Raw genomic sequence first — 115,390 nt, 5'->3', positions numbered from 1 at the left:
GACGAATCTGACACCTTTGAGCATTCTCCTTTAGTGTATCCCAAGCTTGCAAATCGAGTTTTATGCACAACCTCCAATAGTTGAGTTATGCCTTGGTTATAAACACCAAGCTCTTTTTCCTCCTTGTACCTCATCCTGGTAAGGAGCCTCATGTTTGTCCCTGTAATTAGGATCTCCAAATCTCGAACAGAAATCATACTATGTGAAGGCGAAACTGAAAGGAAATCAACATCTCTTACCTCCATTGTCGAGTTGGAAAGAACTGATGAGGACTTCTCATCATCTGTTGTTGGTGGTTCACTTGTTGTCATGGCGCACTCCCCAACTTCCTTTCTGACATACCCAAGTCCTACCTGATGGGGTAATTCCTCTACTTTGATGGGGTTGACAAATGCCTTGGCCATTAATGCCCAAGCCTTTTCCTTCATACCCCATTTTCTTCAACAGTTTGGAGCCAATTCCTATGGTATGATTTTCAAAAATATTGAAATCATCATCAAGAAACATACATGAATTTCGAGAATTACTTTTTACCTCACATGGGTCACGTTGCAGCTTTTCCAAGGCCTCGTCCTTAGCTTGCATCTGTTGTAGCAAACTTTAGTTTTCCTCTTTCTCTTCATGTAGAAGCATATTCAATTCAGCGTTCTCTGTTTGAAGATTTTGGTTGTTGTGCTTCAGTCCTTCTAGGGCCTCTTCTGTGGCTCGTAACTGAAGCTGCAATTGCTCCTTTTCCTCTGTCTCTTTTTGTAGAGCTTCATACATTATTTCCACCTTTTGGGAAATTCTGAGCATGGTCTCGTACATCGCTTTGTCATCCTCCATCATTTCACATTCCATTGTTCACACTTGTAATTCACATCCACGCAATGACTGCTCTGATACCAAACTTGATCCGAGTTGACTTAACTCCCAGATTTAACTAAGATCTTTTTCTTTCGTGATGTGATTAGAATTTCATTTAAAAGAGCATAAAGGAACATATATGTATGTTGTAAAGAAGAAGGAACATGACAAGAATCAGCAACATATAACACAAGACGTTGATAACGGAGTTCATCCAGGAGGGACTACATCTCCAGGTCCCGGTGTCAAGATGGTGTAGGCCACTGCATTAAGTGTTGGAAAGAGTGATGATGTACCTGCATGTGTTTTCTCTATCATACAAGGAATATTCCCTCACGCGGGAGTGGCTCCAAGAGATGTTCCGCTGCAGGAACTCTCACTTAAAAAAAGGACTCCTATCAGCATGACATAATTTCACGTATGTTGATAATGAGCATCCTGCCAACATGGCATCAAAGGGATCTCAATTCAAACATACATGGCGACACATGAGTATCCCGTCAACATGACGACAAAGGGATCTCAATCAAAACATGACAATAAGTACATCTCAAATCAAGAACAAAAAAAGATCCCACATCAAACATCAAACTGGGATCTATACAACACAATGCATCTCAAGCAAAGAGATAAAGAAGTACATGATCACACTGCATATACCTCACATCAAGGAGTTATCTGAAGAAGAGGATGATAAACTGTTGGATCTGGCTGCACCATCAATCTCGTGGCGTCGAATCTCATGGGAATGACTACTCACACATTGAATGCTAACCCCTGCACTCCACTTTAAAAAGTGGCCGAAAAATGGAATGATCAAATGGAAAATCTGATTGCACCATCAGATTTGTGGTGTCTTTAGTGTAAAATCAACTATCAAATTTCTAAATTCTGACAAAGTGAAAATCTAGGGCTACAGGAATCTTTTAGATTCCCCCTAGATTCCTCAAAGATTCCCTCCTCCAGGTCATCTGAAGATCTGCTACTCAAATCAAAATTATGTCTGCACCATCAGGTTCGTGTCGCTGAGAGGTGTAGGATAGACATAAAGTTTGTCCAATTTGGACACTGGCAAAATTTTTCCCTCTTGGAAATTTGGCTCAGTGATGGTTCTGCCTGCTCTTTTCCAGGATCATGGTTCCACCTGCAAAAATTAATTAAAAAGTCGCCTCGAAATCTGTGCCGCATTCTGCCTTATGGAACTACGTCATGTTTCGTTCTCCATTCCACACCTCCGTTTTCAAATCCGCCTTCGTTCTCTCCCCCATTGCACTATGTAAGAGGGTTTATATATTTTGTTTTCGATGGATAAAACAAAAACTGAGCCCGTGGCTCATTGATGGCAGAGATTACTTATCCGGCGGAGATTTGGTTCGAATCCCTGAAATGGAATAAAGGCGCATAACATTGTTTTTAAATAGAGCACGTTATTATTTTTGGCGCATTTGGTTTAACTCGTTTCATAAGTTGGGCACGTTACATTTATTGCGTTGTATTTATATTGATGTGCTTGGCTTATTAAGTGGGATGGTTGGGCCGCCCGTGGAGTGGGCCGACCACATGGCTGGGTGGGTTCAATTCCCTCCGGCCCAAATATATATGTGGTCGTTGTATGTTGCAGGCAGAGGTTGGGTAGCAGGTTCGCCGGGGGTGACCCGCACCCCATTTACTATTTAATACATGTGGTCGTTGGGAGGGGGTCCAGTGGGGGTCATGGCCCGTCGGTCCATAAAAATATAAAAATTTGGTTTTATTTGATATGGTTTTTGGGAGGAGGAGGGGCGGGGGTCATGGCCGGGCACCCATATATATATATATATGTGTGTGTGTGTGTAACAATAAGATTTTTTCGATTTTGTCTAATATAGGGGATATTAGACAAATTAACAACCCAACAAATTCGCCCTCTTTTGAGAGCTAGGTTTCATGCCTCGGGGTCGGTCAAATTGTAGGATACTTAAACTTGGCCCACAACCCAACTTTGACCAAAACTTTGACTAGCTCTTTCTCCCTCATACGAGCACGGATTTGAGTGTCGTTCACACCGTTGGAATCAGGAAGATGAGCACTTCGATCTGGTGCTAGTTTGGGAACAATTTGACCACTTTGAATTTTGACCCTTTCTGAGTCCTCTACGACTTCTGCCTGTGTCTGGAGCCACCTGGATCAGAGATACACCTTTATGATAGTTACAAGTCAACTTGAACTCTACCTGGTCCAATAACTATTTTTTCAATTGCTAACCAACATAATTTTTCTTTCTTTATTATGTTTTAATTTCAATATCGTATGGATTAAGACTCAGTGTTAAGATATAAAATTTACACTTGCCATTTAATCACATTATGTTATGTTTAATTTCCCATTTTTAAAGTAGTTTCTATTCATAAGTGCACATAAATTTTCTTTATCACAATGATATAAAAGTAAATAAATTACATTGTAATAAATGTACTAGTTATTCACTTATAATATCATATCATATAATTATGAATATCTTCCTTTTATCTTAGTTATATCATTAAACCATATCTAATATTTCCTCTTCTTCTCCTTTTATATATCTAATATTTCATCTTCTTCTCCTTTCATATGATAATTGTCTTACACTTAAAAATCTACCCACTTGGTATTTTATGCACTTATTTACCCAAATATATAAAAAATAAGTACCATTGATAAGAAACATTTAACCCTTACTTTCACAATCCAAGTCATACACCCAAAATATCCCTCAACTTCTAAAATTAAGGATTTGTATAGTAACCCTTTACACCTACTCAACAATGTTGCTACTAACCACTATACCAATATGTCATTAAAATAAATATAATATCTAATTTTAAAACTATTGTATTAATATGTCATTAAAATATAATTTTCAAAGTTCATGGATAATGAATACAACGCTAATTTTGTGAAAGCAATTTCTAAACAATAATTTAAATAATTGCCAGTAATACACCCTATCCTATTCTCCTTATAGAAGCAGGTCTTTCTTCTATTGAGAGCCTAGCTATGCTCAGGTTTCTGATGTACAAGCACAAGCTCAATAACATAGACAATCATAGACTTCCTAAGCTAGCCTTAAATTCCAGCCAAAATCACCTAAGGCTTAACCGAGGATGGCATAAGGACACAAGGGCCTGGTTAAACTATAGGGAGATCAATGAGAATGATGCTTTGCAAAACATAAATAACATTAAAGATATTGTTACTTCTAAGTTCAAAGAAAAATTGTGGTGTGAGAAAGATTTAGCGTCTAAAAGAAAATTAAGTTATTATAAGAAGGTCATCAACCCCACCCTTGAAGATCAAAAGTATCTCTCTATTCTAACTAGCTCAAAAAAGAAAATTAATATATCAAAGATTAGAACGAATTCTCATGAGCTCCATAGTGAGACTCGCCGCTGGGTAGTTCCTAAAACGCCATGGATGGAAAGGATCTGCCATATTTGTGAGAATAAGAGCATCGAGGATGAAAACCACTTCCTCTTAGAGTGCCCTGCATACAACCACATTAGATCTCAATTTCACAACCTTTGTTACAATACTGACCTTTCTAGCCTTTTACAATGTCAAAATTATAGTGAACTCGGGAAGCTTCTCTCCAAGCTTTTTGAGCATCGGAATAAAATCTTAAATCAAAATATATAATTTGTCTTTTTTAGGTCCGATAGATCATTATTTGGTCTCAACGGACGTTAACAACCATCATCATCATCATCATCATAAAATAAATTTCATTATAAGAAAATTTCCCTTTGGGAATATATGGTCCATATATTTCTAAATTGGACTATATGAGACACTAAAAAGGGGGATTACTTTAGGGGGAAGAATGTAGATCAAGAAGTTCCATTCAACCTTTTTTGTGATGGACTTTTACTAAATATTTCATTGAATGTAATAGCTTTTTCGTGTAATTGCATTTTTAATGATATTAGCATAGGATTAAATTCTAGTGTCTAAATATATATATGGTAATTATTTATTGTTTAAATTGTGATTTTAAATGTTATATAGAGCATATAATTTAAATTTGTAAGTGTAAAAAAATTGTTGGATTTTATTTAAAATTGATATATATATAATATGATCAAAATGTGAAACATGATTTCACTGTAAAAATTTATTTTTTCCAATAAATTTTTTAAACAATATATAATATATACATAGTTTACATTAAAGTAGTTTATATAGTGCACCATATTTTACATAATATGTGCATTGAGACATTTTATCTATGGACTACATTATCTACATCAAAATAGTTTTTTATTATTAATATATTTAAAGTATTAAAATATTTTATTGATGACTCACATTTGTTTTTTTATTATTATGAATATTTTTTAATTTCACATATTTATTTTATATTAAGAATTGAATGAATTACATATCTCTCTCTTATTAGTCCTTGGTAAGGCAAGACTCTAGAAATTTGTAATGACCGCTATTAGTTTAGGATTGATTGTTTTGACCAATATTAGTTTAGGATTGATTGTTGCAATTTATAATGTTTAACTTTGAAAAAACATTTATTTTTTAATATTAAAAAAAAAAAATCCAAACATTTGATTGGACTATAACATGAAGGTCTTATTATAGACTTTACAAAATACAATGCCATGTGGATAATGCTTTAGATTTTTTTCTACCATATTTTTTTGATATAGTTGCAATATTCATGCCATGTTTTTAGATATTAGTATAGTGATTTTTTATTGTGAAGTTTTATAGGAAAACCACCCAAAATTAAAATCTTTGGAATAGCTATATTAATATCAATTATTTCCCACCATAACTTAAGAAAATATTTGCATACAAAATTGAATAAAACATAAATAAATATACTTACCACGAGTTACTGCCCACAATTTTTTATGTGTTCTTTAACAATTTAATAAGTCAGAGTAAAAATGTAAATGTGCAGAGTAATTTATGCAAGTCCTTGTCTCTTAGTAGGGAAATATCTGGCAATTACACCCAATGTTGCAAAGGAAATGTCGTAAAGCAATAACATATAGCACTAATTGATACTTCTTTTACCAATGTAGAAAACAAAAGAAAATGACCATGCTACAATAAAATATTACTACAATACTACTTCGTAGAGCCTTACAAATCATGAGGCTTGTGTTCAAGTAAAGACCTTGTCTGATTATGCCAACATGAATGCCTCATAAATAAAGAAATAAATCATTTCTTTTAGTACAATTTCTCTATATTTCTTCTTGATCACTTCATCCTTCTATAGAGAACCTTAATGAGTACAAAGCAAATTTTTTATAGTTTGAAACATGTGTCTACAACATACTATAACAATTTTGTAAATAAATTTTGAATTTCCATGTGAATTAAGATCCACCCTTATAAAACTACACATATCTCCTATTTGGAAATTGAACCCAAGAATAGCATCAACTACACCTCTTCTTGAGAAAATTGCATGTGTTTCTTATCTGACTGTTGACTTACCTCTATATTATTTCCTTCATGATATTTAAAACTATTCAAATGATCACATTTCTCTTTACCACTAATCTCCTTGTTGTATGCCATGTTCTTGTTTTAATCCAATAAATTATGCTCAAGAAAATATAACTCATGTCATGTACTTGAAAATAATGTAGAGATAACTCAACAACATTTAAACTATTTTATCGTGAAAATCAAGCAAGTGAGATCCATAAGCACCATACTGAAAATACTACTTCTTCTTTACATCAAAAGACCACAGCTCACCTTCGTTTTAAAATAATGGCCCCAAAATTTATATCACCTACTCGTCTATTTGACTCTTAAAAACATGAAAAAGTTATTATATGTGTTCTAATCAGATTGAAAAGTGATCTAGTAAATCATAGGTGACAAAAAAAAGATGTTAAACCATGAAACTGGTTCCGCTTGCTTAATTTATATTTACCATGTAAGGAAAAAAGAAATGAAAGAGGAAAGTTGAGAATGAAAAATAAATAAATACTAAGGTGTTAAATTCAAAACAATAGTAGATGAAAGGTAAATTAGCCCACATGAATTTTTTCTCAAATGAATTGGTGCATTCCTTTATAATATCAATTATATTAATAGTACAACTACAAAGTTTAGAAAAATTGGAGACATGAAAACAAAATATATACTCAACATTTTATATATCTAGCATAAAACAGATAGGGCCCCTAATATGGGCCATTCAAGAGAGCATGCTTCATCCAATCTACAAAGCCATCATAATTTAATTACTCGAAGGCATTTTGTTGTGTTTCTTTGTTCCAACCAATCTGCGATAATTACTCCTTAGGGTGAGTGTAGGTGTTGAAAATGTTGGAAATGAAGTTGTTGTGCAACAGGTCGTTGACATCGTCCTTGTTCATGAACTACTAGGAAATCAGTTTAGGAGTTATAGGCCTCTTGTGTCCCAAATCTTCGAGCAAATGATCAAAGCTAGAGTAACCACTTAGGTCATCATACAATTCATCGAGCAGATTGTCGATGTAGAGTAATTATTTAGGCACTTGCCAATGTTAGTGCTATTGCCCGCAACACCATAATATTTTAAAAAAAATCCGAGATATTGGTTGTTTCATTTGAACATAAATCGAAAATGTACCAAAGATCTAAGTTTCCATAGGTAAAGCACAAAAACCTTCACAGAAACATAAGAACCAGCGAAAATTATATAATGAAATCTACCGCCATCACCTGGTCTCTTTATCATTCTCACACATGCACACTTTTCCTCAACTTATAATCACCCATCGTAGCTTTTGAAAATATCTCAGCTCAGACTTTGAATACAGTTGCAGAGGACAACAATTGCCCCATTTAAGAGATTCAAACCAAAATCCAAAGATTCTAGAATGGTGGCACAATGAGTGGCTTGGAAACAACGTAATGGAAAGGAATAATGTTCTACATTCCATGCTCCATACATACATTATATAAGTTCAAAAAATATTATAATAATGAAATTAACATAGTTCAAATGCATAAGATATTTACAAATGTGATAAAACCTGTAAAAGAATTTTTTTCCAAAGAGTTATTAGTTGTCCAAAGCCGCATGTGTGAAATGAACATAAATCTAAAATGTACCATAGATCTAAGTTGCCATATGGTAAAACCAAAAAACCTTCAGGGCAACATAAGAAACAGCAAAAATGATATAATGAAATCCACCGCCAACGCATCGACTCTATATCATTCTCCCAAATGTACAATTTTCCTCAACTTATAATCACCCATCGTAGTTTTTGATAATAGCTCAACTTAGACTTTGAATAGAGTTGGAGAGGACAACAACTGCCCCATTTGAGAGACTCAAAGCAAATCCAATGATTCTATAATGGTGGCACAAATCCAATTATTCTATAATGGTGGCACAACGAGTGACTTGGCAACAACATAATGGAAAAGAAATCAATTTACAATTATGTTGTGGGATCCAACGACTGAAGAGTTTTCAGTTGTCTAACATTTGATCCGATGCTACAGACCAATGTACAGTGGCAATTGGGGGAGTTGTTATCCAAGAGGTACTCCTTAAGGTGTAATTATTGTATAGGAGTATAACCAATTACCTATTTTTTAACAAAATCCTAAATTTTAATTTCACGCTTTCTCAAAAGCAGGTAAATTTTTTTTATTGAAATTGAGTTAGCTAACTAGAAAGTTAAATCAACATCAAATATTTCCAAAAGTGAAAAATGTGAGAAGCCTTGATACAAAATGAATAAATAATAAATACAAATCCCATTAAACTTGGATAATTATGTCAAGTTTAAATGTTGATCATTAATATGGCAACATACCATTTGAACTCCATATCAAAGTATAAAAAACCTTGACTTAAAATGTTAAATAGAACTTGCATTCTCCTATCTCACAAACTTATTATTGAATTTAATATATATTATTGTATATACTTCCTCACTTCAAACTACTCTCTATTTTATTTTAAGCTAAATATTGATATGCTTCCATATTTTTAAACCTTATATTTATGCTTCCTTTATTTTACATGTCTTCTTAATGATTTTTATTAAATATTATTTAATAAACATTTTAGATTAACACAAATAAATTACCAATATTTATAAAATAAATATTATAATGAATAAAAGCATCTAGCGATTGTTCAAAAAAGAAACCATAATACAAGGAAAATATGAGAAACTTGCACTTACCCCATCAAATTACAAGACCAATGTGATCAATAGAATTATCCTACGGTCAAATAGATGAAAGCCTCGTCAATAAAAAGTGTAACCAAACTTCACTAACCAATCATCTACAACTTATTAACCTATTGACAACCTTTTAGCCATCAATCAACTGAATGAACTTAATAATCATTTCAATACTATGGATTCTCAAAACCATGGGTCATTTTTATTTTATTATTAATTTATTTTATAGCCTGTTATTTTATTTTATTATTTTTATTTTATTTTGACCTACATTACATTATATTAATATTTTTTATTTTAAATATGTAATTTGAGTTAGGTAAAATGTTAAATATTATATTACAACTTCTCTACCATACTGGGCCACAGAGCACCCCTGGGCACAATAAATTTTATTATATACATAGCTTGTATATTTTAGAGCTAAATCTAGTATTCACTTTTTGGTTAGGTATTGTGATTCTTGATATGACTAGCAAGCCTAACCTCTAGTTGTATTTGCCACAATCAAGAGGTATCTAACCCGCCATCAAAATTACCTGGGGATCACACCTAACCTGAGCCACACCATCCCTTAGCATGGCTAGATTTTGCCCATAAAGTTTGAAATCAATGACCTTTTCACCATGGAGTGTCTCAATAGAATACCCTCTCATCGTCTATTCTACACCTAATCTAATCTATAATAATATTCTCTTGAAATAATGATAAAAAATGAAAAGGAAAACTTTAATTATTTGTGTTATAGTATAAAATACTTATTAAAATAAGCTTAGCATTTCCTAACTCCTTGCAACTTTATAGTTAGTTAAGTTATTTTTTAAATAAATAGAATATGAAGAGCAACATTTTTCAGTATTTAAACAAATATATTTAAAAATGGTTCATATATCTTCTCATTGAATTTGATACAACTATGATAATATTTTTAATTAAATTTATAAATTATGAAAAATTATAGAAACGCAAGATATATGGCCCAGGATTGATCCACAACCTCCACCTTGTTGAATCGAGGGGGAGGAGTCGCCATCCCACCCTAAGTTTGATTAATATTTCTTTGTCATGATTATCCAGATAATGATAGTTCGCATGTGGCATTCATTACAAAAACATGTCAAACATAGAACTTCTTGAAGGATCCATAGTAATGTCTGAGGCAAGCTATGTGTTTTCCATCCATAAAGTGTTGAATTTAATCCCCCCTCTACCATAGTGATGTCTGAGGCAAGCTATGTTGTTTACATCCATAAAGTGTTGAGTTTAATCCCCTCTCTCTATGCTTCCTACATCCAAGTAGCTATTGTCGTTTCCATTTTCCATAAGGGGCAAGGCCAGGTATTACTGCCCTGGCTTCCCCTAATAAGCCTATCCTTTGGTACTCTATGATTTCACTGGATGAAGACCAAGAATGCTTTTGTGGGATGGAACTGAATAAATATGGGTGATTTCATTCTGGGTGGTGGATCACACCTATAGTGAGCTCCTACGGTGTCAACTTGGATAGAGAAAAAGTGTGGATTCAATGCTCCTCTTTTGATGGTATTTCTCCAAGTACCCTCATACAGAGACTAAGGAAAATTCCTCCCATTGTAACATTTTTTCTTAGTCCTATGGTTGGCTTGGTTCACACATCCCTACCCATCTTCATAGTTTCAAAGAACGCAAATATTTTTAACTGCCCTATGGCAACAAATTAATTCCATTCCTGGAACTTACAGTCATTGTATGCAATCTATATGTATCACAAGACAATATTTAATTCATATGTCAAAATTGTTTCTAATGTACTTCCCTCACATAATCGTTAAATCATTAAACTACAATGATGTTATTATTTTAATTGAATGCACTCATATCTCCAAGAGGCAGACATTTAATAATTATTTGAGATTCAATTAGATCCATCTAGACATCGAGAGTCCAAAGTTCCAAACCATTGATCATACCTAACCTTCCTACGACAGTGGCGGCCCGCCATGTTCCCTCTCCTAACTCACCAACCCTATCCTTACCTACTCCATGTCCTCTAAATTTCCCAACCAATCACAAATATTAATAACAATATAAATATGACGAAGACTTAAATACAACTATATTTCTCCAGCCTCTAGAGTTTTGGTGTTTGGAATCGATTTATAGGTAGTCCCACCCGTGTTGTTCTAATGGAACCAAAATGGCAATGGAGTAATATATATTTCTTACATGATCTTGTAATTTGATGGTTGTAGTCATTCGATATCTCAAGTGTGATGGATTGTTTTCATGATGTGTTGTGGACGTGGCCATGGAAACAAGAGGAACCCTCATTTCTCTTAGACTCTATAGCATAGAAATAATAAAATCAATCAAATTTCTAGGGTTGTTGACCACCACTAGTATATTTTCCATTTCATCAGAAGAAGCGGTACCAGTACTACCTCCAATATTTAATAATTCAAATATCACCAAGCTATCACCGCCCTCACTACCTATGGAGCCCTGTTGTTAGAGGCTTGTGCTAGTGGTTGCACCCTCCTGAGATTGGTGCAGGGTTGTGTTGGTGGCTGTACCCTCCTGAGATTGAGCACGTGGGAGCTTCTTCAATTCTGATTCCAACTGTTTATTCCTCTCTTCAAGTTCTTCCACCCGTGATTTGAGACTAGTTAAATAGTCTCTCGTATACCCCAATATGGAAGCATTGTCTTTCTAAAAATATATTAATAATAACAAATAATTTTTTTGTAACTACTTCTAACTTAAATATAAGAGAAGAATGATTGGCTATTATATATATTTTCAATAGCTATAGAGATTAAATCCAAAGGTCAATGGATGGCCATAAAACTTCATTTCATTACAACAACAACAACAACAACAAAAATCATGGTACATACCCTTGTGCTATGAGGGATGAATGGACACAATGCATCAAATCTCTACTTCAATTTCTCCCTCCTATGCTCAGAAATGAGATGATGAACCTGACCGCTAGAAACCATTCCCCCTGGTGGTCTTTTGCTCCCAGACATTGAGATTTTTCCCAATCTTTCTACATGAATATTCCTCAAGAATTCTAGGATTCTCTTTAATATGTATTGATCCTCAGCCATGAGTTGGCTCGACGTTTTTCTTGGCAGTCTCCATATGTCAAATGTGTTGTCCTTGATGGAAACCTACTTTATGAGTTGTCCTTGATGACAACCTACTTGATGATTTGTCCTTTGATGGATACCTACTTCATGAAGATGTAAACAAGATGTGTCTATAGATGTGACAAAGGCATAATAGTTCAGAGGTAGAGGAATGATAAAGTTGAACTTGCAAGAAGTATACACAGGTTTTGTTAATCAAAGATGCGTACACACGTGAGTATGAAGAAGCAAAAGTGCGTACAGTTTTCGTACCATGGTATTCTAAATAACAAGGGTACTTACCATGGTATTGACCCAGTAGTAGATGTTTTGATCCCGTCTAAGAAAACCATCAGCTGGAGTATGGTTTTGAAATGTGCTATTGGATAAGGGCTAAGCTATATATGGAGATGAAGATCAAAGTGACAATCGTTGTGCAAGTGATGAATATCTTATGAATAGTTAGATATGAAGAGAATATGCATGTAAGGGGTTGTTGATGTTTTGCTTGATATAAAATAAAGTATGCACTCAAGAATTTGATGATGGATAAGATCCAATAGATTTGAGATGAAAATCTTGTTCATGATTTGATTTGATTAGTTTCGATAGTGTCTTGACGCATGATTTTTTTGTGTATGCTGAGATCTAGGTATATCTGAAGTTTTGTGTTGCATCGAAGGTCTCAATCAAAAATCGCAGATCTATACGCAGGTTTTGTAGCCTGCAAGGCGCATACACACGTGAGTGTGATACTGGTAAATTGGGTACATGTGGGGTTGTCTCCTGAAAATCACGTATACACGCGGATATGCTTTAAGGAAAGTGCGTACATAAATTAGGGATTTGATGAAAAGAATGCCTGATCAATTTAATTAGTCTTGTTGTCTTTCTCTTGTCCATTAATCAAGTTTTCTTGATGATTTGGGCTTAAATAGTGATGTTTTGATTATGAATTAACTGATTGAAGAATGATGATGATACTTGTTGTTTTTGAATGGAGATCAGTGAAGGTTCTGTGGTTGTTTCAAAGTGATGCAGTGAATCTGTATATGATTTAGTATTTATTTCAAAGTGACAGTGGTTCAGATTTCATGATTCATTGGTTCAAGATATGTACATGGGTATGCTTCATGAAAAGCGCGTAAACACGCGGGTTTTCTACTATAAATTAGCTAGCGTATATATTTTGACATATTGTTGATCAGGGTTTACAGTAACAAAATCTGGTTTATGTGATGTGCAGAATGTTGAATTGTATTCTGGTTACAGTGATCCGACTGTTCAAGTTGTTTAAGTTGATTGATTTTGGTTTCAATTGATTATGTTGATTCATCGATTAATTGGTTCTGTTGGTTCAGTGATTGGTTGGTTCAATGGTTGAGTTATAGTGATAAGGTTCAGTTTTGATATTTGGTTTTAAGCTTAAATATTGGTAGTGGGTCTAGTATGAAAATTTGATGAAACGTGGCCTACAAGTTTTGATGTGTTGAAGTAGGTGGATCCAGTATGCAAATTTATGAAACGTGGTCCCCAAAGGTGTTGAAGGTTGGAACCTTCAATGAGGGAGTTGAAGCTTCCTTCTAGTGGTAGCTGGTAAACGAGATCAGGGGGTTGGAGCTCCCTTCCAGTAGGAGATGGAAAATGAGCGAAGGTTGTAGCCCTCTCTAGGTGGGTGCCTGTGTACTGGTATGAGTTTATGCCAGTACAAGATTCAGGTGGTTGGAGCTCCCTTCCAGTACGAGCTAGAGAATGAGCAAAGGTTGTAGGATTCTATAGGTGGGGTCTGCTTACTCGTTCGAGTCTACATCCGTACAATAGTGTAAAATATTTTATTTATATTAAAAAGAAGATAGAGACAACAACAACAGGTAGTTGTTTTCCCACATTGGGTTTCCACCTTAAATCTTGGTGTTCATGTGTGATAGTTTATTTTGTTCTTAGTGCACATGGTTACTGTCTATTTAATGTTCAATGAAGTATTGAAGCATTGGCTCAAGATAAACATAATATGAATTAACTGAAAAGTAATTTTACTGGATATACGCTAGTTGTATTAATAACAATCGTCCACACATGCAGGTTCCCTTTAGTAAAGTTGCGTACAGAAATCAAGATATGAATTTTAAAGTTTTAATGATTTGAAAATACTGATTCACCCCCCTCTCAGTATTTATTCCAACAATTGGTATGAGAGCAGGTCCTTTGGTAGAAGCTTGATCGCTTGAAGGAGATTTGTCAAGATGAGTAGTCACGAAGGAGTATTTTCTATCAGACCTCTTATATTTAATGGAACTAACTTTGTCTTTTGGAAAGTTAGGATGATAGCATACTTGTAGGCACTAGGAGCTTATGTATGGGAAATCATTGAAAGTGGATATCAGTATCCAACCTCTATTCCTTCAAATACTGCAGGAAGGAAACATATGAAACTAATGCAAAAGTTCTAAATGCCATCTTGGGAAGTTTGGTCAAGTCCGATTTTGTGAAGGTAATGCAGCTGAACATAGCAAAAGGAATGTAGGATAAGATTATCGAAAGTTATGAGGGCGACACCAAGGTAAAAAGTGCTAAACTTCAAACATTCAGAATACAGTATGAGACATTGAAAATGCATGATGATGAAAGCATTGCAACATTTTTTCTTAGAGTAGATGAAATTGTTAATTTCATGAGAAATCTTGGTGAAGAAATAAAATATGCTACTATTATTGAAAATATTTTGAGATCTCTAACTCTGAAGTTCAACTCCAAAGTCTCTGCTATTGAAGAAATTTAGGATCTAAAAAGTCTCGCATTTGATCCACTCCATGGAATACTAACAACATTTGAGATGAGGAAAGGTGGTCCTTCAAACATGAGAGAAGTAGCCTTCAAATCTACTGCAAAAGGAAAATAAAAGGAGGAATCATGTTATGTATCAGAAGAAGAAGAGGCAAACTTCGTAAAGAAACTCCAAGTGGGTATAGGAAGATTCAGAGGTAAGCTTCCTTTCAAATGTTTTTCTTGTGGTAGATTTGGTCATTATGCTGCTAAGTGTCCCTATAAATAAAATCAGGAGAAAGGAAAAGAAGATGCAAAAATAAATAGGAAGAGGTTTGAAAACAAGAGAAGTTTTTATACACATGAAGACAGTGATGGTCTTTCAAATGGTGAAGAAGGTGAGTCTGATCAAGATTGTCACTTACTTATGGCATTTGAAGATAAAAGTAATAATGAGTTTGATGGCCTAGAAGAAAAGGGTACTTTTATTGAAAAAATTGACAAGAATATATTAGATGCAGTAACATTATAAGATGTCAACAAATATTCAAGTTTGGGAGAAACACACTTTCTATTGGTTAAGAATGAAGAAGAGGAAGAATCATCAAGTAGGGGTTTTTGTTCAAAAAGTGATCCATTTTATTGTCTATGCAACAATAATAGCGATGATGATAGTGAAACCACTGAGCTTGCACTTATGGGTAAAAGTGAAAGTAAACACTCTAAAGAGAAAATAGATTTAAAAATGATGCCTTTTGAAGCAGCAAATCAAGACAAGTGAGAATCAATAGACAATACAGATGTGCCTATGCTAAGCAAAGACAATTATCAACAAAGGAAAGGAAGGATGAATTATAATCTAATGAATCTCGATGTCTGGGATCTAGTGTGGAAAGGTTACACAAAGTTTCCTCCATCTAACAAGGAAGTACAAAAGAACAATAAGGCTTTGAGTAACATCTTTTGTAGCATATCTGATTCAATATTGAATAAGGTTATGCATTATACCTATAAGCAAATGTGGGATAACCTATAAGAAACACATGAAGAAGTCCCAAAGGAAGATTTTTCAGGTAATCTTATATCTAACAATGTGTCCAAAATGATAGATGGAGTTTCTAATTCAAAGGAAAATAGGTTAGAAGAATTTTTTTTATCTTAGAACAAAACTTGATCTTGCTTTGAAAAAGATTGTCAATCTTAACGATAAGTTGCATACTTATGATAACAAGGATCATGCTGATATGGTATCTAACCAATATTGTGAAGGTCTTCAAGCTGAGGTCATCTCTCTAAGAGCATATCTTGAAAAATCAGACAAGCATAATGAAGAACAACTTCAAGCATTTGATGAACAAGAAAATGGGTTGAAGGAAGAGATTCTCAAATTAAAATAGCAAATGGAGGAAGGAAGGAAGGTTGAAGAAATTATGAAGAAGCAGTATCTAGAAAAGGAAAAGCAATATCAGGTTGAGGTAAATATCCTAAAAGGTAAATTAGAAGAAAAGGATAAACATTTGCGATTTCAAGATAGTACTAAGATTTTGGATAATATTCTTAGTATTCAAATGTCTCCTACCATCAAATCTGGTCTTGGTTTTCATGAAACTATTGAAGGAGAATCTAGTTCACAAGCTGAGGCAAGGAATTCTAATGCAAAATTTGAAATTCTCAACAAAGAGATAAGAAGTCAAGCTCATCAAAAACCAAGGAAATAAAACCTTCAAAGAAAATCATTTACTCATAACTATAGAAGTGTTAATCGACTTTCTCCTCTGATCAATAGTGTTGAATGTTCTATATGTCATAATTATGGTCACGTTGCAGCAAACTATAGAAGTAGAATGTTTCAAGTTAATAATGGCCTCACAGAAATATCATCAGCTTCCATGTAATTTAAGGGATATTTTTTTGCTTGCAATATATTTGGTCACAAAGCCATTGATTGCAATAGAAGGAATATGAAACATATAAGATGTTATGCTTGTAACAAGTTTGGGCTTATAACAAAATAATGCAGGAACAAGTCTATGGATCACTACAGACAACATGGTAATCAACCAGATAAGAACCTTAATGTCAGAAGATCTGAAAAATATGGATCCACCAACTTTTCTGATAATAAGAAAGACAAGGAAGAACAGATAAGGTGTGGTCTTTCTCTCTGCTTATTTGAAGATGAAGATGAATGGTACATAGATAGTGAATGTTCTCATCACATGACTGGAGATAAGAGTAAAATAGAGTATCTCAGGAAGAATCATCATGGTAATCTTATTCTTGGAACTAATGTTTCAACAAAAGTATTAGGACAAGGTAAAGCCAGAATTAATAAAACTAGAGCAGCAGCTGATGCTTTATTAGTTCAAGGACTAAAGCAGAATATTGTAAGTGTAGGTCAAATGGTAGATAAGGGAAATATAATTGTGTTTACATTAACCAAATGCAAGGTTATGAATTAAGTAACTAGAAAAGTCATAGAAATAGGATATAGAAATCGAGACAAATTATATGTGTTTGAAGAATAAAATTCTCATAGATATGAGAAAGATTCAGACTTAGAGGAAAAGAAGATGGTGCCTATTGCAGTGCGTTATTATTAAATGAATACTTCTAATAGTTACTGTGGAAGTGGTGAGAGGTACTTGATCGAAGATGATTATCAAGTCCTCAAAATGAGTGATGTGTAAAATAATACATGTTTTGTCTTGATGATGATTCCCATGGGTTTTATTTATTTATTTATTTTATTTATTATTATTATTATTATTTTTATTTATTTATTTATTATTAATATTATTATTTTTAATTAATTAATTATTATTATAATTTTTTTTTTTTTTTTTCACCTATACTACTGACAGTGCCTCTAGTGTAGTAGAAGTGCACATGTGCAGATAGAACAGACTCAGGGGGTGATGAAGCTGTGAAATTTCAGTATTTCACTTACTGTACACGGATCTTATGAAGACAAGTCATGTGTATACGCGAGTTCTAAACTGAACAGTTGCGTATATCTTGGTATGATGAAGAAATAGTGGGACAGACTCAGGAAAAGGGTCTGATATGCTTCAGTCAATTATTGTTTGGCTTTTCTGTTTTGATGGTTGATGATTACAGTCTGTTGATGCTATTTAGAAGTTCTTTTGGCCTTTATAAGTTGATTGATACCCTGATGGATGACTGGTTGATTAATATACTTTAATGATTCTTACTGATATATGAAATGATATTATCAGATCTAATAGTGAATAGTTGGCACAGGTTCAGGAGGATAATTTGTTATGCTTCAAATAATGCATTGTTGGCATTATGTTTTCTTGATACATAATGATGTTTATCAACAGGTTGATGATATTGAAGCTACATTGTCTTATCTTGCGAATTGATGATGGAAATATACATGTTGTTGTTCTTAGTGCTGCTGACAGATGCTCATGATGCAGATCATATGTGGTGTATGATAGTTGTTGATGAATATCATGGTCTTGTTTATCTTGGTTATAAATGTCATATCTATCATTTTATATAAAGGTCATGTAAATACCTATGATGTACTCATTGTAAAATTCAGTCATGTATGGACTATTTTGGTAAAGTCCTTTTGGACATATGATGTAATTTGTAACCCCTCTGTGCTTGGGAAGTTGATGTAATAATGATGTCAAATATGTAAACCCACCGTGTTTGGGTGATTAATGTAAGTTTGAGTCCTTGGTGATAGGGAAAGTCATATGACTCATAGAGCCATGTACTTCATTGTACATCGTTCAAAAAATTCAACATGTGCTTAGGGGGAGCATGGTCAGTATTCAGTGTTTAGATCTGCAGTGCTCAAATGAGAAGTCTTCTTTCAGTATTGGTCAACCCTTTCCCCTTGATGTCAAAGGGGAAGCGTAACTTGGTGTTTCCAAAGCTTGGTTCTTGGCTTGATGTGTTTTACAGGTATCTACAGGTTGTGGTGACAAAACACCAAAGTGGTTGCCATCAAGTCCAAAGGGGGAGATTGTTGGCATTATGAATTATGTGTTGTCCTTGATGGAAACCTAATTGATGAGTTGTCCTTGATGAAAACCTACTTGATGAGTTGTCTTTTGATGGAAACCAACTTGATGAAGAAGTAAATTGGATGTGTCCAAGAAACCATAGACAACAAGGTGAGGAAGGTTCCTCACCTCCAATATGCTTCACTATGAAATTCTGCCACCCTAAATGTGCTCCATGCAAGTATTTAAAACAATAGTACATAAATTGATGAACCCATACCCAATTACCATTTTATACCACGCCATGTCCAAAAAAACATACAAATAAGAGTCCATAATGCTGTTCTTATTAATAACTATAGAAGATTACACCCCATTGGGAATTGAATAAAAAATAAAAATTACAAAGATTTTCAAAAAAATATCATCCTTTGCTTTCTTTTAAAAAATTGAGAACATCTCCACAAAAAAATGCATTTCACTTATCCGAATAAAATAATAAGATAAAAACATTTTCTAAAAATCTGATCCTCTCTCTTAAAAAATAAAAATAAAGAACACTTTTCAAAAATGTTCTTTTCATTTCTTTTATGTATGGAAGGTTAAAATGATTCCGTTGTATCTCAAATATATATTAAAAGGGCAACCAACGTCTGCTCGCTACGTGTTCAAACTTTTCACACTGCGATTCGCCGGAGCGATTGGACGTCAAGTTGAACCAGTCCTGCAAGGCGAAGGACGCACGCAACAATACAAAATGTTATATTAAAAGCCAATTTTTATATTCAGATTCTGAAATGGACCCAGTTATCACCAGTTACAGTATTTCAGCATGGTCACTAATTCTATACATTGCGTTCTGTTACCACTTCTGGATCGCCCGCAGTCTAATTCTAGCTCTGTACTCAGTTCTGGATCGCCTGATAGATTCCTCAGCCATATCTGTGGATTGCACTGAATAGTGAAAAAGTTGGGTTTTTCAGAAAAGATGGAGATCGTGAACGTTTCCGAATATGAAGCTTTGGCCAAGGAAAAGTTGCCCAAAATGGTATTCGACTATTATGCTTCCGGTGCTGAAGATCAATGGACTCTCCAGGAAAATTGCAGGGCTTTTGAAAGAATAAGGTATTTCCTGATCACTTGTTTGTTCGGTTCTCATGGATTTCCATTATTCCCCTTCTTGCACCTGCTACTTCATTGTAGTTGCTGTCCCCGTTAAAAAGAAACCTCGGTTTCTCACCTAGAGATTTGATCTTACTGAATTCATGGAATCCCGTATCTCCAAGGGTATTGGTAAAGACGTCTTTGGGTAATTGATTACTCCAAGGGTATTGGTAAAGACGTCTTTGGGTAATTGATTACTCCAAGGGTATTGGTAAATACGTCTTTGGGTAATTGATTACACTAGTTCTAAACTGTGTTCACTGCTATCTGATCAGATTCTTTCTAGCCTTGATCACTGGTATTTGAGCAACTTCTTCCTAGATCTACCTCTTTGGCAGAAGATCGATTCTAATTTCTTCGTTAATATGTTATGCAAAACTGGACTCTCATTTGGACATGCTTATGCAGAATAGTTCATGGTGGGTTGATATTCCCATCTTTTATTTCCTTGGTAAAACTTTTGGGCATGGACTGTCATTTGGACATGCTTATACAAAATAGTTCATGGTGGGGTAATATTCCCATTTATTTTTCCTCGGGGACCACCCAGGCAAAAAAAAATAGCCTCCCTCTGAGCCCTAAGGCAAGAGAGAGGTTGTTGGTACTTAGCCAACCTACAATATAGACTCGGCCTTAGAGAATAGAGAGGTTGCTGGTACTTGGCCAGCTCACAATATAGACTCGGCCTCTCTCTGAGCCCAAAGGCAAGAGAGAGGTTGCTGGTACCTGGACAACCTACAATATAGACTCTGCCTCCCTCTAAGCCTGAAGGCAAGAGAGAGATTGCTGGTACTTGCCCAGCCCGTAATAGAGACTCGGCCTCAAAGAAGAGAGAGGTTGCTGGTACTTGGCCAACCCACAATATAGGCTTGGCCTCTTTTGAGCCTGAAGGAAAAAGAGAGGTTGCTGGTACCTGGCCAGCCCACAATATAGACTTGGCCTCCCTTTGAGCCCGGAGGCAAGGGAGAGGTTGCTAATACCTGGCCAACCCCAACATAGACTCACTTAAAAGTGCAACAGAGAGAGGCTGTTGGTACCTAGCCAGCCCACAATATAGACTTGGCCTCCCTTTGAGCTCAAAGGTGAGAGAGAGATTGCTGGTACTTGGCCAGTCCACAATACAGACTTGGCCTCAGAGAAGAGAGAGGTTGTTGGTACTTGGTCAGCCCACAATATTGACTCGGCCTCCTTTTGAGCTTGAAGGAAAGAGAGAGGTTGTTGGTACATGGCGAGCCTACAATATAGGCTCAGCCTTCTCGGAGCCCCAAAGGCAAGAGAGAGGTTGCTAATACATGGCCAGCCCACAATATAGACTCACTTAAAAGAGCAACATAGTTACTTTATTTCAGAGCTACAACATGTCAAATAATTTGAGCCTCTGTGGGGAGGATCACAAGAATTCTGCCCAACCACCCAAGCTAAACTCAATTGACAGTTGGTATTCCCATTTTACTGTATATAACTCACACCTCTAGATGGATTGTTAAGGATCTAATGGCAATCCACCCCTCAGGATGGATTGGTGAGGTTGATTGGTTGTGACGAAGAAACCCTAGCCAAAGTGTCATTGAAAGGGTGATGTTGGAAATGGCAATCCACACCTTGCTATCGAACATTTAGGACCTAAATTGACAACAATCGATATACACTGTCTGCCTTCCCTTGAGCAACAGGGCACTAAACTCCATTTACTCATCTGACTTTATTCTGTAATCCCAAGACGAGCTTTCCACAGCTCACCATAGATTCTTATTGCAACATGTAGGAGTTTTAAATGCCCGAGCAGAGATCTTATGCTACAGAATTTGAATAGTAATGGGATGTCTATGCATAATATGCACATAAATATTCACAAAAAAATTCTGTCAATTATACTTTCATTCCCCAATAACTCATACTTACGTTCGTAAAATACTCTATTTGATATTCTCATTTCAGAATGCACAAACAGAAATCATATAAATATTAATAAATCTCAATAACGATGAACAGCGATAGCAACATTCCCACATCCTTATTAAATTATTAATTAAATATTTAATGAATAGCATTCAATTTATCTCTATATATACATAATCAGAGTAAAAAGACAACGAAATAGCAGAGTGGATCGAACAGAGTATGGACAACGAAATAGCAGATTTAAACCGAGACATAAGAATATCTCAGTTAAAACTGTCCATTTAAAATAGTCAGACGTTGGTGTCTAGTACAAACATCAATTTACCACTCAGCCATAGGCAATTAGTACAGAAACTACCCCCTCCTTAAGCTATGAGGCAACAGAGAAAGAACTGCCTATAAACCCACTCGGCCATGAAAAGCTACTTACAACTAGTGCCTGTTTTGAAGACTCGCTCAGATTCTTCAACCAGCTCTTTATCAGCCCCTAAAGCCTTTCTTTAGCCGCCATTCCCTAACTCAGTTACCAGTAATTCCCCTCTGTTACTACTCCGACAATAAGTGTCCAGGCTACTTTCTTTTCTTGGGAGATCCGATTTAGTACTGCGCAGCCTATCAAACTCCCCTGCCATGGCATCGCCTGGCAAGATGAAAGTTTAGGCAATAGCTTTGGCTTCCAGAGTCATGATCAGTACGGGCTTATGACAGAACAGACTTCCTTTCCCTCAAAACTGAATACAACCATTCGATTTCATATCGCCATTGTCCAGGAGATTGGTTCCAAACTTCCAACGTTACCAAGAGAGAAAAAAAGTCCTTTTATCCGAGTCTCAAAAAGGGTGATGAACAACCCCTCCATTTCGTGTTAGAATTCCAACAGTCATTGTGATGTCCAAGAGATTGATCCCAAAGATGATGAACAGCCAAGATTGGATAACACAAAGTAAAATAATCTCAAAGGTTTTCCCAAAACGGATCAAATAACCTGGTAGACAAGTGGGTATCATTTACCACCAATGTTGAACCGCAACTTCCACTTTCCACATAGCTATCGTTTATTTTTTATTTTTTTATCCTTTTTTTTAAACCATGGTGAATTCGTAACTCATTGGAGTAATCTGGGCAAGGCCAGGATCAAACCTTCTAGCTTCCACTCTAACACCAAGAGTATATCCAGCTGCCTGCAAGCCGAATATCTCAAAAGTATATGACTTTAAGTATTAGGGTTTACGCAGTGCATTGTATTAGATATCATTTTGGGATTCAACTGCGTTAAGTAAGCCATTCACGTATGACCATTTCCATGAGAGGTAATCGTAATTGACTAATTTCTCATGATTTTTGAATAGTTCACTTAGCACTCATTGCATCGGGTGATGCTCACAGGGGTGAAGAAGTGGGATTGAAACTAGTAAAATGAATCACATAGCGTCAATCATCACTTCCGGGGCTTGCACCCGGTAACTAGGACTTCCCGGGAGGTCACCCATCCCAAATCGCCTCTGGCTCAAGCGCACTTAACTGTGGAGTTGTCCCCACAATCAAGCCCACTTAGCTTGCTACCCCATTTGCAAAACCTTAGCAAGTATTGTGCCCCATGAACCATTCAAGTAGAGATCCCTTCACTCTTTTTGAATTGAAGTATTAGGGTTTACGCAGTGCATTATATTAGATATCATTTTGGGATTCAACTGCGTTAAGTAAGTCATTCACGTATGACCATTTCCATGAAAGGTAGTCGTAACTAACTAATTTCTCATGATTTTTGAATAGTTCACTTAGCACTCATTGCATCGGGTGATGTTCACAGGGGTGAAGAAGTGGGATTGAAACTAGTGAAATGAATCACATAGCGTCAATCATCACTTCCGGGGCTTGCACCCGGTAACCAGGACTTCCTGGGAGGTCACCCATCCCAGATCGCCTCTGGCTCAAGCGCGCTTAACTGTGGAGTTGTCCTGTATTGATCACAAACGGAGTCAACTCCCTGGGGCCGCCTATTCCTTTAGCCTCATCACAACATGCTTAACATGTCATTTTGGGGAATCAAACTCGGGTGAGGAGGGAGTTAATGTCCCTTCTTAACCACTCGGCCTACCCTTACTTGACTATTCTTTTAGCCTTTTTAACTCAAGTTATAAGTTGATCCGGAGGAGTACCCCTCACTTCCCCTTTTTGACATCAATATTGGAATATTTATCTCTGCTAAATACATGGTATCATTTAACCTCAAATGAAACTCACTTCCACTTCCTCCGTAACCCTCATTTGTTTTCATTTTGTAACACAAATTTTAAGACGGGTTGTTTGCAAACCCCTCATTTTTTTTTTTTTTTTTCTAACATCAACATTGAAATATATTTTCTCATGACTACTTAACACTTAATCACCACGTCCATGCATCACATTCTATGCTACAAATACAACGGGAGAGAGACATGGTATTATAGTCTTGCATGATCGGATAGTTGCAACCAATAACAACACCTACAACAACCAATAGTATGACCCCACAGGCAAATAATGGAGGGATTCTTTCTTCTCACTTGAATCAAAGAGAGTGATCCTTTACAATAGTTTTCATTGATTTTGTCCACGTATTGTGACCATTGATCTCATTCCCCCAACCCCCGTGTTGATCCTTTACCTATGTCATAGGGGGAGGGCCCCCACAGTCTACCTACGCCATGGATTGTTATCCATTAATTATGGCCATTGAATTCAAGGGCCCACTTCGGGTGGAAACACTCGATCATTACCAAGGTCACTTGGGTGTGGGTGAGCAATGCCATGCACCTTGAGGACAAGCCTTAGGTCAAAATTTTGGGGTAAGTGCAGGATGTGCGCATTATCAAGAATTTTGGGGATTCGGCCTTAAGTGCATAAAACACTATTACACATTGTCTGCAACTTTGGAAAGCAAGACCAAGCGCCTATGCAGAGTCGAGAGCTCACATAGAGAAGCGAGGAGGTAGTAGTTCGGGGATCGACCTTGACCACATAGCCGACCAAGTGCTGTGATCGAGGAGCTAGCTGAAGAAATATCGGGCATAAGGAAGAACCTACTATGTTGGTTGCATGAAGTGTTATCAAAGTGCAACAATGATCTTTGGGATTGAAGAAACTAAATTAAGTAGTGTTATAGAAGAATTGTAGCCAACGAAAAAAATGAAGATATTTCTCGTGGAGGAGTGATCCTTTACAATAGTTTTCATCGATTTCGTCCACGTATTGTGACCATTGATCTCATTCCCCCAACCCCCCGTCGATCCTTTGCCTATGTCATAGGGGGAGGCCCCCACAATCTACCTACGTCGTGGATTGTTATCCATTAATTGTGGCCATTGAATTCAAGGGCCCACTTCGGGTGGAAACACCCAATCATTACCAAGGTCACTTGGGTGTGGGTGAGCAATGCCATGCACCTTGAGGACAAGCCTTAGGTCAAAATTTTGGGGTAAGTGCAGAATGTGTGCATTATCAAGAATTTTGGGGATTCGGCCTTAAGTGCATAAAGCACTATTACACATTGCCTACAACATTGGAAAGCAAGATCGAGCACCTATGCAGACTCCAGAGTCAAGAGCTCACATAGAGAAGTGAGGAGATAGTAGTTCGGGGATCGACCTTGATCACATAGCCGACCAAGCGCTGTGATCGAGGAGCTAGCTGAAGAAATATCGGGCATAAGGAAGAACCTACTATGTTGGTTGCGTGAAGTGTTATCAAAGTGCAACAATGCTATTTGGGATTGAAGAAAGTAAATAAAGTATTGTGTTATGGAAGATGTAACGACCACTAGTCGTATACGCAGCGGAAATATTAAAATACTTCGTAAACAAAGACATCCATCGTATGATAGTAAGTGTAAATTGTATTATATAAAGAATTGATGTAGGATGAGTACAAATGAGAATGAGGGTCCTGTATATATAGCCAGGTAAGTACCCTTTCACGAACAGGCATGTCTCTAAGACATGCCTTTTCATTATCAACTAACTAAACATTAGTTAATTTACTTATTATTTATTATTATAATTATATTATTATGATTATTATTTATTATCTATTTTTACATAATTTATGTTCATAACATTGCCTTCTCCTTCAAAAAGCTTTGTTCTCAAAGCTTGTTGATGAAAGGACTTGATCTCTTTTCCTGCTATGAGTGTCTTTATCGTCTCAGAACAATCATCCTTGTCGATATGAGTTGATATGATCCTCTAAATGACAAACAAAATTGTCGCACTAAGAAGGGATTAGACCATCCTAAATTAATCTTCTGTCGAATCTTGCAGTGACTGGAAACTTGTGATGAATTGTTATCACATGAATGGATTGCACTGACATTAGTATTCTTCAGAACATCAGGTTGTTGTTTCTATTCTAAATACGTAGCTTGATTGAGTTGTCTACTCTCATGATTCGGATGTCGATAAGGAATTCTAGTGATTTGATTTTCCCTTATGTTGTTTGTGTTGTTTTCCTGACTTATTTGAAGCATTGTTGTTGTTGAATTGATTACTGAATCCTCATCTGGAGTGTTCGTCGTTTGAATGGCAACCTCTGAGTACGATTTGGATTTGCCTGAACTGTGAGTTTAGTGGTCTTGATCTTGTTTTTTCAGTTTGGACTACTACATCTGGAGATTCTGATGCTTCCTTTGCGACAAGTTCTTTGAACCTATTCGTCAATGGCTCTTTTCGTCCTTAAGTTTTTTTAATCTGTTTTAGCAGATTTTGATTATGATTTTTGAGGTGTAAGCGTTCCTTATTCTTTGAGTCAACTTTATTTTGGCCTTCACGCTTCTTCTCTTTTAAACACTTGATTTGTTCTACTAATGTTTGGTTAAGGCTCTTTAAATGTAAATTTTTTTCTTCTTGTTCTAATAAATGCTCCTTGAGTTCCTTCATTGATGCTTTAACTTTCTTGACTTGTTCGAGTAACTTTTCTTGGTGATCTCCGAGGTGCGAAATTTCTGTCTTTGCTGCAGATGACTTCTTTAAGCTCTTTTTTCTTTTTTGATATAGTTTTTTTGTTATCTTGAAACAACAGGTATGAGATATCCTTAAAGTCTTCTAATGAAGATGTTATTGATTTTGATTTACTTGTTATGTCTCGAAATGTGACCATCTTCCCTTTATAAGGAAACGTCAAAACTTGTTTCTCTATGTTTAACATGAATGTACCCAAATCCTTAAACCAGGGTTGACCAAGTATGATGTCAGTGTTTTTATCCGTCCTTACAACACGAAATTGAGATATGTACTCATAATGACCTATTGTCACTTGTAGATCACTAATTTTTTACTCTTTTTGGTCAAAAATATTTTTCTTTACGCCAATGTTTAGCTCTAGAATTAATAGTTGATTTTCCAAGTTGATGTTGATATAATTTTTATCGTTGCTTGGGCTAATGGCAACATTAACTTCTCTTCCTTGGATACTTCCTTTTAGTGTAATTACTTCGTGATCTGTAACTGAAAGACCATTATAGGAAAACCTTTCTTCCTTCGTCATTTTAGATTTGAGCTCCATCATTTATTTTCAATGATTGATCCCATTTTGTTTTGTCGAGATGACTTTAGGTATATATTTAAAGTTCCTTTGGACTTTGTACTTCAAGCCTCCTTTAAAAGTGTCTTTTTAATATATATTTTCTTTATAATATTTTTCTTTTTCTTTTTTTTTTTTGAATTTGATTTTTTTTCTATATATTTTTTTTAAATCTTTTTTTGACTTTTTATTTTCTCTCCATATATATATATATATATATATATATATATATATATGTATATCTATATATATATATTATTATTATTATTATTGAATGGCCAAATGCTTGATAGCGAAATGGAGAAACTCTGAATTCTTGTAGCGAAATGCTTCAATGACAACAATGTTGATGAATTTGATGGTCAAAGACCTGGATCGGAGAACACAACTCTGTGTAGCAATTGAGCGAACAGAGGATCGAACAACCCTGATACCAATGTAACGACCACTAGTCGTATACGCAACGGAAATATTAAAATACTTCTTAAACAAAGACATCCGTCGTAGGATAGAAAGTGTAAATTGTATATTATATAAAGAATTGATGTAGGATGAGTACAAATGAGAATGAGGGTCCTGTATATATAGCTAGGTGAGTACCCTTTCACGAACAAGCATGTCTCTAAGACCTGCCTTTTCATTATTAACTAACTAACCATTAGTTAATTTACTTATTATTTATCATTATATTTATATTATTATGATTATTATTTATTATCTATTTTTACATAATTTATGTTCATAACAGAAGAATTGCAGCCAACGAAAAAATTTGAAGAGATTGCTCGTGGAGGAGAGAGCAAGTCAAAGAACCAAGGAAAATTGGTGAGGCAATAGAGAGTTTAGTGGCAAAGAAGATTGAGAGAATTACAGGTAAGGGACCTAGAGTAGAGTAGAGGATTTGGAGAAGATTGAAGAGATTCCAACCATGCAAGAAGTAGAACTAGAGTATTGACAATCCAAACACTTTGAAGCAAAGAATGCAGAAGATTGTGAAGATCTCAGTGTTGAGGAGACCTGGCAAGTCTTATGGTTTTATTTAACCTTGTGAAGAAGCTGATAATTGCAAGTAGTAACAGGAGGAAGAGAGCTGTGGCAAAGAACCCTTGCAACAGAGAAGTTCTAGCTAAGGTTAGAAAGAGAAGAGGACAAAGAAAGTCCTCAAGAGAAGTGAAGAAAATAGAAGTTCTCAAGGAAGGTGAGCAGAGCGCAACAACCAAAAGAACAGAGGAGGCTCGAGAGGTTTTAGAGGAGAGAGCCGTGATACCAACAGACCATGTCCAAAGGAGAGAAGCTTGGTAAGCTTGGAGAAGGAGAAAGAAATGACCATTGATGGTCATGAAAAGGGTTCAGGTGAAAACCACAAGAGAATGGAAGAACATTTTGCTAATTTTTCTTAGGTCTATATTGTTCTCCGCTTTAGATAATTGCATTTCATCATTTACACATTGAATTCACCCCACAACATTATAACATCATTATATCATATGCAATTATGTAGAAAGAACAATATCATCAACAAAGCAACGAAACATAAAGGAACAATAGAAGAAAAACATTCACACATAGAAACACCAGGATTGGTCGGAGACCAGGGCAAAACCCCACAAGGGGAAAGCCCTTTCAAATTCTTCTTCATATTAGATTGTCATAAAATGTTTAGCAAAGAGAGAGTACAATAATCCATTTCTTCATTTACAAGACTATCCAACAAAATTAACCAAATCATATCCCAAATATTAACCCAACAATAATACTAATAAAAACCATGATTCAGAAGCTTGCGGTCAACTATCAACATCTGCGGTCAACTATCGAAACCTGTAGTCAATTGTTGGAATTTGCAGACAACTGTAAAATGAAACCCGAGGTCCCAGCTGCATGGAGAGAGAGATATACCTGCAGCTGAAACGTTCCTGCCGCACTCAGAGGCTTGCGTGCGTGCGATTGCAGCTGAAAATGTCCTGTGGCAACCCTGCGGTTGCAAACCAAAAACCCTAATCCGAATGTGCGAGCTCAAACCCTGCAATTTCAGATCTATGCGAACCAATTTCCCGCGAACTGACTTCAGACTTATGCGAGCCAAACCAAAGAAAGAAGAATGATTGATTACTACCAAAGAAGGTTCACTTGACTTGTATTTACAACCATCCAAGGGCGTCCAATTTTTCTTTTGGGCCGACCTATCATTTTGAGCACATGTGGGTTTCCATATTAAAAATACATTTTTCCTCGAGCAAATTGAATTGTTCCAAGGGCTAGAAGGGTTCTTCCTTAATGAGGAAGATTATCCAATGGAGGAAATTTGTCCTTGAGCTGCCAAATTAACACTCCCTCTCAGCTAGAGAGAAATTACCGACTGCAACATATGTCCCATAACAAATATCTCGTCAACAAATGTCGTCTCAACTCTTCTATGCTCATTTCTGTTTGTCCCTGCTTATCTCTGCTTGTCTTTGCCCATATGTTGAACACTCTTGAATCTAAAAGAATAATTTGACGTCGGAGGGGAGCCCAAGTTACTACCCTCTATCCATCGAGGAACCACTGCTACCACACGGAATCACTGCCAGTGGGTAGCCCATTGCTACTACCTGGGAAAATCATCATCAGGGAGTTCCAACTCAACCCATAATCCACTGACAATGAGGAAGGTCCTATGGGACACTCTCACCTCATGTCTATGACAGTGGGGGAGGTCCTATGGGATACACTCACCCCAAAGTCATCTCATATAAGGGAGCATCAAGATACCACCCTATATCCAAAAACAATGGGCAAGATCAGACCTACCCCAATATGTAGGGATCACACTCTATCCCAAAACCCCTGACAATAGGTGAGATCAACATACCAGAGGTAAGGATCACACTCTACCCTATTGTCCCTAATCTTCCCATCTTGACCCTTGAGAGTTAAATGGTAAAACACTTGCATCCACCAACTTGGGCGAGATCCACTGTTAATTTTAGGCAACAATGGTATGTTCTATGCTTTAGAGCAATTTTACTTCAATTTCTTTATTAGCCCAGTATCAATATTCAGATTAGCAATCACATCAACATGATAGTAAAATGCAGATAGAACATAAACATAAACAGTAGAAGACAAGCCAAGACAAGAGGACACAAGATGTGGCACCAGCCAGGGACAAACCCCAATGTGGGGAAACCCTTGATCAAATCTTTTTTTAGTCTTCAATAGTTCAACAGAGAGAGATAGTACAATTTACAAATCTGATAATTTATAACAGCAGCAAAAGAGCCCTAACCAGAAAAGTCAACGCTGGTCAACAGGGCAGATTTGACCCTCAGCAAATCGGTCAACTTCAGTCAACTTCGGCCTCCAAACAACAAGATAAAACAACCCTCAAAACAATCAAATTCAGCGCAGTCAAAGTCTGGTTAAACAACCCACCTGCGGTCAGCCCTAGCTACTGTCAGTGCTGGTCAACAATCAACGTTTAGCCTCGATTTTTGTGCCTAGAAATGTTGCCTACTCAAACAGAGATAACCCTCACAAAGGCGAAGTCAAAGGAGGTCAACGCATGCTGGCCAACGCTTGGTCAAACTGTCCAGAAATTCGCTCTCTTGAAATTTTTGCCTCCTGAAATTTCGCTCTTGAAATTTCGGGCTCCTAAAATTTCGCTCCCCTGAAATTTCGCTCTCTTGAAACTTTGCTCTCTTGAAATTTCGGCCTCTCGTGTGGAGAGAGAGAAGCCCAAAAATCCGTACCTAATCAATGATGAGAGAGAGAGAGAAGTGTGAAGATGAGTGTGTCCAAATGAGGCTAAGTCACCTTCTATTTATATGCAACGTTGAGGATGAAGAGATGTGACTGTTGGGCTTCTCAGCCTAGATAAGTTTGCTCGCCGACTTTGACAATTTGACCATAATCAAAATAAATTCATAACCTCATTTGTACATGTCAGAATCGGATGATCTTTAGATCAATCCTCTTGGAGAGAGGAATCCAAGAAAAATATCAACTGTCATAAATAAGATGATCCATGTGGAGTTTAGCCCTAGTTGCCAATTTTAACATCCACCTACTGCAAGGGGTAGGGATCACACTCTATCCCAAGTCCCTTATCTCATTGGCTAGATGGAGAGGTTATCCCACAAAGTGGGAAGGATGCTAACTGGGGCATATTATGACTAGGGGAGATCCCAGATCTCTATACGTCTTTCATCCCCAGTAGCCCACCAACTCCATTCCCCACCCTAGGAGCTCAGATAGGGGGAAGAGCTAGCTCAATGTCCTCGATCAACCGAGACCCTTACTTAGGAGGGTCACATCCATCAATCCATGCTTCTCTCTGTAGATCAAAAACATATCGATGTGCTCATATCTGGTATCGGCACAAACAATTCACTGAAGATTTCAGTGACACTGCCTCATACATTACCAAGAGAAACAATCCTTTGTTTTCCAGTTCATGCAAGACATCAAATCAAATATTATGTTAGAACAAATACATATCATAAAAACAATACCTTATTCATCCTCCCTCTCACGAAGGCAACAACCACAAGCCTAAGCTTGTCTCATACAGCAACACTGTCTCAATCTATGAAGATATCTCTATCCCAACTATATATGGGATTCTTTGCCAATCAGATCCCACTCTTTTTGTCACAATATATCACTTTCGTATCCAGAACCTGCTCAAACAACTCTTGAGGGAGCTTCCTTAACCAAACTGCCTTGCAAATAACCATGCTAGCAACAATGTACTCAACCTCAACCATGCTTAAAGCTACAAACTTCTAGTTCCTGCTCATTCAAGATATCATGGCAAATCCCAAGCTAAAACAACACCTAGATGTGCTCTTCTTATTAATAACGTTTCTAACGGAGTCAACATCAATGCTTCCATGCAGTCGTACATCTCCAACAAAATATCTCAGACGAAGATTGATCGTCCCATGCAAATATTTCAAAATGTGCTCGACGACAGCCTAATTTGGCTCAGACATGAATTGGCTCAAGGTGTTCACTGCAAAGCATATATCTATATGGGTGTTCACACGGAACATTAATGACTCAATCAACTGTTGGTACTCAGATTCAACATCTCTACAAAATTTCTTGAAATTCACTCCCCTCGGGGTGCCCAAGGATTTGCATTCCGTCTTTCCAAATCTTTTGTTAAATTGGCAACTAGGGCCAAACTCCATGTGGGTCAGCTTATTTATGGCAGCTGATATTTTTATTGGATCCCTCTCGTCGAGAGGTGTAAGATTGATCCAAAGATCATCCGATTCCGATAAGTATTTATGGAGATATGAATTTATTTTGTTTATGTAATTATAGTCAAGCCGACCAGCTCTTATGTAGGCTCTAGAAGCCCAGCCGACGTGTCTATTCAACCTCTGCATTTTTAGTATAAATAGATGAGGATTTTATGTCATTTAAAATATATATTCTTGAGTGATCTCCTCCTCTCCACGTCTTGGGTTTTTGGAGAAGGAGTGATACACCAAGAGTGATATGTTGGCCTTATGAAAATGCCCTAGCCGCAGTACATCGCAATCATGGTAAAACGCTGGTCATGGAGACAAGTCATACACTAATAGGTTATGGAGACAGTCATTCCACAAGGCATCCAACGTATCTGTTTCGTTGTCATATAAAAGCACCGCAGTACAATCTTAACGCTGTTCATGGTTCATGTTATACGCTGGACATATTATGCTGTTCATGATTGATACGCTGTATAATCTTACTGGAATGGAACGCTGTAATATATGATACGCTGTATAATCTGACTGGAATGGAACGCTGTAATATATGGTATGCTGTATAATCTTACTGGAATGGAACGCTGTAATATATGATACGCCATATAATCTTACTGGAATGGAACGCTGTAATATATGGTACGCTGCATAATCTGACTGGAATGGAACGCTGTAATATATGGTACGCTGTAATATATAGGTGGATATAGGTGGATGAGTGGTATGGAACGCTGTAATATATGGTACGCTGTAATATATGGTACGTTGTAATATATAACGATGTAATATATGGAACGCTGTAATATATAGGTGGATATGCAGCTCAATGAATATATATATGCACGCAGTCACTTAGCAACTCGAAGTCACTCAGGTAATATATATACACGCAGTCAATATATACATGCACAGCTTTCACATAACTGCAGATGACAACTTGATTGTGTAGTTTGAGACTACATCTATAGCCTAGATGCTTTGCTAGGCTGCAAGCCATAGCAAGCAGCTAAGGCTGATGATAGTATTGCCGCGTGATGATGCACAGACAGCAAAGAAGATATGAATCTCCACAAGGATGAAAAGACCAGATCTGTCATTCTTGTTGTTTTGGGGTAGCAATGTGATGCTGTATAATGAGAGCAACATTACAGTCATTGAGGTGCAGATCCATGATGATTGAGAACAACTCAATAATTTCTGGAAGCAACACTACATAATGAATGGGCAGCATGATAGAATCATGCAGCAGCACAACACATGGGCAGCATGTTATATGAGGTCATGGACAACATGATGTGTGGACAGCACAGTGATCATGAGCAGCATGATGATACAACATGATGGTGCTACACGGTTAGGTGCTGCAAATGGACGAGATGAAGAATGATGATAGGTGAAGGAGTCACCTTGGAGGATCAGTTGAAGCAGAATGTCTTCAACTGATCTCATCGTTATAGAAGATGATCTATGCTTAGATCTAGACAAGTCAAAGTGTTGACTTCTGTTGTAACTGTACTCTCTCTCTCTCTCTTTCTCTGCTGAACTTTGAAGATAAAAGAAGATTTGATCAAAGGGTTTCCCCACACATTGTGGGGTTTGTCCCTGGCTTGCGCCATATCTTGTGTCCTCTTGTCTTGGCTTGTCTTCTGCATATTATATTTATGTTCTATCTGCAGTTTATCGTAATGCTGATGTGATTGCTAACTGTGAAAATTCAAATAAATTGCTCTAGCATAGAACATACCTAATCTTAACATGGTATTGGAGCTGAGGTGAAGACAATGCCCAAGCAGGAGTGAAAAAGCAATCACCGAAGACAGTTGGGACAAGACAAAAGGATCAATGGGTTCCTCATAATTCACCTAGGGTGAAGTTGAAGCAGAGAATGTTATTAGAATGGCGCAACAAAACTTCTGATGGCATCACTTCATTGGGAAGTTCAAATCTAAGGGTAGGAAGGAAAGGTAGATGTCTCGGTTATGAGTTCGGCCCTTATGCGAAGAAGTGCCCGAATGATAGAGATGCGGGTCATCAAAGACAATGGTCGACTCTTCCACGAAAGTAAGGAACCCCAAAATCTCTTTTATGTACCTGATTGAACCTGATGTCCATCTCGGAAATGGAAGTCAAAGGTTACAAGGTGGCACTTATCGATGGAAAGGTACGTGTTTGAAAATAGATTTTTTAAAGATGTTTTTGAGTTCAGGGTTGTATCAAGTTGCAGGAAGTCCACTGGGGACCATGTCCATTGACTCAGCTCTAGAGGTCTGTGAGTCAAATGGTGACTAGGATGCTTGAATTCAAAAGGAAGCATGAAGGTACATGTCTGAAATGTACCAAAGGAAAATATTATAAGGGTACCATTCCCCTCATGCAGCAGGTTCATAGGTTTGGAACAACCCGAGGAGTTTGAGAATCATGATCAAGGAATCTCATGTATATAGGCGGAAGAAAGCCCTCTATGGCTTGAAGAAAAACACCTCAGGCATAATATGAGAGGATTGATAGCTGTCTAATGCAGCTGAGATTCACTAGGAGTGAAACCGATCCAAACCATTACTCGAAGGTTGTGGATGATAAAGCTCTCGTACCGGCACCTATGTCTGACAGGTGCAGACCCTCTCATTTATAGGAGACAGAGGGAGTTGGATTCTGAATGTGGGAAGATAAGATGCAAGCTTGTAACTGCCTCGAGGATCTTAACTTTCAGAAGTTATATGGTAATAATGTCGGACCAGCCTCTGAGTTTCATAAACTCATTCGCGTTGATGTTCTTGGAGAACCTCCGTCCAGACATCTGTGTTGCAGTTAGCATGGTGAGCTCATATTTGGTTGAGCCTCACTAGATTGGTGCCAAGAATCTTCTAAGATATCTTCAGGGCACAATCTCTCATGAATTAAGATACACTGCCGGAAATATGAAACCACATGATTATTCAAATGATGAGTGGGCAGGAAGTATGGAGGATCACTAGAGCACTTCTCAGTGCTGTTTGGAATCTGCCTTGATATCCTGGATGAGCAGGAAGCAGAAGTCGGTGACTCTGAGCACCACCAAGGCAGAATACACTACTGATAGTATGGCCTTCTGTGAGGCAGTCTGGCTGCTGAAGCTCTTCAGTGAGCTGTTTGTACACATGATGAATACCACTGTGAATCTCTGTGACAACCAGAGATGGGATTCGATTATTGAGGAATCCCGTATTTGACAATTGCTCCAGCAGATAGACATCAATTACTGCCTTATCTGGGATATGGTAAGTCGATGATCAAGGAGGCTCCATCACACTGAGATGTACAGGACAGAGCCCTGAGGAAAGATCAAATTTGTGATTTTCCGGAACGACTTGGAGTCGTCGAGAGACCTTTGTAAAAGGGTCCTGCATGCTGCATACATTGAGCTCTAGGAGCTTTGAGGGGCTTGCAGTTCTATTGGAGCAACATACGACCACAGGGTGACTCACCCTCCCCTGGTTGTGCGCACTGAAACAAGATGATTCGCTCTCTTGTGGGACAAGATGATTCGTTCTCTTGTGTAGCAGGATTGATGTGTTCTCCTGTGAGGCCTGGATTGATGTGTTCTCCATGGCAATTGTAGCAGGATTGATGTGTTCTCCTGTGAGGCCTGGATTGATGTGTTCTCCATGGCAATTGTAGCAGGATTGATGTGTTCTCCTGTGAGGCCTGGATTGATGTGTTCTCCATGGCAGCCTGGATTGATGTGTTCTCCATGGCGATTGTAGCAGGATTGATGTGTTCTCCTGTGAGGACAGGATTGATTAAGTTTTCCTGTCGAGGCTTCCTACCCATGCAGTCTGGGACTCATGGGAAGTACCTCTCATCTGATCAATGAGCAGGGAAATGAAGTTAGGGACCATAGTAATACCGATGGACGCATCGGTGTATCTACCGTACTCCCTACGCTAGGATGTCCTCCATTGATCTGGGATCAATGATACTGGTCTGGGACCAGTGGTAGGAGTTGTACATGCTATGACGCTGACTTCGGGTCGGCTGAGACTGGTCTGGGACCAGTGGTACATACTCCGAAACTGACTTCGTGTCAGTGCATTACTGGTCTGGGACCAGTGAGAGTGGTACATACTATGACGCTGACTTCGGGTCGGTTGAGACTGGTCTGGGACCAGTGGTACACTCTCTGAGACTGCGATACTGGTCTGCGACCAGTGGTAGGAGTGGTACTTACTATGAAGCTGACTTCGGGTCAGTTGAGACTGGTCTGAGACTAGTGGTATGCACTCTGAGACTGACTTCAGGTCAGTGGAGATTGATATGACTCATTCTCGATCAATTCTTCTTCTTCATAGTTCAGCGGAGATGAGCAGAGCAGAGCCAGCAGAGCAAAGCTAGCAGAGCTGAGCTGAGTAGAGCAGAGCCAGCAGGGCTGAGCAGAGTTGGGCAGAACAGTGCAGGGCACTGATGGCAGAGATAGTACAGTCGTACACATGGATCAGCGGATGGAGTTCTCCCTAGTTGAGAGGGAGTGTTAAATTGGCAACTAGGGCCAAACTCCATGTGGGTCAGCTTATTTATGGCAGCTGATATTTTTATTGGATCCCTCTCGTCGAGAGGTGTAGGATTGATCCAAAGATCATCCGATTCCGATAAGTATTTATGGAGATATGAATTTATTTTGTTTATGTAATTATAGTCAAGCCGACCAGCTCTTATGTAGGCTCTAGAAGCCCAGCCGACGTGTCTATTCAACCTCTGCATTTTTAGTATAAATAGATGAGGATTTTATGTCATTTAAAATATATATTCTTGAGTGATCTCCTCCTCTCCATGTCTTGGGTTTTTGGAGAAGGAGTGATACACCAAGAGTGATATGTTGGCCTTATGAAAATGCCCTAGCCGCAGTACATCGCAGTCATGGTAAAACGCTGGTCATGGAGACAAGTCATACGCTAATAGGTTATGGAGACAGTCATTCCACAAGGCATCCAACGTATCTGTTTCGTTGTCATATAAAAGCACCGCAGTACAATCTTAACGCTGTTCATGGTTCATGTTATACGCTGGACATATTATGCTGTTCATGATTGATACGCTGTATAATCTTACTGGAATGGAACGCTGTAATATATGATACGCTGTATAATCTGACTGGAATGGAACGCTGTAATATATGGTATGCTGTATAATCTTACTGGAATGGAACGCTGTAATATATGATACGCCATATAATCTTACTGGAATGGAACGCTGTAATATATGGTACGCTGCATAATCTGACTGGAATGGAACGCTGGAATATATGGTACGCTGTAATATATAGGTGGATATAGGTGGATGAGTGGTATGGAACGCTGTAATATATGGTACGCTGTAATATATGGTACGTTGTAATATATAACGCTGTAATATATGGAACGCTGTAATATATAGGTGGATATGCAGCTCAATGAATATATATATGCACGCAGTCACTCAGCAACTCGAAGTCACTCAGGTAATATATATATACACGCAGTCAATATATACATGCACAGCTTTCACATTACTGTAGATGACAACTTGATTGTGTAGTTTGAGACTACATCTATAGCCTAGATGCTTTGCTAGGCTGCAAGCCATAGCAAGCAGCTAAGGCTGATGATAGTATTATAGTGTTGCCGCGTGATGATGCACAGACAGCAAAGAAGATATGAATCTCCACAAGGAGTATATTACAATGAAAAGACCAGATCTGTCATTCTTGTTGTTTTGGGGTAGCAATGTGATGCTATATAATGAGAGCAACATTACAGTCATTGAGGTGCAGATCCATGATGATTGAGAACAACTCAATAATTTCTGGAAGCAACACTACATAATGAATGGGCAGCATGATAGAATCATGCAGCAGCACAACACATGGGCAACATGTTATATGAGGTCATGGACAACATGATGTGTGGACAGCACAGTGATCATGAGCAGCATGATGATACAACATGATGGTGCTACACGGTCAGGTGCTGCAAATGGACGAGATGAAGAATGATGATAGGTGAAGGAGTCACCTTGGAGGATCAGTTGAAGCAGAATGTCTTCAACTGATCTCATCGTTATAGAAGATGATCTATGCTTAGATCTAGACAAGTCAAAGTGTTGACTTCTGTTGTAACTGTACTCTCTCTCTCTCTCTTTCTCTGCTGAACTTTGAAGATAAAAGAAGATTTGATCAAAGGGTTTCCCCACACATTGTGGGGTTTGTCCCTGGCTTGCGCCATATCTTGTGTCCTCTTGTCTTGGCTTGTCTTCTGCATATTATATTTATGTTCTATCTGCAGTTTATCGTAATGCTGATGTGATTGCTAACTGTGAAAATTTAAATAAATTGCTCTAGCATAGAACATACCTAATCTTAACATCTTTCCACTAACTTCATATCATATTTTCCTTTTCCAAACTTCTAATCCCAGAAAGTAATGCATCATGCCAAGATCCTTCGTCTCGAACTCTGAGGCCAACTCCCTCTTACATTGATCATCAAAGGCTCATTACCTGTCAAGAATAGATCGTCAACATATAAAACCAAAATCAAAGGCATACCTTGGACCACTTTGAAGTAGAGGTTCAGACTGACACGACTTCCAAGCTTCGCCAGGTAGATGTTAATGCAGACATACCAGGTTTGGGGAGCTTGTTTCAAACCATACAATGCCTTTCTGCAAACATAACACTGACCAAACCAATATACCAAGCTTCAAACAAGTCAATACTTATGCGATCAAATCAACCAAGTCTGCTTATCAAGCCTTAAATGCCAAACCAAAACTAACATCATGAAAGTGTCTGCCAATATTATTGTTAAACTCTTTAATAAGTAGAGCTCAGACTCAAGTATTAGGTTACGACCTTATCTATTTGTCCTGTCAACAATTGTCATTTATCAAGCAAAATCAAGCCAAACTTCATCAAGTCATCCACATGATCATAATATGAATAATTTCTGCCACTAAATGTGAATGCATATACCAAGGACAAGTCATATAAGTTTCTGCCATCCATTCATTGTGAAATATCTATAATAACCTGAATATAAATTACCACATACGAGCTCCAATGATCAAATCAAGACAACTAATCATACTGATATGCATACTATAGACCCCTACAAACACACGATGAGTTAAGACATTCACATTTCTCTGCAACATAAAGATTTTTGCATAACACAGTAATCATTGAAATTCTCCCCAAGATTCTATTCTAGAATTCAGTGTTTTCAACACAAGTAAGAGTGGATTCCAAAAGGTAGGTCACTTCACATTTTCTAGAGAGGTCTTGCTATTAAACAACCTTCATTCAGACCCCTGCAACAAGTCAAACATTATGTAGATCTTACTATTCATTTTTTGTCCCTAGAACTTTCTAACATGCGCTCCTGGTTTCATGCATAAGGTTTTAGATTTTTTTTATCCTGTAGGCTCAGCCGCACCCATAGGACTTCTTCCATGTGGCTGGGAGGCCTGTAGCCGCACCCTTAAGCCTTTCTCCCAACGGCTAGGGCTTGGACTAGGAGAAACCCTCTCAACTGAGATCAAAACTTGTCAAAAACTAACAACATCAGATGATCATCTATTCATGTCAAGAAACCTTGCTTCAATAATCAAGAGTCTTCTATTTATTTACTGCAAATAGTAATAGGTGTTGGGGTCTCATGGAGTTTCTCCCTCTGAATGGAAAGCCTCTTCAATCATCATTCAAGACATCAACCTGCCTATCATAATATTGTCATGCATCAACAAAACTATAAGGTCACAGATTCACAACTATATCGGGTTTTCAAACATATATGCATCATGGTCATGACTCATAACAAATCATCGTCAACTACTTCGTCATCACATATGAACATGTCTTCATCAAAGGTTAGCGTCATATAAGTGTATCTTCATACTTCAAGGATCATAATCACAACATTACTCAAACATCAAGTCATGTCATCCAATTTTACCACTTGTCAAATTTACTAAGCTTAACAAAACCTAACCAAGATCAACAAGAGTATCAATCTTATTGTCACACTTTTATCATCAGGGTTACCATGCTTATCACAAGCATTAATAATAATATCAAGTTATCAAAATCAATGTTTCTAGCCAGCGGTATAAAATCAGGAAATCCACCATGTCTTGCCAAATATCAAGAGCACCAATATATCACATGTGCCAGAAATCAAACTTACTTTCATATGCATGCCTGAGTCATTTATGAAGGTGATATTCAACATACCTTATGATTTAATTTGCCATCCAATCTTGTAGCTAAATCATAACATTAAAACAATATACTACACATACCTTGCAGTAGTCATATACCTTTGCAACTTGTAACACTTGTTTGTCATTGGCAACTGTAGCACTTTGTCAACTTTCCACTAGCTCTTCTTTTCTCATACTAGCTTTCTTTTCCTGCACCTTAGATGATCCTCAAGAAGGATCTGCTTATCACATCTCATCTAGAGGTTAGAAGTATTCAAATACTCAAATATGCAAGAAGACTAAGCAATAATCAGAACAATAAATCAAAACAAGAAGACATAAATCTAAGAGGTACTTATCTTTAACAAAAGGTGATCATCTCCCTCTTGAACCAGTGTTCAAGAGTTAGTACTGTCCATTATCCATGTAACAATGTGGCCTTCAACCAGGCCTAATTGAGACTAGCCCAACTAGGGTTACGCTAAATCTGTCAAAGTGCTAGAACAACATCTCAATGATTATGCTAGGGTTTCAAGACTGCAAAACTCAAGCCTTTATCATATTCCAGAGTTTCTTCCGAACCCTAACTTCATGTAATCAATCACATCCTAATAACCATATTGCCTAGGGTTTCCTTCAAACCTTGGGATTCTTTTAAGTATCCTCTATCTTCTCTTGCTTCCATCAAAGGTGTCTTTGCAGAGGTGATCTCAATGAATTTTCTTCAGCCCAACTCTAAAACCATGTTAATTTTTCTTAGGGCTATATTGTTCTTTGCTTTAGATAATTGCATTTCATCATTTACACATTGAATTCACCCCACAACATTATAACATCATTATATCATATGCAATTATGTAGAAAGAACAATATCATCAACAATGTAGCAGAACATAAAGGAACAATAGAAGAAAAACATTCACACATAGAGACACCAAGATTGGTTGGAGACTAGGGAAAAACCCCACAAGGGGGAAAACCCTTTCAAATTCTTCTTTTTATTAGATTGTCATAAAATGTTCAACAAAAAGAGAGTACAATAATCCATTTCTTCATTTACAAGACTATCCAACAATATTAACCAAATCATATCTCAGAGATGAACCCAACAATAATATTAATCAAAACCATGATTCAGAAGCTTGTGGTCAGCTGTCAACATTTGTAGTCAAATGTCGAAATTTGCAGTCAATTGTCGAAATTTGCGGTCAATTGTCAAAATTTGCGGTCAATTGTCAAATGGAACCCTAGATCCCAGCTGCACAGAGAGAGATATGGGTGTGGCTAAAACATTTCGGCCACACACAAAGGCTAGCATGCGTGCAATTGCAACCGAAAATGTCCTGTGGCAACCTTGTGACTGCGAACCAAAAACCCTAATCTGCACATGCAAGCTCAGACCTTGCAATTTTAGACCTGTGCAAACCAATTTCCCGTGAACCAACTTCGGACCTGTGCAAACCCATTTCTCGCGAACCAACTTCGGACTTGTGCGAGTCAAACCAAAGAAAGAAGAATGATTGATTACTATCAAATGAGGGTCACTTGACTTGTATTTATAGCCTTCCAAGGGTGTCCAATTTCTCTTTTGGATTGACTTGTCCTTTTGAGCACGTGGGTTTCCATATCAAAAATATATTTTTCCTCAACCAAATTAAATTCTTCCAAGGGCTAGAAGGGGTCTTCCTTGATGAGGAAGATTATCCAATGGAGAGAATTTGTCCCTAAGCTACCAAATTAACACATTCCAAAGCAGATGGCATCGGTAGAAGAAAGATGAGCCAAGAGGAAATTGATCGAGAGATGGCTGAGTTAAAGGAAAGACTCAATGTGATGAACATGATGCTACAAGAGATGGAGAATGAATACCAGAGATGTGGATGGGACCTAAAGAAAAAGATCCAATGGCCTGTTAAACAACTGTATGCTAGGAAATTGAGGAAGAAGCTGAGGCATTTGTTGAGCACTCAGTTGAGAAATGAAGAGCTCAAAGCAACTAAGTATGAGGAGAGAGTTCACTATTGTGAACTAGAGCAAGGAGCATTCCTTGGAGAAGAGGATGAGGAACATAGTGAGAAGACACTCACTGAGAGTCTCATGGACTATGAGGAAAGCTTAGATCAACTTGGAGATCTAAAAGCAGAGATCTCAAATGAGGCTAGGAAGCCTTGTGATTTTAAAACTAACATTTTGTGTATGGTTGTAGATCATAGGTACGATAAATATGGGTACCATCTACCGTTGTCATAAAGATGGAGAGAGGTGAAGGAGAAGAACAAAACTCGGATTTTGTTTTTAAGGGTGTTGAGGCAGCCTTGTCTCATAAGGCAACCGGAGTCGACACTATACACCAGGATAAATGTAGCTATGGGAGAGCAGTTGCAAGGACTTGCGAGTGCAGGAGGCAGGATAAAATTGGATTTATGACGATAGCCAAGCAAAGGACGAAGGAGAGGAAGGACAATGTTCAATTACAATGCTGATTAAATTTAATGAGCCGGTCAAATTGTCAAATAACAGTGGCATGAACAAAGAGGATGAAGACTATGAGAAATGCCATTAGCAGTTTGTGAAAGATAAATTGAAAGATGAACTGGAGATTAATGTACATGAAGGGACGACAACCTTGTTGGAGAGGTAAATCCCCTCTGCGGACAGAGGCGATCCCCACTAGCCCAAAATGGGTCTAGCAACAATCAAACAATGCTATCACGCAAGTTCCTAATTGAAAATTAAAGGTGGATTATGAGAGCCTACTTGGATTCCAACGCTAGTGTTGTAGAAGAGTTGACACTCCCGTTCCTTTGCTCCGGCCGGTCACGATCCTCACGATCTCCGTGAATGGACACCTGCACATGCAAAGAACGACACAAATACAAGCATAAAATCCAATAGATGCAATTATATATCGGTCAGAAAAGATATAACTCAAACATCATCACAATGAACAACAAGAATGGAACCATAATGATAGTCATCTATTATTGATAATCAACAAAGGAGAATATGACCATAGTTCTGACGTCAAATCCTCCTTTGGCTGGGTGATCAACTACATATGTCTTGCAAAGCTTGTCGGGATTTGGAACAAGCCTCTCTCTCTTTGATTATGAATGCAAAGAAGACTCTTACAGCAATCTCTCAGACTTCTGACAGTATAATTCTCCCTATGCTCAAAAACTAGCTTGTCAAATGCAACAGAACAAGCTTTTATAGATGGAGGAGGAGGAGGAGATACAATGAATCAAGACATCCATGGGATTGGCATTATCCTCAAAAAGCTATTATGGATAGAGGAAAGGGAGATATGATGAATCTCGACATCCATGAGATTGGCATTATCCTTAAAAAGCTTCATGAGTCGAAAGGAAAAAACCTTCGGGCGTGCGTTTGTTAAAAAGCTTTTCCAAACTCGGTTGGCGCGGGTATAACTCTGAGACAGAGCGCCAACTGGCGCGCCCTCTTTGGAGGATTTCCCCCATTGGCGCGGGTAATACACTGTGGATACGCGCTAATGGAAAAAGGGGGCTTTTTAAGGATATTCTGCAGGAGATGTCTTCAAGGCATATGAAGTCCATACTTAGGGGAACATAATGCAAGTGTTTTCAAGTTATGTCACTTCTCACAGGTCCCGGAATGAGTCCTCCAAAGTGCGGGAAAGGGGTAACAGGGACGGTGACAAATGGTGACAAATTACTGTGTAACAAACCTACATGCTTGTAAATAGCTGTGAAGAGGAGAAATCAATTGCTCTTATGATTGTTGATAATTTTTTTGGAAATTAATAATCATTGTGGCATATTTGTTTCATGTTCAAATGTAGGTTTGGAATATGAGAGGAATTCTTTCATGGAGCAGTTACGGAGGAGGCAACGAAATGTCTTAACTAGCCTTAACCAGATGCCTGATGAAATGGCAATGGGTGCCATAACATTTTTAAAGTTTGAAGTCGAGCTGCAATGGAGCAGTGTTAGCTACGTGGGTTAGTTGCATATTGCAATCAAGGAGATATGTACGTTGATGAAGAAAACACTTGAAGAGAGACATGCTAAGGCGATGAGGAAAGACAACAATAGTTAGTTGGTTGTGTGAGTTTACATTAGCAAAGAACATGAAACACTGCACAACACAGTATGGAAGTTGGGCTGATCGAGGACAATAGCAAATCAATAGCTGCAACGTGTGGAAGACACAGAGTTAGAGGGGATGTTCAACCTTGGAATGAAGTTGGCTAAAGACGTCAACACAAATGCATGTGGACAACAACAAACCAAAATTTGGGATCCCAGAAGGTGGCAACAAGCAGCAGCGAGATTACAAAGCGGCCAAGCAAGTGGACAGTGGCAAAATCAAGTTTGGGATCTTGGAGGATTCAACAATCAAAGGATATCACCAAGTCATGAAAATTTTCAATTGGGGAGTTTGATGTAGGAGTATCAACCCCTAGGCAAAACCATTTTTCCTAGATCCAAGAGGGTCAAGAAATTTTCACAAAAAAGGGGAGAGATTCTCCCAAGTAAAATGTGTATAAATCCAAAAATAGGAAATTTTGATGTAATTACATGTGTCCAAGTTCTAGAGAGAATCTAGGTTGTTAGGAAGTTTTGTTGAGCTAACAATTTTGGCCTTGTGGCCTATTCTAAAGGTGACAAATGTTAAGCTGAGGTGTTAGGTAGTTTTTAGGAGTTGGGCCAAGTGTCCGATTTGTCTTTGTTCTGTTAGAATATTTTCTAGAGTGTAAGAAGCTATATAGGTGTGTCTGGATAGAGCAGTTGGCAACATAGAAGGAGAGCTCGATCATCTTAGGAGTAGATCTCAAGTAGCTGGGAGAGGGCAGCTCAAGGAGGAGCGCCGGAGCCCCTACAATTATGTAGATTGTGTAATCCTCTATAATTACATCTTGTTCTAAGAATGAATTGAATAGTGTTTTTTCGTATGTCTCCTATGTGTTTGATTGCTTCTTGGAATTGTATGAATATCCGATCTTGCCTGCGTTTGCATCGCCATAGTAGCGTTGTAAAGAAGCTTTGACTGCTAAATAACTCTTTTTGCCCATGTAGAAAGGGCTTGTGGCTGAATGCATTAAAATCCCTTGTGTTCAGAGACCTAATGAGTCTCCTCATTAAGGGAGAATGTTGGATGAAAAGAGTTAAAGGAATTGGAGCTTGTAGGTGGTTGTTCAAAATCACTGGAGGTCAAACAAATTAAGGTGAGCTCGAGTGGCCACAACAACAAATTAAAGAAGAGGAGTTCGAGCGTTTTCACCATTCGGAGCATACCCTGGAATTTGGGGTTTTTTGAGCGATACTTCACCACCACATGAGTTCTTGATTCAAAGGCTTTTTTCTGTGACATTTTGCATTATTGAATACTACTTCGGCCTTGTGCCATTTGTCATTGCTGCTGTCCATTTGAGTGAGTTGTTCAGGCAACCTTCATTCGAAATTAAACTCATACCACTGGAAGCAAGAACTCAAAACACTCAGATTTAGCCACGAAATCAGTTGTCAGGCCCCACTTCTCGCCATCAGATGAGTAGACATCGTTGTCCCCCCCTCCCCGCCCAACAATTACTATCTCCCCCCCACAGTTACTATCTGCTGTCGATTTCGTCTGCGTATTGTGATCATTGATCTCATCGCCCCCTGCCCCTAGTCCTTTGCCTACATCACATCATAGGGGGAGATCCCCCACAATCCACCTATGCCATGGATTGTTATCCATTAATCACAACCGTTGAATTCGAGGGAAAAATTCGAGTGGAAACAACTGGTCATCACCAAGGTCACTTGGGTGTGGGTGAGCAAGGCCAAGCACCTTGAGGACAAGCCTTACTTCAAAAGTTTGGGGTAAGCGCGGGGTGTGCGCATTATCAAGAATTTTGGGGATTCAGCCTTAAGCACATAGAATGCTATTACGTATTGTTTGCATGTAAAGTTGAGAGCTTGCGTGGAGAAGTGAGGAGGTAGTAGTTTGGGGTTCGACCTTGATCGCATAGCTAACCGAGCCTTGTGATTGAGTAGCTAGCAGAAGAAATCTCGGGCAAAAGGAAAAACCTACTATGTTGGCTGCGTCAATAACTTATCCACCAAACATCTACAACAAATAAGAGAAACATAAGAAAAATCATTGAAACTTGAAACATAGTATGAAGAGATAATGGAATATGAAACCAAAGCTTACTTGGAATTTTGGTCTTCCTATCTTGGATAGCCATGTCAAACCTAAATGTTCCACCTAACATCTTATATATCTCCCTTTTTTTAGAAATCTATGCACATTCTTGCGAAGATGGCACCATACTCTGAACACAAGTAAGGAATCCATCCATCACCTCAACATCAAATCTGAAACCATAGGAGCAAGAAAATGCGGGGTTGAGATAAATATATACAACATGAATGGGGTGATGGAGTGTCTTGACCCTTCGCTTATCAATCACTCTCCATATCAGTAGTTGTTTCTCAAATCATCATCCCCCTTATCCTCTTGATAAGTACAAATGGCTTCTGTGGCCTTATCCACGACCTCATACAAGTAGCCCATTATAGGGTTGTCTCCATCAACCAATCGAAGAACCTTTACCAAAGGTTCACTAATGGCACACACCTCCTCCACTCCCACCCAAAAGCTCTCTTGATATGAAACTAGCCTACATATGACCTCCCCCTTTGGTTTGCGGTTAAAAGATAAAGCACGCCACTCCTGAAAAAAACATTCTCTTCACATCCCACATAGAATTCAAGAGAGATTGAAGAGATATGAAGCTAGTGGCAAACTGTGTAATGGAAAGAGACACCAATTCCTTGTTATTAGTGAATCTTCTCATCAGGCTAACACAAATGCATGATTATATATAAATTTTGTTATGCTCTTGGATGATTTAGCAATATCCTTGGTGTAAGGAATTTTCCCTGTATCCTCTAACATCAAATCAATACAATGCATAGCACAAGGTGTCCAAAACAAGATAAGATATCTCTCCTTAAGCAACCTATCAGCAGTGACATAATTCACAACATTGTCCATTATGACTTGAACAACATTTTGTGAACCTACCACTTGAATGAAGAAGTTCAGCAACTCACATAATAATTGTGCATTTTTAATGTGTAGATGTATCAACATATTTAATAAACATTGTCCCCTTGAGACAATTAACAAAGAAGTTAAGAAGGGGGATACCCTTCTAATCAGTCCAATATTTTGACATCACAGTTCAATAAGTGTGTTTCCATGATGTCTTAAACTCATCCATTCTAGCAATGCAACTAGGCTTTTCATTTTGAAGAATAGACCCTCTCAACTCATCATAGGAAGGGGCCTTCTACCTTGGGCCAACAATAGCAACAATATCAAACATAGATTGGTAGATTGGATTATTGTTGGCAATGTTGAAAGGAATTTCACTCCATAGAATACACCTACCCACTAGCTTGCTAACTTCTTCCTTCACCTTTCTTTTAAGCACCGACTTGATAAAAGGTTGTGCACTAAGTGTGGTTCTAGGAACAAAAATTGATAAGGTAGATGAGGCATTGGCCATTGTGGAAGGTGATGCTAAAGAACCAATCCCATTTCCTCCCTCGACTTCTCCCCTTGCAACTTGACTTTTCACAGCTTCCATGTTCTCTTTGGTTGACTCCTTGTCTTGTAGTGCATTGATGGCAATACAAATGAGTTTTGGACTTGCTTCTGAGCAAAGTTTTATATCATGTCCTAGAATTTGTGCAAGGTGGAAATTCAATCAAGAGATTCTCCTCATCATATGCTTCCCACACAATTTGCAATTCAAAGTTTGTCTATTGAACTCCCCCCCAAGTTCACCATGTTCTTGTTGTCGCAAAATCTAGCAGGCCTTGGATAGGGGTACCATATAAGGCTATCACTATTGGCTCAAAATTGTGATAGATAGAGACACTGGGTTCAAACTCAGGGGCCAACAAAGGATCTGCTATAGTCTTAAAGAACACCAACATTTTCACCTTACTCGGTAGAAGTAAGGCATCTCGCCCGAGGTGTGCCAAGACTTAGATAGGAAAGGGACTAGGAATAGACATCAAGGAATGTCATGGAAGACAATTCAATATCCACATCTACACTAGGAAATCTTATCATCAAACATGCAACATGTGGAAAATAGAGATTTGCGACACAACTAAAGAGACTGATAACGTTCAGATTCATTTAAAAGGAACCCATAGAAATCAACGCATTCAAAGATATAGAACAATCTCGCAACTCCGGTTCCATTAAAACATATGGCATTATTACATTCGGGTAATGCGACCCTTCAGGCAAATCAGACTTATCATTATACAATTCAGCTTAGAGAGAGAGATGAGCAAAGAACAAAAACGACATCATTTGACACAACGACAACATCTCAGTATATGGTATTTGCCTCCCTTTGTTATCTTTTCCTTAAGCTTTTATAAACTTCCGTCACGACCTCACTCACATGAACTTCCAATCATCCCTTTGGATACTGTGCTCTTTTCTCTTTGGTGGCTTTTGTGACTCCACTTCAACTGCTCCTTATTTCCTTGGTGATCTCTGTGAACTCCGTTGTGCTTGCGTTTTTTTGCACTTTCCTCTTGTCATCTTCAGTGTTTGACGAATCTTAGCTGATTTCCTTTTTTTCCATTAGTGGTTTTTTGCGCAACTGCCATTCGGTCAGACTCGGTCAAAATGTGTCAAAATTCTATCCCCAAAATGAAGGATCCAACGGGCCCCACCACAATCAATTGACTCATCCCTGAGTCAATCCTTGGCTGATGCTGCTGGTTCCCCTTGCTGTTGCTCTGCTCCTGCTTGTGCTACTTCTTCCTAATCTGTTCCTTCTTGAGTTGCGGGTTCACCTTCAAACGAAGGACCCAACTTAGGCACAGATTGAATTGTTTTGGTTTTGACCTGAGTGTATTCAGCAATCACTGACCACTAGGAATCCAATAGAATAGCAGCGTGCTCAAGAAATGGCATGGTAAGTTCAACGGTGGGTTGTGTTAAAATTGGCAACTAGGCCAAATTCCACTTTGGACAACTCATTGATGGAGATGGTGATTACATTAAATTCCTCTTCTTGAGAGGACAAAAATTGACCTAAAGATCATCAAATTTGGGCAAGGGAAAGCATATTTTTGAATTATGAGCCCACATGTGCATATTTGATAAGGTCAGCCCTAAAGCAAATTGGACACCCTTGGAAGGCTATAGATATAAGTGACTTCCACCTCATTTGGATATCATCATGGATCATTCTTCTATTCTCTTTCTTGTTTTTGGCTCGGGCTAGTCTGACGCAGGTTCACGGAGAAATGTGTTTGTTTGAAGGTGAAATTGCAGGGTCCGAAGCTCGCGGGTATTTTTCTAGGGTTTTGTCTCTCAGTCGCAGGCTTCCCAAAGGACATATTCGACTGGTCGTTGGCTTGCAGGCTCAAGGGAGTGACTGGAAGCTCCCAATCGCTCGCATGCCCACTCCCTCCCTGCGACTGGGACCTAAAGTTGTATTTTTCTGTTGATCGAAGTTTTGCTCATTGACCGCGGTGTTCCGTAGTTGACCGCAGATAGTGATAGTTCATTACAAGCTTTTGAATTAGGGTTTTGAGTATGGGCATGGTTGGGTTCATCTCATGGATATTGTTTAGTTGATTTTTGTTGGATAGTTGTATGGATGAATATATGGATCATTGTACTCTTTTTGCTGAATCATTCAATGACAATCTAATAAGAAGAAGAATTTGAAAGGGTTTTTCCCATAGTGGGTTTTGCTTAGTCTTCGACCAATCCTGGTGTCTCTATGTGTGAATGCTTTGTTTCTATTGTTCCTTTATGTTTCGTTGCATTGATGATGATGATATTGTTTTTTCTACATAGTTGCATATGTCGCTGAATAATGATGTAAATCTGAATAATGTTATGATATTGTGGGGTGAATTTAATGTGTAAATGAAGAAATGCAATTATCAAAGCAAAGAACAATATAGCCCTAAGAAAAATTAACATGGTATCAAAGTTGGGCTGAAGAAAAGTCATTGAAGATCACCCCTATGAAGACACCTTTGATGGAAGCATGAGAAGATGGAGGAGACCTAAAAGAATTCTAGGGTTTGAAGGAAACCCTAGGCAATTTGTGTATTAGGGTTTGATGGATATTATGAGGTTAGGGTTTGAGAGAAACCTTGGATTATGGAAAAGATTTGAGATATGAAATCTAGAAACCCTAGCATGGTCAATGTGAAGATGCTCAAGCACTTGTGACAGATTTGATGAAGCCCTAGATAGGATAGTCTCTATTAGGCTTGGTTGCTAATAAAGTTGGTGGAAATATTGAAGGACAATGGACAGTGATGGCTCTTGAAGGTATTGAAGAATGTAACTAGGTTCGATATTCATAAATGTATTTAAGTCACAATATAATGTATTTGTCAAAAGAAAGAGAATGAAATTATTATTATTAAATTTGACTTATTAAAGCATGGGTTTCATGTTTGGGTCAATTATTTTTTTAGGTCAAAGCCTCCATTGCAGGCTTCTAGGGTTTGTGTTAAGTGTCCTTGTCCATGTCATAATGTAAAGAACCCTTGGGAATTATTTGTCAAGAAAGAAATTTATCTTATATTAAAGTTAGTCTTCTAGGCCTCCTCCACCAAGTTTGCGTCAAAACTGGACAAGTTGACCTAAAATTGGGCAACAAAATCACTATATAAAGGCAACAACTCGACCTCATTTGTCACTCACTCACAATAAGTTCGATCTACAGTTTTTGGGCTTAGAAAAAGTGCGAATTTCAAGGAAGAAGGAGAAGAAGGATAACGAAGAAGAAGAAGGTATCTCTCAAGCATAAAAGGTTGAAATTTTCTCTCTTTCCCACATGTGTGAAGCTGTGCAATTGCTGGAAGGGGGCCGAAATTCTGCAGTAACTGGGAGGCCGAAATTCTGTTGCTGGGGGTTGAAATTCTGCAACTGGGAAGTCGAATTACTGGATTGAAGCTGCTGGATAAGAAGAAACTACTATATCATCTTAGAAGGCTGACTTGGTGGAGGAGGAAGGTCTATTGGTCTAGGGTCTTGGTCCATCTCAATTTGAATTACTGAAGGAAGAGTTCTTGACTGGGTTTTCCCCTATATAGGGGTTTTAGCCTTGGCTGAGTGCCTATATCTGGTGTCCCTAATCTTTGTGTTTTGGTTTTGGTAATTGCTTGATGAACTAAGATAAAAAGGAACATAAGAAAAATAATAAGAATTCAAAGATATCACAAGTAATTATCAACTAGAGAAAATATTTCTGCCTTTCTGATTTTCTAACATGGTATCAAAGCTAAGGTGAAGAAGGAAGAAAAAGGCAGATTAAAGGATCTATTGAGGAAAAAGGAGATCAAGAAAAGGGACATTAAAAAGGGGATCACATAAGAAGACAAGCCTACTATTTACAGGAACAATGACAAACTCAATGAAGGGAGAAAACAAATTAGAAGGAGCCTCCAACTACGGGGCCTGGAAAAAAAGAATAAATTTCATTCTCCAAAAGAACAAAGTTTCAGGGCTTGTTCAAGAAAAAGTCAAAAAGCCTACTGATGAATCAAGAAGTGCAAAGAAAGTGAAGTTTAGATAACTTGAAATCGTGGCTATGAATCTAATAGTGGATGGAGTTAAGGATAAATTAATTCCATACATATCCAACATAAATTTCGCTCAAGAAATTATTGGATGGTGTTGTCATTGGTGTCAACCCATGGAGTTGACTGGGTTTGACTTTGACTAAAAATACCAGTCATTGGTGTCAAATGGTTAATGAACGCTTCCTAGTAATTGTCGGATTACATCAAGATGACAACTACACTGTTGGATGGTTGAAAACCCAAGTCCTAGGGTTTGGGTTCTCTGGACCGAGGATGTACCCCAACATTGTCGAGGGTTTTTGAAGGGTCAAACCATTGAGTTTGTGTTGGATATCTAAGTCATTAGATTCTCCTCTAAGAGATGTTTCTGTTGATATGTGGTACGCCTCGTGGTTCCTTCTGATTTGAGAGAAAATTGAGTTTGAAATTGAAGACCCAGTTTTGTGGGCTAAAACCCCAGGCGGTAGTGAAATTGCACCTCCTCCTACGGTTGTCAATATATGACATTGTTTATCACCGTAATCTCACCACGTATAAGTTACATAACTCGAAGAACCAAAGACAATAAACCAATCATTGACTTCACAACCTGGTGGGACCATATACACTAAGCCAATCATTGATATTTAAATTTTTGTGGAATTGAAAATATTTCTAAGCATGATTCTTAAAACAAATATTAATATAAGGTTCATTTATTCTCTTTGTGGAAGTATCATCTTAGGAAAGGTATCACAAGTATCATAAAAATCCTACACCTCATTAGAAGCCTAATTTCTTAGGGTAGTTGAATTTTTTTGGGGTCTAGAAGAATTAATAAATCATTGTAAATTATAACTAATAATGCTCAAGTCTTGTTACCACTCAAACTAGCAGGGATCCTAGAGGTGCATTTGCTAGGTCAAAAGCAACAATGAAGCTAAAGCCCATTGTCACCGATGGGAGGAGACCTGATATATAGAGAATCACTTATGAGGGATAGATCAACTAAGATGGATGTGAAGTGATCTCGATGACCCTTTCCTAGGAGAGACTTAAGAGTGGGACTTGCTTGCCTTTTAAGCAAGGTACAAGGTTCTCTAGGATAGGGGAATAGGGATTTGAGGGCTTGGCTTAGGGAATGTGACTTGCAAAGGAGCTTCCTAAACCCTAAAATCCTTGTGGAACTTGGTTTCCCAAGTGGTTTTTGAAGAGTTGACTTTGATAAGATATGGGACCACACGGGACCAAGTGGACCCAGGTTAGGTCAAGAGGATAGGATTTAGCAACCAATGATATGCTTGACCTAATTAGGGAGGGGAAAGGGATCAAGGAATGAATTTTCAATGGAAGGCAATGCAAGGATCCCAGTGAGGTTTCTAGCCTAAGGGAAACCAAGGGCAAGAATTGGTCTTCGATCTAGGGCTTGCGATATCTCAAGATCTCACTGTCGAAATCTCATGAAATTTGGAGGGCTTCTTGAGGACACACCAGTGCAGTTGTGGACCAAAAATCTAAGTATTTGGATGGCTAGATCATGAGATAAGTGTTCCCTAGGTGACCTAGAGGACTAGACCTAAACAAGAGGAGAGGGGAGAAGGAAAATAGGTTGAAGGTGATCACCTTTGGGTGGACCAATGCTTAATCCATTGGGGAGATTGGAGTCAGGTAGAATTATGACTATGGATGTTTGAATTTTCTAGGTCAAGGAGGGCTCAAAGACAACTTTGCTTGGCACTAGGGGCAGTAGCAAAAGCAGCTCCAAAGACTTTATACTTCGTTTTGCAAAATAAAAGGCTTGTCAAGATGAATTTCAGTAATGAAACATCCCTAGGAACATTCATTCATTATACATGGCCCATAAATGAAGCATTCACAATCCAGAAACAAAATCTCCACAACTTCACATAAGAGATGCAACAAATAAGCCTTGGTATAGCGAAATCACAACAACAATGTATGTTACAAAATTAGAAAGAAAGAATAGCATTAAAATGTACTTACATGTATCCGAATATATCCAACCATCAAAAAACATGCCATCAAGAAGCTCCAAGAGATATGAAAATTATCCAAACATCAAAATTCATTCTATGCTCCAAAAATTTGTCCTCCAAGAAGGATAGCGAAAATCTCTAAAGAGAAACTAGTTCCAAATCCAAGTGATGATGCTAAAATGAATTCACATCACTTGTATTTATACACTTCTAATAAGTTTGATTTAGCTAATTAGGCCTACATTAGCCCCTACAATATAACAATGTGCAAAATAACTAACTTTTGGTGACAAGCTCATCAAACTAGCTCATAAACAAAAGAGTAAGCCTTTCAAGAGGTCGAATAATGAAAAGTGCATGTCGTTTGGCCTTGGAGGAGGCCTAATGGAGTCCATATGTGCCATAATATGTAGTTGAACTCCCAAAAGCAGTGGACAAGGGGTCAGCCCCTTGTAATAACTTGTGGTGCTCCAAATGACATATGGGGGCACACAAGTGTTCTCATGGGTCTCCAAACAAATCGAAGATGCCTGTAGATTGCCTGCAAGGGCTAGGATGATGGTGTAGGTGATTCCACATCATCGTACAATCTCTGGATCATCTTCCAAGTGTATGGTGCAACTCTGGGGCCAGCTGGGCATTTTGGATTAGGTGCATCTTCCTCGTCCAATAAGTGAACCACGATCAATCTCTAAATGGCTGTGGGGTTCCATGGAGTGTTGTGTGCTGCTGTGGAGGCCCATGGCTCTCTAAACACACCCTACATGTGCCAATATATCCCTCTGGGGTTAAGACCCCATATAGGGAGACCAAACCCAAATGGAAACCCCCCGCAATCTTGCATAAGATCCAGTGCGTCCCCGTGCCTTCCAACACACTAAGTCATTAAAGAAATCAAGTAGAAGAGTTTATAAACCATGGATAACAAGTAAGCACTTCATAATGGCATGCTCTTCCATAGTGGGCTTTGGCATGTGCTAATGTCTCCCAACTCCAAATAGGGTTAACGAGGCATCCTATTAAGTGGTTTCTACCTCTAAAAGGGGTGGTATGTCTGTGGTACATTTTTCAAATGGTGGTGGCATGTGGCATAATGATGGAATGGAGTAGGGAATGAAAGGGGGCAACCTAAATCACATGCCATGGTACAAGGGTAGCTAATAAAAGGGAACCCCACACTTGGGTAAATAATGTGTAGGAGGGAGCAATCGTGGTGCATGAAGCACCCCGACCTTGATTTTTCCATCCTTCTTCATATGCCTTTTGCCTTTTTATGATTTTTTTTGGTTAACTGCTCAGGGCTCTAGGTAATGAGAGCATGATGCGTAAAGTATAGCAGTGGATACCCCCTTATAAGGTGGGGTAGTTCATCACCCACCGGGGGTTGGGACAATCATGGGTTCTTGAATGATAAAGGAGGCTCATCAAGGGCCATGTAAGAACTAGGGTGATGGCCATGGAATGGGGTAGAGTTCATGTCATGGCTTTTGCCCACGTGCTAAATGCTTTTGTCTCGGTCATCTTTTGCATTTTGTGGTACAATTTCCTGTTGAATGTGGCCAATTATGCTTTTTCTTTTTCTTTTAGCTGCATCAACCTTTGTGCATCATTCTAGGACTGACCCAAGATGTGGGGCAAGGGGAGGGGATGGCTAACCCTATGTGGACCCATTGGAAGAACGTGGACCCAGGTGGGAGGAGAGATGATTGGGGGTGTAATGAGCGGAAGGGGAGTAATATATGCGAATCGGGGAGAAGGACCACACAACCAAAATTAGGGTTTCCCATGTAGTACCATCCATAAAACAATAGGTTAGTAAAAGAGATCCCACGAGATTAGTGTGCAAGGTTAACATCCCAAAAGAGACCTAGGGGACAAGAGCACAAACCTAGACAACTCTTTCCGCCGAATCCCTCCATTAATCCATACCCAAAGTTTCCATGATAAATAAACTAGAATACTCAATTATGAAATGACAAGGCATACCTTTAGGTTTGGGAGGCCCACCTTCAAACATATGATCATGACAGATGGGTGAGGGAGCACATGGCTGGCTCAGGTGGCGGAGAAATGGCACATCGAGCTAGTTGGTGGCTGCGAGGGGTTGCTAGTTGCCGGCTAAGGACCATCACAAAGAAATTTTTTCTCCTAGGGATATCAGCCGCAAAATGGTGGGTAACATTTGGCTCCAACTGGGACATGATCTCTTGGAAAAGTGGGCAAAGCTATTCTAACGGGAGGTCATGAGAACAACAATCTCTTGGTTATCGTAGACCTATTACCTGTACATATCAAGGACTAAACCCACTGGGTAGCATGTTTTTATGGTGTCTTATGATCACCCATGCTTAGTGTTAGGCCGTAAAATCAACAGGCAAATAAAATATTCAAATTTTAATCTAAATGTAACTAACCTACCATGAGAAATATCATATGTCATTAGTTCTAATGCGAAAATTAGCATGCAATGCATCCTACTCTAACATGCATATGGTACAAAACTTATATTAAGTGTAATCATAAAGCCAGTGCAACCAACATATCATCAAATCAATATAAATATGTCGACCTATATGATTACTCATGTAGCAACTGCCAAAGTGAATGTGGACATAATCACATGGATGATAGGGCTGATGGGAGGTAGGAAAATAGAATTCCCACACATTGATGATCACGTGAGAAGAGGAAAGAAAATGATGTAATCTAGTCCATGAGATCCTCTCTTCTAGCCAAAATATAGAGATGTCAATGATTAGGCTCATAAACTTTTGATAGATGGCAACCTCAGGCATATTATTTCTATTATGGTCCTTATTATTTATGTCATATTTTATGGCCTCTATAGGATTATGATTAGTAGGCAAGGGAGACTGATGAGATGGAAAAGCACACATAGGTTTCCCATGATAATCATACCAAAAATGGAGGGTTATAAATTGATCATGATCTTGAGGGTGTGTCAAAAGAGAGAAAGTATATTCAATGAGGGGTTCTTCCTTGACACCATACTCAGAAGGGGGAAAGGGCTCAAGGTCACTCGGGATCATTTGAAAAGGGGTGAGGGAATCACTTTTGGAAGACTTTAAGTGATGAACAAAAGGATAAGGCAAAGGGGAGGGAGAAGTATTATATTCAACGGGTTTTTCCTCCTCAAAATCATCCTGTTCATGTAAGGGAAAATAATGACCCTTCTTCTCAAGGGTATCGATGGATATTTCATCATAAATAATGCCTGAGAGAAAGGGGAGACCACTCTCAATCTCATCTTCCTCGTCGGTGTCATAAATGGGAGCACAATCAAATTGAGGACCAACAATTTCCCATTTCTTCTTTTCAATGTGGAAGTAATCTTCAATGCCATCTTCCAAGGGGCTAATGGGGTCACCTTCTTCAAGGTTCTCAAAAGGAGATTCATTGAGAGTAATATCCTTGAGAAAGTTAAGGTTAGTCTCAATTTCACTTTCCATGGATTCATCCTTCCCAACACATGTGTTCTCAAAATAATTCATTTCATCATGTGGACCCAAGGAGGACCCATCTTCCCATTCATCACTTAGATTCTCAAGGTCTTGATGATGCTCGATAAAGCCTTCCTCTTGAATGCTTAATGTGGGGCATACTTGAAAATGCCTAAGAAACCCATCAACGAACTCCTCAATAGATGAGATGCTCCTAGGTTTGTGATTTTGCAACTATGAATTATGACCATAGAGAGAACTAAAGAATAACAACATAAGGACATCTTGGTGGACCACTTTCTCCTTTGAAGTATGTGCATTAAATATTTCCACATGGTCAATTGCGGAGCTTGGGTCACCATCGAACATGGGTACCTCACATACCATCCTTCCTGTGACATGATTGGGGTGCCCAGGGACGCTAGCGATGTTCAAAGCGGGAAAATCATCAAAGAAAGATACCCTTCTTTGGGTATACATGTAAATTTTGTAGGATTCGCCAAGGTGATTTTAAAGATGCCTAGAAAGATGCTTGCTTCACCCTACAAGCATCGACCTTAAAGTTCAATGAAGAACTAGGGCTTCGTTCTTCTAATTGAGTTGCCAATAATGATATGTCAATGTGTCGTATGGGGAACAAACCACATGTCTCGTGTCCCCAACAACGACACCAAAATGTTACCGCTCAAACTAGCAGGGATCCTAGAGTGGCACTTGCTAGGTCATGAGCAACAATGAAGCTAAATCCCATTGTCACCACAACTAAAGCTTCCTACTCTTTACAGAATTTCACTGATGGGAGGAGACCCGATATATAGAGAATTACTTACGAGGGATAGATCAACTAAGATGGATGCAAACTGATCTCAATGACACTTTCCTAAGAGAGACTCAAGAGTGGGACTTGCTTGCCTTTTAAGCAAGGTACATGGTTCTCTAGGATATGGGAATAGGGATTTGAGGGCTTGGATTAGGGAGTGTGACTTGCAAAGGAGCTTCCTAAACCCTAAAATCCTTGTGGAACCTGGTTTCCCAAGTGGTTTTTAAAGAGTTGACTTTGATAAGATATGGGACCACACGGGACCAAGTGGACCGAGGTTAGGTCAAGAGGATATGATTTAGCAACCAATGATATGCTTGACCTAATTAGGGAGGAGAAAGGGATCAAGGAATGAATTTTCAATGGAAGGCAATGCAAGGATCCCAGTGAGGTTTCTAGCCTAAGGGAAACCAAGGGCAAGAATTGGTCTTCGATATAGGGCTTGCGATATCTCAAGATCCCACCGTCAGAATCTCATGAAATTTGGAGGGCTTCTTGAGGACACACCAACGCAGTTGTGGACCAAAAATCGAAGTATTTGGATGGCTAGATCGTGAAATAATTGATGCCTTAGGTGACCTAGAAGACTAGACCTAGAGAAGAGGAAAGGGGAGAAGGAAAATAGGTTTAAGGTGATCAACTTTGGGTTGACTAGTGCTTAATTCTTTGGGGAGATTGGAGTCAGGTAGAATTATGACTATGGACATCTGAATTTTCTAGGTCAATGAGGCCTCAAAGAGAACTTTGGTTGGCACTAGGGTAGTAGCAAAAGAAGCTCCAAAGACTTTATACTTCGTTTTGCAAGATAAATGGCTTGTCAAGATGAATTTCAGTAATGCAACATCCCTAGGAACATTCATTCATTATAAATGGCCCATACATGAAGCATTCACTATCCAGAAACAAAAACTCCACAACTTCGCATAAGAGATGCAGCGAATAAGCCCTGGTATATAGCGAAATCCCAACAACAATGTGACAAAATTAGAAAGAAAGAATAGCATTAAAATGTACTTACATGTATAAGAATATATCCAACCATCCAAAAACTTTCCATCAAGAAGCTCCACTACATATGAAAATTATCCAAACATTAGAATTCATTCCATGCTCCAAAAATTCGTCCTCTAAGAAGGATAGCGAAAATCTCTAAAGAGAAACTAGTTCCAAATCCAAGTGATGATGCTAAAATGAATTCACATCACTTGTATTTATACACTTCTAATGAGTTTGATTTAGCTAATTAGGCCTACATTAGGCCCTACAATAAAATAATGTGCAAAATAACTAACTTTTGGTGACAAGCCCACCAAACTAGCTCATAAACAAAAGAATAAGCCTCTCAAGAGGTCGAATAATGAATAGTGCATGTCGTTGGGCCTTGGAGGAGGCCTAATGGAGTCCATATGTGCCATAATGTGTAGTTGAACTCCCAAAAGCAGTGGAAAAGGGGTTGGCCCCTTGTAATAACCTGTGGTGTTGCAAATGACATGTGGAGTGTCCTCATGGGTCTCCAAACAAATCGAAGATGCCTGTAGATTGCCTGCAAGGGTTAGGATGATGGTGTAGGTGATTCCACATCATCGTACAAGCCTTGGATCATCTGCCAAGTGTATGGTGCAACTTTGGGGTCAGCTGGGCATGATGGATCAGGTGCATCTTCCTCATCCAATAAGTGAACCACGGTCAATCTTTAAATGGCTGTGGGGATCCATGGAGTGTTGTCCGTTGCTTTGGAGGCCCATGTCTCTCCACACACACCCTACATGTGCCAATGTCTCCCTCTGGGGTTAGGACCCCGTATAAGGAGACCAAACCCAAATAGAAACCACCTGCAATTTTGCATAAGATCCAATGCGTCCCTGTGCCTTCCAGCACACCAAGTCATTAAAGAAATCAAGTAGAAGAGTTTAGAAACAATGGATAACAAGTGAGCACTTCATAATGGCATGTCTCTTCCATAGTGGGCTTTGGCACGTGCTAATGTCTCCCAACTCCAAATAGGGTTAACCAGGAATCCTATTAGACGGTTTCTACCTCTAAAGGGGGTGGTATATCTGTGGTACATCCTTCAAATGGTGGTGGCATGTGGCATCGTGATGGAATGGAGTAGGGAATGAAAGGGGGCAACCTGGATCACATGCCATGGTACAAGGGTAGCTAATAAAAAGGAACCCCACACTTGGGTAAACAATGTGTAGGAGGGAGCAATCGTGGTGCATGAGTTACCTCGACCTTGATTTTTCCATCCTTCTTCATATGCCTTTAGCCTTTTTATAATTTTTTTTGGTTAACTGCTCAGGGCTCTAGGTAATAAGAGCATGATGTGTAAAGTATAGCAGTGGATACCAACTTATAAGGTGGGGCAGTTTATTGCTCACTTGGGGTTGGGATAATCATGGGTTCTTGAATGATAAAGGAGGTTCATCAAGGGCCATGTAGGAACTGGTGTGATAGCCATGGAATGGGGTAGAGCTCACGTCATGACTTTTGCCCACATGCTAAATGCTTTTGTCTCGACCATCTTTTGCATTTTGTCGTACAATTTCCTGTTGAATGTGGCAAATTATGCTTTTTCGTTTTCTCTTAGGTTCATCAACCTCCGTGCATATTTCCAGGATTGACCCAAGATGTGGGGCAAGGGGAGGGGGTGGCTAACCCTATGTGGACCCAGTGGAGGAATGTGGACCCAGGTGGGAGGAGAGATGATTGGGGGTGTTATGAGAGGAAGGGGAGTAGTATATGCGAATCAAGGAGTGGGACCACACAACAAAAATTAGGGTTTCCCATGTAGTACCATCCCTAAAACCAATAAGTTAGTAAAAGAAATCCCGCGGGACTAGGGTGCAAGGTTAACATCCCAAAAGAGACCTAGAGGACAAGAGCACAAACCTAGACCACTCTTTTCGCCGAATTCCCCCATTAATCCATGCCCAAAGTTTCCATGATAAATAAACTAGAATACTCAATTATGAAATAACAAGGCATACCTTTAGGTTTGGGAGGCCCACCTTCAAACATATGATCATGACAGATGGGTGAGGGATTTCATGGCTGGCTCAGGTGGCAGAAAAATGGCACATCGAGCTAGTCGGTGGCTGCGAGGGGCTACTGGCTGCTGGCTGAGGACCATCATGGAGAAATTTTTTCTCCTAGGGATATCACCAACAAAATGATGGGTAACAAGTCTAAAATTCATCAATCACATTGAAGGAAGCCTAAGGGTGCAATTGTAGCCTCTTAACCACATGGAAGAAGGCCTATGCGTGCGGTTATGCCTATAAGGACACAAAAGTGAAGCTTTGTGCATGAAATCAGAAGTAAACTTGAAGGATGAAAGTCCTACAGACGTGGAGCTGACAACTGAAATTTCTATGAGTAGGGAAGTTTGAATGTTTTACTTACTATAGAGAATGTGAATGTGTTAACTAAACTTGTGTTTGCAGGGGACCAAAATATGTGTATCAATATGTCATTATGATTTAACCATTGACGCTGTTGTATGCCAATATTTGATAACAATTGCAAGGGTTTGACTAGATTTGGTTGATTGATATAGATGAGCAGTGTTTGCACTTTTGACATGATGCTTGATAGTGATTTAGAACTTTGAATTGATGTTGAGATATGTATTGGGCTATAGATCTCACTGTGATAGCAAATCTGGGTTTTGATCTAATGACTAATGATTTGCTTCGATGACTGATGATTTGTGACTTATATTGGTATTCAATAGATATTATGTGTTGACATCATTAGCTTTGACACATTGATTGAAGTATAAACAGTTGTGATTCAGTATGCAACAATCTCACTATGAATGGATGAAACTTATATGACTTGTCCTTGATGTATCCATTCATATTTAGTAGCAGAAATGATTCATGTTATGATCATGAGTATGGCTTGATAAAGTTTGATTGGATAGTGCTTGGTAAATAAAAAGGTGTTGTAACTTGACATTTGGATATGAGCTCTACCGGTCACTTGGTCCAAAGAATTTGTTAAAGTGATATTGATGAGTTTGATATTAGTTTTGATCTGGCATCTAAACTTTGATAAGCTGACTTAGTTGATTTGATTGCACAATATTGATTTGTGTAAGGCTAAACATATTGCTTTGGTCAAGTGTTATGTTTGCAGAAAGCATTGTATGAAGCAAGCTCCCCGATCTTGATATGTCCGCATTGACAGTTATTTGGTGAAGCTAGGATGATGTGTCGATCCAAACCTCTACTTCAAAAGTGGTCCAAGGTATGGCTTTGATTTTGGTTTTATATATTGATGGTATATTCTTGACAGGAAATGAGCCTTTGATGATCAAAGTAAGAGGGAGATGGCCTCTGAAGTTCAAAATGAAGAATCATGGCATGATGTATTACATCTTGAAGTTGGGAAAATAAAATCTATATAGTGAAGCTATTAAAGAAAGTGGAAATGCAAATCCTTGGACACTCCGATCAAATTTCAAGAAGTTATGAAAATATATTGTTGAACCTAACTTGGCTTTCGATAGTTGATTGAAGCATTGATGTTCCATGTGAACACCTACCTGTATATTCTGAGTCAATGCATGATTGAGCTACTTTATACACATTGAGTTACTGCCGAGCTCACTTTGAGATATTTGCTTGGGATGATCTATTAGACTATTTTTGGTCTGAGACATTCTTCCTGTGATATGTGACTGCATCGATGTACTGATGCTGTTTGGGATCTTTATTGATGAGATAAGCACATTTGGCTACTGCTTTAGTATGAGATCTGCCATAATGTTTTGGATAAGAGTCTGTAGCTTTAATCACGACTGAGGTTGAGTATGATGTTGCTAGCATGGCTAGCTATGAGGCAGGATGAAGCTCATTGGAGAGATGTTTGAGCAGGTTCTGGATATGACATGGATATATTGTGATGACAAAGAGTGGGAACCGATTGGCAAAAAATCCCGTATATAGCTGGGATTGAGATTGTTGAAGTTTCTAAGTCTACTTAATTTAGAAACCCTTTATGCACTTTTTCTGATTTATTCCTACCTACTTGTTATTTTTCTTTAACAAGTTATTTATAAAGTGAATACTGAAAATAAACCCCAGTGCATGCTCAACATATTATAGATCAGCAACTAAAAGAAACAAGAACAAACGCACCACATGACACCATTATTTTTGGACCAATGTCCCCGGAAAAACCCAATGCGGGAAAACCAGTGCAGTTATCTGAGGGTTTTCTTATTAAGCAGTATCAGAGTACAATCTGGGTGCCGTAACTGGCCTACCCAACAGAGAATTTCCTTAGCAGCTATACCTCACAGTTTCAGAGAAATCTCACGCTGAAACCCCGCAAAAACCTTCCGGCAGCTCCTCGGCACAAAACAGTTCCTACAACCCCAACGTTTGCCCAATCTGTACTGCGTCAGTCCCTCTCTCTCACGCTAGCCCTGTGTCAGCCTTTCTTGGCATGCTTCAGCCCTAGGAGGTCCTGTGTCAGCTTTGGGACCCTTTGCGTCAGCTACGCTGGCCCCTCTGGTGCTCTGCGCAGCACTTGACCGCCTCTGCGTGAGCCCTTTCTAGCTCTGCATCACCCTCCTTGGCTGCTGCGATGCTCTCCCTGCACAATCTCTGCCTTCTCTATTCCTCTGTACTCTATGCCCCTCAGCTACTCTCCCGATCACTAATTCTATCTCTCTTAGCAAACCCCGCTCTAGAGAATAGAATGACTGATCATCTGGTGTAATCTCCAAGTGACCCTCAAGCCTCCTCTTATACTTTTCCTGTTGACATCTCAACGGCCGAGATTAAGTCCCTAATCAATGTCTAAGATTAGATCTGGCTTGATCCATGTATTTTTAACACACATTCATATTAATACACATTCCATTAAAAATATTAATTATTTTAATATCTCCTGATCTGTTTAGAATCTGCCCAAACTCTTTCTGGGTATTGGAGATCTCATGTGCTAGAGCACATGGCTAGAGCACATCCAATGCTACCCCAAATCAACACTCCCTCTTAGTGAGCACTGTGCTCTAGCAATACTCCTCACTGAGTATTACTTTGATCATCCAGCATCGGTACTTGTGCTGACACTAGGCCTTCTTGCCCAACATCCTCTGCATTGCTGCCTCCTGTACTGCTACCCATGGTTCTGCCACTGCCACTGCTGCTGCTGGTCCTTTCTCCCAGCACTGCATCCGCACTTCATCTCCTCTCGTCATGCTGCATCGTGCTACCCACTGTTGCACTGCAACTCAGTTACTGAGAAGTAAGTAACTAATCTCCCAATTGACCTCCCTGTTGGGTTAGAAACACCCACTGATGCTGAAGCTCCCTCTGTCGTTGATAAGTGCTCCCTCTCTGACCTCTTCGTTGTTGCAACAACTCCCTGCATCTCGCACCATTGCACACCTCTTTGTGCCATCGTGCATTGGTGCAACACTCTTGTGCTTCTCGCATTGCTGCAGCTTGCTAGCTCTGCACTGTCTCGGGACCCCGCATTGTAGCTCTCTCTGCCGCTCCATCCGCATCCGTCTCTACCCACTCAGCTAGTCCTGCTACTCCTCGTCGGGGCTCCCGTAGCAAGGTCTAATCCAAGAGGCTGGGTACCTCAAGGATCCTGCCCCTCATCGCCTGTAGTCCACCTGACTACAACTCGATGTCTCCCCACTTCTGCTCAAGTGGTGCGTGTGCACTCATGGCACAATCATCGTCTGTCAAAACTTCCTTCTCTGCCCGTGCTAGCGTTGCCTTAGCCTTAGAAGACTCTCCCTTACTCTTCTTCCTTGGGCATTGGGTCGCATAATGACCCATCTCCCCACAATGGAAGCACTTGATCTTGGAGAGATCTTTCTTCTTCCGCTTCTCCTGCTTTCCCTCAGATGCTAGGGCCCCATCCTCCTCCTCCTCCTTGACCTTGATCCCTTTGCTGTTGCTACCTGTCTTCGATTGCCCTCTGATCTCTCCCTGGTGAAGAGCTGCCCACATCTCGTCCCAAGGTAGGAGAGTCCCTCTGCCCAGGATGATCTGGACAAACACTTCCCACTCTTCTGAGACAACATTCAGGGCTGTCCTCACCATAAGCTCCTGATTCAGAGTCGCTCCTATAGCAATCCACTGGTCTCGGATCTCATTCAGTCCTCCAAGGAAGGTGTCAATCAATTGACCCTTCTTCATCTGATACGACCTCATCTAGTTCTCGTGCAACATTCTTCTCTGCACAGAAGTATGTTGGTACAGGTTCTTGAGAGCTTCCCACATCTCAACTGCCGTCTCCTTCTCGACTATATGTGGTACCACATGATCCTTGACCCTGTCAAGGATAATGCACTTGGCCCTCACCACCGCCTCCTTGTACTTGTCATTATCATTGGGGTCGACTGGGATAGCTATAACATTCAAGGCGACGTTCTTGACACGATCCCTGTCAAGCACTGATAAGATTCTGGCCTTCCAGACTACGAAGTTCGATGCTCCGTCCAGTGTATCCTAGTCTCTTACCCCGTGTAGTGCCATGACGCTCCTCTACTTCCCTCTTGGAAGTTCTGTGTTTGACTCCTCTGAGTCTCTACTTCCCGTCTGGAAGTTCTCTTCTGGACTCCCTCTGAGTCCTGATTTCCTCGTGGAAATCCTTCTACCGCTTGTTGAGATGCCCCCTACTCTGATTGTCTTGTGCAACTGCACTAATGATTCGGGTTCTTCGGCTAGAAACGCTCGGTAACAACTCCTCTGGCCTTGCTCTGTCAGGTACTGTTCTGACTACTGTACCTCACCAACTCCACTCTGCAATATTCCTGTAGCCTTCTAAACCCCAGCAACTGCCTCTTTGTGAACTGCGTCAACCCTTCTCTGCCTCATGCTTGATCTGCGTCACCCTGGATGGGTCTACATCAACCCTGGGATGCCCTGCGTCAACCCTCTGGTCCTCTGCGTCGGCAATGCTGGCCTCTTTGAGGCTCTATGCAGTTCCCAACTTCTTCTGCGTGGCTCTGTGTCACACTTCCTTGGCTTCTGCATTACTAGAAACAACTTCTGTCACCTCGGGACAACTGTTTTCTGCTGCTATTGCTCCGCTCGGCTAATGTCTTTTAGTCCTCCTGTGATCTGTGATCACCCTCTGATACCATGTTGAAGTTTCTAAGTCTACTTAATTTAGACACCCTTCATGCACTTTTTTTGATTTATTCCTACCTACTTGTTATTTTTATTTAACAAGTTATTTACAAAGTAAATACTGAAAATAAACACCAGTGCACGCTCAACATATTACAGATCAACAACTAAAAGAAACAGGAACAAACACACCACATGACACCATTATTTTTGGACCAATGTCCCCGAAAAAACCCGATGCGGGAAAACCGGTGCAACTATTGGAGGGTTTTCTTATTAAGCAATATCAGAGTACAATCTGGGTGCCATAACTGGCCTACCCAACAGAGAATTTCCTTAGCAGCTATACCTCACAGTTTGAGAGAAATCTCCTAGCTGAAACCCCGGAAAAACCTTCCGGCAGCTCCTCAGCACAAAACGTTTCCTGCGACCCCAGCGTCTGCCCAATCTGGAATGCATCAGCCCCTCTCTATCTCACGCTAGCCCTGCGTTAGCCCCAGGAGGCCCTGCGTCAGCTCTGGGAGCCTTTGCGTCAGCTATGCTGGCCCCTTTGGTGCTCTACGCAGCACTTGGCTGCCTTTGCGTGGCCCTGCGTGAGCCCTTTCTGGCCCTGCGTCACCCTCTTTGGCTGCTGCGCTGCTCTCCCGGCACAATCTCTGCCTTCTCTATTCCTCTGTACTCTATGCCCTTCAGCTGCTCTCCTGATCACTAATTCTATCTCTCTTAGCAAACCTCGCTCTAGAGAATAGAATGACTGATCATTTGGTGTAATCTCCAAGTGACCCTCAAGTCTCCTCTTATACTTTTCTTGTTGACATCTCAGCGACCGAGATTAAGTCCTTAATCAACAGCTAAGATTAGATCTGGCTTGATCCATGTCTTTTGGACCACTCTAACACAGATTCATATTAATACACATTAACATTTTATTTTCCCTAAGTTTAAACTTAGGAACTCCATTAAAAATATTAATTATTTTAATATCTCTTGATCTGTTTAGAATCTGCCCAAACCCTTTCAGGGTATTGGAGATCTCATGTGCCCCAACCTCTCCACCAAAATTTGTGGCTAGAGCACATTCGATACTACCCCAAATCAACAGAGATGCCTTCATATATGGAGACAATGCTTCTCTATGAGACGAGCTTAGGCTTGTGGTTGCTACCTCCCTGAGAGGGAGGATGAATATGGTATCCATTTTGTGATATATATATATATATATATATATATTGTTCTAATATGATATTTGATTTGCTGTCTTGTATGATCGAGAGACAACTGCTATTAAGACATGATGATTTCTAGATATGAGCACGATGATATGTTGTTGATCTATAAAGAGCATTGTTGATCGAGGACATTGAGCCAACTCTTCCCCCTTGTTTGAGTTCCCAGGGTGTGGAATTGAGATGGAGGGCTCCTGGGGTTGAGGGATCTTTGGACAATAGGATATCTCTCCTAACTGTTACCCATAGGGTTGGAGATGTTGCTCCCCTATCTTGGTCTTTGCAGAGTATACCCTAGTTGGCATCATACCCACAAGCTGGGCTTGTTGGGATTGTCCCTCCCCGTCTGGTCAACGGGTTGAGGAGGCTTGAGGCATGTGATCCTTACCTGTTGGTAAGTCGGGTGTCTAGCCCAAGCTCATATTATGATGCAGGTGTTCTACCACATGACTCTTGAGGGTCATTGTTGGGAAGATCGGTAGGCAATATGATGGGTTGAGATGTGCTCCCCTATATCACCTATTGCTCGATATGGGGTTGTAGATGTTTAGCTCCTCCATGAGATTTTGGGTTGAGATTAAGCTCCTCGATGTTGTTCCGAATTGAGCTAAGCTCTCTGATGTTTATGAGGGTCGTAGATTTGGCTCCCCGTTGATGTTTCTTGGGTGGTAGCATTGGGTTCCCCTCTGGCAGAGATTCCAAGTAGTAGTTGTGGCTCCCCGATTGATAAAGGGTGGTAGATTGAGCTCCCCTCCAATGTCAAATTCTTCTTCTTTTAAATTCGAGAATGTTCAGCATATGAGCAGAGACAATCAAGAGATAAGCAAGAATAAGCATGAGATTAATCGAGATGAATAATGACGATAAGTGATGATGCGATACTTGAGATTGGATATGAGGTGATGATAGGATACACATGACATGATGCAGGTGGTATTCTCCCTAGTTGAGAGGGAGTGTTAAAATTGACAAGGGCCAAATTCTACTTTGGACAACTGATTTGATGGAGATGATGATTGCATTAAATTTCTCTTATTGAGAGGACCAAAACTGACCTAAAGATCATCAAATTTGGACAAGGGAAAGTATAATCTTGAATTATGAGCCCACATGTGCATATTTGATCCGGTCCTAAAGCAAATTGGACACCCTTGGAAGGTTATATATATATGTGACCTCCACCTCATTTGGATATCATTATGGATCATTCTTCTATTCTCTTTCTTGTTTTAGGCTCGCACAGGTCTGAGGCAGGTTCGCGGAGAAATGGGTTCGTTCGAAGGTGAAATTTGCAGGGTCCGAAGCTTGCGCATATTTTTCTAGGGTTTCTTCTCTTTGTCACAGGCTTTCCAAATTATAGGTTCGACTGGTCGCTGGCTTGCAGGCTCAAGGGAGCGACCGAAAGCTCCCTGTCACTTGCATGCCCACTTCCTCCTTGCGACTAGGACCTAAAGTTGTATTTTTATGTTGACCGAAATTTTCGCTCATTGTTCACAATGTTCGGCAGTTGACTGCAGACAGTGATAGTTCCTTATAGGCTTTTGAATAAGGGTTCTGAGTATGAGCATGGTTGGGTTCATCTCATGGATATTGTTTAGTTGATTTTTGCTAGATAATTGTATGGATGAAGATATGGATCATTGTACTCTCTTTTGCTAAATCATTCAATGACAATCTAATAAGAAGAAGAATTTGAAAGGGTTTTCCCCATAGTAGGTTTTGCCCTGGTCTTCGACCAATCCTGTTGTCTTTATGTGTGAATTCTTTTCTTCTATTGTTTTTTTATGTTGCGGTGCATTGATGATGATGATATTGTTCTTTCTACATTGTTGCATATGTCACTGAATAATGATGTAAATATGAATAATGTTATGATATTGTGGGGTGAATTTAATGTGTAAATGAAGAAATGTAATTATCAAAGCAAAGAACAATATATCCCTAAGAAAAATTAACATGTTGGGCGAGCTGGGTAGTCATTAGGGCATTCCATTGGTTCTCAGCTTCAGTGTTGAGTTGCTGCAAGTTTTGAAAAGGGATCTGTGTTGGTGGTTTGAGGTCGCGTAGAAGAGCCTTGGTGGCACAAGGGGCATCTTCAATCTACTAGATCTGCTTCTCCAACAAATCAGTTTGTGCAAACAAATCCTTTTGTTGGTCGAGGTCAGCCATGAGCAAAGCTTGGTTGAACAATTGATGAGCCTGTTGACGCAATGCGTAAATTGGCTGATTCTTTTTGGAGAGAAAACCAGACCAACCATGAACCTCTGTGAAGATTTCTTGCGCTTCCCCAGTAGCATGGTGAAGGGAAGCTTTAAGAGAAGCGCCATCAGTATTTTTGGCTCAATTTTGGTGGCATACTGAGTTGCTGGGTCGGGGAGTGTTGTCTGGGCGGTTGCAATTTTGTGCTTAAGCTTCGGTTCAGAGAAACAAGTTCGGTACATGCGGTTCCAATGTGGTCACAACAATCAGAAAGGGTGCAAGCTAAGAAATCTTCTGGTGCATTTGGCACTACCTCAGTGATAGTAGGCCAAAGTGTCTGAAATTTGGCACTGATATCATCAACTTGTTGTTGTAGCTCTTTCCTTTTTGTAGGAGCTGATCCCGCTCGACTGTTAAGGAAAAAATTTGCTATTGTCGCTGCTCATGATCGACGACCAATGTATTATGTAGTGCTTCAGCTTGTCGAGCAGCAAGTTGGATGAAAGTAAATAGTTGAGACTTCGACCAATAAAGTAAATATAGTTGAGACGACGACTACTGGCGACCGACTTTTCAGATTGGGCCTGTGGTGAAGTTTCTTGCTGTAGTTCCTCCTCGGTGTGGATGTCAGTGTGGAATTCTGGAATAGTTGGTGATGGTGAGGGTGAGATAGGGTTATGGGTTTGGGTTAGGATGCTTATAACTTCCTGGCATTTATCGGGTTTGGAACTAGGATGGATGGGTTGGGCATTTGCTAATTCGGGGCCAGATGCTAGAAGCAAGGATAGGAGAGGCATTGCAACTGTATCCGTAGGGTTAGTACTCACAGCGATGGCATCATGGGTGGTCTCGGTGATTGCTTGAATAATGGAGTCGACCTCCATTTTGGTTTGGGCAGTAAAGAGATTGTCGGCCTGAGGAGGATTTCAAATGGTTATAGAGGGAGAGATCGTGCAGGGTGAGGGATTGTGGGATATCGAAGAAGTTTCTGAGGTGGAATGCGAAAGTTCTTCGATTATTTGGGTACTAGCAATGGAGTGTGGCTCTTCGTTCGTGAGGTCGACAATTTGGGGCGAAGTAACAAGAGTGAGGTGCTGGGAAATTGAGGGAAATAGGCTAGCACCTGAAGAGTGTCTTGCACTGTGGGCTCGTTAACGAAAGCACGACCCACTAGGGGAAGGGAGATGGTTAACGATTTTAGCGAGGAAGCATTGGTTGAACTAGTACCAGGAAACTCAGAAAGGAGAGGTAGAGAACTTATTGACGACCCAAATGCTGCGAGAGTGCTTCGAACTGAGAACACAGTCGTTTCGAACCTCTTTAAAATAGGGTGAATGTTTCTTCCGCGACCCGCTTTTGGGAGGCGGAGGGGCTCTCGCCAAGCAGTGGACGTGGCAACATTCCTTCAAAAGAGTATATCCGTTTGTTGTCCCAGACCTCACAAACAATGCCTGGCTAAGGTAGGACTTCATTATGGAACGCTTGCTTCGAGAGACCGAAAGGTAGGGGCCGCATTTGGAACGTCTTTGGGTTGACAACTTTGGGCTGAATCCAGGTGGTTCCATGGCGAACACCAAACCATATGACCTGCAAATATTCATCAAGGATTGACTTTGGGATTCTAGGAACAATCGCTGTAACACTAACCATTTTGGCATACCAACCAATGAAGGATGGTTTGTTGATTTCTTTGCTGCTTTTGTCCCCTCATGTCTGCCACAGGGTGTATGAGAGTGCTAGGGGATGATCATCAGAAGCTGGAGCTAATTCCCTTCCTTCAGGAGGACACCACTTCATCATGGCAAGAGAGACGACTAGATACATATAGATGAAGTAAGTCTCCTGCTTATACACATCTTCGCAAGCTTCAAACAATTCATTTAACTAGCTGCACCAATTCAACTATTCTCCCTTATCGCATGCTTCAGCCATTGAGATAGTATCCAAGATGCATTCGCCCTTGGTGTAATGGCGCATGATCTTCCCCGCTATTATATGATAGGAAAACTTTATTGAAGGCATGTTGATCAGATCAAAAGTGGCCCCTTTGCCGCTGCGCTGAGTAGCATACTTGGTATAAAAATTATTGTCTGCGTTCTTCTTACCGCGCTTGGAGGTGGTTTGAAATGCAAACGAAACAGTGGCACCCATAGTAAATAACCCCGTCAACCTCTGGATATCGCTGGCATGTATTGGGTACTCTCGGTCAAGCCATAAGGAGCCCCCATGCAACCAGCTGATAAGAAACTTCGTGCATTGCATAGCTGCACCTGAGGTGCCGAAGATAGGTAAATTCCTTAAATTCATTAATCGCAGACCTCTGTTCCTCCTTCAGCCTAGAAGAATGACTGCCATCTTTCTGGGTCGCAGACTCTGTGAAGACTTCGCTCTTGAGCGCAGGGAAATGGAAGGAATTGGATAAATCATTGTCTACTAGCAAAGCCTTCTCGTACTTGCCAGGGAGATTTTCAATTTTTGTAATTCGGGGGTCCGACGGACTCACAGGGACAACTACTTTGGACACTCGAGTCATGGATGCAACTCGTCATCTGTACACAATAGACATAAGAGGTCGGAATTTGAACTGAGAACCAGGGGAATTCAACACCGGAGCCAAAGTGAGCAGCTCAACCACCTAACCTTTTACAATGGAGAGTTCAATATTGCCATGCAAACTATATAGAGAGACTTGACACGATGCTTGTGATTAGACTGTTTAACTAATAAATACGACAACTTGCTATACTTGATTCAAATCGTGGTATTAACGACGACTGTGATCTGGACCTGAGGTGGATGACCCAAAAACTCAAAAGGCGGGTGATCATTATGGCCAAAAAGCAAATAACTAGAATGTGTCAGGGATATTACGGGAAAGATTTAAATCAAATCTGAAAATATGCTGGAAATTATTATTGATTATGATGGACAAGACCACTGCCATGTCCGTTCCCTTGACCATAATCAGTTGTAGAGGGTTGCACTCAACTAGACTAACAAACCTGACGCAAGTACCTTTATTTGCAACTGACATAACTGACTCGACCTTAAACCTACCTAATTAACTCTATCCTAAACCTAACTACAATCCCCTTTTGGAGATTAGACAAGTGATTAAGATGTTTGCAAACCATGGAAGGGCTAGGGCTTCAAGCGTGCGCCGTTCACCCATCCTGGCAACAAAATTCGATCCACTTGCGCAAGCTTAACAACTCCAGAGTCTCGTACTTCCGCGACAAGGAACAGGCCCAGCCAATGCATTTGGAGCTTTCCAGGATGCTTCAAAAATTTACTATCATAGAGTAGAACCTGATCCCCAAATGTGAAGGATTTCCTCTTGATGTGCCGGTCATGCCATGCTTTTGTCGTTCCTTCTCGACAGTTTGGTGAAAATCGTCTTGAAACCTAGCTTCATCTAGCTCCCATAGTTCGTTTAGCAGTTCAGCAAGTGACTCGTCCTCTGTCATTTGAGTAACCTGTGTAATAAAGATATTGGGAACAATAATTCAGCAGGCACTACTGCTTCCCGGCCATAAACAAGTTGGAATGGGGTGTGTTTATCCAATCGTTTGACAGTGGTATGGTAAGCCATAAGATAGTTGGTACCTTCTCGTCTTGTCATCTTTGATGGCAGAACAAATCTTGGTGAGGCCCTTCTTTAGGATCTTGTTGAAAGCTTCGACGATACCATTTGCCTATGGATGATAGGGGCTATGTTTATGATGTTGGATCATGAAGTTCCACAACAATACGACAACCATTTCATCACTGAAGTGAGTCCCCTGGTCGCTGGTGAGGCTCCAAGGACATTCAAATCGAGTGATGATATTTTTAAAAATGAACCGCGTAGCTGTATCAACAATACAGTCTTTAACAGGTGTGGCCTCAACCCAACGAGTCAGATAGTTTGTAGCCGTAGTAATGTACTGAGCGTGAGAGTGGCGTGTCGGAGGATTAATAGGCTTCATGAAGTCAACAACCCACTTCTCGAAAGCTTGGAGCACGTGTACGAGATTTAGCGAAAGCTCATCCCTATGCGATGGTCGCCCCACTTGTTGAAAGACATCACATTTCTTGACATACTCTTTCGCATCCCTGAAGAGTGTGGGCCACTAGAGTCCTGCTTGCAATACTTTTCTTGCAGTATCTTTCCCCCTACATGTCCTCCCGCAACTCCAAAGTGGCATTCCCATAACACATCTTCCTTTTCATGGTTGAGGACACATTGTCATAGTATCTGGTCGAGACCCATCTTGTACAATTGGGTTGTGATAAGCTCGTAATTCGCGGCTCGAACCGCCATATGCCTCTTCTGGGTTGCTGTGTACTCTTTTGGGAATTTGCCAGTGGCTAAGAACAACACAATGTCTTCCAAGTAATCGGGGACAACTTCAACCCGAAACAAATTTGCGTCCAACAGTTGGTCATCCACTGACCCTCTTGCTTCACCCGACTTCAGTTGGGAGAGATCTCAGGTCCTACGTTCGTCCTTCCTGACTTCACGATGACTTCGAATATAAACTCCTGAAACAAGATTCATCTGCAAATCCTCCCTTCTAGAACATGCTTATTTACCAGATACTTTAGTGCCGAGTGGCCAGTAAAGAACTTGAAGGGACCACCCAAAAGATAGTGCCTAAATTTCTGCAACAAATACACCATAGCAAGAGCTTCGCGTTCAATAGTGGTGTAGTTCTTCTTCGCAGTAGAAAGTTTTCCACTGGCGAAATAAATTGGGTGATCCAAATTACCATCTCCACGCTGGGCCAAAATAGTTCCCAAAGTGATCCCTGATGCATCAATATGGACATGAAATTCGTTATTCCAATCCGGGTCAACCAAGATTGGCGCACTTGCAAGCTTCTCCTTTAATGTATCAAGGGCAGCATCACAGTTAGTGGTCCAAGCAAAACGCTCAGATTTCTTAAGCAACTTTTCCAATGGTGTAGTAATCAAGGCATAATTACAGATGCACCTATGATAGTATCCTTTGTGCCCTAGAGTCGATCTTAATTGTTTGACACTGGTTAGTGGAGGCATATTTAGAATTACCGTAACCTTGGTAGGGTCGACATGTACTCCCTCCTTGCAAACTATATGCCCCAGCAATGTTCCAACGTAACAACAAAAACTCATTTCTTTAAGGTCAAAGAAATCTATAATATCTGAATTTAGGCTTTTGTGATCCATAATGAATTAAGAAAAGTCTTTCGGTAGAAATCACATAAGAGAAATGTTTGGCCGACGTGTTTCGAACCAACAAGTGTGGTTCATCTTCAGGTCCAAATGATGAACCGCACTTGGTTCGAAATGCGTTGGCCAAAAATTTCTCTTATGTGATTTCTACCGAAAGACTTTTCTTAAATCTATAATTGCCTGCAATGTTCAAACATTACCTTGACTAAGCTGGTGTGCCTCTTCAATAAGCTGCACACTGTCCAATCATCCATCTATACCTCAAGGAACTTATGAATATAGTCACGAAATGCAACAATCACAATCCTTGAAAACACTGCAGGTGCATTCTTCAACCCAAATGACATGACATGGTAAGCATAAAAGCCCCATTCAGTTGTAAAGTTAGTTTTTGTCTTGTCTTCTTTTGCAATGCAAATTTGATGATAGCGGAAAAACACATCAGTGAAGGAGTATGCCTCATTACCTGCAACGTTATCTAGGACCTCATCACTGAACGAAGTAGGAAAGCTGTCTTGGACATAGGCGTTGTGCAAACTCCTGTAGTCCACACAAACCCGAATCTCTTACAAATCCTTCTTATTCTGTATGACGATCAGACTGACCCACTCAACTTCATCAACTGAAAAGATGAGGCCAGCTGCCAGCATCTTGTTGATTTCCTTCTTTACCTTCTCCTTGACTCTTGTGTTTAGTCGATACGGTTGATGTTTTACTGGTCTTGCGTCTGGCTTCAACACGATCTTCATTTCTCCCAAATCTCCTTTAATTCCTTTGAGCTTTGCAACGGACATAGGAAAAAGATCCTCATATTCCTTCAAAAGGTCAAAGATCTCCTTAGTGGTTTGCTCGTCCCAATATTCATCGATAGAAGCCAGTTCTCTTTGGTCTCTATATTGTGCTTTTGGAGTTTCAGAGGTTGCAGATGCAGATCAGTTGTGACAGGATTATCCTCTATGTCTCGTTCCCCTTCAGATTCCTTGAAAGTTAAGTGCCTCAATCCTTCCAAGTCATCATCGTCGGGTTTGAGATTTACCTTCCCGCAAGCCACAACTTCATGGAATCCTGAGTCATAAATGTGGTTGAAGACATCTTGGTCATGATAGTCCTCAATAAGCTCTCCCGACGGGAACAAGACCCTCTTAATTGCTTTCAAGGCAACCACCATCCTCTCATCTTTGTCTGCAAAGGAGAAATCACGAACAAATTGGGTTGTCATGTGGTCCCACCCATTAGTCTGCCTTTTTATCTCTTCTTTAAGATACCAAGCCCGAGGGAATGTTCCCAGAGTGTGGACGAACCGATGCACCCACATATTCTTGGAAAGTCCCTCTCTGGTCCACCTATCCTTGCAATTTTGAATATGCTGGTGAGGGTCATTGTACCTTTCATATTTAGGAAAATTTGCTGAGCAGTCCTTTGAGTACCCAAATCTGCATATCCACACAGACTTGACTGTCTCCCATCCTTGTAGATGGTTGCGATGAGCTCCCCACCACCTCGTCGGTGTCGCTTGAAGGGCGACATCCAGTAAGCGTATCTTGTGTGCCTCTGCAATATTCAAATCAACTTTATTGACAAAATCAACGATAGAGGCCATACCATTAAAAGTAGGGAAGTCACGTACCTCTATACCGACCCAATGGACACGATAGATAGTTGCGCATCATCTCGGGTGTATCTCATGGCCTCCTTGCTGCCAATCATCCCATGCAACCTTTGAACTTTGAACACTCTAGCTAATCGACCCATCCGCTCTAGGATTGATGTAGTCTTCTTTCTTCCCTATTGTGAGCTGATCCGATAAGTTAGGCTCTTCTTTGTCGTCCATTGGCTCAATAAATCTGGGACCTTGATAGGGATCTAGAGGTTGAATCACCTTGACTCCATCCACCTCGAAAGTCATTGTTTCACTTTTTAGATCAATGACTTCATAGTTTTCGAAGGCCCAATCTATCCCCAACAATGTGGAATATGGGTCTTTGTCTACCATGATGTCTATGACTTCAAAGTCTGCATACGTCTTCACTCTTGCTATATCCAATTCCACATCCTCCAGGCGTCAAACTGGAAGTATGCAGGTACTGATTAGCCATACATAGCTGAATTGAGGAGAATACTAGTTTGGGTCTTCCCAAGGCTTCCCAGGTCTTCCTTGGCAGAATGTTTACGTTCGAGCCCAAATCTAACATAGTATCCTTGATTAGGAACCCTGTGATTTGGGCATCGACTTGGAATTCCCTCTTCGTCATTTTCTTGTTCCACTGAACCCGTCTAGAATGTCTCTCAAGCAAATTTCCAGAGATGAGCCCTTCTAATAACTCCCAATCTTTAACAACAACCCTAAGCCTCTTCCACATCTGCCCTGACATCTGCTCATCATTCATGATCTGTAAGAACAATTTGAACCCTTCCACCATGGGTTGGGAAGTGTTTTATGGGAGCCTTGGAATTTTGGGCTTCGATAGTTCTGGTTGCTCCCCCTATTGGTTATTGTTTGGTATCAGTTGTTTTAAGATCTTTGTAGCATCTTTGTAATACTGCTTCTGCTAGTTAGAGTCATAAGAGTGCTTTGGCGAAGCAGGCTTAATTACCACTGGTTGCTCGATGGCCCCAGAGTCAGCTTCGATTTTCTTTCCTCCTCGGGTAACTTTGTTAATATTTGACATCAGAGTTGGACCCGCCAACAAAGGGGATCTCCCAGATATGAAGTGCCAACTAGACCTCATACCGTTTGGTGTAGGAGTCCCATCTGGTATGATGGCCTGGTTGCCTTAGCTCTTGTTGTTTAGCACATGAGAGTGTTATGCTTGTAACTTCAAAAAGCAAGGTGAGTATGCCTGTTGAGTGCGTAGTATAACTTGTGTCTGGGTTCTCTTACTGTAAAGGGAGAGAGTAAAGTGAGCCTCTAGATGAGAGGTAGTAGTACCACCCAAGACGCGAACCAACAAGGGTCTGTCCAGCATCCAGCTGAGTAGTCCACAATGGATGCGACAATCATTAAGACCAAAGTGAAAGGGAAAACATGTACACCATCCAACAGAGTAGTCCACACGGGGGTGACGGTCATTATAACCAACAAAACAATAATGGTCTGTCTAATGTCCCGCGGAGTATTCCACACGGACGAGACAACTGTGATGAACAATACAACACATCTTCAACAATGTAAGTACTAAAATAACCAAAGTAGTTCAACTATCTTAGTACAGGTTAAGCAAACATGCATTACAAATGTTGAAAGAGTAGTCTTACAAACATCTACAAAACATGCGTGAAACGTGATGGCCTGAAATAGGCTTCTGAATTAAGCAAAAGTCCCAAGGCATATCTGTACACCATACATCGCTAGCCCCAGTAGTGGGACATTGGAGCCACTCCTCACTCCTCAAAGAATAGACTACAGAGTCTCAAGGCTATGTGGGAGGAGCCAAGGTGAAAAGTCCCTTGCTCATACCATGGGAGGGCTATATATAGCCAAGGGTGATGCTTGACCCTTGTGACTCTTGGGCTACCCTCGTGACTGTTCAACTTCCCATGACTTTTCAACTGACATGACTCTTCGACTTCTATGTGCATCCATTGGACTTCACTTTACATTACATTCAGTTACGACGGATATCGCTGAGACAACTCATGACACAACTCATACATTGCTAACTGTGGTGTCCATGTCAACCTATTGCGTTGCTGAGTGATGGATGTACTTTTGGTGTGCTTTGTCTTCTCCTTCGCATGGCATAGTGCCGTGGGGTCTTCGATGGTCTTGGTCTTGCTTGATGGTTCAATGCATGTGTTCCTTTTGCTGCTTGTTTGATATGCTTGGTACATCCGTCTAGTTATAAGCAAGTCTTCTGCATGTACGCTCTTTCTTCATCCTGTTCATTGTCTCGCCATGATCTACCAGTGTACTTGTTCCTACAATTCACTCATGACGGGACGACATCAAATCCAAAACCTCCTAGTCTAGAATGATGCATTGTTCTTGTGTTCTGGGTGACAGGGAGGGAGGACAACTCACTGGAACAGCGTAAAGCGCAACTCAAGCTGGAATGAGGCATTACGGGAGGACAACCTGCACTATCGGGAAAAACTGCACAGTGATCACTGGGAGGCAGGATTGCGCAGTGAGTATCAACTGCAAGGTGGGATCCTGAGGGAGGCAGCTTCTGCACAATTTTCAGAGGGAAGACAGAGCGGGGTGCTGGTCAGTTTTGCGCAATTTCTAGAGGGAAGACAACGCAGGGCTACAGGGGGACCCACTGGACATGACTGCACAATCTCTGGGAACAGTGCTGGACAGTTAGCAAGGGAACTGCCAGACATGTCTGCGCAATTTTTGGAAGCAGGGCAGAACAAGGCAGCAAGGGTCATCTGGGCAGTGCTGCGCAATTCTGGGGAACAGTGTAGAGCAAGGCAGTAGGTGACCAACTAGGCATGTCTGCGCAATTTTCTGAGGGAAGACAGAGTAGTGCTATAGAGGAACTTGTTGAACATGGCTGTGCAATTTATGGAAACAGTGAAGGGCAGTCAGCAGGGGAACTGCCAGACATCTCTGCGCAATTTCTGGAGGCAGGGCAGAGCAAGGCAGCAAGGGTCATCTAGGTAGCTTTGCGCAATTCTGGGGAACAGTGCAGAGTAAGGCAGAGGATGACTAGCTGGGCATGTCTGCGCAATTTTGGGGAACATTGCAGACCCAGGTCTCAGAGCAGTGCAGGCTCCCGACGGGCAAGGAGGAGGGTTGATGACTGTGCTTGAGAAATGCGCAGTTCAGTTGGATAGGGAGGCAATTTTTGCGCAATTCTAGGAGGTAGACAGGCTGCTCACCTCCAGGATTGCGTAGTGCAGCTGACTTGGAGGACAACCTCAAGCACTGCGCAGTTTTGGGCAGCAGAGCAGGGTCACTGAGGGCTGAGACTGCACAATGCAGCTTAGTCAGGGTCCGGTGGAAGAGGGTTGTCCGATCGGGCAGATTTTCAGGAAAATGGCTAAGTGTCGAAAGCAAGCAAACTTGTGCAGATTGACATTGTGAACATACACTTAGCATACTCGACGACGAGACAACATAGACCACCAAGACAACAAGACAAAACATGCCCTTGGTGAGACTGTCTTGGAGTTGAGAGCGACAAGCGCGACACTTGTGATAGACCTTCGGACGACCGTGACGACACTTGCGCGACAATGCTTACAAATTTGTGTGTGAGTACGACGAATGTTTACATAGTGAAGACAACCCAAACACACAAAGACAGACCTTCAAACTCACCAGAATTAGATCACAAGCATGACAAAGTAATCAACATGCTGAAAGACGACCACTAGTCAAAGAAGCAAAAAGGCAGAAAGACTTCACAAGAGCTCATGGGGTGAGCTTGAGTGTTTGCAACCATCAAAGGAAAAACCAAGGAAGGCTCCGAAATTTGGATGCAGGCCAAAATTTTGGAGGGTGTTGCAACCACTACAATAAGCTCCAATTCATCCTCCAAAGAAAAATGCGAAATTCTTATGAGAGAGAAGAGATCCAATCCAAAGGGACAATGAGAAAATGAACTCATCTCAAAGTCTCACTTGTATTTATACACTAATGAGGAGTTCGAATTAGCCTCCTTGGCCTACATAAACCCCAAAAATAAAATAATGTGCTAATATTTTAACTTTTGGTGACAAGCCCACCAAACTAGCTCACAAATGAAAGAATATGCCTCTTAAGAGGTCAAATGATAATCTATGCATATTGTAGGGCCCTCTAACAGGCCTGATGAGGTCCATGGGTTCCATAATGAAGAGTAGGACCCTCAAAAGTGATGGACGAGGGGTTGGCCCTGATTTTCCAAACAATAAACTTGTGGTGCTCTCAATGGGTGTGGGGGCACAATAATGACCTCATGGGTCTCCAAATGAATCGAAGATGCCTATAGATTGTCTGCAAGGACTCTGATGATGGTGTAGGGGATGCCACATCATCCTACAAGTCCTGGGTCAGCTGCCAAGTGCATGGTACATTTGTGGGGCTGACTGGGCATAGGTGACCCAGGTGCATCTTCCTCGTCTAATGAGAGTACCTTGAGCATCTTTGACCATCCTTGGGGATCCATGGAGTGTTGTCTACTGCCGTGGAGGCCCATGGCTCCCAACACACACCCTACATGTGCTAATGTAGCCCTCTGGAGGATTAAGACCTTGTATAGGGATACCAAACCCAAGATGGAGACCATTTGCAATCCTGCATAAGATCCAATGCATCCCCTAGCCTTCCAATACAACAAGTCATTAGATAAATCGAATAAATGAGCTTACCAACCATGGACCACAATTGGGGACTTCATAATGGCCTGCCCTTCCATAATGGGCTTCGGGATGTGCCAATCTCTCCTAACTCCAAGTGGGGTTAACCAAGTATCCTATTAGGTGGTTTCTACTTCTAAAGGGGATAATATGTTCAAAGTACATCCTTCAAAAAGTGGTGGCATGTGACAGATAGGTGAATGAAGTAGGGGATGAGAAGGGGCAACCCTGGGCCATATGTTGGGGCACACGGGTAACTAATAAAAAGGAAGCCAAACTTGGGTTTATAATGTATAGGAGGGAGCAATTTTGGTACACGAGGTGCCCCGACCTTGATTTTTTTCACCCTTCTTTATATTCCTTTTGCCTTTTTATGATTTTCTTTGATTAACTGCTCGGGGCTCAAGGGGTAAGAGCATGATGCATAAGATATAACAGTGAATACCCTCCTTTTAAGGTAGGGTGGTTTATTGCCCACCAGGGATTGGGACAATCGTGGATTCCTATATGATGAAGGAGGCTCGTAGAATTTGTAGGAACTAGGGTGATGGCCATGATAATGGGGTAGAGCTCATGTATTGGTTTTTTCCAATGTTGCACTAATCGTTATTGAGATTAATTCAGCGCGGGGAAAAATCGTAATAATCGGGAAAAAATTGGTAATAATCGGGAAAAAATCGTTTGGTACAAAAATATTCATTTTTTTTCAATTTTTTTAATATCTAAACCATCTACAACATAAAATAAATACATTGACACATAAATATGATAAAAGAACTAATATATAAGATGTTTACTATCATTTCTAGTGCTAAAATCACACATAATAGTGAATCATGTCCTGAATAGTAAGTCCCGACTCCTGAGTCCCAACTCAACCTCAAAATATCAACAAAAAATATAATAATGCATCTCATATCATGAGTCATAATGTCATATACAATGAAATGAACCAAATAACTAAAGTCTAATACTACTGATTTCCTTTGCCCCTCTAGATGTAGATGTCGGTGGGGTTGGTAGTAGACTCTGTTGTGCTCTAGACGCTGAAGAACTAGGAGCTACAGGAGGTAGACCACGTCTTCTACTTATGACAGGGTTAGCTTGGGTCACCTCCTCATAAATAAAATAAGATAAAAATAAATAAATAAATAATTTTTATTTTTATTTATTTTTTATTTTTTCCTTTGCCCCTCTAGATGTAGATGTCGGTGTAGTTGGTAGTAGACTCTGTTGTGCTCTAGAAGCTGAAGAACTAGGAGCTACAGGAGGTAGACCACGTCCTCTACTTGTGACAGGGGTAGCTTGGGTCACCTCCTCAACTTTTTTCCCCACGATTTTTTCGAAAAAATCGGCTAAAAAAAATATTTTCCGATTAAATCGCCTGATTTTATTGTTTTTTTGAAAAAATCGCGATTAAATGATTTAATTGCGATTTTTTCTCGATTAGTGCAACACTGGTTTTTTCCCACGAGCTAAATGTGTTTGTTCCATCCATCTTTTGCTTTTTGTGGTACATTTTCCTGTTAAATGTGGCCAAATATGCTTTTATCTTTCTTTTTAGTTGCATCAACCTTTGGGGCATTATTCTAGGCCTGACTCTAAGGGGCAAGCTAACCCTCTGTGGACCTAGTGGACGAATGTGGACCCAGATGGGAGAAATGATGAATGTTGTGATAATGAGTGGAAAGGGGGTAATATAAGCGGATAAGGGAGTAGGACCACACAACCAAAATCGTGGTTTCCCGTGAAATACCATCCCTAAAGCCAAATGGTCAGTAAAAGTGATCCCACGGGACTAGAATCCAAGGTTAATATCCAAAAGGGGTCTATGGGACAGGAGCACAGACCCAGCCCATACTTTCTGCCGAATCCTCCCATTAATCCATGCCCAAAAGTGTCCATGATAAGCAAACTACAATACTCAATTACCAAATGACAAGGCACACCTTTAGGTTTGGGAGGCCCACCTTCAAACATACGATCATGGAAGATGGGCGCGGGACTGCATGGTTGGCTCAGTTGGCAGAGCGATGGCACAATGAGCTAGCTGGTGGCTACAAGGGGCTATTGGCTGCCGTCTGAGGACCATCTTGGAGAAAAAAATTCTCCTAGGGATATCACCCACAAAATGGTGGATAACAGGCCCTTCAGGCAAATCAGACTTATCATTATACAATTCAGCTCAGAGAGAGAGATGAGCAAAGAACAAAAACGACTTCATTTGACACAATGACAACATCTTGGTATATGGTCTTCGCCTCCCTTTGTTATCTTTTCCTTAAGATTTTATAAACTTCCGTCGCGACCTCGCTTGCTTGAATTGCCAATGATCCCTTTGGATACCATGCTCTTTTCTCTTCGGTGGCTTCTGCGATTCAACTTCAATTTCTCCTTCATTCCTCGTTGATCTTTGTGAACTCCGCTACACTTGCATTTTTGCACACTTTCCTCTTGTTAGCTTTAGTGTCTGACAGATTTTGGTTGATTTCCTTTCTTTTCCTCTGTGGTTTTCTGCGTCACTGCCTTTCGGTCAGACTCGGTCAAAAAGTGTCAAAATTCTGTCCCCAAAACGAAGGACCCAACAATCACTAGACCAAGAGACAACAAAGGGGTACACCATAGCCAAAACCCCTGCTCTTTATGGATTTTCATTGATGAGAGGAGTCAAGGCTCCAATTGAATACAATTCACTCTCTATATAGAGGCCTACAGTTAAGAGCACAAGACCTATGGCTTGATTGATTGGTTGAGTGTTGGGGTGGCCAAGGGTCAATGCTAAGAGAAATGGTTTCCAACAATGGTTTTTTAACAAGAGAAAGGCTCATGAAACCCTTGAACAAGCCCCTAAGTTGAAGCAAGAATAGACAAGATTGTAAAGTTTTGTAGATGTTCTATGCTAAGAGCAATTTCACTTTTCTCACAGCAATCATACAAGTAGATAAGCAAAATGCAGATAGAACATATAAGCAGATCTTACAGAAGACAAATCAGAAACAAGAAAAATGTATGTGTTCGTTTCGGCGGTCAACAGGATGCTTCAACCAGCAAAGTCTCCTTTGGTCAGCCAGCCCAGCATGTGTCACAACAACCCTCCAACCAGTAGATGAGTCAACCCAAGTCAGTTCTACAAAAGTCAACGCTGTCCTGAAAAGTCAACGCAGGGGCAGCAAGCTAAAAGTCAACGCAGCAGCAAAACGGTCAACCCTTTGACCTCGATTTTTGTGTCAGGTAGTACGGCCTTCAAAAATCGAACCTCCCACAAGTTTTCAGCTTGTTTGGACCAAACGTTGACCAAAGTCAACGCTGGTCAAACTTCTGCGAAACCCTAGCAGCAGAAACCCTAGCAGCAGAAAAATCCTCTTCGTCCTTCCCACGTGTGGCTGAAATTCGTCCTCCAGGTAGCTCGTACTTTTTAGGATGAGAGAGGAAGATGTGAGTTGTGTTGTGTTCAAATTCTCTCCAACTTTCCCTGTATATATATCCATCAAGGAGGGTGTGTGACACATCTGTTGGGCATGTGAGCCTACATTACAAAACTGGCTGACCTTGCACATATAATTTATTAAGAATAATAAATTCAAAATATAAGTTCTGCTCATCGGATTAAGACTATTTTTATATGGATTTTACACCTCTCAGAAAGAGGAATCCAACAAAAATATTAGCCTCTTAATCTGAGCATCAGAACATGGAGTTTGGACCTAGTTGTCCAAATTTAACACTCCCTCTCAACTAGGGAGAACTCCATCTATTAGTGCAATTAACATCGTGAGTCATCCCGCCAAAACTTGCTTTGCTGGCTTCTTTATTTCAGAACAGAAGTGGGTCAGTCACAAAGACATCATTCCCCGACTGACATAATCAGTCCAGAGGTCCCAGACCTCACAAATCTTGATCCCAGATCAAGTGGTTGGACCATGCCATCCTAGATAGAGAGTACGGCAATCTCTGATGCGTCCATCAGTCTTTGCTAATAGTCTCTAGCTTTTCCACACCCCATTGGCCAAATGAGAGGTACTTCCCATGAGCCCTGAACTCAATGGGTAGGATGCATACGAGGCACAGATTAAATGAGTGGCGAACCAGCTCAATAATCACAAGGGTGGGGCAGAAGCATTATGAGTGCTTATAGCTCCGAGAAGCTATCCCCAAAGCCCCCCAGAGCTCCCAGAGCTCATCGTCCAACAGGACCCACATCAAAGGGTCTTTCCACGACACCAAGACTCTCACGGAAGGTTAGGAACTTGACCTTCCCCAGGGGCTTAGTGAGAATATCCGCGACCTACTCATCAGTTCCTATATGATCGAGCCTTAGGGCGCCTCGCTGTACCATATCCCGGATAAAGTGGTACCTGATATCAATATGCTTGGATCGGTCGTGGAACACAGGATTCTCAGTCATACGAATCCCACTCTGATTATCACAGAGTATTACAGTGGTATCTAGCACATGTTGGAACAGCTCACTAAAGAGCTTCCTCAACCAAACTGCTTCACATCTACAAAACTTTACATGGAATCGGAGCAGATCTTACAGAAGACAAATCAGAAACAAGAAAAATGTATGTGTTCGTTTCGGCGGTCAACAGGATGCTTCAACCAGCAAAGTCTCCTTTGGTCAGCCAGCCCAGCATGTGTCACAACAACCCTCCAACCAGTAGATGAGTCAACCCAAGTCAGTTCTACAAAAGTCAACGCTGTCCTGAAAAGTCAACGCAGGGGCAGCAAGCTAAAAGTCAACGCAGCAGCAAAACGGTCAACCCTTTGACCTCGATTTTTGTGTCAGGTAGTACGGCCTTCAAAAATCGAACCTCCCACAAGTTTTCAGCTTGTTTGGACCAAACGTTGACCAAAGTCAACGCTGGTCAAACTTCTGCGAAACCCTAGCAGCAGAAACCCTAGCAGCAGAAAAATCCTCTTCGTCCTTCCCACGTGTGGCTGAAATTCGTCCTCCAGGTAGCTCGTACTTTTTAGGATGAGAGAGGAAGATGTGAGTTGTGTTGTGTTCAAATTCTCTCCAACTTTCCCTGTATATATATCCATCAAGGAGGGTGTGTGACACATCTGTTGGGCATGTGAGCCTACATTACAAAACTGGCTGACCTTGCACATATAATTTATTAAGAATAATAAATTCAAAATATAAGTTCTGCTCATCGGATTAAGACTATTTTTATATGGATTTTACACCTCTCAGAAAGAGGAATCCAACAAAAATATTAGCCTCTTAATCTGAGCATCAGAACATGGAGTTTGGACCTAGTTGTCCAAATTTAACAAAGATTGAAGTGGATGCCCACCAAACGAAGAGATTTTGTGGAAAATTCCATCCTCTTGATGTTTAGACTCTCCAATCCCACCAGTGTACCTTGCTAAGGGATTCACACCAAGCCCTAGTTAGCAATCTTAGCCTTGAAGGGGCCAAATTTAGAGAAAAAATTATGGATAGAAGTCAAGTTTGATCACCAACAAAATAGACAAGTCCCTTGTTCCTTGGGAGTATGGAGTCTATGATTTGGTAGGTCAACCAAAAGGTTTCTAAGGAGGCTGAAATCTTGATGCCCTACCACCAAAACTCAAGCAATTATCTATGCAATGAATAATGGTATTTTCATGGGAGAGCTAGTTAAAGTTCACCACTAGGAAGTTCATCCACATGTAATGTGTGAGTAATGCATGCAATAGATCATCTAGATAACATTCAATAAAATTTCAATAAATCAAGGCACAATAGCAAGACCTAGATTCAACATTATTCCATGCATTGGACATGTAAAAGGACATATATTAAAAATAGGTACACTTAAAAGATAACATGCAAATGATTCCATCCATTGATCCAAAGAATAGCTCCAAAGACAACGATTTAGCTCCAAATGTCAAAATGCATTCATAGATCCCAAATTCTCCACAAGAAAAGAAGCCGAATTGCTCAAGAAGGTCGAAATTCCAAGTGATGTGATGATGATTTGATACAATGAATGATTCCTCTACTTATATGAGGAATTTGAGTTCTAATTTTAGCATAATGCCCCCAAAAATCATAAAATAATGTGCCAATCACAAGCTAGGTCACAAGCTGACCTAGTAGCCAATGATAAAACATAAATCTAGCCCACACGTGTGAGTCGTAGGTGAGAGAAAGATGACATCATGCATGTGTGAGCCCTTCTAGGGCTAGCATTGAGGCTTCTTGGTGCCAAGATGTGAGTAGAAGCCCTCTAAAATCACCTCCTAAGGGTTGGCCCTTAGGTCTCTATCAATGCTCCTCTGTGGACCCCAATTTTCATTTTGGGGCACAAAAGTGGTCTCATGGGTCTCCAGGTGGTCAAAATACTTGTTTTGCTCCAACGTTAAGGGCTCTTAACGTGGTGCTAGCCCTCCCATGTCTCAAGGTATGAGACCATCCTCCTTTAGGCCTTGGATCAACTGCCAACCCATCATGAAGTGCTAAGCCAATTGGGGGCATGTTGGGCCCAGGTGCATCATCCCATAAAAGTCATCAATGTTGTGGGTGTTGGAGGTGCACACAAATATGTATAATGCTTTGCTGTTGCTTGGAGTCCCATGGCTCTCAATGCTCGACGTGTGGGTGCCAATATGCTCTTCTAAAATAATTAGGCCCCAGTTAAGTTACCCAAGCCATGGTTGTGGAAACACTTGACAATTACATACAATATCCAATGCTAGGAACTACATCATTAGGTGCATTTAATCATTTTTGCATCTAACTGAACCAAGCTTGAAAGTAATGGGCAATTTGACATTTCAAATAAGGCTTCCCTTCAAAATTAGGGTTTTGAACTCGCAATGGTGTTACCTCCCTAGGTAGGAGTGGCTAATAGACCATCCTATTAAGTGTTTCCAGCGCCCAAGGGGAAGTGACATGTCCTTGGTCCACCCATCAATTGATAGGTGTCATGTGAAATTGTGAATAATGATTGAATGGAGGGGAGAAGACTTCATGGCCAAGTGCCATGGTCAAAGGGACCATCTATGATGGGCTCCTCATCCTGAGTGTATAGATGGGGGGAGGGAGCAATTGTGGATGCATGAGTTACCAACTTAGCCTTTGATTTTCCACACCTTTTGTGCGCCTTTTACTTTTTCTTGATTTTTCTTTGTATTACTGCTCGTAGTTCAAGGGTTATAGCTTGCTTTGTATGATGTATAACAATTATTACCCCTTTAATGGTGAAGCATTTCATTTCCCACCAAGGGTTGGGACATGCAAGGGTTCCTTCTTATAACATGAAGAGCAATGTGTGCTCAAGAATCGGGTGATGACCATTATGAGTGAGGTAGAGCTCATGCTAGGCTTTTGCCTACATGCTAATGTGAATGTCCCAACCATCTTTTGTATTTTGATCTTTTTTTGTCATTGCTTGTGGCCATCTATGCTTTTTCTTGTTCTTTTAGTTGCATCAACCTCCCAAGGCCAATTTCTGAGCCCTACCCAAGTATGAAGATGTATGGTGCCAAATCCTAGAGAACCACGGGTCAATTGAACCCGAAGAAGGGGGGTGGAATATGGGAGATGGAAAGTGGTAAGTATGGAATAGGGAGAGATGGGACTACGCTATCTCAATCGGGGTTTCCCAAGTAGTGCTCCTTCTATACCCATTGGACCATTAGGGGAGGTCCCATTGGACTAAGATGAAAAAATTAACCCCCCATTTAAGGTGAGGGAACAAGATCATGGTCAAAACCCCTCTTCTTTCTAGGTTATGCCATAATCCATGTCAAATGCCCAAAATACAAACAAGCATAAACAGCTGATTGCAAAATGAATAAAATACCTTTCGATCAAAAGTCCACCTTCCAACATGTGCTCTTGCCAAATGGGCGAGGAAACATATGAATGATGCAGGTGGTAGAGATATGAATGGCACATTGTCATCGACTACTAGTAGCTACTAGGGGTTGCTGGCTGCCGGGTGGAAGAGGTGATGGGAGGAAAAAATCTCCTATGGGGTCACCCACTTTTGGTGAGTAATAGTTCCCACACAGGTCCAAATATCTCAACATTTTTAGTCTTCAATGTAATGATTAAATATAGGGCACAAAAAAAATTGGAAAAAATTAATCAACACTCTTAGAATCAAAATATTAAAAGTCTGCAAGAAAATACAAATCTGAAATTCACGTAAATGGTAGATCTCCTACTGTCCAATAAAAATTTAAGGAAAAAGAGGGAAAATCGATAGGCATGCAAAGCCTATGAAAATTTTGTTTAAAAAAATGAAGAAGTGGACATACTTGCAAATACACCACCACTTGTGGGACTTTGGGAAACCCTCCCCACTCCACAATAAAGTGATGGAAAACAAAACACTCTCTCCCTAGTGAGATTAAGGAAAGCTAATAGGAAAAGGAAACCCAATGGAAAAACTTAACAAAAAAAAATGGTGGAAATTGATGCCCATGCCTACAAATGCATCCACAATTGAGGGAGATCAATCTCCATTCCAAAAAAAATATGGTGATGGCAAAGGAAAATGGTGTCCTTCTCTTGGTTCAAGCAAAACCAGTCTCCTCCTCCTTTGCTCTCTAGACCCTTTTTTCTGTTTGCAAAATGAGTGAAAAAACTCAAAAAGGACCACTTAAAGCTACCTTGTCCACGCCATGGCAATCTTTTGGGTTGTGTCATAATTTTCTATGATAATATTGCAATTTCTTTGGCAGGCAAAAAACCATGGATTTTTACCCACAGTAAAATCGGTGAGTGGTAAATTGCAGCTTTGTGATTTTATCACAATGTTAATAACACTGATTTTATCTCGGGATCTACCCATTTCATATTTTCTACAAGCAGAGTAGCTAACACCATATGTTGCATGGGGAACCCTAAATCTAAACTACATTTTGCTTATGTCTAAAGATCAATAATGGAATTTCATTCAATCGTTTTTAAATTGCTCGAGATTTTTGAGAAGTGGCGAGTGTAAAGATGTGCATAATATTATATAGTATAGCTTTTTATGCTTACAAGCTTGAAGCAACTATAAATGTTTATAGTGAATCTTAAATTTTTAATAAATTTTAAATATATTTTTATTATTGTAATATGTAGTTGTCTTCCCACGAAAAATTTGGGGATGCACTCTAGCCATTCCTGGACGGGGCTGTTCCGCCATACTGAAAACTAGTGCAACATAGCTAAGACCTTGTACATTGAACAAACACCATGAGATAAGTGCAGTTGGTAAGTTTTAAATGGCTGGATACCTGATGAATCTCATCTTTGTTACAAGAAAGTTTAGAAGAGAACATAGTTGAACAGTTGAATTAAGACAGCCATACTACTATTTCTGCACTTTTCCCATAAAAATAAATGGAAACAAGAGGGTTGGGTGAGCGTATTTACAAATTGTTGAAAACCAATTCCCTTGCTATCACACTACTGAATTCTTAAATATGGCACTGAACAATCTATATTGAATAGAATCACTGCCCTTCACATATTGTTTATTTCTAATTTACCAGGTTCCGACCTCGCGTTCTAGTGGATGTATCAGAAATAGATATGAGTACTACTGTGCTGGGATTTAAGATATCAATGCCTATTATGATTGCTCCAACAGCCATGCAAAAGATGGCTCATCCAGATGGTATGCATTCTCTATCTATCTTGATTATTGACATCTTATTTTATTACAGAAATTTTCGCAATATTGATTTGGTCTGAAACTTGATTTACAGGAGAGTTGGCTACTGCAAGAGCTGCTTCAGCTGCTGGAACAATAATGGTTTGAACTTCAATCTTTTGTTTGTAATAATGTGCTTTAAGATCAGTGAGATCCCATGTTGTAATAATGTGCTTTAAGATCAGTGAGATCCCATGTTGTCAAATTATGGATTCTTGTCACATTACCAGCTTTTCTTGTTGTTTAACAAATTGTTATAGACTTGGTTCACAGATAAATGGATAAGACACGGGCTAGAATAAAATTAGTGGCCTTTGCTGTCTCTTACTGCCCTTTTTAAAATGTTCATTAAATCCATTGAAGGACACATTTGGGATTCCATGCCTTAATTAGTACCAAACACTTGGAGTCTATGTAGTCATGAGCCTACAGCACCACAGGTGACAGAACTACTTCTCAAAGAGAACTGACATATCATGTGCCTACAATTATCTGAGAAAATTATTGAATCTGTTGTAATATGCATTCATGTGGCCGAGCTATTTATCCTCTGTTTTTTATGCATGTGCAGTTGTCGAGATAGATCTCTATGAATACGTGTTGCTGAACTGATTTACCCATTTTTTCATGTCTGAGGAATGGCTAGGAAGATTGGTTTGCGGAGTTAATTTAACAAGATAGAAAAATGACTGAACTTTTTCATTGTTAGAAAGTGTTGTTCCAGTGTATTTCCTTCTGATTTTCTTTAATGGTATTATAGACGCTTTCATCATGGGCTACATCAAGTGTTGAAGATGTTTCCTCAACTGGACAAGGCATCCGCTTTTTCCAGCTTTCTGTAGGTATTTTATGTCCATGCCCGCTAAAGTTTCCTGTGTGCATGACAACAGCAAGGCTGTCATATACTGCATTTTGTTATTAGGCAACTAGGGCATATAATCTGATAATCCATGTAGTTTGAATTTAGTTTTATGTTTGGTGATGGCAGGTATTCAAGGATAGATATGTCGTTGCACAACTTGTTAGAAGGGCAGAGAATGATGGCTTTAAGGCAATTGTACTTACTGTAGATGCACCTCGACTGGGGCGGAGGGAGGCTGATATTAGAAACAGGTATTGGCTGCACTTGAAACTTATGCAAATGTTAATAAGGTGGACAAGTTTTTGTTCCTTAAAATATTTCTGTAGGGTTACTTTGTGGACATTTGTATAACAATGCTTCGTAGTGTCCTTTAGGATCTGAAAAACATGTTGCACAAATGGGGGAGCAAATTTTATTTATGCCTTCCACCTGATTATAAATCCCAGACTTCACCATTTGTCACTTATTTTATGTTGTGCTTCATGTTTTGCTTAACTTTTTGTTCTTTTTTGAACTAATGTAAAATCAACTATGTAGATTCTCACTGCCTCCGCATCTGACTCTGAAGAATCTTGAGGGCTTGGATCTTGGTACATTAGAGAAGGTATTTTCTTGACCGCAAAGTACTTCGAAAATGATTGCCAATAGTTGGAACGATTCTTATTCTAGTTTTACATTAATCAGTGGTTTAATTTTACTCAATGCCATAATGTGAATTTCTTGCAGACGGGAGGCTCTGGACTAGCCTCATATGTTGCCAATCAAATTGACAGATCATTGAGTTGGAAGGTCTGTCTTACTAGTGGGTAATGGGTCATGTAATTTCCTTTTCATGCCAAATACCCCAATACATCCTTTGTAACAGCATAGAACTACAGTGGTTTAAAACTTTAAACTCCTGGTTGATGTATGTGCATATTGAACTTCAGAAGTCACGGAAAAAGAACTTATAGTTTCAAACAAGGCTTTGCTTTCTAAAGAATCCTTCCCTGTATCGTGATTCAGCAAACATGTAAAAGTTATGTTGGAAGTTGTTTCTTTGATTTCTTTTAATATGTTAAAGGGCATGTTATTGGAACAGGATGTTAAGTGGCTGCAGACAATCACCAACTTACCAATCCTTGTGAAGGGACTAATGACAGCTGAGGACAGTAAGTGTTTTGAGCTTCACATATAATACTTGTGATTTCATCAGTATTTAGCCAATTTTGTTTGCAAGGTCTCATACTTCCAAAATAATGGTTGTTTTTTCTCAAATACTTTGAAGTTTGCTGTTATGTTCCGTACAGCCAGGCTAGCAGTACAAGCAGGTGCTGCAGGGATAATCGTGTCCAACCATGGGGCTAGGCAACTTGATTATGTTCCAGCAACAATAAGCTGCCTGGAAGAGGTGTAGGCTCAATGGCGAAATGATTGTTTTCACAGTAGGCTTATTTTAGAACTTCAGAAGTTTCCACCACAGCAAGTTTGTCAATAGTTGAGCTGATCATTTGTTAGGAGTGTGTGTAGGTTGTAAAAGCTGCAAGAGGTCAAATTCCTGTGTTTCTTGATGGTGGAGTTCGCCGTGGCACAGATGTTTTCAAGGCACTGGCCCTTGGAGCCTCTGGTATTTTTGTAAGTATATTTGCTTCATTGTAGGTGTTTCAGTGCCTGTGGAAGAATTTGAACTTTAAATGCATAGATTAGGTATTGAATTTTTTGAAAAACAACCTTTCTTGATATCATGTTGTTGCAATTGTAATTAGATGGGTTATGCATTTGACAATCGGTGATGTATCCAGAATTTTATGTGGGTATTTGGCATTCCTGGCTGCAGATTGGAAGGCCTGTTGTCTATTCTTTGGCTGTAGAAGGAGAAGCGGGTGTAAGGAAAGTTTTACAAATGCTGCGGGATGAGCTTGAACTCACCATGTCTTTGGCTGGATGTTGTTCAGTAAAGGACATAAATCGCAGCTACATTCAAACGGAAACTGACATGTTTAGGGCTCTTTCAAGGCTCTGACCGGGTCTAATTCAATGGTTGTCTACGAACAAAATGCATATTAACATCCTAAGATAATCTGGATAAGATGTTTTTATTATTTGTTCTGCTAGTCAAAACCTGAAGCTTTGATCCCGAAAATTTACCCACATTTTTCTGTCTCATGTGGCAATCAATGCTTGAAACTATTGCAGATGACATTTGTTTCTCTGGCCCTAAGATGTTAGTTTACCTTAAGTAGATATCTCGTGGCAATTGGTATTGTGATATTATGTTCATACAAATATTAAACATTAGAAAAACTGTTGTGATGAACTTGATTCAGAATCATAATTATGAGCTATAAGAGATACAAGAGATGAAAATTTGGAATATGCCCAGAAAACAATATTAGTGAAAAAATACAAGAAAAAGCTTGAAGTTCATTGAAGGGAGAATGACCACAAACATTTGAGAGGTATTTCTCAAAGGTACTGAAGCTAATTACTCTGAAGCCTCAGCAAAATCATCTTCCATAGCTTTTCGTTTTCTATAGCAAGATCAACTTTCCTTATTTTCCTTATTGGGATTGTTTTGCAGAGTTGTTTTCCCAATTAGTTTTTTACCAAAAGATTGAATTATTCTTCAACAATTGCTTGGAAAATGCCATCAAGTTCTTCATTAAATTCACACGGGTAATGAACCTTGTAAATTTAACCCCCTATGATAAAATCAACTAGACGTCTTGTATTAGATATAGATGACAAGTAAAAATTTGTAGAAGTGGCAAAATGAGGGTAGTGGAAGTGAAGGGTTCCTACGTGCAGTTGGGCAATCAGGAGATTAAATTAACAAAGAACTATTGTTTATGGGTAGCAGAGAAGGAATTTGAAACAACAAATGATGTTGTGGATAGGAAAGCATACCGTATATCTTATAAGAGGCATGAGGGATACATAGAGAAAATTTTCAAAGATTGGCCCCGCCTTTTAGGTCATAAGGGCAGAGATTCTATCGTTGTCGGAGTTATGAAGAGGCTTTGCAGCCTGAGGGTGTATCAGAGTATTGAAAGACATGCTATAAACTTCCACTGCCTTTGTCTGAAGAAGACGTTGTAGAAAAGGTAGGGAATAGAGGTTCATATGCATAGGATGAAGATGCTGATACTGTATGCATTCAGTAAGGAAAATGCAGGCATCGATTTAAGGTTTTTCCAAAAGAAGTGATGTTGCAATTTAAATATTTTAACTTGAGACAAGTTCTAGGCTATGAAATATTCAATATCACTCTAGGTTTGGCCTCAAAGTATTGTGTAACGACCACTAGTCGTATACGCAGTGGAAATATTAAAATATTTTGTAGACAAATACATCCATTGTAGGACAATAAATGTAAATTGTATATTGTATAAAGAATTGATGTAGGATGATACAAATGAGAATGAGGGTCTTGTATATATATAGCCATGTAAGTACCATTTCACTAACGGTTATGTCTTTAGGGACATACCTTTTCATTAATTGGTAACTAATTAATCATTAATCTTATTTGTTTAGTTTGTTACATTGCCTTCCCCTTCAAAAAGATTTGTCCTCAAAGCTTACTGAAGAATGATCGGTTCTCTTTTGTTGATCACCATATCTTCTTATCCCGAGCTTTCATCTTTGTTGATACAAGACGATATGATGTTCTGAGCAATAGACAGAATTGTCGTACTGAAAACGAATCAGACCATCATAGATTAATCTTTTGGGAAATTTTCTGACCCTTGGAACTGTGTGGTGAATAGTTATTGTATAATTGGATTGAGCTCACTTCAGTATTCTTCGAAACATAAGTTTGTTGTCTATGTTCTGCGTGATATAGACTTGTAGATTGATTAAGGTGTCTATTCTTGTGATTTAGATGTATATAAGGAATTTTTCTTGTTTGAACTTCCTTTAATGTTTTTATGGCAGTTTTCTGATTTCCATCAGGCATTGTTGTTGTTGACTTAACTACTGAATCCTTATTTGGGGTGTCCTCTATTTGAATGACAACCTTTGAGTACGTTTTTTCTTCAATAGGGTTTGGATTTGCTTGAACTGCGAGATTAGTGGTACTGATGCTTGTTTCTTCAGTTTGGATTGCTATATCTGGAGATTTTGATGCTTCCTTTGTGACAAGTTCTTTGAACTTATTCATTAATGATTTCTTTTCGTCCTTAAGTGTTTTTAATCTGTATGAGTAGATTTTGATTATGATTTTTGAGACGTAAGCATTCCTCATTCTCTGAGTCAACTTTATTTTGGCCTTCACGTTTCTCGTCTTTAAAACACTTGATTTGTTCTAGTAATGTCCGATTAAGGCTCTTTAAACGTAAATCTTCGTTTTGTTTTAATAAACGCTCCTTGAATTCCTTCTTTGATGCTTTCGCTTTCTTGACTTGCTCGGGTAGTTTTTTTTGGTGATCTCTGAGGCGCAAAATTTCTGTTTTTGCTGTAGATGACTTCTTCAAGCTCTTTTTGCTTCTTTGATATAGTTTTTTCGTTATCGTCTGAGATATCCTTAAGGTCTTTTAATGAAGATTTTATTGATTTTGATTTTACTTGTTATGTCTCGAAACATGACCATCTTCCCTTTATAAGGAAATGTCAAAACTTGTTTCTCTATGTTTAATATGAATGTACCCAAATCCTTTAACCAGGGTTGACCAAGTATGATGTCAGTGTTTTTATCCGTCCTTACAACATGAAATTGAGATATGTACTCATCATGACCTATTGTCACTTGTAGATCACTAATTTTATACTCTTTTCGGTCAATTTTTTTTTCTTTACACCTTTGCTTAGCCCTAGAATTAATCGCTGATTTGCCAAATTGATGTTGATCTAATTTTTATCATTGCTTGGGCTGATGGCGACATTAACTTATCTTCCTTGGATACTTCTTTTTAATGTAATTACTCCGTGATCTGTAACTGAAAGACCATTATAAGAAAACCCTTCTTTCTTCGTCATTTTAGAATTGAGCTCCATCATTTTTTTCAATGATTGATCCCATTTGTTTTGTCGAGATGACTTAAGGTATTATGTAATCATGTTTTCTTCGGTAAAAGTGTGCAATCACACAATCCTTTAATTGTGAATGTACGACTGTAGGCATTCATACATTTTGTACAATTTACAAATTCTGAAATGGCCACTAAAACAATGTTGAAAGTGGTGGTTGTGATAGTGGTTCGTACAGACTTCTGTACAGACATTAATATGCCTTTGTATGGTGGTTGGCACAATGATTTTTAATATAATATTGTACAATAATGCAGACTTCAACTATGTATTGCACACGCTGAATGGTTGTACGAATGATCCGATTCGCAGTAGAAGTATTAATTACAGGTACGCTTAAGATCTTGTGTTCATTTCAGGATTTTTTATTTTTTATTTTATTTTTTAATTCTTAATATTTTTATGTTGGACCCTTTTATATATATATATATATATATATAACCACTTTGTTTTTTGTTTTTTGTTTTTTTTTTTTTTCCCTTAAATCTGATTTATTTATTTATTTATTTTTGTAATTAATTAATTAATTTTTTTTAACACACACACACACACACATATATATGTTTTTTGTTTTTTTTTTAAATGGCCAAAGGCCAACTGACGAATTGGAGAACCTCCCACTTCTTAGCGAAACGCTAGAGTCTTGATGGCAACAATGTTGACGGAGTTTGATGGCTAAAAGCCGGGATCAAACATAGCTCTGATACCAATGTAACAACCACTATTCTTATACACAACGGAAATATTAAAATACTTTGTAGACAAATACATCCATTGTAGGATAGTAAATGTAAATTGTATATTATATAAAGAATTAATGTAGGATGATACAAATGAGAATGAGGGTCTTGTATATATAGCCAGGTAAGTACCCTTTCACTAACGGTTATGTCCTTAGGAACATACCTTTTAATTAATTGCTAATTAATTAATCATTAATCTTATTTGTTGTCTTTTACATTATTTGTGTTTATTTTTATATAAATTTAGTTTGTTACATATTGTGTGTGATAAATTCACTAGATGAGATTTGTAGTCAACTATATAATGATGCAACTCCAAATACATGCTAAAACAATTAAGCGTTTATGAATTATGTAACTTATACAAGATATCATTTGGAAAGTTTATTGTAATATCATAATTCATTCCTTCAAAATTGAGAGAGAATACCGAAGTTTAGAAACAATTATGAAATCATTTATGAAAACACTGATTCACCGCCTACTGCCTATATATATATATATATATATATATATATATATATATATATATCTTTTAATTGGAATAGTCTCTAAAATCATGTACTAGAGAAATGACTAACCACCTCATGTAATTGTAGACATTCCTCTTTGAGTGCCACCCACAATGATATGAAAAGTAGGCAACAAGCATATGAGCAACTCTCATATTTTCTCTATTCATTAACAAATGAAAAATATTGATAAAATCCTTGTTATCTCATGAAAAAATGGCATATTGTAACAGAGCAAACCTTTACTAACCAACCTGCTAAGTATGATGAGAGGTAACAAAACACTAGGCTTCAATATTGAAACCATCATTATTATGGCTATCAAATACCTTGCTAGATTACTCACTAGAACAAAGCTTCCTTGCTAGCCACCTCACTAAAACAAGGGAAACTTTGATAATACTATAATAATAAACTTCATGTATCCATCTCCCATTGTTGTCCCCTCAAGGCAGGGAAACTTGGATGCACTACATCAACAGGGTCCATGTGTCTGTCTCCCATTACCATCTTCTCAAAAGATAAATAACTACAATAGAATGCTAGAGATAATTGATATCATAAAGTTGGAGTTATCCATGAGTATAGGGAAACAAAGCTATAGATAATATGCAAGCTAATAACTCTTTTGCATATGAGTCTCTGACACCTTCCAATTTCAAAATGTTTTCTCTCTCATTTACAAAAAAAGAAAATTGGTAAAAGTTTGTGAGCAATTTAATGTTCTTGCACATTTTCTTTTGAGGTTGCATTTGCTTCCATGGACTACTTTTGTAGACTTGCACTTGAATGCCACACAAAATTGAGGTAGATCATTGTATGATATTTATCATATCATATGTCAGTGAGTACACATATCCTTTGTTTACACCATACTTCATTAGTTTATATCCTAATTAGGGAGAATGCAAGCCACGCCATACATCATTGAGTTTATTTCCCATTTAAGAAAAGAAGAGTGCAAAATATTTCAACATTAGTGGGATCTTTTATAAGGTTGTAATAAGGGTTGAAGGGTCCATTAGAGTAATAACTATGTTGTATTAATTTTGGGATGAGAGAACAATGGGTGTTGATTTGTGAAAACTAGTGTCTAAGTAAATAGATTAGATATAAATTTGCACTATTGGAATTATTTAACCAAATAAAACAGTGGAAAAACTTAGAAACACAAGAAAAGATAGGAAAATAAAAACAAATTTTGTGCATGCACAATTTTCTCTACACTTTAACATCAATTCATCATTCAAATAACTTCTAAACATACAAGAGCCCCCATACTAGGAAAATGACTTTAAGAAAAAATACAAATTGCATTTCCAACTCTTAGAAATATGCCCCAAATCACCTCTATGTTGTATTGTATGGTTTGTACAACCTACAAACCAATGGCTTCCCTCGCAATTCTTCTTCTTTCCCAGAAAATAAAAAATTCCTTTTGATTTTCTATCTTTTTTCTCAAAATCCTTACGGAGAAAATAATTGATTGTGTCCTCTCTTTCACTTGGCTTCCTTTTATAATTTTGAGTTGGGCCAAATCTGATCTCAATGGTCAAGATTAAATCTAATCTTGATTTCGAGATAAATGGTCCAAATTCATCCTAAATCACCAGGACCCAAACTTAGACACTTTATTAAATTAAGCTTGCTTTATAAAAAGACATTCATTTTGTTAATTAATTAAGAAAGTGAACTCCTAAGTCTAAGAGTAATTTAATGACGAATCCCACAGCTTTGACACTTTTCTTTTGCTGAAATACATGTTAGAGCTACAATCATCAACACTTCCTCTCACTGGGAAAGGTATTCTCTACCACTCCAAGCTTATCTTGAAAGAAGACAAACTTTCCTTTCACCAAAGGTTTGGTGAGTATGTCTGCAACTTGCTCATTGGTTGGAATATACTAGAGCTTGACTGCTCCCTTCAAATCCCAGTCTATAATGAAATGGTACCTAATCTCAATGTGTTTCGACCTATCATGAAATATTGGATTCTCCTAGAGTTTCATGCAACTCTAATTGTCACAATGAATCATTGTAGGTTCCAACTCTTGATCAAACAATCCTATAAGCAACTTGTGAAGCCAAACTACTTCACAACTACCCAAACTAGCTACCATATACGAAGCTTTTGTCGAATTGAGTGCTATTGAATTTCGCCTCATGGTAAACTAGGAAATCATTACAAAACCCAAATTGAAACAACACCTAGAGGTGCTAAATATGGATATTCTTGTAACTTCACCCCATCTCCATCAAGGCAACTGAAGCCATACTCCACTGTGCCTTGCAAGTATATGAGAACATGCTTTGCCGTGATCTAAATAACCTGTCTTAGCTCCACCATGTACTGACTCAAGGTGTTCACTACATAACAAATGTTTGGTCAAGTGTTGGCCATATACATTCATGAGCCAATCAACTACTTGTATTGTTTGGAATCTGCCAACATTGACTTTGAAGGATCCACCTTCTCTAAGTTGGTCACCATTAGAGTAGCCATATATCTACTATCCTTCATCCTGAATCTCTTTAGGATCTCCATTGTATACTTCCCTTGTCCAAGGAATATCTCTCTTCATCTCTGCCAAACCTCAAGCCCTAGAAAGTAATTCATCAGCCCAATATCTTTGATCTCAAATTATGTTGCCAAGTTTGATATGCACTCAGTAATTAGCTTCTTTTCCCCAGTATGAATCAAATCATGCATGTAGAGCACCAAGATGATGCGTTCATATCCAATCTGTATGAACTATAGGTTGGAATCTGTCACACTCTTGGTGAAGCCCATGCTCTACAAATTGTTGTCTATCATGGAGTACCATGCCCTCGATGCCTATTTGAGTCCATACAAGGGTTTCTTAAACTTGCATAGATTTGACTCTTTGTCATGTACCTCAAGCCCCTATGGATGCTCTACATTATTGAAATCTGGTAGTTTGGAAGGTATTTTCAATTGGAAAATACCTTGAAGATTTTTGGGTTGGTTAATGGGATTTGCACCCAAGTTTGGGGTTATTGACCTAAAGTGAATGGGCTTTGAACCCAAGGAAATGCTAATCTAATGTTAAGGTTGTGTTGGAGGTTTCTTAAAGGACATAAGGGCTTCCTAAGAGACCTAAGGAAAATTATAAATAAGGCCAAAGGAGAGGCTAGTTGACAAGAAGACAAAGCGACATTCTTCTTGTGGAGTGGCTAAAAGGACTTAGCTTAGGAAGCAAAGGAGCCGCAAACAACAAAAAAGAAAAGGAGGGCCAAATTGGTTAGAGATCTGTGGTAACGTTGGTAAAGCAGAACAAGTCACAGGGCCTACCATAGACTTGGAAGGAGAACATGCTGAGACTATGGACTGCAACAACATATTGAGTTAGGGCCAAGCATTGGTTAGGTTTCGCTACAACAAGGTCAACAGGGCCGAGGCTTGGTTAGGTGTTGGTTGAGAGTCAGGAAGAGGAAGGTTCTACCCTAGAAGGAGGGTAATCACTGTATAAACTAACCACATGCTAAGGAAAGTTGCCAAGAGGAAGGATGAAGATAGGAGGGTCGAAGGGATGATTAGAGCAGGTTGATGACTGGCAAGTTACTTAGGAAGCTGGCTGAAAGTTGGACATGATGTTGTTAGGGAAAAAAACAATGTTCTGGAGGTTGGAGGGCTACTAGAAGGGAAGACCCAAGTCTGGACTGGATTGGCATTATATGGATTGTGAAGGGCCATGATCCGTGGTATGGGACCCCTGAGGTTTTCTTATTAACAGAATTGTGAGAAAAAAGTTTAGGCCATAAAATCTTGTGTACTATCATTGATCTAATTGCTAATATATTCCGTTGCGTAAATGTTTTTTAAAGTAAGGCCTCTTCAATGCGTTTATGTTTCATAGCTAAGGCATAGACAAAACCTAGGGCATGTGGAATTCTATCATGGTAGCAGAGCTACTTTGAAGAGAAATTAGGTCATATTTGTGCATAAGTGTCAGTTCTAGGGAGGAGCTATAAGATTGTTGTAGGATGCAATAATATTTCCATGAGACATGGCTAGGTATCCCATGTGAGACATGGATCATATTGTTCCAACAAGGAGTTGTGGATTATTGCAGCGTAGGGTGGCAGAATGGGAGTTTTGCTAGACTGGAGAAGAATTCCATGAACAATAGTATCTTGAGTGGCAGATTGTTGATACCATTGATGAACTTCCATTGACTTTTCAAAGTAAGTTGTGACCAGTTACGTGCCTTGGAAAGGAGTGCTTTGACATGGACAAGGTAGCTTCATATGGATTGTGTTTTAATGAGTTTCATGAGATAGTACCTTTATTGGGTTGAAGAGTTGCACACCTGACAATGGAGCCATGTTATTATGAGGTGTTGGACCTATGAGGATGAGGACACTTGCAAAGTTGAGTTGCAGTGGCCTAGGGTGTACTAGGCCAAGTGTTCAACCACAACTCGACACTGGCCTTGAAAGGACACACATTTAGTTGTAGCATGTGTGTAGGTTTTCATGAGGTTAATTTCCGAAAAGGAAAGCAAAGTGAGCTAAGGGAGGATTTTGTAGGCTTAGAGGTATTATGGCTTCAAAGGGAGACTCAGAGGGAGAGTTAGCAGCCCAGTGGAAATCTAACCTTCAGGCTCAAGAAAGAGAGTGGAGTCTTCTAGGCCATGCAAGGAAAGTCACAAACTATGCAAGTAAATTTGTGGTGTGTGTAAGGAAAGTCGTAGACCATGTAAGGAAGTCATGTTGCACAAGGAAAAGTCATGGTATATGCAAGGAAGTCATAGACCATGTAAGGAAAGTCATGATCATGCAAGAAAAGTCATGGAACATGCAAGGAAATCATGACCATGCAAGGAAAAGTCTTGGCACATGTAAGGAAGTCATGACAATGCAAGGAAAAGTCATGGAGTTGGAGATTTCTGGGAACAAGGGAAGTCATGGTTTGGATGGCCATTTAGGATGCACTAAAGCGAGAGGCTTCTAGGAGCATGGTGTCTTCAAAGGTCCAGATCTTCCAAAAGGATGTGGTTGTGGATAAGATTCAGAGGCAGGTAGAAATACCTTCCTTGCGTGTTAAAATTTGGTAGTTCGGAAGGTATTTCCTGTTGGAAAATCCCTTGGGGATTTCTGGTTTGGTTAATGGGATTTGCACCCAACTTTATGGTTTTGGACCCAAAGTGGGTGGGCTTTGAAGCCAAGGAAATACTAATTTAATATTAAGGTTGTGTTGGAGTTTTCTTGAAGGACATAAGGGCTTCCTAATAGACCTAAGTACAAGTATAAATAAGGCCAAAGGAGAGGCTAGTTCACAAGAAGGCAAAGTGACAATCTTCTTGTGGAGTGGCTAAAAGGACTTAACCTAGGCAACAAGAAAGAAAAGGAAGGTTGGATTGGTTAGAGATCTATGACAACACTAGTAAAGGAGAACATGCCACAGTCAGGCCGCAAGGCTGCAGGGCCTGCTGCAGATTCAGAAGGAGAATAGGTCGAGACTAAGGACTACAACAGCATATTGAGTAAGGGCCAAGGCCTAGTTAGATCTAGCCACAACAAGGTCAACAAGGCCAAGGCCTGGTTAGGTGCTTTCCAAGGGTCAGGGAGAGGAAGGTTGTGCCCTAGAAGGAGGGCTAAACACTGTGTAAACTGACTGCAGGCTAAGGAAAGGTGGCAAGAGGAACTTTGAAGGGTTGGTTGAATAACTAGAGTAGACCGAAGGTAAAGACAAAAGGGCCAAAGTGTTAGTTAGGTTGTTTTGAGTAGGTCGAGGTCTGGACAATTGCTTAGGAAGTTGGTTGAATGTTGGATAGGGTGTCATTAGGGAAAAAAACCAATGATGTGGAGGTTGGATGAGGGCTTCCAGGAGGGCATACCTGATTCTGGACTTGTGAAGGAATACAAAGACAACAATGTTGCCAGGTGGACTATTGTGTGAATAGGGCATGCCAGTAGGGCTACCATGTCACTAGAGAGAAATCCTAAGATGCTTGAAGGCTACTAAAGGAGAAGCAACCAGAGCAGGTGTAAAATGTTAGCCTAAAGGAGTTGGTTGATCAGTGTAGGGAGGGAAAGAAGTGCCATGTAAGCTACAATAGGTAGCTAAACAATTGGTGATGAAGCTGTTGGAAACTAGGAAAATACTGAGAATGGGGAGGTGAATCTGTATTTTATAACAAATTTAATAAATTATAATACACACACTCAAATATTTAGAAAATAAATTACATAAATCACATAGGAACCCCATAAGCATCATACTCATATGAGACACTGATTTTTACGTGGAATCCCATAAAGGGAGAAAACCACCCATATTCTTTTTAAATTTTATGAAAAAATAAGCACCAACTTATTTTTACATCATATTATGCAAGCATCAACCTACATAAGGCTCCAACCTCTTTTTCTTTGCAAGCACCCATTTGCTGGAAGCACCAACTCAGTGTATTTACATACACCTACATGAAGGAGAATCCAATCCCTTGATAAATGATGTTAATATTTGTTCTGTCTGGCTTATTTAATCTTCTCTTTGCAGTACTCTCTCTATTTCTGATCCTTTGCAATTTCCTTATACATAACAACTTCTATTTTCACCCAATCTTCACATACATCCTTCGTTTTGTCCTTTTGTTCCGTATATGTTTCAGATTTTTGACATTTGAAAACTTTCTCATTAGCTTTTCATGCCCATTATTTATGTCTTTATCTCATGTTGTTAATTTCATCACAACAAGAGAAAAAATTATCGATTACAAAATGAATCATTAGTTTGTACCAATCTCAACTATGTCTTTTTGCATTCACAATTATGAAGAGCTAAATCACTTCAAATTCATTCCTTTTCAAATTCACTGGTCACTTGATTATTAATATGCAACGCCAAATATCGAGAACACCAAAATACCAATTTTTGTTTGAATAGATTGAAGCATCATTAATTTTGTACACACATACGTTCAACTCACCAGAATGCCAAACAACAGATTCATTACAATTCCATCGGGCCCACGTTTTGTCGTTCAATGCACAATTTTGCTAGGAGGTCTAGACTCCTAATATCCCTGAATTATTAGTTGTAAACCTCGTGATCCGAATATCTGCCTTTGTGTTGAATGGAGATTTGGCTTCTTACAATCTGTAATGGGGATCACACAAATATATGGAACCTTTTCCACTTATGGAACCTTTCTACATTTCATCAGGTATCTAGGTGTTTTTAAATTTGGTATTTTCTTTGATGTTGGATTATGGATACTTTGGATGGCTCTCATTAGGGGAATTTTGAGGTAAAAAATGGGCATCAAAACAAAAATTGTACTAAAAAAATTAACTTTAAAAGAACCAATAGGATTAAAGATGATGATGTCATCCCCAAGGGAAAATATTTTTAAGGAAAAAGAAGAAAACTATTTTTTTTATTCTATTTTCGACTTATCTCCTTATAGTTTCACTCAAATGTCAAGTATAGACACCTATTTAACACACTTTTTCTATGCATTTCCAATTTTTTCCTGATGTGGGTCTACTCAAAAGTATGCAAAGTGGTAAGCGTTGGATGGGGAATTGAATTTTGTATCCAACAGGTATCTACACTTGAAATTTTAGTGAACTTGTAAGGAGATAAGCCAGAAATAAAATAAAAAATAGTTTTCTTTCTTTTTCTTTAAATAATTAAAAATCTTATTTTATTATTTTAACTATTATTTTAAAAAATAGTTTCCTTCCACATGGATGCCTCTGAGTGGTGCCATGTGTCACATGGATTTGGCCCACTTGCATCCAAAAGATCCAAAATCACCTTCCACGTGTCATGTGTACGAAGTATTCCACAACATCATGTTGATGTCATTTCCACCTGTATGCCAACACAATTTCCAACTCATCCTCATCATCCAATAGAGTTATGCCATCTATCATACTGTCACTTATACTTAGTATGGAACTAAATCCAAGGCCCATGGTGTTTTTCCCTATTTAATTTTGTAAAATGTAAAGGGGTGGATGCCAAATTCTATGTATGGATCCAAATAATGCTAGAATTGCGACCCGCGGGAAAATATATCTGGATCTAGGGTTTTTCCCCGTTTGTGTGCAAATACTTTGGATTCCTAGATACTCCTTCCTCTACTTGGATCCCTTCCTCCAAACAGAACCTTAACATAATTCTTACCGAAACATATCCGAATCTGGGTCTTTACCTAGTTTGCGAGGAGTTCAACTCTCGGATGTCCCGGATATCTAGATGAATCCATATTTGTCCAATAGGCGAATGGTTTCAAATTTCTCCAAAGACACGAATTTCTCCAAAGATTCGGATGGACCCGAATGTCCATGCATACTCGGATGAGTCTAGATTCCTAGATAAGTCCCGATGAATCCATTATTTGGCTTGTTTGCGCATATTTTAAATGGCCCGAATATTTCTTGAAGTCCAAAATTTTTCCATAGCTAAACCTCCCTTTACTTCAAACCTTGGTTTCTCATCAACCCTTAAAAGTTTTGCTGAGTGTTATATACCATTGGAAAGGTCTATGAGAGGAATACACAATGAAAAAATTAGTTTTATAATTTGAGCTAAAGAATTAAGGAAAAAAGTATTCAAAGCTATAACCTCCAAACTCCCTCTGAACTTGACACCAATAGATAACAATGACTCAACTTTGACATCAATGAAAACAATGACAACTTTGAAAATCAATGGTAAGACTTTGCTCAACAACCTCCCCCTTTGGCATCGATGGAAACACATTCAAACATTATTGGTCATTGATGGCAATACTACCTAGCAACATTGTTCTTCTTCTTCAAGATCTTTGTACCCATAAACACATTGCATTATTTTGATGTGAATGTTTTTTCATGCTCCCCCTTTGAAATCAATGGAAAAGGGCCTGGATGTTCATTCTCCCCCTTTGACATCGATGGCAAAGGGCCTCAATGCTCATTATCCCCCTGAGGGAATATAATATGTTGTTGATGAGTGATGTTTGTAAGTACATGCTCTCCTTGAAATTTTGAGAGGCAAATTCATATTTTTTGTTTCGATGTTTATTTACTATCCCCTTTAACATTTCATTGGTGTGTGGATTTTAAGAGCCAATTTCAGAGGACTCTCCCCCTTTGACCATCCTCCCTCTAATTTGAATTGTTGTTGAACTGAATGTCGTGTCTATCTTCTTCTCTCCATGTACTCTAATGTTTGGACTCTTCCCCTTTAATCATGCTCCTTTTAAAAAATTTCTCAACATACATGGGCTTCTCACTCTTTTCAACTATAGATGACTACTTTATTCAATAATTACTCATGTTCTGCTCCACTTGTGAATGTTTTTGTTTATGTTTGTTTTAACCATAATCCATTAATGTTTTTTTTTCCGGAGAAATAGAGTTCGTAATTTCTATTATAAAGATAATAACAGAGATTACATGTTGTTGATGCCGAAGCATATGCTGTAATGTGGTATAATCCACTGATCAAAGGATTTATAACCCATCCTGTAATGTCCAAAAATGGTAGATACTGTGCACTATATCCAAAACACAAAGTACCGGAAAATACAGAGTCCATGTAGCAGTATAAACAGGTATCTGAGGCATATACATCCTCATGCAGTAAAAGATAGACTTAGTGCCGATAGTGTGGCTGATATATACAATAAAATAAACATGTAGATCAAAAATATTCTAAGTATCAGGGGGATCCCCCTGTTGTAGGCCGTCGATATATGGGCGGTGGTAGTAGCTGTGCATGATAATCCATTAATGTTGTTTGCTCACTCTCCTGCTTTGATTTTGAGAAGTCCCAAGCTAATTACTCTCCAATCGCTGCCCCTTTTAAAATTACACTACTTCTGCTAGTCTTGAGACTCTCCCTGGGTTTGCTTTCCTTGCTTATCTTTGGCATTTTAATTATACAACTATCCTTGACTAACTTAGGTAGCTGTCCTTCTTTCAAAAGAAATTAGTGAAGAGATGAGGGAGACATTAACCCCAACTTTTGTCTTAAGTACTCAAAGGGTTCTTTGGCAAGGGGCTTGGTGAATATATCAACTATTTGTTCATTTGTTGATATATATTTTAACTTTACAATTTGATCAACTATCTATTCTCTGGGAAAGCGATTCTTGATGGGTATATGTTTGGTTTTTGAGTGAAGAACAAGATCCTTGGATATACTTATTGCATTGGTATTATCACATTTGATGGAAATATGTTCATAAAAAAATACATTCATGACTTGAAATGTCTGCTTCATCCAGAGTATTCAAGTGCAACACGCTGCAACTATTATATACTTGGTGTTACACGTCATTTTGTCACACTAGGCAAATGAACATTGGTTTGGATCTTTCGCTATCCAAAAATGTGTCCCAAAGCATTCCCTTGCAAAGTTAGAATCCAAATTATCCCAAAGAAAGTGGAATTCCAAGATCCCATGGTACAAAACCCTGTTTTTGGCTACCTGCGTAGTTCCCTAGTCAATTGTTGCGCATACACAAAGAAGAGCATTAGAAGCTGCGCATAAGTACACACTATCTTACACTGTGACCTGCGAACATGACTTAACACATGTAAAAATAAAAAGTAGTTTAGAAGCATTTTTGGTAGCATCTATCCCAACCAACAAGCTTTGAATGGTTTCCTATTCAGTGATTATCCCTCCCACCATGGAGAAACTGCCTCTCTTTTGGAATCCCTATCCCATCATCAGTGGATCTCATCCCCTGGAAAATGGATCCAAAACTTCCCACTCTTGGCCTATAAAGCTAACCTAGGCCTGAGGATTGAGGAGGACTGTTGGAAGTACCCTTATGCTGCAAGAATAAGGTTGGAAGGCTATTCATTCAAGGAGAGGGTTGGAGATTGTGGGAAGGGAGTTGCAACATCAAGGCTACATGGTTGTAAAGCTATTCTCCATTTTATTAATATAAAGGCAATTTTTCTTTCTCAATTATATATTTGTTGATATAATTTGTAGGATTCCTTGATCACCTACATAGATTGTGATTACATATTTATCAGTTTATGATACATGATTGGTTAATTAGTCCATTTATCTCTTATGATTATACACTGGACACTTTGATCTCTTGTTTATTTATGTCTATATAGATCTCCTTCATGACATTATGGAGAAGCTGTGGGAAGCAATAGGAGGATCGCTAAAGCATCGAGGAGCGAATGGTTGAAAGATTTGAAGGGACTTCATCAATTCTTTTTGTTTAAATGATAGGTGGCCTATATCATAATATCTGTTTCAGTCAATCATAGCCTAGAGAAAGGTAGCAGTTCCTGATTGCTTGTTACTAGGTTTCTTTGAAGTCTAGGGAGATCACTCTTGTCTGCAAGAGGGATAAGTCCACATAACAAATTAGCGACTCCACTGGGGACTCATCTCACTCTCCATTTGTTTTATTGTTTGACCTTTTGAACCTTTTGTACAAGCCTTCCTTGAGTTCTTGGAAATCTTAAAATTTTGGATTTTGGGTTGGATTTGACTTGTTTTTTATATTTTTTCCAAAATTCCGTGCTTGTGTGCACTTAGTTTTTAGGCACAATGCACATATTTGCGCATCTGTCTTTTAGCAACTGCGCGTATATGCACTGGTTTCTTCTGGAACTCGCACATATACTTGGAATTTTTAAAAATTACAGTTTTATCCTCATCTAGTCCAAATTTTTTAGATTTTCCTGTTAATTTACACTTGTTTGTACCTTCTCTGAGTGCTTGTCAGTCTGGCTGAGTGTTATGGAAAAATTTGCTTGTGGTTGTCTTGTTTTTGCAAGTTAGGGTAAAGTCTCATATGATGAATGGTCGATCTATCAAAAGAGAGATCTGCTCAGTGTCTGCTGGTCCTGCCTTGTTGGTTGTATAAATTTATTCTTTCGATTAGGTCAAGTGTTGAGTCCAACTTGCTCTTTTGCGAAAGATTGATTTGTGTGTCAAAATCGATGATTTACAAGATTAGGTATTGTTTGTGAAAAATACTTCTTATGCTTGTTTTGAAATGAAAAGCCATTTTTCTTTTTGTCGCTGAAGTGTTCATGAACTGTACTTTTGCTGCAAGTGAATTCATAGCATTCAATTAGGAAAATTTATTTTTAGTGATTATTGGTTTCTTGTTGCATTTTGAAATTTTCTGAGTGATTGTATGAAAAAAGAGACTTCTTGATTTTTTGTGTTATTGGGAAAAGTGAAAGTTTGAAATTATTTTCAATATTTGGATGATTCGAAATTGGATATTTACATTTTAGGAAAAGGGATATAGTGGGGTTTAGAGTTTTGTTTACATTTCAGTTGAAAAAATTAAAGACTCTTTCCTTACTTCAAATAGATTTTCATTGCAATAAAAATCTTATATTTTCATTTTCAATTGCATTAGGATATGCATCAAGTCATAATTTCATCAGTTTCAATCCATTACTTTTGAGTAAATAATAACTCTTAAAATCAACGCTAATAAAATTAATCTAGAAAGTTTAATTTTTAGGGCTCTTTTCCACCTACAGTAGATCAGATTGTAGGGTTTTGGAATAGGAAAGTGAGTTAACTTTGCAAAGCTGTAAACAAACATTGGCATGTTGTGATAGGGAGAAAAATCCATTTACTGCAATTTTTCTCTGGGAAGCTTCCCTTACAAACGAGTCAAGCATGAGATCATATCAGACCCAATGAAGTGATTGAACCCACTTCATTGGCTACGGTAGACTAATTTACAAGTACTAAAAATGGTGTCGAAAGGTACTTGGGAGTCACTTGGAAGTAAATCTCATATTAACCATGTTGAGGAACTTTCAAGGGGATTACGCTTTGTTACTCTGCCCTTGCGTGCACGTCTGATTTGCCACTGTCCCCCCAGGTTGAATTTTTTTACGTGGTAACCTTAGTGACCATATTCTTAGGGATTTTATCCGAGGCGACGATGAAGGGGAAGTCTCTACTGTACCTGGAACATACATTGGTTAAACTCACTTGGAAATTTCTAGAGGGTATTCTTCATTCAAGATGGCATAAATGAAGTTTACTTGTACCATATCATGTACATTAAGTAGGTTTTCAACGTAACCGGTTCCACTTGCTCTATCTATAGCCACTTTTCACTTTGAATTCTATGACGTTGGATTTCATCACCAACTAGTGATCTCACTGTGAAAAGCTTGTTTGCATGGTTTGAATCCTTAGATTTTTTAGCGTGTGTTAATTGTTTACTTTTACTTTTTAGATACCTTAGGATTGGATTGTGAATATTGTTTGATTTTTTGATAAATTTACATCCTGACTAAATTACCAAGGCAATCACGTTGAATTCAAGGTAAACCTCCCGAATACGCACCTAGTCAATTGGAAAAGATAAAAATAAAAAGGTCAAAGTCAACATGATCTAAATCCTCAGAAGAACTTGAAACATCGAAAATTTCAATCTGAGACAGTAGAAACCAAAGTGAATGCAACGTAAGAAATAGAATCAGGTTTAGTTCACTCTGGCCTAGAGATTACCGAAGTAGTTCAAACTAAATCTGATATTGGCGAAGTTTCAGACACTGAACTAACCGAACCAGACGTAGAAGAACTTGAGTCTGAAGTTTCTCAACTTGAATCACCTTCGGCTATTATAGCTCTTACTCTTGAGCCACCTTCACTTCGATGGAGGCTGATAATTATGACTGGATTACCTCTCGGGTTAATTAGAATTGAAGATATTACCGGAAACGAAGAGACAAAAACACCACATTCACCATTTACCGGTAGTGAATCTTTTGACCCAAGAGTTCCTTTCTCTCCTTTCTGACACGACCTTTGGTATTGTACCACTTTGAGCCTTTTAGGTAAGAATTTATCACTGCCACACATTCCCTTTTATTCACTAGAAAGAACTATGTCAGAAATTCCTATTGGGAGCCAACCCATTGATTCCTCTATGTTTACTATCTCCCCAGAATCACTATTGTATGGTGGTCCATCAGTTCCTCCTAGGTACCAGTCACTTACTAGGACTTTTTTATGAGCTGTTGCTTCTCCTTAACCTTCTACTTAGTCATCTGGTTTATCTACATCTACTGTTTAGAGCATGACATCCATGCCTGAAGCGCCTACGACATCAGACCAAAAAATTCACATGGTATATGGTAACTCAAGTAACCCTCAAGTAACCCCAACTGGTGTTTATTACCCGCCTGGGGGGAAACCACCTTATCTTCCACCTGGAGGACAACCTGTTGTCAGATCTTATCCTATAGTTGGGGGTCAATATTTCACCAGAACATATGGTTAGATACCTTAGTACGGTCCAGGTCAACCTGCTATAACTCAACAATTTAGTCCAGTTGCTCCACAAGTGCCACTTTATCAACCTGTTCATCCTATTGGACAACCTATTCCTCAAATACCTGTTCCAAGTATTGTCATACTTGTCCAGTAGCCTGTTCAGGGGATTCCGCGAAAAGTTGTCTAATGACCTATCCTGGGAATTCCTCAAACACTTGTTCAACAACTGATTCAATGACCTGCTCAGAGTGCACCTTAGACAACTGTTCAAACACTTGTTTCCCAGCTGGTTCCAAGTCCCCCTCAGACATCTATACTAGGAGTATAAAAAACGACCGTTCCAGTTACCCTTCAAATATCTCTTCCTCAAACTACTCAGGCAATCCCTCAGGTTTCTTCTTATCAAACCGTTCCTACGGTCTAGTCTATACCACATATTCCTATCGGGCAACCCACTATAGGGACAATGCAAACACCTTTTCAAGGTCAAGCTTTCCAAAGCACGCATTTCCAAGGTCAAACTTTGCAAATCCTACCTTTTCAAGGTCAAGCTTTCCAAATCACACATTTCCAAGGTCAAACTTTGCAAATCCTACCTTTTCAAGGTCAAGCTTATCTGGTTCCACCTTTTCAAGGACAAGTTTTTCAAATTCCACCTTTCCAAGGTCAAACTTTCAAAAACCCACCTTTTCAAGGTCAATTTATTCAAATTCAACCTGTTCAAAACCAATTTGTTCAAGGTTAACATTTGCAAGCTCAACCTGTACAAGGGAAATATTACTTAGATCAAATGGGTCAAGCTCAACCTTTCCAGAGTCAATCATACCCTATTCATACTTATCAAGTCCTTCTTCAACCTCAACTTGGTATGATTCACCTTGGTTACCCTAGTGGAATTCCAATTCCAACTGCACAGTCTATTCCAGGATATCCTGGGTATCCTCCTCTAAGGGTTGGTTTTAACTCGCAAGTTTATCAAACTTTACTGCAGACCCTAACCAATAGATGTCGTTTATTAGAACCATAGATTTACCTAATTTATCCTTGTTAACAAACAATCCCATTTATTATTATTCTTATTGGCCGACGATTCCTACCAGGTTACCGAGTGACATACCCAAATTTGAAGGTAAATTGGGAGAAGACCCATCCTATCATGTGGTGACATATCATCTTTGGTGTGCATTGAATTCTTTAATCGATGGTTCCATCCATATTTTCCTTTTCCAATGAACTTTAACTGGTTTAGCAGCCAAATGGTACATTGAGCTACCTCGTACCTCTTTCCATAACTTTAACTCTCTAGCAACATCATTTTAAACCCATTTCCAGTTGCCGATTAGATACGATACTGGTACCAAACTATTGACTTCTTTAAAACAATCAAATTCGACTCATATTTCCAATCATATACATGAATGTAGATGTAGACGTTGGTTAGTCAAAGTTTTTATTCTAGATCAGATTTTAGTTGAATGGTTTACCAAGTCACTTCTTCTTGTTATTACCGAGGATGTTGCTAAGGGAGGTGTCGTCACGAAAGAGCAAATAATTTCTCGTGCCCAATATTTAGACTTAGTCTACAACCAATCTAACACCTTGTATGAGAAAATCAAAAATTTATCGCGCCCTTCAGGTGATCTAATAATTACGTCTCCTATAGGATCTAATTTCGCTGATGGTATAATAGGTTTTGTTAGCCAATAGTCTAAGGTGAAAAAGAAAAATTCTAAAATTACTCAGACTTTGGCCATACAAGATTCACCATTTGAAAACCTTTCTCCGGAAGCTATTTCCGAAATTAATTCCATAGAATCATCTACTAGAAAGAGTCAGTCAACTAGAGGTAAAAAGAAGGGCAAAGAAACCCGCTATAATTGAACCTATTGACGAGAAACGAAAACCTCGCTATCCTTGTCTTATTTGCGATAAAATCATTATACGAAGGAATGCCCACATCAGGTAGAGGTTTCCAAATTCATTAAGGGTTCTCCAACTCTTGCTGTTTTGAAGGATCCATTTCCTTCTCAAGATAGAAAAATGGTTTCTCATAACACATCTTCCTCTTCCACATCACAAGATATCATGATGATGTCTTTGAAGCAAGTTATGGTAGCTACACGATGAAAAAATTATGGATCTAAGGGTCTTGTTGACAATGGAAACGAGGCTAGTTCATCTGGTCAAACTTCAAATTCGATTCCTCCTCCTCCTTCTGAACCATTAAAGACCGAGAGACCGAATCCTGACATGATGATCCAACCACCTCATAAAGGCGTGCTTCATAAATCAGCTTTCAACTCGCATGCTAGAGCTGCAAAGAATTACAACATTGTTGAATACCTGGCTATGTCTCCTTCTACAATGTTAGCTCTGGAAGTGCTGCAAACATGCCCGACACAACGAAAGACTTTATTGTCAAAAATAGGAGTTATTGATATGTAAGATTCTAACCTAATTATCTTTGATCTTGAGAGTCATAT

At 39.2% G+C, this 115,390-nt stretch overlaps 1 protein-coding gene across 3 annotated transcripts; it reads left to right on the top strand.

The window, feature by feature from the left end:
• The first annotated feature begins 19,557 nt into the window (after positions 1-19,557).
• Positions 19,558-94,564, top strand: LOC149226851 (glycolate oxidase 1-like). Of its 3 annotated transcripts, none has more exons than XM_089377628.1 (11): positions 19,558-20,025; positions 91,363-91,487; positions 91,579-91,625; positions 92,284-92,361; positions 92,512-92,636; positions 92,923-92,989; positions 93,112-93,174; positions 93,467-93,536; positions 93,675-93,775; positions 93,895-93,999; positions 94,131-94,268. In XM_089377628.1, exons 1-11 carry the CDS (start codon positions 19,889-19,891, stop codon positions 94,155-94,157), a joined length of 945 nt encoding a protein of 314 aa, XP_089233754.1. In that variant the 5' UTR covers positions 19,558-19,888; the 3' UTR covers positions 94,158-94,268. The 3 variants fall into 3 exon arrangements, with proteins under 3 accessions (XP_089233754.1, XP_089233753.1, XP_089233755.1); XM_089377627.1 differs by having other exon boundaries at positions 19,571-20,025; positions 94,202-94,564; XM_089377629.1 differs by lacking the exon at positions 19,558-20,025 and adding an exon at positions 90,950-91,081 and having other exon boundaries at positions 94,202-94,564.
• The last annotated feature ends 20,826 nt before the right edge of the window (positions 94,565-115,390 follow it).

The sequence above is a fragment of the Pinus tabuliformis genome, chromosome J, assembly GCF_031772625.1.
Source record: "Pinus tabuliformis cultivar Carrire ecotype Pingquan chromosome J, CPIR1, whole genome shotgun sequence".
NCBI lineage: Eukaryota > Viridiplantae > Streptophyta > Pinopsida > Pinales > Pinaceae > Pinus > Pinus tabuliformis.
This window is presented reverse-complemented; position numbering and strand designations above follow the sequence as displayed.

Coding starts and splice junctions, on each gene's coding strand:
- LOC149226851 (XM_089377627.1), top strand. CDS start 19,889: ATGGAGATCGTGAACGTTTCCGAATATGAAGCTTTGGCCAAGGAAAAG. Junction 92,990..93,111: donor ATCTTGGTACATTAGAGAAG/GTATTTTCTTGA, acceptor AATTTCTTGCAG/ACGGGAGGCTCTGGACTAGC. Junction 94,000..94,201: donor TTGGAGCCTCTGGTATTTTT/GTAAGTATATTT, acceptor TCCTGGCTGCAG/ATTGGAAGGCCTGTTGTCTA.